The sequence below is a fragment of the Ixodes scapularis genome, unplaced genomic scaffold (assembly GCF_016920785.2).
Source record: "Ixodes scapularis isolate PalLabHiFi unplaced genomic scaffold, ASM1692078v2 PGA_scaffold5__190_contigs__length_132052651, whole genome shotgun sequence".
Classification (NCBI taxonomy): Eukaryota; Metazoa; Arthropoda; class Arachnida; order Ixodida; family Ixodidae; genus Ixodes; species Ixodes scapularis.
This window is the reverse complement of record NW_024609880.1, coordinates 119,805,540-119,943,114: the sequence shown is the minus strand read 5'-3', so window position 1 is coordinate 119,943,114 and position 137,575 is coordinate 119,805,540. Positions and strand designations below refer to the sequence as shown.

The 137,575-nt window shown below is 44.5% G+C and overlaps 2 protein-coding genes across 2 annotated transcripts; both read left to right on the top strand.

Annotated features, from left to right (window-relative positions):
- Positions 1–32,485: 32,485 nt before the first annotated feature.
- On the top strand, positions 32,486–82,376 carry LOC121837973 (the record flags this gene model as incomplete). Its single annotated transcript, XM_042293916.1, has 6 exons — positions 32,486–32,668; positions 58,332–58,489; positions 73,224–73,303; positions 77,614–77,715; positions 77,806–77,967; positions 82,042–82,376. Coding segments are annotated over exons 1-6 (1,020 nt in total), but the record flags the coding sequence as incomplete, so codon positions are not given.
- A 12,156-nt stretch (positions 82,377–94,532) lies between these two features.
- Positions 94,533–115,746, top strand: LOC120839342. Its single transcript, XM_042293796.1, has 7 exons — positions 94,533–94,676; positions 97,377–97,458; positions 97,675–97,680; positions 99,880–99,964; positions 103,725–103,795; positions 106,384–106,587; positions 115,463–115,746. The coding sequence occupies exons 1-7, from the start codon at positions 94,533–94,535 to the stop codon at positions 115,744–115,746; spliced, it is 876 nt and encodes a 291-aa protein (XP_042149730.1).
- Positions 115,747–137,575: the final 21,829 nt, after the last annotated feature.

Below are 137,575 nucleotides of genomic sequence, written 5' to 3'. Positions count from 1 at the left end.
ATGTGGCCCTGAACAGCGCTTGCACTGCACGAGCGCGAGTGCTTGGTAGAGACTCTGAAAGCCCGGAGTCTGCTCTTGAAGCTTCTGCTATGCTCAAATTAAAAGGAACATTGAAATAAAACAAAAATATTTTTTTAAGGGCGCAGATAGGAGACGTATATTTCTTTTTGTAATTTTTCCACTGAATAAGGAAAAACAAATCGCGCAATATATATGTTGTTAGGCGCAATGTAGTTAAAGGGGTCATAAAACGACTTTTTTACATCTTCCTCCTTAGCCTTAATCCTCAACTCAAATGCGAATTTTGAAATCACGTGGTCGTAACATTCCTTCGGCACCGATGCGATGACTTCTAGCTTCCACCGTGCTTTTTATGCACACCATAGAACTTGTCATTCCCCAGCGACAATAAGTTCCGTCAGGGCACTCATTGGCCACGAGCGAATCCAAATATTCGTCGACAGATTGATTGTTGACGAGCGTATACGACCGAGTGACGCAGTTCTCGTGTCCAATGCGTGAGCTGGGCTCTGCTGACATCAGTTTGGCGCCGGTGACGCGCTTTTGGAACCGCGGATGTATCATAGTGAAAAGGCGGAGAGCTTTCAAAGGCAAGAAGGTACAAAATGGTCCGCTATATTTTCAAATGTTCATACCGAAAAGCTGGCTTTTGAATTTCTAGCCTCTTTCTTTTGGCCACCTAAACGATATGCGATTAGTAAAGTCCCAATTTAAAATCATTCATCCCAACCCAAAATTCGTTTCATGGCCCCGTTAAGGGCCAAGGCACACTCTAAACCCCGCCCACAGATCAATAGCCCCGCCATTACTACTGGGTTGGCTTGGCTGCTCGGTTGAACACGCTAACAAGCCTAGTGTCCCCCTTTCGCGAAATTCGTTGTGACTAGATTTGCGTCTCACTGAGCCTGCATATCGTGCGAGCAGACAAGCGGCAGCCTCCGGCATCGTCCTCTATTTCACTACCGTATATCGTCGTCTGCAATGCCAGTGAGACGGGGACACGAAAGTGACTATTTCGTCTCCTATTCTTCCCACGTCCAAAAACTTCTACAATGCTCCAAAGACATGACCATGAAAGAGGCATTCTGCGTCTAATCATTCGTGAGCTACGGCCCAATAAAGATGTCTGTCAATATCTGCAGATTGGCGGTAAAGACTGGCCGGAAGGACTAAAAAAAAAAAGCCACAAAATAAATATGCAGTCATTTCACATTTTCTGTTCGTTATTTTTTGGTGCACGCACCCGCGATAAAGGTGATTGAGCGTCATGACCAATGAGGTACAGGGGCTTAGAGCGATAAACTGGCAGCTGAAAGCGACCCCCACCGGGCCGCAGCCATGTTCCACATTTTTTACCACTTGACACGTGACCTTATAGCTTTACGTCTCGATTATGACAACAGTTCGACAACAGTACCGCGGTAGATACGTTTTTTTGTTTGTTTTAAGTGCAAAATGTGTTTTTGCGACAATACCTCAGGTAGCTACGCCATGGATCAGATAGATGCCCTCAGCTGCGGTGCTGTATTTTGGGGTGTTTATCGGAGGTAAACACTGATATCTGGAGCTAACAGTATAGAGAAATAGTTTATTGTGTTTTTTTTTTTTTACAGCGATCGCAATACAAATCTTGGCTCAGTATTGCCTAAAAGCCTCAGGATTTGGTACGTGACCGCTTCTAGTGGTCAGAATTGTGCAACGTGGCGGCAGCCAGGGGTGAGGGGGTCACCTTTTGCCAAATGAACGGGATGCCAGTTTATCGCTCTAAGCCTTTCTACCTCATTTGTCTTGATGCACAATTAAACCCGGCCTAAAAATATTCGCTTTGGCAGGCCAGGTGCACTGAAAATCTTTAGCTAATTCACTTTCGAAGCGAAATGACGCGAACGTACCTGGAGAAACTTGATGCGTGCCTGCAGCCAAACGGCTCGCGAATTCTTACTCATGTGGGTATCTTCAAGGTATTGAAACCATGGTTGCACTCCCGACGGTTTCAAAATTCACAAAGGAGAGGGCCACTTTTACGAGAACCAACGCTATTCAGCATCAACACGCGAAAACCGAAAAATGGTGCCAGATCAAGCAACATAGTTGACGTGAGACAGTAGTCTAAGGCCGTTGCGAAAACAAGCACCCGCACAGCGCTTCCCAATATGAGTTGGTTCAAGAAAACGGCTTCCGAAGGCGTGTACTTGCGGCAGTTGTTTGTTGCAAACTATACATCGGTCGAGGAGACCTTTCTCTCAACAATTCGGTCAACGGAAAACGACTCACACTATTGAAAATAGACGAGCTTGACGAGCTGGACTCGTTGAGAATTTGGCAGACGCCGGGACCCATGTTTCCTATTGTTTCACTCCAATGCGGAAAAGGCGATTTTGGGAGGATTATGAAAAATAAATAGTGACTCTAGATTTTTTGTTTCTCAAACAGTAATACTGTCGATAAAAACGCTATTACGACAAAGGGAAACAATTTTTCAACGAACAATTCATTCTTCAATCATCTCTTCAATTAATGACAACCGAGAAATGGAGCGTAGTTGAACTACGTTCCTGGGCGGGAACTATACGGGAGCTTCCTCCACTTAAATTGAGTCTAACAACGTAAACATTGCTAAAAAAATGTTTTTTTCGTGGAAAAATAATAACCAAGTGGAGGCTTCTCTGAAAAAGCTCACTCTTAAAAATAAATAACGGGGAGAGAGTTTCACTATCCTACAATAAGCAAAGAATCAACAAGGAGCACTATATTTGGGATTTCAACAAAAATGACAAGGTTAAGTTGGGTTCGGAAAGCCAACAGGAAAGCCACTAGATCCACAGCATGACGGTTCTTGCCGGAACAAAAGGCGTTGAGACTGATATGCCTCAATGCAAGGAGCGCTGCAAATAAAGCCGAACAACTTGAAGCTATCATTTTTTCCTACGACCCACACGTCATAATGATAACTGAAACATGGTTACATGGTGACATTCGAAACTCGGAAGTGATACCCCCAAACTATAGACCTTTCCAGCGGCAGTCTCGAACGAAGCGATTTCCAGCGCGCATCCCTGGTTTTGAGACTGTACGTCAGTGTTGCCCGACTGCGCTGAGCTGTGGTTTTCTCGTCAGTAGGCTGTGGCAGCCTGCGTAGGAGCAATTTTGAATGCTGGTGGCGGCAAAATCGCCTCGCTTTATTTTTTCTTTTGTGTTCTGTGGCGATTATAACGGCACAATACACTCAGCCGTGTCAACCTTAACTGCCTAATATATTTGACCACACCAGAGGATAGCCGAACTGCATGGGTATTGCCCCCTCACTATATGAAATTTAACGAGTCTCATAAATCGAACAACATATATTGTACGTACCCCACGGTGCCGCGTTATCCGGACATGATTTGAGAAAGGTCTCAAATAACACAGCATATCCAAAATACAGTGTCGACGACAGTCACTTCATGACGATCGCACGGAATCCGGCTTGTCTTGGGGTACGTTTTGAAGAGTGATGTTTTTTATACACAGCACTAGAGCGAATGAACGAACGTGTCTATTTAGTTCCCATACCCCGGACCCTATCAGCTACTTCTCGCCAAGACCGGGAACATATCCGGGAAGGCTTTTCGGAGATTATCTCAACGGAAATAATCCTCGAAGAACGTCGAACGGCCTGCGTCGCGGGCTGCTTGACGTTCGCTTTCTTCGCCCGCTCTCTTCGCTCGTTTCCTGCGAAGGTCCAGAAGGCTATAAGTCCTGGTATTCCCAGGTTCTCATAGTGGAAGATTACAAAAACACGCAAGCATCCTGAACAGGCAACTAGAGTAAACACTTACAAGGAAAGCCGGCGAACTCCGAACACACGATGCAGGTGGGGAGTCGCGCTGATCGGGTTTCCACAGCTCAGGCGGGTGGCAGAAATTTTTGGCTAATAGGGGTCACTCGAGTCGCAAAATGGCGGCGGCCAGCGAGCTGTTTCTGCAAAGGTCTATAGATTCATGCGAAGGGACAGGAGCTCTCGCGGAGGGGGGAGGGGGGGGGGGGATCGCTATGGTCGTTGAAGAAAGTATAGTGAACCTTTTTATGAAATCAATCGAAGACTTCGGAGGTGTTTGGTGTCAAATAAATGTTTTTGGAACATGGCCAACAGTTGGAACTGTATACAGAAAACCCGGCTCGTCGCCGTATGATTTAAAACGCATCCTAGAATATTTGCTAGCTACTACCAACAAGTTTAGTAGAATAGTTATCGGAGGAGATTTCAAGGCACCCGACCTAAGTTGGTCGGAGGAGGGCGTGGCCTGTCCAGGAACTAAACTATCTGGGCCCGTTTGCTCGAAGCACTAACCGCGGTTAAAGTTAGCCGCAGTACCTAGGAGGGGGATTTTGAAATCACGTGACTGCAGCTTGGTAGGGATGCGGGGAAACAGGGCGGTGCCCCGGTGAGTGAGCGCCGCTCGCTTTAGAACTAATATGTCGTTGTAGCTGCAATATCGGGAGCCTTAGTCAGCAACGAATGGTGCAGAAGGCTTTCGCTTTGCCTTACCTCACTTAGATCGCAAAGGATGTGCAATTACCTCGCCGCATTTTTTAGATAGTCTTTCGATTCTAGCCAGTCCTAATCCTAAAAGAACGCGATAATTGTCGGCATGGCAACATCTTTGGAAATCGGATTGCCTTGACTAAATCGGCCGGGTATTGATAGCACACAAAAGCAGACAGAGTCCCAATAGACCTTCTTCTAAATTACCCAAACATTGAGGAGAACGCTGGAAGTGTATTTCTACGGTCCGCGCGCTTAGCTTTTTCTGATAAAAGATTCGAAGTAAATAATCACAATAAGGCTTTGACGCGCCTGCAAGGCAAAATATGTTTTAGACTTTTTCTTTAGCACAATTACTACTCCAGACGCCAACACGTGCAACCCGTGTAACTACACTCATAGCATGCACCTCGGTGCTTGGAAAATTTAGATGAAGGTCGATTGGGACGCTGTCGGCTTTTGTGTGCTATCAATACCCGGCCAATTGAGTCAATGCAATCCACTTTCCAAAGACGTTGCCATGCCGACAATTATCGCGTTCATTTAGGCTTAAGAATGGCCAGAATCGAAACGAAAGATTATCATAAAAAATACGGCGAAGTCATTGCTCAAGCTTTACAAAGTGAAAGCCTCCTGCGACATTCGTTGCTGCAATGACATATTAGTTCCAAAGCGAGCGGCGCTCACTCACCGGCACACCGCCATGTTTACCCGCATCCCTACCGAGCCCAGTCACGTGATTTCAAAATCCCTCTCATAGGTACTGCGGCTAACTTTAGCCGCCGTTAGCGCTTCGAGCAAACGGGCCCTGAAGTGCTCGTAGACATTGCATTTGGTTGGTGTCTTTGTCAAGCAGTCGAAGAACCTACGCGAATTACTGAAACATCACGCAGCTTGCTTGATCTCGTGTTCGTTAGCAAACCTTTGGATCATTATAGCGTTACTGCTCATAAGGAAATATCTGATCAAAAAAATTTTTTTTGGTTTCAAGTGCGATATGAACGTTTGCCAAAAGATTCAGCTCAAGTAAAGCAGTAATATGACTACGAAAGGGCAAATGACGAGTCTGTTCTTGATTATCTGGAAGAGCATCTAGACGGGTTTGGAGATCACACTGATGTAAATGAAAAGTGGTTGAATTTTAAAAGTATTACTCAGAACTGCATCCTAAACTTCATACCGAAGAAAACTAAAACGACGAAACGCCACAATCCATGGATTACAAGAGAAGTTTCCTAGGCAAAACATAAACCAAAGAGGCTTCGAAAGCGTCTTTCGCCTGCTATCTGTGAGCAGTGTCATAAGTTAAAAACATCGATAAAGCTAGCCAAGGAAACCTAATTTACAAAGTCATTGCCAGAATTCATTTCATACTCCCCTGGAAAGTTTTCGCGTTATCTCCCCCGTCACGGACAACATACGTCAATTACGCGTTAATAACCACGTTGTGCACGACAGGGCCATAATGTCGTCTGAATTCAGTGAGTATTTTCAGTCTGTATTTAGGATAGATTGAACTGAATTCAGCAGCATTCCCAACGATAAAGGGTCTAGCGTGAGTGATTTTGCATCAGAACAAGGTATCGTATCCTTATTGTTATCAATGAATACTAGAAAAACGCCAGGATCAGATATTGTACCAAATAAACTTCTAAAGAGATACGCTGAATGAGTTGCGGAATACTTAACAATTATATTCTTCATTTCACGCCGAGACTCTGTTTTACCGGACGATTGGTTATTAGTAAGAGTTGTGCCCATGAAAAAGAGTGGGAAAAGTGATTCCATTGATAATTATCACCCTATTTCTTTGACCTGTACGTTACGTAAGCTATTGGAGAACATTGGGAATAAGCAGCTAGTTTCGTTTATGGAGAACAAATGCATCCTAAGTTGCAATAAGCATGGTTTTCGGAAAGAGTATTCAACAACAACCGAACTACTTGAATGCTATCATGATATTTCTGGTTATGTTAATAATCGTTTGCAAGTGGATGCCATTTTTATAGATGTCTCTATAGCGTTCGATCGAGTCCCACATTTTAAACTAATTAATGTTTTAATTGACTACGGTGTTCTTTCCTTGATTATAGGATGGGTCAGCGCACATCTGAGTAATCGCCGGCAGTTCGTCGATATAAATGGCACCTTGCTTTTCTTAATACATGTCAACAGTTTGTTTTCTATCTGGAGTAACGGGCGCGTGAATGTAAGAATGTTTGCCGATAATTGTATTATATATGCTCCCATTTCGGCTGTTAACGATCAGACAGAACTAAATGATATTTTATATCGTGTCTCGTCATGGTGTAGTGAAAATATAATGATAGTAAACACCCAGAAAACGCAATATATGCACTTGACGAATAAGAAAAATATATTTTACTTTGACTACCAGCTTGACTCTGTCAGGCTTACTAAAGTTGACGGCTATAAATACTTGGGTGTGATTATCACTAGCGATCTGAAATAGAACAAACATGTGGATCATGTAACATAAAAGGCCACTAAGAAACTGTGGTATTTACGAAGGAAACTGTATAAGGCACCTCCTCGGTTAAGCTTGTTTCCTACAAAGCTCTTGTAAGACCAAAACTGGAGCATGCTTCCGAGGTGTAGGATCCCTGGCAGATGCTTTCTAATGAGCTTGAAAAGGTTCAATCGCTGGCGGTGCGTACAATATTTTCTGATTTCAGGACTACGACGTCTGTAGCAGAGCTAAAAAAGCAGGCAGACATGCAGCCCTTGAAAAAAGGAGAATATGCCGACGCCTTAAATTATTTTATGAGATTTCTTTCTTTCTTTCTTTCTTTCTTTCTTTATTGGTTTCCGTTTCCTACAGAATGAAGGAGGCCGAGGAAAAAAGCTACAAACGCAGCTTGTGGGGCCCTCGGCCCTCTTTAAATGAGGGCAGCATTGGACTCACAAAACACTTACACACAGTAACAAAACACTTCCTGGTCAATCAGATTCACTCATTCGATACAGCGCCACACATTAGTATACAGTTGCAATTTAATATGATTAGGTCGGGTAAGGAACACAAAACAATTCTAGGAAATAGCTCGTTTTCATCTCGGGCAGTTCTAAGGGCACCGGTATCAGAAAATGAACATAAAAGATATCTCAGTTCAGAAGGGGTTATAGAGGATATTTCGGTGCCAGCCTCCTCAAATGAATTTAGTAGTCGAGGCAAAGTATTCTTAAGCATTTGGTCACCATAATTTGTCCGAGAACGAGGAAGTATCCATGGTTCTGGAGTTCGTGTTTTATGCGAAGGTTGCCTTTTTTCTAAGTTTCTTATTTCTAAGAGTGTAGAGGTAATTTTCCTAATGCTATAATAAAAATCTCGCATAAGCCTCCTTCGGTATATGTCATGAACTTTTGGAATGTTATATTTCTTGAAAAGGTAGTCAGTATGTTCGGTGTATGAGACATTGGCAATAACGCGTATCATTCTCTTTTGCATTAAGTGTAATTTATGGAGGTTAGATTCTGTTGTTGTGCCCGATACAAGATGGCAATAGTTAATGAGTTAATTTAGAAGCTGACTATAATAGTTAATATTTATAGTCATCTTCTAAATATCGACAGCTCTAAAAATGTAACACCCAAAAGCCACCGTTCAGAGCGCCTACATCACCCGAAAGTGCCCGAACCCATTCACGCCCGTATAAATATATTTAAAAATTCATTTTTTTGTGCCGGCTATAGATTTTTGGAATAAACTTTCAGGTGCTGTTGTTGCTCTCGAGTCGATTTCTGACTTCGAAAAAATTCTACGTGTGTTGTTTGAATGAAAAAAAAAAAAAGATATACTCTTGCGTGTTTGGCACGCCTCTGTAAGCGGATTTGTAACACCGGCTTTTTTATTGTGTGTGTGCGCGATGTACAGAGTGCAGTGTACATTCCTTGTTTTGTAATATCCACTCCTGATCTAGCGCTTAACAGGGCTGGCAGTACTGTGAAATAAATAAAATAAAACGTTCCAGCTAGGGATGCCCTGTGGATGTGTATAGGACACCTGTGCTTCTAGGGACCATGGGTCAATCTGCCAAAGCTATCCAGCTTTTTCTAGATTCCACAAGGCTGCCTACTTGGTCAAACTTTATCCTCGTTCAATGTTAACGACATGCCGCAAAACAGCAACACCCTACTTGATCACAATGCAGACGACAGGTCCATTGTCGCCCGCATCACTTCTCCCGACTGCTCTGTTCGCCTTCAAGGCTACATCAAGGGCGCCATTTTGTGTCCAAATAGGAGGCCCAAAATGAAAAGATATTTTGAGATTTCTTTGTTTAATATGTTTAAATTTGGGTTTGGAAATTAGCTGCAAATACACCTTTCCTTTGTTCTCATATAACTAATAATTAAATAGCATATCTTTAAATCCTACTATTTTTTGCGCATTAATTTAATGACAACATTTATAGTTGATACAGAAACAGCCTTAGTCAGAGCCAGAAAAAGCAATGAGGGCAGCAGCCCCCGCAACTTTCGAAATAGACATAAGTTCAATCCAAATCATGTTCTCAACATTTAAAAAATTAGAAAAGTAATTTGTGTTGTTCCTTAGAATTTTTTTTGTCTGATACAGATGAGTTTCTCCATCTTTCAGACGCTCGCTTCGTGGGTGACGCACGCCGGCGTTAGCCAGCGAGGCGTCAATGGTGTGAGACGCCGCCGCAAGGTCTTCAAGGCTCTTTTGAATACACGTTTAATTCCGTTGCGGTGGACGTTATCCTCACTTTCAGGCATCCGTATCCTCTTGACGTTACGTAATGATACTGGCGCTTAAATTTTATAGCCAGAAGATGCACTTGCATCCAAGCAGGATCGGCTGAGACAAGACCTGTTTCTAAGCCTTTTGCGACGGCGTAGGAACCGATGTGCTGCTGCGGAGCGGGTGCGAAGCCGTCGCAAGATGCTTAAAGGCCGATCATGTCTTAGCAGATCCTACTCTGTTGCAAATGTGTGAACGGGCCACTACTCTACTTCTGCCCAAGCAACAACCGACGGGCGGAGGCCTGCATCGTCTGCTTCCCAAGTATGGGAATGCACACAGCGCGCCGGCCTTGTTTGTCGTATTTCCAGATAGAAAAAACTATTCAGACTGGACCGCTATTCACCGATGCAAAACGATAACAGTGACTGGCAACATAAGGCCGTTCCCGTTGGGTTCGTTTAAGTTTATAGGCACAAATTCGGCCCTCTTTACGTTTTAAGTTTTTTTCAGTTATTTATTGTCTGCCATTTTTCACCCGTGACTATATACTGATTCGCTGCTCTTTATTCCGTAAGAATGAATATCCCAAATCTAAGCCAAATTAAAAATTAATTTCAATTTAAAATGAAAATACAGAAAGATGATAATGCGTAATTAGAGTTCCTGTAAAAAGTAAAGATGTTTTGCTTCACTTGAATATACACAACCCCATGAAAGTAAACAAGTAACTTAGTGCATTTTTCTATCAATATCGGATTCTTTCAATCCTCAGGATCGCTTTAAAATCCACAGGAAATATCGCCGTTAACACGCCGCGATCTTAAAATATCATCAAAGGTGTATGGTCATTCCACGTGACCTTGTGAATATTTAATGCATAGCTTCCTTTGTGCAAGATATTTGACAGCGATCTCTGTCTTCAAAGTCCTATTATGCATGAAATAAGATATTCAAGAAACAATCGTTTATATTTATTTAGAACACATTAAACAGTCATTTTGGGGAATGAAGAAGTACCTATATTTTTATGAATTTCTCCGCCAAATTCGGCGGGTCAACTGTATTGGTGTATAGGTAACGTGACATCAATTTCCCCGCTAAATTCAGTGGGGAAATGAATTGTTCTGTAGGTCTGGTGTCGTCACGCCACGGGACATCGCGTTTCCCGTTAAATTTGACGAGGAAACTGAATTTGTGTTTAGGTCACGTTACTGAAGTTTCCCCGCTCAATTTGGCGGGAAATACCCGGACAAACGAACGGACGGCCAAAACATTTGTCAATGGTGGTTTTCGTTAAAAAGCATTTTGTGCTATAAGATGATACTTGAATCTCTTTATTGCCCAACGGTGGACAACGACTCTAACAATCGAGTTAGTGGGAGTTGTGCCTATAGACGCGTCAATCAGACGACGCCATCGTCCGCATTCCCCCGCAGCACCTAAATCACGTCAGACCGAACAATGTTAAAATTCTTCAGGATTTTGGATCTCCGGAGAATCAGTTGACGTGTATGTTTAGGCACGGAAGGTTGTAAACAGCAGAAGAGTTCGCTTGTACCACGCGCTGTGCCTTCCATCTCCAGCTGCCGTGCGGAAGTGAAGGTTGGGCGCGGCTGCCCTAGGTTCAATCCGCACACGTGCCGGCGTATCGGCGTGCCGTCGCGTACTACTACTGCGCGGCACACGCTAGGAACATGTCTAGCACGGGTACCGCCCTGGCTAGTTTATTCATCTCCAGCGGGGACACCTGCTTGTCGGCTTCTGAAACTGCGTTTCAGCTAAGTCCAGACCACGATGGAAGAAACAGATTTAGGTGATGACTCTGTCCGACGTGGCGGCCACATTATGTTCGGCACACCGAGCGCGCTTCACTCGCACGGAGATAGATGGCACTTTATTATGGGATCCCTTTCAAAGTATGGGATCCCACCAAGTGGCCCCGCCGATTACTACTGGATTGGCTCGGCTGCTCGGTTTAACACATTAACGAGCCTAGTGTCTCCCTTTCGCGACATTCGGTGTCAACTCTGGCATCCGACAGAGCCTGCAAGTCGGCATCGTCTGCTACCTCACCACCGTCTATCGTTGCCTGCAATGCCAGTGAGACGCAGACACGAAATCTGCTATTCTGCCCCGTTAAAAACTTCTGCAACGCTCCCAAGACGTGACCATGCAAGTGGCATTCAGCGTTTCAACATGCATGAGCTACGGTCCAATACATCCATCTTGCAGCGTCTGCCGATTTGCGGTAAAAAGTGACCGGGAGGAGTAAAAAAAACCAGCAGAATAAATATGCTGTCATTTCAACTTTTCTGTTCTTGTTTTTTTTTCTCTCTCTTGGCACGCGCGAGAAAGGTGATTGAGCGTCATGGCCAAGGAGTTGCTTAGAGCGAAAAACTGACAGCTGAAAGTGACCCCAACCGGCCGCCGCCATGTTGCACATCTTTGACCACTAGGCCTTATAGTTTTATGCTTAGATTTTAACAAAGTACCACGTGCAGAAAATTGCTTATTTATCTTTAATAAGAGTCAGACTTGTACGTAACGCGTTACAAGTAATTGATTACTTGTAATCAATTACAGTTAAGTGTAATTTTGTAACGCTTCAATTACATTTGTCAAGCTGTAACGCTCGGAGTAATTCAATTACTTTTTTCTGTAATCAATTACAAAATCAATCACACAATTACCAATTACATTTTTCATCCCACAATTCTTTTTTTCTCACAAAAATCAGCATAGTCACTCAGCCATGGAGCAAAAATGATTGACATTTTTTAAGATCTAAAAAAAATAAAACTAGGATTAGTCGGCAAATCCTTTTTTCTTTTACGCCACGCTCTTCTACAAGCGCGCCACCAGCCTTGGCTGGGGAGTTCCGGATCTCGTTGCAGATTGCTGATAAAGTCGACGGGAAGCGGGAACTTGCTATTGACTTTTTAGTGGGCTTTGTTCCTTAGGTCGACGCGTCAGCTACACGACAAGGTCCGGGTCTGAAAACAAAAAAGGGAACAATAACCAAACAAAATTGTGTACGCAATATTTTACTGTGTATTTGTGTATTTCTGTCATCGCAATAAGAAGTAACGTGAGAGTAACTTGAAAAGTAATCAATTACTTTGCAGTAATTGTTCAATTACTTCTGGGAGGCAGTAATCAGTAACGGTAATCGGTTACTTTTTTGACTGTAGTAATTGTAATTGTAATCAGTTACTTTTTTTCAGTAACGTGTACAAGTCTGATAAGAGTACCGACGAGATAAGCTATGTTTCCTTTGTTTTAAGTCCGAATGGAATTTTACAGCAATAACTCGTGCAGCTTGGCAATGACACCACTAGGTGCCGTCAGCAGTGGTGCTGTATTTTAGGTTTTTATCAGAGCCAGACATCATCTCTGGGGCTAACAATAGCGAAAAATAGTTTATCATGTTTTTTACAGCAATCGCAATACAAAACTCGACTCGGTTTTGTGAAAAAGCACCAGGATTTGGTACGGTCACGTGTCTAGTAGCCAAAATTGTTCAACATGGTGACAGCCAGGGAGGAGAGGGGGGAAGTGGGTTTCTTGCCTATTGAAAGGTCCTTGTGGGGGGGGGGGGGAGTACTTTTGTCGCCTCCAGCAGTGGCACTCGGTTACATGATTGAAGGTTTCTAGGTGCGGTGTCTGAGATTCGCGTTCTTGCTCGTCCTCGCGGCTAGGGTTGTCCCCGATTGTCGTCCCTTCCCTATGCAAAGCCCGGATAGTTAATCCTCGGGCTCCGGCGTCTACGCTCGCGTTGCCCGGGTGAGAGGCTTGGCTGGGTGTCCAGATTATCCGGACCAGAGGCAGTCTTGTGTGGTCGAAGTTGGATAGAAGTAGGTTGCTTCAGGTAGAAACGCAGTTTCTATCCGAGGCTCTGCACGCGGCTGGAGAATCGGTTATGAGGGTAACCGTAGCACTGGAATCAAAGTCTGCTCTATAGTGGGTGGTCGATATGGCTAAAGCTATCACCCTTTCCTCGGCCTCAGCGCAGGAGAGGGACCCCTTCAGGGATGCCGAAGTCCCACTCCTGCCGTCCGAGTCGCACACCGCGTTGCATTTGACACCCGTGCGTGAAGAATAGGAAGCAGCGTCCGTATAGAATACGTCATGGTCGCCATAATATCCTCTACGTAGGTACGGGACCCTTGCGAGTCTCTTGCCCGCGTTGACTTGCGGGTGCATGTTCTTGGGGATAGCATTACCCGAACTCTCGCGGCGATTGCCGGAGGCTCGGGTTTCTGCCCTCCCTCCTCAAGCGAGGACGCGGGAGTTCGATAGCCCAGCCTACAAAGTAGGGCCCTCTCGGCGTTTGTTCGGCCTAGCCGGGTTCTCTGTCCAATCGACTGTGCCTCAGTCCGCGCCTCTATCGTGCTGTGAAAGCCTAGTTGGTGTAGGCGCTCGGTCAAAGTGTGTTGCGGGAGGCCAATGGCCGTCTTGACCGTCATGCGAACAGTGGCGTTAAAAGCATCGATTTCTTTTCGGCGAAAATTTTGGCAGGTCGCGTGGTAGACTATGCGACTCACCAGTAGAGCCTGAACTATCCTAATTGTGTCTCCCTCTCTGAGTCCTCTACGTTTGCTAGTGACTCTTCGGATCAAGGGGGCAACCTGTGGCACTGTTTGCGCAGCACTCGGACACTAAACGACGATTCGGCGTCTGTCTGTGGTTGGAGGCGCAGAATTCTGAGTCTCTCTGAGCTCGGGAAGTTTGAGGAGATCTTCCTCTTAACACCTCGGTGAAGGAAAAAGACTCGCACTATTGAAAAAATACGAGCTTGACGAGCTGGGCTTGTTAAGAACTCCGCAGACGCCGGGAGCTTTGTTTCTTAATGTTTCACACAGATTCGGAAAAGGCGATTTTGGGATCATTTTGAAAAATAAATAGTCGTTCCATCTAGAATATTTGTTTCATAAACAAAAATATTTTTGTTAAAAATTTTATTACGACACCGAGAAACAAATTTTCAACGAACGATCTATTCTTCAGTCATCTCTTCAATTGGTGACAACCGAGAAATGGAGCGTGGTTAACTACGTTCCTAGGCGGGGACTATAATCGGACTTCCTCCCCCCACCTAAATTACGTCCAACAACGTAAACATTGCTAAACATTTTTTTTTCGAGGAAATGTAATAAACAAGTGTACGTGCCCTAAATAGACGCTTTAATTTTTTTTATTTCCGTGTTTTATAAAGTGAAACAGAGTATAAACTTCAGCCTCAAAGGGGCACTGACACCCCAAAAGTCGTATGTTTTCTTGCTGTCTAAAACGATAAAAGTTGTAGGCATAGAGGCACAAACCTCCTGCACAATGCTAAAAAAAAAACAGTTCCACGCACGCGCGTGCGTTTTTTTTTTATTTTTGAGGTTTTTCTCTCTCAATTCTCACCTCCTCACTTCGTTTTATTTGTAACGTCAAAAATTATGAAATTTAGAAGATTAATAAGAGACAGTACCATAATATTTAAGAACAGATTTCGCAAAACATCTCTTTAACATAATTGCGAACGCACTACGGATCATCTTTTTGAAATACCGAAAATTGGAGTCCGGAGTGATGTCGCCTCCTTTCCTTTTATCCTCACTCGGAAAATATGGCGGCGCTGGTGGCGCTCGGCACATATAGCTCTGAGGGTGATCGGCGAGTCGGGAAATCGGACGAAGGTCTCCTTTTAGGAGCCCGAAGAGCTCTCAGACTTCGAAAAGAAAATCGCATAACGGTCTTAACAACTGGGTTGTGTCTGATATCTGTGTACCGTAGTTTTGGTTGTGACTCCTCCGTGGCAGCCTTTCACACAGAACCGGCTCGACGTGACCCTTCGCCTCGCTCACAAAAGTGCGCTGCGCGTTCTCTTCAACCTAAGACCAATTGAAAGAAGTTGATATCGCTGAAGTTTCGTCTGCTCACAGCGATAGACGGCAGGCATGGAGAAGAGCGGTGGATCGCAGGACTCGGGTGAACACTACACTTCGGGACACGGTGGTTCGGAGGCGTCAAATAAACTCGACCCAGAGGACGGCTCAATCTTTGACGTGACTGCGATGGCGCGGATCGCGCTGGAACTTCAAAATCGGCTTTGGGAATTCGTTTTTTTACTTCACAAACACGAAGTTCCCAAGTTTTGAATCTTAAAAGGGTAACGTTTAGGCATTCTATTAATCGTTTCGGATTATAAAAAAAAAAAAAGATTTAACCTGTCAGTGACCTTTAAGGCCTCTTCACACATGCAGCGGAGCGCTGCAAGCATAGCGCTGACCTCGCGCTAAGCGCGTGCCGACCACCTTTATATCGCACCGTCAAAACTGTTGCCCATGGCAGACCATCAGTAGTTGACGACACGTGAGCAGCGTTACATCAACACTTCGCTGCATGTGAGAACGGGCCTTTAAGCTGAGACTGCAGCCAATGCCACAAGCACGAGAGCGCGCATTCTGCTGCTTTGAAGTCATCGTCTGCAGAACCAGCACTCGCGCTAGAAATGCACGTCTCAAAGCTAGGAGCACGGTCTAGCTCGCGCTTGTTTCTTTGGCTGCAGTCTGCGCTTAAGGGTGAACAGAGAATCCACAATTCCAAGATTTACAATTCCTCAACCAAGCGTGCCATCTCCGCAGCCCAGCTGGCGCATGTTCGTCGCTTCGGAAAGCGAGCATATCACGTACCATACGCAGGAACACTGAAAAGAAAAACTGCCAGGAGCCCTTCTTGGAAAGGTCTATGCTCGTTTCCACAGTTTACAAAAATAACAGTTCACACATGCTTAACCACAGTCCATCCAGCGCTCACTCGCAATGGACCGATCTCACCAAGTGTTCGGCGCCACAACTTTTGTTCACAAGAGGCAGGCGGCAGTGCCTCAGACGGTCCGTAGAGTCTCGTGCTCTTCACGCACAGAGTTTCAGCCAGGTTAGGGCACGTGCAGAAAGACTAAACCTCCCTCGATGCAATGCAGTAGCGGTGCTGCATTGCAGAATAACGCAGCCGCTATGCGAACTGCGTTTTTCTGCACCGTTGCAGGAAGTGAAGGTAAGTCGAACGAAGTTATTGACTGGTTAACTTCTCACGTTCGAAACATCCGCACGACAGAATTACAACTCGTAGGCTTTCCCCGAAAGGTTTCAACCTAAACAAATCACAGCCGTTCGGTGAGATCAAAAGGCTCTACTATACGGCGTATGCTAGGGATATTACCGTATAGACAACTGATGACCCCCACCACATTCGGCATATTATAGAAGAGCGTGGACTCCGCGTTGAAGACTATCTCCATAAGGTGTCTCCTCCTCGCCGGACAAGATCAAATATCCAATATTCGAAGAAAATCACGACTTCCAGCTGTCTCTAACATCAGACTGCAAGTCAATCGAAAGAACCGGCACTCAAAGAATATCGGGTGTTCTATTGAACGTATGTGGAACGTCATAGTGAACGCAGCAGACAGCCGAAAGTTGGAAACAAACATGTTAGAGGAATGTTTCACAATTCAAACGGCGCTGAATACGAGATTGCTGCTGGAAAGTACTTTAATCTTTCTTTTAATACGAGAGCATTAACTATCTCATGGAGCGAGCCGACGTCAATCATCAGCTTTGAAGCCATGCAAAGCGGTACCTTAATAGAGAGTTTTAGTAGATCGTTCCCATGACTCCGATAACGATATCCCGACACTTCGCCGCCGCCTCCCTTGTGCATGCATAGTATCGTTATCGGGGCTATCGGAGGTATCGGAACGATCTACTAAAACTCCCTAATGAAACCACACGCAAAGCTAGCCAACGGCACCTTTTACACTTCGGTCCCATTGACTGGCGCACGTCCATGAGGCTCCCATTGGCCGCTGCGCGTGAGTTTGTGCGTTTCCTCGCAGGTAATATGCATAGATGGGGGGAGAGCCTTTATGGCGCGCGGCACGAGAGCGCACCTCATTTGGGCGAGTACCGCAAAATGTGTGATGTACCCGCGGCTCCACAAACAGAAGAAAAGTGGCCGACTCATCGGATCGGAGCATTGGTGATTTCTGATTGATTGAATGTGCATTTAATAAAAAATAAAACGGGTACGACTCTTTCTAATCAATTGTTGACTGACACTGGAGAGAAAAGGGGGCACGGGAGTGTGGCATATAGGTACCGGGTATGTCTCCGGTTGGGTGAAGCAGCGAGACTAAGATTTCTTCACGGTGCTGCGGTGCGCCTCTCAAATCGAATTGTTGTGTCTGATTATGCAGCCGGAAGTTAGCCTGCCTCAGTGGCTGTCTGGTGTCTCAGCTGTAGATGAGCAATTTAGCCAGTGCGGTACAACCGCTAACCTGGGGTCTTTAACCTGTGATAAATATCCACACAACCCAATTGGGGTTGTGTAGATATTTATACCGCGCGTACATGGTCAGCCATTTCAAAGTTGTGACGAGTCACTCGCTGTAGATCACCAATTTAGCCACTGTAGTACAGCCGCTAGCCTGGGGTCTTTAACGTGCACCACGCAGTAGTGATACACGACCGCACACCGGTACGATGCTCATCCAGACGAAAACAGACAGGAGCGGGATTGAACCCAGGATCCTGGGTTCTGCAGCGCGAGCTTTCGCTCCACGTGCTCCGACGTGGTGTGCGCTATACCACTCGGCCGCCGATCCCCCCGAGCGCCTCTCGGATATACTATAAATAGGTTACTTCTTGCTATATTGGGTCTATGTCTGACAGGCATTTTGGCTCCGAACTATTTGCTGGCTATTTCAACATTCCTCATATACTTTTTGTGACGTCCATGACCGTAACAAGGAAGGCTCACCGCTAAAAAAAAACTATAAGTAAAAAACTCATCGAAGGAAAGCTCAGCACAATTTTATCGGATGCAGAGCTTCACCTTTTGACGATAGAGGAAAACCGCCCCGGCAAATTTATGAAATATATTTGAGAAGTTTTTTCTTCCAAAATCTTAATTCGTTTACGCGTCGGGTACTGTAATGACGTCACCTTCTCTAGATAATAGAACACAACCTTAAGGCTATACCGGTTCCACATGTCTAAAAAAAAAGTAAAAAAAAATAGAAACAAAAACTTGTCTATTACTTTCTTTGTTTCTTTTCATTTTACAGAACCGTAGTTTCTCCACTTTTGTTTTTAAAAAATAGTTCAATCTTCTAGGGTTAATCAAAGGGTGCTTCGATTCAGAAATATAGGAATACCAGCCAAGAAAAAATCGCCGCACAAACAGAAATAAAAGTTCGAAGGTAAAATTTTAAAACATAAATAGACACCGAAAATCTACACGAGGATACTGCGGCGGCTAGTAAATTTAAAGGATTGATTGTAGGATTCGTAAATCAGCGTTTTTTTGTTGAATTTGCTGCGTAAATCCCCATTAATTTCGCATAAAACACGTGAAGTCAAAAGAAGTGGTCGGTCAGCTCGGGCCACTGGCGCTGGACTGGTTGTGCGCTCTTGCGACGGGCGCTCTAATGACAAGCGTGCTGATGTCGCTGCGCTCTTGTGTTGTGCGCTTTAGTGTGGTACAGTTCTGTAGATGACGCCATTTTGCAGCATGCTAGACCACGACGCGAGTAGAGTACCGACTATTTGTTTTCAAAATCAGGCAGTCTGAAAAGAAAAAAAAAAAGTGCGAAATTAACATATAGTTCTTAATATTTTTTACGGGTCTTTTAATTCTTGACCTCACTTTTAATAGACAGAAATCGCCCAGTACTGTGCGTTCTGGAATACATTTCGCAAACGAGCTCTGTGCACACACAAAAAAAGTATCATCGTTAAATAATGCGCAAAAAAATGGAAAAACAAACAAACAAACTCACTACACTTTTCTTAAAAGGCAGCACATGTGCGCGCGTAAGATAATATTCAGCAGCGACAATCCCACACGACGTTGTCGTTTTTCTACTTAATATGTTTTTCACAAAATTCGTCACAAAAACCCCATGATGCGTGTGTACATATGTGCTACCGTTGTTGCACGATCGTGCGGTTAATTTATCTGAAGCCTAGCGTTCCGCTTCCACACCCTCGAATTCCAGGAGGGTGCGACGTGCCTACGGTATTTTTGCTCGCTTTGTTTTCAGAAAGTTGAGAAGTTAGTTCTATACCAAAGTTGACTGCACCCAGAGGTTTCGTAACACGAGACGGATTTCGTAAAAGCCATTGTGTTTACTGATTCCTTATGAGAAAGCAAATGTTAAAAAGATATCAACATCCAACGAAAAATCTGTAAGCACCCGGAGGGGTTGGCATTTCCTCTATCAAACGTATGCGAACTTGAATGCCGAGAAATTGAAAGCAAGAGGAAAAAGAGCGTTATGAGGGACGACAGCGGAGAAGAAAAAAAAATTCATTGTTTGTGCACTGCGTCTTTTCATTATTTATTGCCCTATTCTCAGGCTCCGACCTGATAGGCCATCAATGTTTCAGTTCGGGCAGTTACCTGATAAAAAAATTGAAGCTCCAATCATCTCAAAAATTAAATGCTGACATTTCTCCATGCTTCTGTTTTCTTAAGGAACGTCCAGCAGTTCTTTCAGGCGTTACACGCTTCCAGCTTAAATGTCATTTCGGCAGAACGTGGCGCAAATAAGCTCTTCATACCGGTGAGCTGGAAGAAATAATGAAATATTGCAGAACCAAAAGTGAAAAAAATATATCCAGATTTTATCGTGTCGCAGTCTAGGTTACGTCACCAATTCGTTATTTCAATTAGTGCAGACATAAACAAAAGGCTATGGTGGATAAAAAAAAACAAATTGCGAACCGGCAGACATTTAAATGTCTATTGCGCATTCCTGGCGAGCCCCTTCTTTACAAGCTTGTTGCCAGTTAAAATCTTGTATCTTGTTCGTCCTAGTCCTTTTTTTCTGTTTGTGTATGGTATTCTTATTTTTTAAAAAAACGGACTTTAAAAGTGAATTCAAAATTGAACTTCTTTATATTTAAGTTATATGTTTTGTACACATAATGATATGTTAGATTTCTGTAATTGGGATCGTTTGTTTTCTTGTTACTAGAACTTGTTTTGCATTGTCGTTTTTGAAAACACGTAGACAACAATCTTGCAAAAAAAAAAACAGTACTCTACATTAGAAAAATAGTTAAATAATACACCTGCAACATGCAACATTTAAATGCGGAAAAACATTAAAAACGTATTTGGAACTAGGCAAGAACCAAGTGAATTAATCGTTTAGACAGCATGTTTTTAATATTGAAAGAACACGGCGACATTGATAGCCAAAGTAGGTGATGAATTTAGGCAGTGCAGAACGACTTCTAGCCTTGAGTCTTTAACGTGCATAAAGCTGAAGTGATACAGAACCGCATCTCGATACGAAACTGATCCGGAATAAAACGCGCAGTGGTCGGGAATGTACTCAGGATCCCTGGTAAGGTGTACTGGAACTGGGAGGTGGGCCGACCGCGTTGACCTCTCCAAAGAAGCTGGGTGCCATGTGATCCAATTCTGCCGCAGGGGCCTGAGGTGGCGCTGCAGGTCACAAAGAGCCAGGAGGCCGTTTGCGTTGCGTTTAGGGAGGCTGACTTGGTGGGACTATTTCTTCTTGATTTTGTGGTGTGTGAAACAAGGCCTTATTTTGTGAATGCTAGCTGTGGCGAAGAGTCAAGGGACTCGCTACAGTGTCAAATACTGCGAAGAAAAAGACAGAGCGGTGGTGTATTGGGACCGGGATGCAACGTGGGTCACAAATCACGCATAGAGAAAAACTCCTTGTTTCATACGCCGAGCGACGCCTCTGTGTTTGCAAAATGGGATTGTCTGATTAAAAAAACGTATTGTACTGCATCACAGGATTGCACATTTTTCTGACGAGAAAAAGCAAAACGGATGCAGAGAAAAAATATTAAAGGTCTAAGAAGAATCTGTGACCTATATGACATGCCTAGGAAACCAAAATTCTGCAAGTGTGATTGCTCTTCAATGAAGACAGCAGTTGAAGTTGCTCCATTTACCTTGCCAGTCATGGTGTTTATTTTCATGTGATGCATGCTCACTAGATGAAATTAGTTCAGACATTTACTGGTCTATAAGCTTTGAATGAGAACGCAGAAGACAAGAAGTGTTCTGTTTCATTAATTCATGATACAAAAAAAGACGTTTTGTCACAAGAAAAAAACTAGGGATTTAAAGGCCTGCATTATGTACAGCTGCAGAAAAAAAATATTTCAAATAGCTTTGACACTAAAGTGGAGAGGAAAGTATCGTATATCATATCGTACTCGAACTTCTCTCTCGAACTTCCCAGAAACCTCCCTGAGGAGGTTTCTGAGATCCCTTAAATATTGCGATGACTCACTCTCTGGGCGCTAAGCATCCTAAAACTTCAAAAATCAAAGCGATGTGTGGCCGATTTTTCTATTAAATTAGCAGTCAAAAATCGAACACACCGAGGTCGTCTCCGGCGATGGGAGGATCATTGTTCAGGCAGCCAAGACCACATGTGACGAATCAAAACGGGACATTTCGTTGAGATTGCAAACGCTGTTATTACAAAATATGTACGCTTTTGTAGATGATAAAAGGAAATAAGAGCATTTGAAAAATGTTATTTTTCGTGAAGAGCGAACATAATACTGCAATAATCGTCTCAAAAACTATGCACTCTGTTTTTGTTTTGTTTGTTTTTTTGTCTTCCGCGGGAGTGATGTGTCCGCTCGTCAGCTCTCGAGCGCGTGCTCGCTCGGTTGAATCGTGGCCCGGGCTGTATCAGCAACGAGCCGCGCGCATTCGAGATATACTTTCTAGCTTTACCGGTCGGGGGCGAAAAGATCCTTCGCTTCCTCTTGGCCTATATCACAAAGGCGCCGTCATCTTGAAATATCGTCATTTCCGGTATAGGCGGAAACTTTGATTTACCGTCGCCACGCCAATATGATGGATTTAGGATATAAGCATAACCGTCGCTCATCCGAGTTTTGTCTGACTTCTATTTTTTACTATTTGCAGGTTGAAATGTTTCATAATTTTTGTCGCCCTTCCCGGATATGCCTACCAGGTGGCTGGGGACGACTGTAAGTGTAACACGCCTTTTGACTGACACTGGTTCTGGTTTCAGAGCATGCTCCTGCCAACACCGGAAATGACCTCTGCGTGTTTCGAACTTTGATTGCTTTTGCAAAAGGGAAATAGGCCGCGTATCGTCAGAGGTCTCTAGGATGCTTAGAGCCAGCAGAGTGAGTTACTGCCATATTTAGACGTTCTCAGAAACCTTCTCGGGACACCTTTAATGCTGACATCTAAGGTGGGCCAGACAATTATTGTTCTCTACCAAACAAGCGAAAAACAATAGTAAAATGCGAGACTATTCAAGTAACTGACAGCTCACAAACGGCATATTGAGCTTTGAATATAAGCTTCCGCGAGCTCTCGCAATCTTCCTCATAATCGAGCAGACAAAAACAAACGAAGAATACGACCATTTTCACACCAAATAAAGCATCCCTGGTGCAAACACAAGGCCTTTCTCAACCGTCAAATGGCCGGGCTCTAAATCCCGTGATAAATACCAGAGTCTCCTATATAAGCTTCTGCACTCTAAGCTAAAATGGCTGCCCTTATTCATGGCTATTTATAATATTTTGAAACCAGGGAAAACACCGCCTGGGTAACCAGAAAGCAGTGAAGCATGCTGTTTCGGTATTTATGTCCTATTCAGGTGAGGAAGTATTAATCAGTGACAATTTGGAGCATCTTAAATAGAAAGTTGTCGACAATGCATCTTCATTTCCAGATTTTATTTTAGAGAAACCAGCAAACTGAACTTTGAGCATGCATCTTCCTCCTTGAAAGTCTTCTGCAATGATTTCTTATCCTATTTTTTTGTTTGTTTTATTTGCCTTCTTAGTGGATTGGGAGACTGAGGGAGCAAAGATCAAACACGAAATAGTAGCGTATCACATTTTAATACGATGGGGTACATAACACTTAGATGTATGGTGGAGTGTGTGGTGCTTAACGCGCGCGGCTGATGACGTTATGATAGCTCGTTTCGTGATTAAACAGAGCCGTCAAGGGTTTCTTTCTGAACGCAATATAATAAGTACGATTGTGTTAACTACCTTAATTCTTTATAAATGATGTTTATATTGATATATGATAGTTATTAACTAAAGAAATAGACTTCGAGAAATGTGAAAACAACAAAAACAACACCTCATTAAGCCCCCCCCCCCCAGCGGAGCCGAGTTCCAGTTATTGCGCTGACCTTTCCAAAACGAGTTCGGCTATCATCCGCCACACCTTCTTCAAGATTAGGAAGGCCTTGCAAAGCTAGAGTCACTGTGGTATAGGGACGGCATAGGTGCATATTCACCGAAAGCGCAGTTCGCTTCACGCCTGCCAACAGCGGTGCCATGCACATCGTGGCTTTTGTGGTTGTACTTCTCTTACAACTTATGAAATAATGAGAATTTCGCCAACATGAATGTTTCTCCATAATTTCCATAATTTTCTTTTTGTCTGAGGTCCGTCTCAATGCAAGTTTCTAACCAGTCAAAAGATAATTGTAGGCGTCCTTAGAGAGGTACTAAGAGAACTACTGGAACCCCCTTTTTTTCGCGGCCCCTATTTTCCGCGACTCGGTCACAGAGGACAGAATCGCGGCCACAAAATTTCGCCAATTCCATACGCGTGCTTTAAAACTCTTAAGAACCCAAATTTTCGCGTGCCCTTAAATTTCACGAATTTTGCAATCGCAAAATTCACGAATATCTAGGGCTCGCGAAACTTGAGGGTTTTACCGTATTAGCTCTAACTACATTGCTCAGAGGTGGCCTCTGTTATCCGAAGTTGTTTAGGTTTAATTTTCCAACCTATAAAACTATTAGAATGTTGTACCTGGTGGATGTCTGCTAAGCTATTTTGGAAACTCCTCTGGCATCTTCGGTTAGAGAACTATGACTTTCATGTCCTCTGACTGCCGCGCCGTGCCGGGGAGGAATGATTCACACATAGTTACCTGGGCCTGAATGCAGCTTCGGTGCAGAAAACCAACATAGGGTTGGCCATGTTGAATATGTGCACTTGGTCGCGATCGTACGCATTCGGAAACCCTGAGTTGTTTTTTTGTTTGTCGGAGAGGTAGTAGACTGCGGTAACAATATGCCTATTTCCGGGACGGCGGCCTACGCGTATACGTCAGCAAATCATGTATGAAGTATAAACTTCCCTTGACTACGTCTTTTACTGGTGTCATATGCACTTTTAAATATCAGGTCTAAGCAACAATTAAGTTAAAAATTACTCTCTGATGAATGTCTTGTGCTTCCAATTTTTACTTCAGTATTTCTTTAAAATGCTTTGGTGTTATGAGTGAAGTCTATGAATTTTGTCGGTGTATCACTTGCGATGTCATGCAATTTTTAATTATTTTTCATGGCTTGGAACATAGTAATTGGTACAACTGTTGCTTTGTTACTCCAATTTGTGTGGGATGGTCTTCTTCATTTAGACCAAACTATGTTTTAGTATTCGTTCAAATATTGTGAAATTGAAGAGAAGGAAACTAGGACAAACTGAGCATTCTGAGCATCTAAAGAGCTTCTTCGTGAGCTCCTAGAAAGAGGGCAGCTGGTGATCTCCAATTAAAGAGACTGCAGGCTGGCTCTCTTCTGCCATCATTACCTTTATTACCAAGGGTAGCAGAGGGAAAGCTGGCAGTGCCACTAGGTTGGAGCCGGTGATGACGACTAATCAGCAGCGTCGGGTTTGTTCATGTAACCTTTAGTAATGAAGGTACTTAAAGCCAAACATAGCCTTCCACATGACACTGTTTTCTGACACGATAATATGTAATGGAGAATCCGTGTATGTTTGGAGAATAGACAAGCAGTGTTCAGCTGTGTAGGTGCAAAAGCTCTTTAAATACGATCGCTGGTTGAGGCAAGCACTGCTTTATGTGAAGACGAGAATATTGACAACCTTAGCAGAAGCCAACCGTGTGTGGCTCATAATCTTTGCAGAGAAAGTGGGTTGCTTATCCTGCATTTGTATATTGGCATTGAGCCCTTCATTAGATGGGGAAGTTCGTCATACCTTTACACAGATGAGCGTATAATTTTATTGGATATGGCACATCTAAGCATACAATTTAGACGCGGGTCGTGATTGCTGATCAACTGCAATTTAACGCAATCTACCAGGGAACATCAGTCGCCGCACAGATTCATGCAGTGTGCTATAACATCAGAAAAACTTTAGCGACTTCTTTTTCCTCGGTAGTCTAACGAGATTATATTGGCATGTCTTCTTCAATGAAGAATTTTGAAAAATCTTGTAGGTCAAGCCTTGGGAGAATTATGTCATCCCTCGCGTGATATAATTGACGCTCTGCTAAATTACCTACGCATCGAGTTTCCTGCGGGAATGGTGTTGCAGCGCAGCACATTCTTGCGTCGGCAAAACGAATTTTCAAAGCGAATGTCTCAAAGGAGTACGGCGTTTCATGAGCCTTCGTTGTGGCATTCTTTTTGTTTTTACTTCGAAATTTTTTATACTCACGGTGAGTGCGTGTGACTACAATCGCTGCATGTTCCTTTGTTGTTGGGAATTTCGCAAGTCGTCTATTGCTCTGCTTGATTTCACATTTGTGGTAGAGTCGCGTCCTGTAGTGGAGGATTGTTTGTTGATGCTGTGCAACTGTGCTATATCTGGCGTCAAAAATTGACGCCATTTTTGTTGCACAGGATGCCTCCTTGCCAAAATCTTCAGAAGACGACTTGGATTAAGAAGAGTCAACTGAAGATGACACATTCTATGGCACCAGCGATGAGGAGCCCTTCTGTGAATGGGAGAAAGTGTGCCATTTAACAATGAACTTGTTTGTAGTGGAGGGTGACAAAGCGGCAGCCCTCGTTTTGATTATTTTGTTTGTTATCAGCAGCGCGGTCATTCAATGACAGGGATTAGGGACGCCTTGTTCCTTGTAGACATGTTGTTTGGAAGGCAGGTTGTGCCTAGCTCCCTGTGTGTGCTTGAGAAATCACTAAACTTCTGTCAGAATTTTGATCAGGTTTATTGTTGTTTAATTTGTACTGCTTAATTGACCCCCACTTTTCAAAGGGACATACAGAAGTGCTGGACTTGTAAGAACTTGTTTGATGTAAAGAAATGTTATGGAACTTTTTTTTTGACAGTCTCAATAGCTTCTCAGCTGAGAAGTGTTCTAGAGAGTTTCTTTTATTATAGTTTCTTGAGAGCAGGGTTTAATCAACCAAATACATTTTCTGAGATATGTGCTGGGCGTATTTAACGTGCAAGGACTTGTTTAAAAATTATTAGTTCCTGGTAATCTTGTAACATTTCTTGTACATTTAACACAGATGGGTGCCCAGTCTATAAAAGTAAAAATGTCTCCATCTGACCACTTCAACTTATTATAAATAGAATCTCGGTCTTTAAGATGTTTAGAAATGTCATTCTTTCTAGTGTGTGATTCGGAAAGAATCACCCTCCGATGGAGCTGTACATGAAAAGTTTTGTGCAACAGTGCAAGCTTCTTTGTGATTAGGGGTTTGTATGGAAGCGCAACGGCACTGAGGTGCTAAGCAAGGCCTTTGCACTATGCTGCAGTGTTGATTCGGTGGCCCGTCCTTTGCTGCGAAGCGCGATGCAGTTTAACTCCTGTTACATTTGCAGTTGATGCCTGCACCCAGAATCTCTCGTTAACAGTGCAATTTGCTATACAGTATCTGCAGAGGTAGTTGATGAGAGACAATCAAAACGTGCAATTCGTGACATGTATGAAGCTGCATCACAGGGTGTTGATTGCAGACGGTTTAAAGGTGCGTCTGCATTGCTCAACTTGCTATATTTTAATGTTAGTGAATCCTCTGCTCCGGACTACATGCATGCGTCCTCCTCGGCGTATCTCGGACATTTTTGAGCTTGCGGTTTGACAGCAACACTGGAGGGGTTTTAGAGCGCAGATTTTAGGCGCCCGTTTCCAGCATGAGTGGCGTTGGCGTCGGCGTCGTTATCGGCGTAACCACGCGGTGCATTTTGGGAAACGTCCAAGAATGCAACGCGCGGGTCTCACTCGTGACCCGCGTGATGCAATAGGGGAAGTTCCTATAATTACTCAGCACATGACGTCATGATTGACGTCACGAGCGCCACAAGTGACGTCACGAGGACCCCGGGTGTTGCATTTTTCTATTCTATTATATTCTATTATTATGGGAAACGACCCACGATGCAACGCGCGGGTCTCACCCGCGACACGCGCTTTGCATTATGGGAAACGTCCAGTCGGGTTGAAGGGGAGGAGGTAGAGGAAGGTGGAGGGAGTGAAGGAGGTTGAGGAGGGAGGAGGAAAAGTATGGATTATGAAGAGGAGCAATGGATGAAGAGGAGCAATGGATGAGGAAGGAGGAGGGAGGAGGGGAGGAAGACACAGGAGGAGGAAATGAGGAGGGCGAAAGGGAAGGGGGAAGAGGGACATACTGTCCCCTCAGTACCCTAATTTACAATTGAAAACGAGCGTGTTGGTTAAAACACCTTCGGGTAGACTGCGGTCGACGGCAACGGAACTTTGTTCCTCCTTGAACTTGACCTCTCTTAAGAGTCCTGCCAAACAGTATTTGTCCGTGTTCCTTACTGCAAAGACTCACAAGTATGCAGTTCCCTTGAGGAGCATAGTTTCAGAAATTGGCTGTTTGCAAAAACCTTTGGGTCGTTATCTCAAAAACATCTTTCAGACTCAAAAACTTCTTTGAATTAATCCCCTGCTTCAAATTCGCTCTATTTTAGTTCCATTCCGCACTCAATTATGTCTTTCGACATTGAAAATATGTATTACAGCCTAGAACCAAAACTCATCTTAGATTATGTGACTAATGCGATCCATGAACACAAACTTTGCGACTTTCAAAATTCCTCCTGTGTTTCGGTTGAGGGCTTCATCGACCTGATAAATATTAACTTCCAGTCCAATTTAGTAGAAAACGAAGGAAATATTTACAGGCAATAGAAGGGAGTTTGTATAGGCTCTTGCCTTGCACCTGTCCTTAGTGAAATATTTCTTCCTTTTGTTGACAGGGCTATCAACGATTAGTTGGACAAGTCCTTCCAGGGTTGCCTAGTGTTTAGGTACGTTGATAATTACTTGGTCATTTATCCAGACGCTGTGTCCGCTGATGGCATCTTTGAAGTTTTCAGACTGTGAGGTGGGACTAACTTTTACCCGGGAAACTCCTTCTACGGGAGGATTACAATTCCTAGGTTTAGAATTACATCCTCATTCCACAGGTGTTTGTTGGGCCTTCCAGCAGAGTTCGGAGACGCCAGTCCTTTCTTTCACCAGTGCTCACTCCAAGTCAGTTAAGTATGCCATAGTAAGGTCACTTTTCAAGTCCTCATTCTCCAAGTCGTGCACGCATTTCTCTGAAAGTAGCCTCAAGTTGCAGCAGCAGAGGTTGGAAAAAGCAGGCTTTCTTGCTGACCGTCCTCGTTCCACCCTTGAGAGGTTCATTCACAAACCAAAACTTCGGCAATCTTTTCCCAAAAAGAAAGGTCGTTTCGCTGTGATTCCCTACACGCACAATTCCGCGCACCGTTTAAGATCTATCGCGTCCAAGCTCAACACCAGTGTTGTTTTTTCCTGTTGTATGTGCCTAAAACAGATTGTAAAAACGTTAATACGAGCGACAGTCCCAAAGGGTGCAATGTAATGCTGTCAAAAAGCTTGTAGAATGCGAAGAAAGAAAGGTTTATTCATTTCCACTAAGCTGTGGCAGTCAGTAAATTCGACAGACCGGGAGATGCGTCAACCATCGACTCAGAGAACACAACTTGGAAGCATCAAAGGCTTCAAATGAGTCGTATTACCCAATTGTTGGTCACAGCCGGTTCTCCTTCTTTCTCTGCCACTAGAATACTGGGCAGGCACAACAACAGATTTGGGAGAGATATCATTGTCTCATTTGCCATGGGGACTGTAATCAACAACATTTCTGCACCTTCATTATCATTGACAAAGACAGAGCTCGAACTCCTAACACGAGATATGACTAGATTACTGACACCTCGTCATGACGCTAGAACTTTTTAAATTTTATATTAATATAACATTTTTTTTCCTTTTGGGATTGTAAACAACAATATTTCTACGCCTTCATTGTCATTGACAATGGCAAAGGTCGAATTCTAAGTAATCACAGATAACTACATTTGTAATACCTCGCCATGACGCCAGCGCTTTTTAAACTTTTAAATTCACAGTAAATTGCCTTTCCTTTAAAAAAAATTATCTCCTAGCTTTCGCTCTTTGAGAACGTTGGAACCTTTGGGAGGGGGGGGGCGGTTTTATCGTTGTGCCATTCTATGTTGTTATTAAATGAAAGATGTCCTGATGCCGTCCTCGTCCTCGCTGTTTTATACTTTCAAGTTTTGTATGAGTACCCTCCCCTTCTCCTCCTCAACAGCTGCGCTCTAATTCGGCGTTACAGGAAGATGTAAACATCTTTCATTTTTCTGTTGTTGTTTTTACAATTCTTCTAATCACGCAAGCAGGCTGTGAAAGGTGTTATACAACAATATAATAAAAGTAATCAGAAGTAACGAAGAAGGCCCCAAACAACTAAACGAAACTAATAAAGTCAAATATATAATTAATTTAAACGAGAAGCGCAACAATTATCTGTTTGACTTCGGCTGAACTGTATTATAACAAAAAAAGTCTGTTCCACGCCTCCAGCTTTTGTGGAATAATGAAAAATTACAACCAATATTACGATATGTACCTAAAAATATGGAAAAAATCTTTGCCGTGGTCTCGTCGAATACCCTTGTGAAAATTCGATGTAATTATCGAGATTCATTATTTAACGAACCCGTATATTCGGTTGCACAAATTTAAGTCTGCAAGATCGATTTCGTTTTGGTCAGTAATAGAATACCAGCTCTGTGGGCTAGATAAGCAACCAATGTCACCTTTTACGTTCAAAATATAAACATAAATCCGGGGTCACGCTGCTTGTACACAAAAAAAAAAAACAGTCTGCAGAGAGATTCGACCGAGAGTCACCGCGAGATCCGTATTTCGAATGCCGAGTGGCATTGAGTTCAGGGAGGAAACTTGCGCTCCCGGCATTCGAACCACGGACATTGCAGTGACTCGTGTTTGCAGACTGTCTTTATATGATGTATGAGCTGTGTGACCCCGGCTTTAGGGATTTCTTGTAGCCTTCTCTAAAATCGTAGGGTGTGGCTTTATACAAAAGATAAAAAATATGGTTTATTATTCTGTTATTGACCTAATAACAGTTTTATAAGCTATATATAGAATGTTCCAAGCCACCAGGCTTGACCTAAAATGGACAGTACAAACCGGTGCCTGCACGAAGCAATCTAAACTTTTCATCAAAGATGTATTTCACAGGTCGGATTTTCTTGTAAATTTACAAAGCGTAGCCCCCTTTCTGTAAAAAAATAGGGCCAAGAAACTTGCCGTGGTCAACAGAGGACGCCGACGCAGACGAGCAAATCGAGTTGCGGGGCGTGTTCGGCGCGCGTATTGATAGATGGAGTCGGGAGCAGCGTCCGAAGGTTGTAGCCAAAGTTACTAGATTACTTCAGTTGTGGTACTCGCGCGGAAGAAGCTCCCCCCCCCCCCCCCTCACTCACTTTAGTCCGCCTCCCGTCGTTCGAAGCGCCATCTAGATTTTCGTTTACGAACTGTGTGCTCCGTAGTGTACGGTGGAACGCCATCTAGACGCTGCGCTTCGAAATGTACGTATCCCCTAGAATACACTGCAGTTACCAAAGCAGCCGCCCGGCGCGTCGAACGACGGGAGGCGAGTCGTGGTGAGAGAGTGGGTACTGCTCGTGCATGCAGCGTATGTGAGCAGTTCCGTAGCTAAGCTAATCTAATAACGTTGGGTGTAGCCGACGAGCGAAAGAGAGCAGACGACACGCAGGTGAAGTCCGTTGGCAGCAAAAACGCCGTCGTTATGCAACCCGTCTTTTTAAACTTTGTTTTGTTTTTATTGTCTGCATTAACTCTTAAACCAAAGGTACTTCAAAAAAAAGAAATACAAAAAAAAAAACTATGTTTATTTTAATAAACCACGCGGGTTGCGAGCAGTCTTGATAAGGAGCTAGCGCCATCTATTAATGCGAGCGCCAAACGCGTCCCTCAGTCGACTTGGTCGTCTGCGTCGCAGCCCGCCGTTGACCCTGGCAAGTTTCTTGGCCCTATATTTTACAGAAAGAGAGCTACGCGTTCTAATTTTACCAAAATAAAAATCTGACCTGTGTAATACACATTTGACGAAAAGTTTGGATTGCTAAATGCAGGCGTCGATTTTTACTGTTTATTTTAGCTCGAGCCTGGTGACATGGGACATCCCATATACAGTTACTGACGGCTCAAAAAACGCCAGGCGTGTGATTTACTACACTAACTATTCTCATTAATTAAACTTGAGGAAGACAACGAGAAGGGACGGACGTTTGTTCGTGCCTTCTCGTTTTCTTCCTCAAGTTTAAGTATCCATACCAACCCGCTCGTTCTGTCCTAACTATTCTCGCTTTGTGATTCCTTCTTTGGCGTTGTTAACAGAAAATCCCGAAATCTAATCGGTTTCTGAGCGATAATAAGACTATTGGGTCCAGCCACGCATTGTGTTGCCTAGGACGTCAGTGTCTATAGTTGGCCACATCGTATCTCGTTTTCTTCTTTCTTACCATAAACTCCCCACAGCAGTGCAAGCCGGGGTGCAATAAAAAGTGGTTGATTGTCTTGATCTGGAATACGCCCTTCCGGCGCACAGTCAGTTTTTTGTCTTAATCGCGTCAGTTAAATTTTGGGTTTATTTCCACGACGCGTACAGCGAAATGTGACTTTGTCGTTTATGTCGCTTCAATGCTGTTACATCCGTTAGTGCCTGCCGGAACCACAGACACCAAAGCGACGAGGGCGCCGGTAAAAATAAAATTCATAATTTTTTTTTTGTATTCTGTTGTGTATGGCGAACACCTGTTCCATTCATTTTGTGAGGTCGCTCCTGACTCAACCAACGGCGCTCTCTATAAAATGATTTGCTCTTAACAGAGTCTTGTCAAACACGTCAGCTATGATCCGGTGCAGCTGTATTTTAAAAAGACAAAAAAAAAGCAATACAAACTCCCTATATAACTTCGGCAGTGTTCAGTCGATCTCGAAGCAGCAGCGAATGTGGATTGCCTCCTCTGCAATGGGCCCGCAATACGCTGTGTTGTTGGCGTGCGTCGTCGCGACCATGGTGGGGCCTGCGGTGACTAGCTTTCCCTGGACGAGAAATATGACCATAAAAAACCCAGAAAACAACCCTACATTCAACGACGCAGAACTTGGGCCCCTGCAAGATGCATGGCAGGTATGTGATTAAGAAATACAGGGCGTTTTTTTTTTTGAGGACTTACAGATATGTTTAAAAAAAAGACATGCAAGCTACACTAATGCGGTCTTTATATGTGAGTTATACGGTCGATGACTCATATCATATAGTTCGATAATTATCATGATAAATCAGTTATTTAACAAAATATGTTGATAAACTTTTTGATGATTGAAAAAAAAAAACATATGATTCAAATCAGAGATCCTCTGAATGCCGTCGAACGACGAAAACCACTAAAGAGTAAATATTAGATATACATAAAGCGGGTACGAAGTTCGGTAGTGCGCTAAAGTTTCAATCATTGGGGTGTTCTGTTGGTGACATGACGCCACCAGAGGTGAGTCCGCGAGAAACTTCCGGTTCAGGACACGCCCCCAACATTGACCGAAAGCTAAAGTCGCTTTTGGACTGAAAGAAGGGCTGATTTGGGACCAGAAGCGGCCTGGTGTGGCTTTGGTCTCCCTTGGGGGCATTCCACCACCCGCGTTCTCAACTTCCGGCTTCACTTGGTATTCGAGAGGTTTGGCAGATCGTTTTTTCGCCCCGATTAGGATACCTGCTCTCCCCTCCTGCGGCCTTGGGCATGCATCGCGTCGCTCTCGGGTGTCGTTATCGGGGCGAAAAAACGATCAGCTAAAAGAAAAGGAGGCGACCTCTATGTCGCCTCCTTTTCTTTCTACCTCCATGGTTACAATAGACCGATCTCACTAATGGCGCAATCACACTGGCGGTTGAGATGCGTTTGCGAAGCGGTTGTGAATACGGTTCAGAGTGACCGCGTTTAGACAGACCGAGACGCGGTTGGTGGTTTCTCGACGTTCACACGTGACATTTTGAGACTTGCGTTGGACAATTGGGTCTTCCAATCGAAAGTCCAGAAAAAATATAAGAAGGGTGCAGGCGAGCTGGTGATTATCAACCATGTTGAATTGACCTGAGGTAAAGAAGAAACGTCAACACGTAGAAGAGACAGAAAATAGGACGACGTCATTGAGCTGAGTTGGAGACGTCGACCTTTCTCTCTTCTGTCTGTTCTACGTTCTGACGTTTCTTCTCTACCCCAGCCTCAGGTTATTTCAACATGGCCAAAGTCCACTTTAATCCAAGATCCAAAGCCGAACCAGAGCTATTTTGGCACTCCAAAGATTTTTCTTCGGGTTGTCGTTGTTCGCACGCATTACGAGATTCGGGCAGCGGAAAAAGGGACATAGACCCACAAACCCCGCCTGCGATTTTCTCGACTTCGTACACAAGCAAAGCCCAGCCAGACGTGGGAGCGCCTTGCTGACTCAGAAGAGAACGGCACGACCCTTCCTTCGAAGTGGCCCTTCCCGCATAAATAGCTGACCTTGTTTTTGAAATAGAGGGCCAGTTTTTCCACCGCATTGTTCGCTCTTATCATTTCCGGAGCTGTGAGCGGCACTGGTGAACTGTGGTGCAGGGGAATGTGTTGGGTGCTAGCCGGTCGTGGCTTCGTTGGTGGCGGACTCTCCTCTCGTCACTGGCACGTCGATCGAGACTACTTGTTTGGCATTAAGCTCGAATAAATGCCGTATGGATTTCTTATACATTGTCATGCAAGTACATTTTATTTTTTGAGTAGTTCCCCTTATTCCTTTTGCTAGAAGTAAACCCTACAGGTCGAGCTAGCGCAGGTACCTTGCCAAATCCGTGGTAATGCGTTGGCTACGCTAATGGGCTCACGACGTTATCGCAAATGGGCTCACGACGCCTTCGTGGTGGTCATGCACTGTGTAGGAATCTTTCAGTAATTCACGCGACTGTCTTAGTGGTTACAAAAGCTGTCATTTTGATCGATTGGGGGTGGGTTATAAATTTCTACGGGCAAAGACTATAGCAAGGCAGAAGGCAACGGGCCTTGACATCTCTATTAAAAAAAAAATAAGAAAAAACTCTTACCCGATTTTAATCACCGGAGCGAAGACCGTTAAGATTACGAGTCAATTCTTTTCGCGGCTGAATCAAGTGACCGACGTGAACATCACGTTTCTTCGTTTCTTTATCTGCTTCACCGCTAGGACTGCAGCGCCTTGGACGCATCTCCAGCGACAGGCGCCATCTTGTTCCGAAAGCAACTGACGTCACGTTAGCGTCGAGTTGAGATTTTTTGCCGCTTCACAGTTCGCGAAAGCGGTCGGGAGAAATCGGTTCCGAAGCGGTCTGGCAAAAACACGCCCCAACCGCTCGATCCCAGCTGCTTTGCGGTTGAGAACGCGCTGATGCGCTTTCCGGTTGCGGATTCGCTTCCAGTTCCATGAGCCGCCATGACTTTAGTTCATAGGAGGCAGATGCCAGTTCACGAGACAGCTAGTGCCACCTCGTGCTCTGCTCGCACAGACTCTTACCGCGGTTGTTGCGGGCGCAGAAAGACTACTACACTGTTAGCAAAAATCGACACCTCTGGACGAGCAAACGGTTGTAACAGGGCGGGCACGTATTGGCTTGGTGTAGTTTTTTATGCGCGATGTATCATGTAAAAATAGCTCCTGGGTGATTTCAGAAAAGATCGACCAAAGGATGGCTAGTCGACATTTTCAAATCAACTGATGTTTTTCTATGTTATTGTCTAGTGTCTGGTATGAACGAATCCAAACTTAGTTTTGACTAGAAAAAATACTTGGGGACAGGAAAAATCGTAATGCATGAGGTGGTGGACAGTTGCATTAACGCGCACTGATGGAGGGGGCCCGTTTGAGAGTGAATAACTAAAGCGCTAACATTAGGAGAACTCTAATACGTTTTAGGCGCAAACTACGGGTACAGCTTGCTTGTAATATAAAGTAATCATATTTATTTAAAATTTATTTATTTTTCTAAAAATTGACAAACATGCCTGCTCGAACGACAAATGGCAAAATTTGGAGGTCTGTATCTCGTGAAATAATTTAATCATTATGATATAATTTGCAGATATTATTCTACTAATATATAGCTAATATTTAAAAAATAACTAAGGTATCTGTGTGATACAATAGTTAGGATATATTTAGTCAAACATGGAAAAAAAATCAAACAAAGAAAAATTCCGATGCGAATAAAAAAAAACACCACCCTCGATTTTTTTTAAATTTAGGTAACCTGTTATACTCTATTTCGGCATTCATTTCCATTAAAACATGTTGCATCATTTTATTGAGAAAGAAGATACAACTCCCCAAAGTAGGGTCCTTTTTCAAAGCCTACACTTAGCAGTGTTTTATACAAGAACTGACTCTGAGTTCCAGTTTCATGAAACCAACACACATCTTTTATATATTTTTATTCAGATGAGGCCAATGATAACTAAAGAAATCGTTCACACACTTAAATTAAGGAGAAACTACTGTGTACAAAGAGGTATCATATTAGGGACTAGTGATCCGAGAAAAATCATGCAGCCATCGGCCACTAGGAACTTTGTTTACTTTATTCTCCTGCGACACTATATGCTATTCCCTCTTCCGCTCTACCTTCGTCTCTCTCTCTCTCTCATATATATCCCTGATATATATCCAGAACAAAAACATGTTCAAGCATTCCCTTTCTGCGTGGTAGTGTTCTGTGGCTAGCAAAAATCATTTCCTCGCTAAGCTCACGATTATGGCAAAATAGTTGCCGGAAACCGCAGACGACACTCGTCGCTAGTTCTGGCAAAACGGCCGATACAATCTTTTTTTCGCATTTCCCCGCTCGCTGTCAAGGACAAGGGGGCTCGCTTCAACCAGAAAAAACATGGCCGCCGACGCCTGTTTACTGAGCAGTCATGCCTGTCGCCATCTCACTCGCTGGCGTCACGGGCGATAATATCAGGCACAAAGGGGCACACCAACCGGCAGCATTATCCCCAAATACTCGAGCCTCGCGTAAATACATAGAGTGTAAACGCTGTCGCCATGTTATCGTAGTAAGACGGACTACCTGTGCTACCATTGCTTCATGCACATCACTAAGGAGATCTCGATGCGAAGCTCAGAGCAGTGCCCTGAGATATTTGTGCCAGCTGAAGAAGCAATTGAAGATCTAAATCGCAGCATACTACCTACAGATGTGTCGCCGCTGAGACAACCAAGCGTCGTGAGAAGTCGGGACAGGCCTGCCTATGTAAAGAGAAAGCAGACAGAACTGGAGCAGGTTGCTGTCAAGAATACACGCTCAAGGCTACGTATTGCGTACGACAGGGACGCACCATCGGGGAAGTCCGAACCAACATGCTCCACATGCACTGAGTGGGTGGACAACTTTCGGCAGGCCTTTGAAACCGCCACCTCTCTCCGGGAACGTTGTCAACTGCTTACACTCCTGCCGTCAACACCGACGAAGAATGAGGTTCAAAAGATGATTCCACAGGCCTCAATGTACCTCATCTGTAAATCCCGAAAACTCAAGGAAAAGCATGGCGTGTGGTATGAGCCGGATCCTTACACGAGGTGCAAGGTGAGCCCTGAGAACCTGTTTGCTGCCCTAGAGTACTTCACGAAAGACGAGCTACAATGTTCGCGCCAAAGTCCCAACCAGAAGGACGTCATCTCTGTCATGCTCAACGGAGAGAAAACGTTCGTGCCAAGCGCTTCATGACACGCTCAATACGAGAGGCCTTCCGTATATACAAAGACAAGCATCACGATTCCGGCGTTGGGCTAACGAAATTTTATTCGTTGCGCCCTAGATGGGTCCAATGTATTCCACACCAGGAAGTGTGCGTTTGTGTGCGCTGCGCCAATTATTATCTTTGTATTGCCGCTCTAGAGAACGTTACAGGCTCAACATTCAACACTGGTGAAATGAACTCGGCATTTCTGTGCAACCCAGTAACAGAACTGTGCCTTCAAGGAGACTGTGATCACTGCCCAAAAGGCCAGTTTCTTACACTCCAGGAACTTGATATTTCGGAGGATGAAGAGATTGTGCTTGCAACATGGGAGTCCGGCGACCTTGTGAAAAAAACTTTGGAACCTGAGACTTTCCTAAAAGTCATCCAAGTGACGGTTGGAAGTTGGTTACTTCACAACCATATCCGGCAAACGCAAGGTAAAGCGATCTACGATGAAAAACAGTGCATGCAACGCGGGAGCATTGTCTTTCATTTTGACTTTGCTGAAAACTGGACCATCGTGCTTCCTGACGAAGTGCAAGCATATCACTGGAAAAAAAAAAAAAAGTTTCGATATTTACATGTGTAGTGACGACAAGAAAACCTACAAACAGCTTTGCCATCATCAGTGAGGACCTGTGTCACGACGCCGCTCACGCTTGCTTGGCTCTAGAAAAAGTGAAGGAGTGGGTTGAAGACAACGTTGCGGTATACTCGTACGTGACGTACGTAAGTGACGGCGCCGCCAGTCATTTCAAGAATCGCTACCAGCTTCACCAATTTGCAAAGGACGATTGCCCACAAGCCCAGTGGTTATTTTCTGCATCTGGACATGGGAAAAATGCATGTGACGGAGTTGGCGGACTCGTGAAGCACCAGGCCACGCTGAACAACCTGAGAGAACGTTCAGTAAGCGCAATTCAGACGGCCAGGACAATGGTGAGCGTTCTATCAAAGAAACTGAAAGGCGTGCATCTTGTATATCTGGACGAAAATGAGGTTGTTCGGTATCGTGAACAAAAAAAAAGAAGAGTGGCTGACGGTGCGCGCCTTCCCTGGCATTCAGTCTTGGCACGCGTGGCGGCTCAGCAAGTCATCTCCAGAAGGGACCTGTGACGTATATGTAGCACGGACAGTCGGATCTGCTTGGAAGCAACTTTATTAAATGGGTACAGCGAGGAAAACCTTAGCGTAAAGTGCCGAATTTGATTTCCCAAGGACTGCTCATTTTGAATGCAGGGACATCTTATTTATCACATTTTTCTTCACGGGGTATTTAACCTACTGTTTTTGTTGGTGGTTACTAATAATTTTTATCTGATCACTATAAAAAAAAATCCCAAAATGTTATCCTCGAGCAGGATAAAATATATCGGCTTGCCACGATTCATTCATACACCGAGAGCATCGAAGCTGCTCCAGTTAGGCACTATGGCATCCGTCACCTGAAATTGTTTGTAATCGTAAATACACAGCCAACCTAAGTATCTTACTATTATATCTTTGTATTTGTGTGTGGAAGTAAAGTTATTTATTTTACTCTAGATGTAAAATATACCGGAAGGTACAACTTCACACTGCATCATCTTTTCTCAAATCATATGTCTCTAATATGATACCACTTTGTACGCTTATGTAAAATGCTGTATATAGTTTCTCCTCCCTTTTACTGTGTGACCGATCGCTCTTTTTATCAATGACCTCATCTGAATAAATGTATATAAAAGATTTGTGCAAGTTTCATGAAACTGGAACTCAGAGTCACTTCTTGTATAGGACACTGCTAAGTGTAGGCTTTGAAAAAGGACCCTACTTTGGGGAGTTGTTTCTTCTTTCACAGTGCAATGATGCAACATGTTTTTAATAGAAATGAATGCCGAAATAGAGTATAACAGGGTACCCAAATTTTAAAAAAATCGAAGGTGGTGTTTTTTTTTTACTCGCATTGGAATTTTTCTTTGTTTGATTTTTTCCCATGTTTGCCTAAATATATTGTAACTATTGTGTCACTCAGATACCTTATTTATTTTTTCAATAATAGCCATATATTAGTAAAATAATGTCTGCAAGTTATGTAATAATGATTAAATTATTTCATGAGATACAGATTTCCAAAATTTGCCATTTGTCGTTCGAGCTGGCATGTTTGGCAATTTTTAGAAAACTAAATAAATTTTTAATAAATATTACTACTTTATACTACAAGCAAGTTGTACCCATAGTTTGTTTGTAAAAAGTTTTAAAATTCTCCTAATTTTATTGTTTTAATTATTCACTTTCAAACTTGCCCCCTCCATCAGTGCGCGTTATTGCAACTGTCCACCTCTCCCTGCCTTACGATTTTTCTTGTCTCCAAATTTTTTTTCTGGTCAAAACTAAGTGTGGATTCGTTTATACCAGACACTAGACAATGTCATATAAAAACATCAGTTGATTTAAAAATGTCGACCAGCCACCCTTTGGTCGATCTTATCTGAAATCACCCTCCTTTGAACGTGTACTTCCTTCCGCGATCCCACATCTCTATAGGCTGCTTCTTGCGATGTCCTCGTAAAATGGCGGCCACTTGACGTGAGGCGGGAGTTAGGAGTGAGGCCCAACGTTTTAAACGTCTTTTCGCCAGCGCGAAAGCTTAGTTTGCACACGGCTATCCTTAGTCTTCCATGCGCGCTAAACCGCCGCAGGCGCCCAGCCACGAGCACCGACACCGTATCCAGTACGGATATTGCGCGACAGTGGAAGAGACTGCATCAAGCCACGTCTTTCTCTGCACACAAATTCCAATCGGCGTAACGGTTCAGGCGACCTTCGGGACCTCATGCCAGGTGTATTTTCACCAAGAACGGATAGTTTTCAGATAAAATGTGTCGTCGCCCGGGGGCTTAAATATTTCACTAATGAAAGCCTCTGGTTTCCGGGAGCGACGACGCATTTCTCCGACACCGACCCGGCCGTCATTCCCGCAGTAACTCTCACCTCTTTCACGCAAGAAGCAGCGTTAGACACGAGAACCCGAGGTTTCGGCGTATCCATGAGCACTTCGTGAGTAGGCAAGCAACGCGGCTTTTCTCGTAGTAATCGGTCTTTGAAAGAGGCAGCAAAAGAACTGTGTGGCTGTGTTAGCAGGGTCATTTTTGTGCGCGGTTACTGTCTTACTAGTCACAGTGGTTACAGTTTTTTTACACAGTAAGTGGCCGTATAAAATACGTTAAAATGAAATTGGACTACTGCTTGCTCCACCTAGTAAGCATACTAAAAACTACAAAAATGAGGGAGATCTGCGATTTCGGCAACAACATGCACGAGCGGATGGCCGCAACAGAGCTCTGTGGCGCCGATCAGTTTAGACTCGGAACCACCGATTTCTATTGTAGGCTGAATCGCGGACCGCGGCCTCGGCAGCAGGGGCCAAGAGTCGCCACCGGCGGCCATTGATTGACACCAGCCAATACATGCGACTCTATGGGAAGAACGAGAAAAAGTGCCGTTTCCCACGTTTCTAAGCTTTTGTCGGCACTGAATCTTTTTGGTTGCTTTTTTGATAAGCCCGTCAAATAGCTTGTGTACAAACAGTAAATCTGGCAGCCTTCGCAGTTTTTGTAAATAAATATTTCGTGGTCCAGAGTGACTCCGCTCTAGTGCAGCTCAATGAGGCGAGAGTTACCGCGGAGTCGGTGGCGGTTTCGTTGAGTTGGGTTTAGCAGTCAACAAGCTCAAAGGCTTCGCTCACTCCTGGAAAGCCGATGTCGAGGTGGAACTTCTTTGTCGTACAACAACTTCTGGGCTCCCCTGAGGACGGTCTCATTGATGGCAAGTTCCTTCGTTTACTCGACTAGAAGAGCAAACTTGCCAACTCAGCCGCAGGTGGTCCGGTATGTTTGATTTGTTTAGTCGGCGTTCGAACATTTGGCAAATACCAATGTGATCTCCTAACACCCGACATAAGGATCGCAACGCACCATAAAATACTTGTCTCCGAGCACAGCGCGCATGCTTCAATATTCATACTTTTGTGCGTTTCTCCCTTAGACTTGCGTGTATGGCCTGGTGTCAAGAAATGGCCGATGGTGGCGATACCGACGGGCTCCCATTCGCGATCCAGCCTACTACGTTAGATATCATTGCTCCACACCAACAAACACGACAGAGCTACTCATCGGCACGAGCTCCGCGCCACGAGAATGAACGACATGTTTTCACTTAAAGGCCTGTTCACACATGCAGCATTGCGCTACAAGCATAGCGCTGACCTCGCGCTAAGCGTGTGCTGAGCGTTTACTAGCTTTGCATACCACCGTCAAAACCGTTGCTCATGGCAGACGATAAGTAGCTGACAACACGTGAGCATCGCTGCATCAGCGCTTTGCTGCATGTTAGAACCGGCCTTAAAGGTGCCCTTAAGAGGTTTCTGAGATCACCTAAATGTGGCGACAACTTACTCTGCCGTCTATGCGCGTCCTAGAAATCCATAAATCGTACCGATGTCGACCATTTTCTTTATTAAAAAAGCAATTAACGATTGAACACAACGAGGTAATCTCCGGCAACGGAAGGAACATTCTTCCTGCAGCCAAGATCACATGTGACCAATGAAAACGCGACGTTTTGATGAGATTGCAAATGCTGTTATTGCGAATATGTGTGCCTTTGTAGATGATAAAAGCAAAAAGAGTGCATAAAAATGTTCCTCTTTTAGAGGAGAGGGAACATAATACTGAAATAATCATCCCAAAAGCAACGCGTTATGCTTTTTTCTTTCTTTTTTGCGAGTGGTGTGTCTGCTTGTTAGCGCCCGAGCGGGCGCTCGCTGGGCTCAATCGTAGTCTGGGCTGTAAGGGGAGCGAGCAGCGCGCATTCGAGATATCACTCCGCGGTTCCACCGGTCGGAGGCGCGAGGATCCTTTGCTTGCTATTGGCTGACAGTGGTCCTCGTTTCAGAACATGCTCCTCCCGTCGCCGGAGATGACGTCGGTGTGATGCGATATTTGCTTACTTTTTAACGCGAGAGCGTTTAAAGGAGCGATGCAACAATTTTTGTGCTTTGCGCAAATACCGTTTAAAACGGATCTCTAATGTTAATGACCTATGAAACACGCGTTCGCTTTTCACCCCACTCAATAGAAGTCCCAGAAAGAAATTAAAGAAAATCGAGCAACGTTCACCCCCTCAACTCGCAGCCAGAACAAGCGGCCACGTGATCTGGAGCCGATTATATGTCGCCAGTGTTGATCATAGCCACGCGCCGGGGTTGGCAAAGCGCAGGACACGCGCTGAGTTCCAGACATTGTTATGGCTCGGCTGTTGTCGTCGTTGCAGCGATTGGACACGGGTCACTACCCGAATGCTTCTCGAGCTAGCAATTATCACGAGCCCAAGTCGAGTGCCAACGCAATGCTCGGGTCCAATCTATGACCCGCATTCAAATATCGTCACTTGGGTGTACTGCGATCCCCACGTTACGTCATCAAATTTTGCGAAGGAGAGATTGAATGAAAATGATCGCCTTTGTCCTTGAAATTACACCGCAACAAAGAAGTTTCTTGGACAGTGGCGTTGCGTGTGAGCATCCTTGAGTCCCAGGTGTGCCAGTAAGCTCGTGTCAAGTGAAAACCATTCCAATCAAATATCGTTGCACAGCTCCTTTAAGAACTCGTGTAGAAGAAAATCCGGTGCCGGCGTTGGCGTCGGTGTCGGTGGGACGGAAAACTCCTTATGGTCGACAGGGTGATGACGTCACAGTCACGTGAGATGTTACGTGACGCCAGACAAGGTACCACGCAGACGCGCTGCATATCTTGGGAACGAGCGCGACTTTATATGTTTAGCTATCGCGTTCCACTTTTAAAGGCGAAGCTTAAGCTGCCTCCTGCAATTTTTTTTTTAATCGGGTAATCGGACGCGCGTCGTCATGATCTGGGGATTTGGGGATGCTTCGAGCCAGCAAAGTGAGATATCACCATATTTAGGCAATCTCAGAGACATCACATTAACTGTAGAGCGTGTTGGTAAAAATGACTGACGCAAAAAGAATAAAACAAACTAAGGACAAAGGACGACGAGCATTTTTTTTTTCAACTAGAAACGGCATGAATGAGCTTACAAGCACCTTCTGCAATTCAGGGCCGTCATGGAAATAGGAGAGAAAGGGTGTGCGGTGTATTATTTACGTCTTCGCCACGTATAGCGAACACGAGTTATTGAAACCTCCTCGGGGCACATTTAAGCGCGGATTCCATCGCACCACATATCTTCCGTCCTCAACATCGAATACGCTATACTGAGACTAAGAAAGAGATACACTTCAGATGATTGTAATAAATGCTCATATCAGATATACCGCGGATGTCCGGAGTTGTCCATCATGCCCATCGTACAGTATTTTCCGGGCTAGAGTCCGCAAACGCAGGGGCAAATTTGGGGTCAGAAATAAAAGCTTTTGCTTAGATAGTGTGCACACGGTGCATAGCTCGTACGGCGTGCATAGTCCGCATTCGGTGCTTAGTCGACACGAAAATCTTCTGATAGACGGCACACCTTAAACTTTTCTCACAGAGAAGCTTGTATTATAGATAAATAATAGCTAACATACTCTTTCATTCACAAGATCTGTCACGTCTGGTCATAATGAACGATCTTGAGAAACACAATTCCTGCATAGTCCGCACGCGTAGAGAGTCCGCAAAACATAATGTTTCAACTCTTAAACATGTATGTTCCGCGGACTCTAGCCCGGAAATGCGGTATTTACTTTTGATTCTAACTGAAGACGAATGTCATGATTATATGATTAAAATGAATACTGACGAAATACCCGAGTCCCAGAAAAATTGCTCACAGCTGATCCACTTCTGTGGCATGTTTATTTAAAAGGCGCCGATGATGTTACCTGGAGGTTCTGCGGCAATACCGAGGTCACAACGCTTGTTACCCCCTAAGAAGGAAGAGTTGTCAGTTATAAAAGACTGAAAAACAAAACAAAGAATTCTGGAAATAACAAAATGTACAAACCTGCACAGCTGGCTTCTGGATTCAGCTACTTCGGTAGTCTGTAGTCAGTTGCTGTACCAACGGCTTTGCACAGGCTGCGAGGTCAGTAGTCGCACCGAACTGGGTGCCTCTGTGCCTCACCCTCAAAATCTACGGTGCAATCGTTGCCCGCACGAGGAACTGCTCTTGAACTGCAGTTGAACCGCAGTTCTAGCAGCTTTAGTGTCAACAGCGACTTCGTTAGTATCCATTGCAGGAACGTCGACAAAATTGGCGACTCCAGCAAAATCGATGGCAGCTAACGGCTGGAACATAAAACTGTGTCGGCAGGTTTGTTTGCCAGCCTTCTCAAGCGAATAAAATATTCACAGCCCCTGGCGGTCTAAACACGAAGCCGTGAATGTATGTTAACAACACGTGAGGATAATCGCCATTGCTCAGCTCACCCCTAAGCGGACTGCTCAGTGGAAGTATTTGACATCTCATAAATATATTTTTCGTCATATAAACGTGCTATTTGCGTGGGTGTCTGGACGGAAGCGCGATTACGTGGCGAACGAGAGAGGCACAACTGGTCCAAGGAGCGTGTGGGTTTCACCACACTACCGGCTTATCGGTAAACGGAGTATATGCAAGCTTTGGAATGTCGACGTTCCGTTGCTCTGCACGCTGTGATGAAGCTTCTTTAGACTCGCTGTGCTTAAAACATTTGACCGCAGAAAGCCCAGCGCAATCTTGAGCTTCAGGACCAATCAAAGTTCAGCAGGACTACAGCCCTTCACCTAATGTGGAATGTTTTGTACGACAGCAGCATTCTGGCTATCTGTAAATGAAAGTCACCAAATGCAGCCATCTTCAACTTCTTCTCTATCATGCGTTCCGCACACACGGCTGACCCATAGAAAGCTGGGTGGTATGGGAGGAACAAGCATCCGTAGGATGCCATTCGTCCGCAAGCAAGTCTGGAATTCCTCGCTCACAAAAATTGGACAGTTATGATAAAACCATGTCAACAATACCTGTCGCTGAAGGATAGTGGTCTCTGGAAATACCTAGATCCTCAATGAGACTAAGCGCTTTATTGTTAGTCTTTTCTATGGAAACACCCAAGCAGTAAGAAATTTAAGTTTTTTTGGTATGAGCTGTTCAGAACATTTAGCATATCTTGTGAATTTGCGTGCCCCGTTAAACCGTACTGTTGAGTTTGTCTTATAACGAAACTGGCTTATTCAGGTGGCCAGACTGATGTTTACAGCTGGCTGAAACTGGAAATTAACATCGGATCTGATGCATCTTCAATTGTAATAAACAAAATTGAAACACAACTTGACTAACGTGCGTGGTTGAATTGTTCATCATAAGTAACTTCACTTTCTTCTTCTTTGATTTTGATGACACTCTAGTGCTAGGTTGCATAGGCACCGACGATGGATGCATGGTCTGTAGGACCATCTAATATTTCACTTTCATGGTCGCGAGTTTCCTGGTGCTGTACATTTTCCTCGTTGGGCACTTGTGGTGGAACATCCATGTCGTCCGAGAGATGGTTTCTTAAAATGGTTCATTGATTACAAGTAAATGTTGCGTGTTTCGTCTGTACACAGCACCATTCTCGACTTGCACCACATAGGATCTTGGCGCCACTTGCTCTTTAAGTTGTGCTTTGACTTTCCCGTTTCCGTCATCTCGCAGACGCACCGTCTGTCCAGTGCCTAGTGGCTCCAAATTCCTACCAGCACTGACATTTTGTTTGTGTTTTGCCCCTTTTCGTCCTTGTGCAGCTGAGAAGTCTGGCAGTTAAGATCGCAATCGTCGTCCCATGGATAACTCGCAAAGTGACCGTCCATTCTCGAGTGGTGTGCACCTGTAGTTTAGCAACCCTAGCCAAAAATCTTCTTTGGCATACTGACTTTTCTTTAGACTTTTTTTGACTTCTTGGACTCCTTTTCTGCGAGTCCTTTTGCTCTCTTAAATCTTGGGCTTTGAGTGATATGTTCGAAATCATACCAATTTGCAAATCCTGCAAATTCTCTGCTTGCAAGTTCTGTGCCATTAACGGCGCAGACATCTTTGGAGATTTCATGCCTGCCGAAAACGCTTGTCATATGGTCTATTACTCCTGCAGCACTAGCCTGTTACCTGCATAATTTCAGGGTAATTCGAGTAGGCGTCGTATATCACGAGGTACGACTATTCTGCATGTTGGCACCAGATCAGCTCCAACCCTCTCCCACGCTTTACTAGGAACTTCTCTCATGATGAGTGGTTCAGCAGTTTGCTGGTATTCAAATGTTCGACACGCTGCACATTTTGATATATATGACTCAATGTCGGCATTCATTCTTGGCTATAATTTGCTCATGCCTAAGTGTCCTTCGTGCAGTCTTGCCAGTATATCTGCACGGCAAGCTTTAGGAACAACTACTCTTGAGTTCTTTAAGAGGACACCGTTGACCAGAGTAAACTTTGATGTACACCCCTTGAGGTCTCGCTGTTGTTCTTGATTCTGGTAGATGCGTGCGGTATCTGTTACGAGTGCGGAGCGCGAAGAAAAGACATCCGAACTGGGTGACAACTCACAACACACTGGTCTTTAATATCCCACAAAAAATCCATTGCCGCCCTTTCTACACCAGTTCAGAAGGCGGTGCAGGTGGCGCTACTAGGCGGTTAATACTCCTCCCCCCGCCCCCCTAAGTGAAGTGTTATTTATTCGTGGTCCTGGAGAGTACCGCCGAACAGGTCGCTTGATTCTTGAGCTCCTCCTTAAAATAGCGGGACTCTCCTCGACCAGGGCAGGGGTTGGTGATGGGCATGTTTCCCCTGATGGTGTCGGCTGCTGCTCAGGTTCGGCTTCACTTGGTGCAGTATTTTCCATCGGTAGTGGCAGCTCGGGATGCTGTTGAGGGACGACCCCTGGCAGGGGTGAAGGATGCGTGGGGTTCAGACGAAGGCGATCTCCATGTCTATGCCAGGACGTCCCAACTTCCAGGGTAATCTCGGCTGAGGATGCACTCACTGGGCCTGAAACTGATGCAGGCACCCAAGGCGGTCCGGGTCTAAAATTCCTTGCAAATACTGACGTACCAGGATCGAGCAGTGGACCGCGACGGCAACCTTGGTCAGCGTGCAAATTCTGCTTCAGTTGTTTCAGTTGGACGGTGGTCCGAAGGTTGGGGTGCATGACGTCTAATGGCGTTTTGATTTCCCTGCCCATGAGCAACTCGTATTGCGCGCGACCCGCTACTTCATGCGGCGTCGTGCGATAGTGAAATAGTAATCTTGCTACCTGAGTTTTGAATTCACCAGGCGCACTCTTCTTGAGTTTGTCCTTTATAATTTAAGCTACTCTTTCTGCTGCTCCATTAGAAGCGGTGTGATATGGTGGTACCAGCATGCGACTAATGCCATTCCGCTGCAAGAATTCAGCATACTGGCTGCTGATAAATGCTGGCCCATTATCAGAAACAATGAGGTCGGGCAGGCCATGTTGCGCGAAAACGGTCCTGCACACCGATATCGTCTCCTCCACTGAGGGTGATGGAAGAGGATCCACTTCCACCCACTTGGAAAAAGCGTCTACCATAACTAGGAAGTAGTGGCCCATGAATGGGCCCCCAAAGTCGACATGGAGCCTGGACCATTGCTTCACGGGAAAAGGCGAAGGCGTGATGGGTGCGCCACATGGAGACTTGTGATAAGCTTGACAGACATTGCAGTATCTCACTTGATTGGCGATAGCATTATCGATGCCAGGCCACCAGACATGGCATCTGGCAATCATCTTGGTTTTTCGACTCCAGGGTGCCCAGCATGAAGAAGTTGAAGCACTTGGGGCTGTAGGAGCGTAGGCACTACTACACGAGATCCCTACAAAAGGCAACCTTCCTGTAGGCTGAGTTCGTTGTACTTGGCAGAGAAAGGACCCCAGTCTCCACCGGTAGGAAAAGGTTATCCAGTGAGCACAGCCTGCACCACCTGTGAGAGCAGACGATCTCTCCTTGTCATTCGAGTGACTGTAGCTGGAGATAATACATCAGCGTAGGACTGCTTCAGCATGAACACGTCGGCTGGCGTGCTATCGGGGGCGCCGTTCGTCGGAAGAGGCAGTCTGCTGAGACCTTCGGCGTTCCCCAACATCCTTCCAAGTCTTTAGATGAGTTTAAAGTGGTAACATGAAAGGGTCAAAGCCGACCTTTGTAACTCGGGGAGAGGCTTGGCTTGGCACGCCTCGATCGGAGTTCAGCAGTCCGAATAAAGGCTTGTGGTTGGTCACCGGAGTAAATGGTTTCCCCCGCAGGTATTGGTGAAACTTGCTTACGCCGAAAACCTAAGCAAGAGCTTCTTTGTCAACTTGACTGTAATTTTGTTCAGCCGGAAGTAAACGCCGTGACGCAAACGCCACTGGTCGCTCTCTTCCATCACTCCCGATATGCGCCAGCACAGCATCAACACCGTACGGTGACGCGTCGCAGCTGAGTAGAACCTCTTTTTTGGAGTCTCAATGCAAAAAACAGGTCCTCTTGTCAAGAGCCTTTTACTTTCAGAAAAGGCTTGCTGTTGCTCGTTCTGCCATGTTCACCTCTTGCCCTCCATGAGCAGCAGATGCAGGGGACGAAGCGTCGATGAAAGATTTGGCAAGAAACGTCTGTAAAAGTTAATCAAGCCAAGGTAACTTTAAAGTTCCTTCGCGTCACGAGGTACAGGGGCGTTGACGATGGCATCCACCTTCTTTGGGTTTGGAGCCAGTCCGTGGTTGTCAATGACGTGGCCCAGGTACTCCACTTCAGGTGCAAAGAACTCGCATTTCTACAGGTTCGCCTGGAGATCGGCATCCTGAAGTCGCTGAAGAACGCTCTTGAGGTTCTTCAAGTGGTCCGGATCATCAACACCCGTTACAATGATGTCGTCAAAGTAAACAGCTTCGCTTGGTAAACCTCGGGAAAGATTCTCCATTTCGCGCAGGAATATGGCCGGGGCCAAGGATACTTCGAACGGGAGCCTTGTGTACTAGAAAAGACCCATGTGGGTGTTGATTGTCATGAACTTATGGGACTCTTGCTCCAGGGGAACTTGCTGATATGCATCCCGCAAATCCAGCTTCGTGAATTTGTCTCCCCCCTGAGAGCGCAGCCCACAGTTCTTCAACACGCAGAACAGGGTAGGTTTCCAGACGTGACACGGGTTTAAAGTGACAGATTTACTGTCACTTTAAAGTCTCCGCATATGCCACCCTGCCATCCTTCTTTAAGACAGGAACAATGGGGTCTGCCCAGTCCGAAGTTTTGAAAGGCTCCATCACCCCCTCCCGTTGCAATCTCTGGAGTTCCTGGGTGACTCCAGCGCGCAGTGCAAATGGAAGAGGTCGGGGCTTGCAGAACTGTGGTGGAGCATCCGCGGGCACGAGAATTTTCGCAGAAATTCCCTTGAAGGTGCGTAAGCCCTCTTCGAAGACTCCAGAGAATTGACTTATAATGGTTCCGACATCAGTTAGCTTGTTCACAGCATCGAGTCCCTCGAAGCTCAGGCCCAGAGCGCGAAACCAGTTTCGGCCAAGCAACGTTGGTGAGGGTTCGGTGGTATTGAACAGTGGAAGAACTTCCTCATGACATTTGAACTTCACATAAACGTTTGCTTTGCCTTTGACTTGCACAAGGTCTCTAGAAAATCCCCGCAAAAGAACGTTTGAAGGTTCGGGACTCACATTGGGACATGCAGCGTGAAACTTGTCTGCAGACATCGCCGAGACGCTTGCTCCGGTATCTAGTTCCATTGAAAGAGGTTTGCCGAAGGCTTCAATGGTGATCAGAAAAGGTGGTACCGTTGACGATCCACTTAGGTGCCACGTGTTGTAAGTCGTCGCTTGCGAGAATTGACTTGAGCCTCTAGAAGTGTCAACGTCGTTGTGGACTGTGTTCATCTGAGCCGACGGCGTTGATCTCTGCTGAGCTCGACGAGGCGTCCACGAAGCCTTTGATTTTGGGCGGATCCCCGTTCTTCCTTGAGTTGCACACTGCCAACAGGGGACCTTTCTTCTGACAGTAATGGCACATCGAATCAATGTGTCTGCATAGAGGTGCCAGGTGGCTTCTGTCTCCGCAGCGATAACAGCTGGTATTTTGGGCTGGGTCTCCAACCTTGTGTGTAGACAGAATGCTTGCACCAGCTTGGCAGAGTTCGCCGGCATCCTTCTTCGTAGATTTCATTGCGAGCGCAGTTTGAACAGCAATTTCGAAGGTGAGATCTGGCAACTCGAGCAGCCGGGTGTGAATCGTAGCGTTGTTGATGGCACACATGATTTTGTCGCGCAGCATGTTTTCGAGTTTGGTTCCGTAATCACAAGTCTCTGATAAGCATTTCAGCGCTGCAACGAAATCGCTGATCGATTCCGCTTCAGAACGTACCCGGGTGTTGAAGCGAAAACGCTGAACCACGGCTGAAGGCGTAGGAGCGTAATGCTTCCCGAGTACAGCCAGAATCTCGGTGTGTGACTTGTTCTGTGGAGTCAGGGGCTTCACCAGGTTCCGAAGTAAGGTGTACGTCCTTTGGCCGCAGCAGCTCAAGAAAATCAACTTCTTTTTCGCAGCAGCGACGTCGTTGGCGTGGAAAAATTCATGAAATCGTTCCACGTAGGCAGGCCACTCATCGCCTCCCCCCTCGAAGGCTGCAATCCGGCCGAACATTGACATTCTTTTTCTTCGTCTTCCTCGTTGCCAATTGTTACGAGTGCGGAGCGCGAAGAAAATACATCCGAACTGGATGACAGCTCACAACGCACTGGTCTTTAATATCCCACAAAAAATCCATTGCCGTCGTTCCTACACCAGTTTAGAAGGTAGAGCAGATGTCGCTAGTCGGCGGTTAACAGTATCTTCTTGTAGTTCGTCATCATTCTCCGTGGCCTCTTGCAGTTTCTGAAGTGTCGTTTGACTCAGTGTTGTGGACACTATGTTGACAGCGTGTACTTCAACATCATCCAATTCGATCACTTTCGTTTTCCCCTCTTTCACTGGTGCCCGAAGCATTGTGTCGGGTAGCACCAAGTTATTTTCAGGTAGATAGCGCAGGTCAAACTCGAACATAATCAGACGAATAAAAAATCACTGCAGCCGAGGTGGCATGTTTCCAGTGCTTTTCTTTGCTATTGAGATCAATGGTCAATGGTAGGTTTTCAGTGTGAATTTACGACCATAAATAAAGTCATAGAACTTCTCACAGGCAAACTTGATGGAGAACGTCTCTTTTTCAATTTGTGCATGTCGCACTTCTCAGTCGGTCATCACTCGTGACGCATATGCTACTGGACGCCACTCTATATCCTTCAGCTGTAGGAGTGCCGCTCCCAATCCATACTGTGATGCATCACCTGTCACTTTTGTCTTCTTTTCGGGGTCAAAAAATCCTATTACTGGCTTGTTTGCCAGTGTTCTCTTTAGGCTGTTCTATGGCTTCTTGTCGTGCTGTTCCGTGGAGCAACCCCATACAAGTATATCATCAACGCCACTTTAGCCCTTCAAGTCCATCAAAAACCTCGGTCCTGATCTGTTCAACTGAGACTTCCAGTGAAGATGAGATGGCAAATGGTAGTCTCAGAAATGGGTAACGTCCAAATGGCGTACCAAGCGTGCACACCGGAGAGACCTTCTGATCTAGTGGTATTTGGTGGTACCCACTGTATCATTGGAGATAAAGAGGCAGTCGACAGGATCGCGTGCAGAGCAACAAGAACATAGTTTAATAGACGTCGACGGTATCTATAAGATAGCGCCGGGCGCACTGAGCATGACTGGTGCCTTGTCATGCGAGGCGTTGTACATGATAAGGCTGATACACCCACTATTTGCATCCAGCCTTGAGAACAATTTAACATTTGCCAGTTCTGCTTCAATGTCTTCACGTCGTGGCATTTGGTAGTGCTACCGTTTGATGCATTCATTCACTTGCCTTGGATGTAAGATCCATGCAGATTCTAAGAGCACCTACTTTCTTCTTGACTATCACAATTGGGCTTACCCAATCATTAGGTACTTTGACACTGGTGATGACTCCAGTCACCTCTATTCTCTGCAGTTCTTTCTTGAGTTGTCCTTTCGGAGTTTGTGGCGCTTTTCTTGTCGGCTGAACCACTGGCTCTGCTCCTTCTTTAAGGACAATCTTACATTCCCGTCCCACGCACCCCAGTCCGTTATACAGTTTAGGAAACATCTGTTCCACTTCTTGGGCCATAGTTTCTTCCACCGTGTGCACTCGCAGGACCAGCCCCAGAAGTTCACTAGCTGCTAATCCAATTATGGCCTGGCGTCCCTTTTTCACGATGAAGTACTCAATATAAGCGCTGTTTCCTTTAAGATCCACCTCTTTGTTTTCTGAAAGGGCCTTGACCAGCCACTGATCTCTTTTTTGAGTCTTGCATGTGCTGATATGAAGAACGCCGAAGTCGCTGACGTCCTGTTCTTTTATATCATCTACCAACGCCTTCGTTTTGCAACACACAGCGAAGTGATTCATCCTGACACTTGTTGAACTTTGTCTTGTATGCCGGACACTTCCGTTGGTCGTGCTTGTGGTCGCAATTAGGACAATTGTTTTCCCGTCGGCTGGACCTTCCGCTCAAGCATGTCCGCTCTCTTCTTTTTGTCTACCGCGTTGACACTTCGGGGACCGCCGAGAGTTTCATTTTGTGCTTGAAAAACTTCATAGGGCTTTTTGAGCTGTATGGCGTTTTCCAACGTCAGATCTTCTTCACGCAACAAACGCTCTCACAGTTTTTGTCCGTTACCCCACATACGATTTGATCTCGTATTATGAACTCCGACAAAGTCGAGAAGTTGTACGATTTCACTTTCAGTTGTAGCTCTCGCACGAATTGTTCAAACGGATGACCGCTTTCTTGTTTTCGTGAAACGGAAAACGTACCGTTCGCATGTTTTATTTTCCCGGCGCATGCAGTTATCTTCAAACTTCTTCAGTTCTGTCTGGTAGTCCTGTTTTTCTTGAAGTGCGAAGGTAAAGGTGTTGTAGACTTTGATGGCATCTGGTCCCGCCACATGAGCAAGATGGCTGCCCTTTGTTCGTTGCTTCGCTTGGTGGTCTCTGTCGCCCTTAGGTGCAGTTCCACTCGTTGTCTGAACCGTTGCCATTCCTCTGGTACGTTACCTGTCGAGTTCGGGCCCTCGGGAGGCTTGACCACGTCCATGTTTCGGCTTCCTTCTTAGTTTATCGCTCTTTTCGCGGAACGAGTCACTTCTGACACCATGTATTGAGTTTGTCTTCTAAAGAAACTGGTTTATTGAGGTTGCCAGATTGCTCTTTACATCTGACTGAAACAGTACAATAACATAAGATCTGATACACGTACCACGAATGGTCTAGGTTGCGTCACAGAAACCACAAAAGTTTCCATCGTTCTGCCGTGTTTTATAATTTTAAACATTAAAATACTTTCAGTTTCTTTTTTGTAATGAAGTGTGGACATGCACACCTTTCATATTAAAGAAATAGGTTTAAACGAAGAATTATAAATACGCCAAAACAATAAACTTAGTCCAGACCAGTAAGATATCTCATACCAGTTACAGACGCTACTCAGTACTGCATCCAGTAGCTGTGTTCATAACCAGCAGGCTCACGCTATGAAGCTTCAGAGCACTCGGCTAAACTGATTCGGCGGCTAAGTTCAGCAGGAAATAGTAAGGGTGACTAAAACCACTGGACTCAAAGGGGCATTTACTTTGGAAAATATTTAGTGGCAGTGTTATTGAAGACCGGCTTTTCGCTCCATTTTCGATATAAAAAGAAATTGTTTTTCTTTGGTACACGTCATTCATTCAAACCACAAACTACTTCATTTTCAAGGGATAAGTAAGCACTTGACAAAAGCGCGTTTGTAATTTTTATGATTGTTGCAACATAACCACCCCATCTGGCATATCGTTCTCCATAAGCTTGTTTCCAGTACACTGAGCATACGAAACAACCCATCTGGTGATCTTCCCTGAGACGTAGTGAAGGGATGATGCCAGTGTTGTAGTCTGCTGTATCTAGCCAAACCTGGAATTTATTTCTAAAGCCTTGTACAGCCTTACCGTACCAGTCATGAGTCCTACAAAGAATCACGTCGTCCCGCTTAGTTGAGAGATTGACGGGCAGTTTAGTGCCTTCTATAGAGAAACTTATCCGTTGGGTTTCTCGCGTTTGTCCAGTCTATTAATAGGAGCTATTTACACTGCTTATGATAGGGACAGAAACAATTACATGCTGCGTCCCCCTTCATATCGGTCAGTTGAGACCGCTCAAAAAATGTTTAAAAGTAGCTGTGCAGAACGAACGTGTTCAAAAATTCCGTTGGTGCAATTCTTCATACTTAAACGACAATACTTTCAAACTACGTCAGAAAGGAAGATAAAATTGGACAGCTTGCTAACTTACAAGAGCATTCAATATGTTTTAAAAAAGCTACTTCTTTCTAAGATGGATTCATGACTGAAATTGTCTACCAGAATACATCGTCAGAGGAACTTTAATTTCAGCGTTTTCCACCTTTTTGTTCGATTTCTAACTTCTTCAGGGTTACAATATGTATTCTTATTTGCATCTCGTTTAAAACATTTCTTTATGTAAATATACTTTCGAAAAAAAAACTGGGTGCTTTCAAAAAATGTTTTTGCCTGCGTGTGAAAAACTGTATTGTATTACGAAACCCCACTAAAACGATGTCCCCTAGGCGATGTAGAAATAAATAAAGTGGCAAAGCTAATACTTGATTTTACGAGAGATTTCAAGTTAAGAAATATGGTGCATCTACGTTCCTGCAAAGCCCTTGGTAAAGAAAGTCAATGCAATATGCGGAAAAAGATTGGCGAATGTCAAAACTTACCAAATCTCTTGATAAAAAACAAAATCTGCATTGAAGCTTCTGTTTTACGGTCTATTCACACAATGCATCTTGTTGGCGAATCATGTGTCGCGAAACTAGGTTTCGGGAAACATATGAACCGTGTTGACGTGACCGAAAAGTGGTGCGCCTGCGAGATAGGATGCGTGTGCACCTCGTTTCTGGAGCAATATTTTCCTGGAACCTCAACAAAGCCTGTTGATCACGCGTCAAACTCCCCGTGTGAAAAGGCCGATTCCGCGAAATCTCGGTTTTCTCTAAACCATAACGCGTTGAAAAGATGCATCGTGCGATTAAGCCTTTAGAGTCATGGAGCAGACGGTTCTTCTACGCCCAGACATATCTTCCTCATCATTCGCCGAGCGCCTCTCTAGAATGCGGCAATTGACTTTACCAAGTGCTTTGTGGGAAAGTACATGCATTGGATTTTGTGGAGTGTATCACAGGGATAGGGTTAATCAGGCTTGTCTATAATGCGGGAGGGTGAAGGTTTCTCGCACCACTGCAATATTGGCGGCATTCGCGGTAGCTAATATAGTTACGTGGGGCGTCCTGCAAGCGCTATGGGCTAGCTTTGAAAGCCGGGAGCTGCTCGCACGCTCTTTTAAAACGCCAAAAATGTATAGCGATTGAAAGTAAAAATAAAAACAATCATTACGAAAAAGCAAAAGTGAATTACGCCGAAATTGTTGCTGATTTTCGACAACATGATTTAGCAACTTGCGCAAGGGTTTCAATTTAGAGAAGGATGGAATTTCCAACCTCGCAAGAGTCAGGACACGGCTGTGTTCAGAGAGCCAGTCTGTTCTTCCGGGCGTCGGCGGTTTCGGATGCAGCCACCAGAGCTTCTGTCGACCGCCGCCTACGGTTCGCATGATGATGTCGTCCAAGAGCCAATCTTTCCTCCCGGGTGCAGGCAGTTTGGAGCAAACGGCGTCGTCGCTGCCTCTGGCTCTTACGTTGTCGCGTACGTAGTGCCTACCGAGAAAATGAAACTATGTAACGTCCCGGTGCCATAGTACGATGAATGCATGCCAAAAGCGCCGCCTAATTGGAAACCGGCGGGAAGAGTCCTTCCATGGAGTCTTCCCGCAGGTTATCATCGCGTATCATCCCGGGGGGGGGGGGGGGGGGGGGGGGGCAACGCCAGCACCCCCAGTCCTCGGAAAGGGGGTGCAAGGCGTGTGTGTTGCCCCCCCCCCCGCCCCCCCCCTTTTCTGAAACAGCCACTAGTGGGCAGGGCAAACACTGGCCGGCGGCGCCCAAGGGATAGAAAGAGCACAACCCCCCCCCCCCCCCGGCCCTGGGGAGGGGAGGGGGGGGTTGGTGTTCCCCCCGCTCAAAACCAAGTTGGTATGCCACTGACTCTTTCCTTCTTACTTATTTATTTATTTATTTATTTTATTTATTTGTACATACTGCTGGCCCGTGGGGCCGTGGCAGGGAGGAACAAACACACACACACACACAAAAAAGAATATGACTCATACCTCCAACAGAGCTACGAACAATAAAGTAATTACAAGTTTAAATACAAAACGCGCCGAGAGCGCAAAATAGAAAACAAGAGCACTAAATGCACGTAAAAAGTGATAATAAATTTAACAATGACAATATACTGACAAAAATTATCACCAATAACTAATAACTGAGGGCACGTGCCGTGTACAAAAACACTATAAACAAAAAAAAAGCAGTACAATATTTAAAGTATCACGTAATATATACATATTTAACCCCAAAAAGAGAGAAAAAAAAAGACAAAATAACACCAAGGCAATATGCTCGCTCTTTAAACAGAGTAAAAAAGTCTAACGGCATCTTCGAACACTGAAACATCGTTGTGACTTACGATATGTTCGGGAAGCTTATTCCAGTCGTTAATTGTATTTGCAAAAAGGGAATACTTGAAAACATCGATTGTGGGCAGATACGACTGCAATGCTTTGGAATGATTTAATCTAGCTGATCTATTGGTTATGTTTCTAAGATAAGGGTCTCGGTTGATCTTTACTTGTTCATGATAAATCAAAAACAAAAACTTTAGGCGTGCAATTTTTCTCCTAACCGCTAAGGGTTCAAGCCCGCAAGCATTCAACATTTCTGTCACAGAGGACGTTGATTTGTAATTTGAAGTTATGAAACGTGCAGCCTTCCTCTGTATTCTCCGTGGGCGTAACGAGCCAAAGAACGAAGCGAAAGAGCACGACGGGAACCGCGCATCGGCCACAAGAGCCAGTCCAGTCCGGTCCAAACCACCCCGTCCAAACCAAAAGACGGCCCCGTGCATAAGGTCGATATATGCTGACGCAATTAAGGAAAAGTGAGACCCAGGATGTGCGGACCAGAGCAAGCGCGACACGTGCGAGCAGTCTCCTGCGTTCGGCAGACCGTTCCATGTTGCACCAGTGTCAAGATTATTTGCTGCAAGTGCCAGCAGCTTAGCGGTCAACGGAGGAAGCCGCACGCCCCCCCCCCCCCCCCCCCGTTATATGCAAGACCGATAACCATTTCTTGTACACAAGATCGCCCATATAATTGACATGGACACCCGTAATAGACGCAGAAAACAAGAGCACGAAATAAAAACAAAAACTTCCATTATCGCCCGAGCATTTTTTGAACTACCATATTACTTTCTTACCCAAAACAAAGAAACAAACAACAAAGTCTTAGACTAGGCGTATGCATAATCAAAGGAGCGCTAGACACTCATTAACTGTCATCGCCTAGAAACATGGGATGGCCGAACGCAAATTAAATTTTGGGTTATACGTTTTAGTACTACGGAAAAGTCGTACCAATTTTTGTGCGCCCTGGAGACGTTTAAGATTCGCTGCGTCCGTGCAGAATTTTTTTATATCACATTTTTATGTTGTACGGCCACACAAATACGCGCTTGTAAGTAATGCAATGACCCGTCCACATTTACGTTGTAATCATGTTGAAACCAATGTAAGAGATACAGGTGTTCGATTTGCTCCTTACTTCGTCAATGAGCGTTACTTTTACTTCGCTGTGATATAAAGTGGAGAAACACCTGATTTGTACTGTCAACAGTGTACGAATGCTTAAACCTGAGTGGGTGCCCTTTTTATTTGGCCCTACCATCCTTCTTGTCGTAATAAAGGGAGAAATAATGACATGTTTTGTTTCGATGTTTGCAGGTCCTGGAAGAAACATCAAAGAATACGTACTTCCTGATGTTTCGCACCCAAATTCTTTATTTTAAGAGATGTCTCCACGCAACAGCAAATATCACAGACAAAACAAACAAAACCGCTAATTACAGAATCACAGTCTACAATCGAAACAAAAAAATATAGTAAGTACTTAACTAATCTTATTGATACTATTATAATATTAATAATAATAATAATAGCAATAACAATAATCAAGAATCAAGAATCGGCTTTATTTGGTGCCCGGAAACGACCCTTCGGTTTTAGTACTAGCACACCCAAACACTTTTTATATTGAACACACATGAAGTGGTGAATGCATAACCCAATAAAAAATTGGGACAAGACATAAACACTTTTATAATGAGGTAAAGTTGCACATCGGCAATACAATCAGGAAGAGGCATGTGTCTAAAGAGACAGCGACACCTTCATATTCAGCGGCGGAATTAAGGAACAGCATCAAAGACAAACTTCCACGAAACTATTATTTGGAGTCATTCAACAGACACAAGTATTAAAAAAAATTCTTTACTTCCACAAAAGATATCCAGGTGACTGGCAAGACCCCCATAGTAGGTCTTTCCCACACGAATCACTGGATTGTGTACACAAAATGAAAGATGAGCCTTTTCACGGCGTTGATGTAAGCTAGACAAATGTAGGGCGCGTATTAAACAATCATTGCGTAACAAACATAAGTTATCGCGAAAGTACAATACCTACGTCTATAGATTGACAGGGATTTATTTTGCACTCGCTCTAGCCTGAAGCAATTAGGGCTGGGAGAGATGCTGTTCCAGACCACCGAGGTGTATTCCAGATGGGATCAAGCCAACGCGGAGTGGAGAACAATGAAAGTTTTCGGGTTCGAAAATACTCTATAGACATCCTACCGGCAACACCTAGAGTAGGCAAGTCGGACATTTTCATGTGATCTATGTGTGCGTCAGAGCGGAGAGAAGAAACAAATATCACACCAACGTCTCCCACTTCGCTTACACGACTTAGAACCTCTGAGTGAATACTGTAGGGAAAACATGTGCTGTGCGTTCTTCTCGTGTAGAACATTACTTTAGTTTTAGCCTTATTTAAGATTAGGTTATTAGTCATACAATCAATTATAGAATGAACAGGCATCCTCCTGAAGCATCCAGCAATCACTGGCACTGCGAATTTCACGAAATATTTTAATATCATATGCATATTGCAAAACTAAACAATTAGAGATAATCTTAGACACGTCATTGACAAAAATAGAAAACAATAGAGGCCCCAGCACCGACCTGTAAGGGGCCCCGGAGGTGACACCATATCTCAAAGAGTATTTGCTGTTTATAAATATTATTCTAATTTCTATAATTAGTATTATTACAAACATAAAGTTATAATTATATTATAAAATATAAATATAATAATATGCATTGCAAGGGCTGACGGCTCCGGCAAAATTGGCTTGTGGGATCCCACCCGGGAAGTCACCAAAAAACAGGCCGGCAATAAAATAAAACAAATCAAATGCCACACGTTAAATAAAGATCAATAGAAACACGGAGTCCAAGGCTGATTCAAAGACATATTCATCATCAACAAAAACATTGAATTCAAGGCTGATTCAAAACCAGAAATCAAACGAACACTCTGTCCATCATAGAGCAGCAGAGCCAATTTTTAGTTTTGTCCTGGAATCTAAAAGGAAGGCAGACGCTGGGAGCTGATCGAAAATATCCGCAACATAATAAGCTCGAGTTCCTATCCCATACCTCGCGAAACAGCGAGGACGCTTAAAACGGACGGCCTAGTCTTAAAGTGCGAGACGGTCCATACGAAACGAGAGTCCTACGTTCAAAAAACTGGAGTACGACTGCTTTCCAGTATAAGGAATAACAATGTGACATTTCGATATCGCTAAGAATATTCGTGCTGTTAAAGAAAGCTGAATGGACCTTTTCCACATACCGACGCCACCAGGCGGTGGCTGCACGAACTAAAAATTGAGGAAGTGACCTACCTGCTCTACCAATCGATAATGGGAGCTACGCTACCAGTTTCTTTGCTCTCTGAGCTGCGGCGCGTGCCCAACGTGACTTTCAAGAGGGGCATCCGTGGCGTCCACGGAAACGTCGTGTTTTTCTTTCCGTCCAATTTCTTTTTTGTGTAACACAATTAGATATGTGCTGCAATTATTTGTTCTACTCGCTGATCCACAGCCTCCTTCCGAATTTCCTCGATTTTTCGTGCCGACTTCCGCCGCTTGGCATCGGGCGCTTGCGCGTGCACAGAACGCTTCTCGGAAAAGGTCCATCACATGGCACACTTTTCAAAATGCATTGGCGAATATTGTTCACCTCTGCATGCCGCAGCCCTGCACCGTGAGTAAACACAGTCACCCCGTACCTGAGTACACATGTATGCCAAATTCACCTTCAAAAGATTACATGCCTAGGCCTATGCTTAACCTTATTGACATTCGTTTCCAAATTATTAAGGGCGCTTTCAATAGTTATATGCCAAAAAACCAACAAAGTGTCGTCAGCGTTTGGATAACACAGGCATCCAGAAATGAGAGAAACGAGATCGTCGACATAAATGTTATACTTCGTCTTACCTTACGTGCATACACAGCCGACGTTACGTGCTGAGGGGACCATCCAGACAGCATTCGAAAAATAGCATCAAGATGTTCGTCGTGTTTATGTACGTGTTCTCTCATTGCTGAACCAATCACAAACAAAAAAGACTCCTTTTGGTCCCAATAGCTCGTAGCGTCGGGTGCGCCCGAACTAGTGCTGAAAAGAATATAAATGAAATGGGCAATTGCGCAGAACACTGTGGAAGCCCCGCTTACAGAAAACAAAGGTTATTCACTTCCTGGCGCACTTGCACACACGGTGATAGTCCATATGACATATCTGACAATAGTGAATAAAACAGTCCCCAAACTCAAACTTATAATTTACGCAGCGGAATACAGTGATTAACGGTATCAAAGGCTTTTGAGACGCGCAAACACAATAATCTTCGACGTCAACTAAGAACAGCAGCGTACCATTCTCAGGTACAAAACCGTAATGCGATTCTGATATCATGGGGTGGTTGTACAAAAATCTATTCATTACTGAAAATAGGTTGCTTTTCTAAAACGTGCCTCAGACAGGCAATAATGATATGGGGCGGTAATTCTCCATCAAAGTTAGTCTACCGCCCCTAAAAATATGTCACTTTCAACACTTTCGTATACTCACCTGCCCTTATAAAGCCTTTAAGCATAAAAAACATGGTTCAAAGACTGCCCTTATAAAGCCGTTAAGCATAAAAAAACATGGTTCAAAGACGCAAGTATGCTTTCGAGAAAACCAACGGTAATTCCATCGGCTTCATGTGATATAGTTCACTTCATACTAAACAGAGTCGACTGTAAACCTTCATCCCGATCATAAAGATAACAGAAGGGCAATTTGCACCTTTCGAGGTTCCTTCCTGAATATGGCCACTGCGCAATTTGTCTGAAGAGGTAGCAAAGAAAAAAAACTAAAAAACGTTATGCTTTTTTAGTTTTTTTACTATTGTCGGCTAACTTCTTGTATATGACGTCGTCAATTGAGTGCTAACTGTGGTGGCCTGTGAGACCTTTGGCAAATGATAAAGTTTATGAAATAATAAAACGACTTTCTGATAACCTTTTTCTTTTTTTTAATAGCGCCGTTTAGCGAAGCGTACGAGGGTATTGACCCTGTTCCTCGCAGCACAAAATTCGCCGAGCTATGTTAAGTTTTTAGCTGCTCGCATACAACGCAGCCAAAACCTTTTTTTATCAGCAATGGCAGCTAAAATATCTGCAATTGACCAAACGCAAATTCACCCTCGTTTTCATATTTTAATTTTATTAAAACCAGTGTGTCGAACCGAAAAAAATACGGGTTCGGTTACGGTTACGGTTCAGGTAAATTTATTTTGTTCCGGTTCAGTTCCGGTTCGATTAATTCGATCCGCGAACCGGTTCGCGAACCGGTTCGGCAAATGACAAATTGCAACATCAAAATAAATTACAAATAAAACATCTGAAATCAGCACATACGAAACGGGATACATCGTAGTGTATGGCTCAAGGATTTCTACCAGGAATGGTTTCTTTATGTGCACTCAAAGGTTACCTCACCGACATTTACGCATTCGGACTTCATCTAATTGGATCCGGCGCAGTAGCTGTAAAATCCGCGACCTCCTTACAAACCCACTTACAAGTAGAACTCGCTAACTATCCCGCCACCTCGGCGTGTAAGCAATTGAAGGAACAGTGGGGAGAAAATACAGCTTTCTTTATTTGAACTAGCCTTCGGTAACTCAAATTAGACCCTTAAAGAAGTTTTCATTAAACAAGATACGGAATATGAAAAACACGTCACCGAACGCAACGCCAGAAGGACGTAATAGGATAAATATTAAAATAGAAGAGTTCACTGTCTCACAAATATGTTAGCTTCTAAGTGCCTATACGAAACCGGATGCATTATTATCAAACTCCACAGCCTTTTCTTTTCTCATTCCGATGGAAGCAAGCTTCAAGAACTCGCGCGTTCTAGAAACGTGTTATGAAATGAGCACACAGCAGCATTTAAGATTTACGAGATTGTAGGAGAATGAAATCCCGTAACGCGATTTTTTTTTTTTTTGCACAGGCTACCATTTCTCTTTTTTCCGTGCAAGCCGCGACCAGCGCGATACTGGTTCCTATGTCAAGATTCATGGATGCAGCGTTTGTCAAGATTCATGGATGCAGCGTTTATATTCCTAAGACTGAGTGGAGAAGAAAAATATGTAAGCGAGGTGTGTGTCGGTTGACGGCACTTAAAAAACAAATGGCATTGATAGCACATTCATTGTCAACAGCGCGTGGCCGAACCGTTTTGACATGAGCCGGTAACCGTTTTTTTTTTCGGTTCAGTTCCTGTTGGGGTTCATCGCGATAACAATATAACGGTTCGGGTTCGGGTTCAGTTCCGGAAAAAATACCGGTTCGGTTCCGGTTTTCGGTTCGGTTCGGTTCCGGTTCGACACACTGATTAAAACGTGGCGCAGTGCTTTTGTGTTCAAAGAGTCGAGGACCGCAGCAAGTGTTGGGTAAACATAAGAGTGGGATACTCTGATGTTGATGAAGGCCTTGGAGAGCGCACTTGACGGCAGTTCGAAAGCTGCTTAGAAGCAGTGTTGGCGGTAACTCGTTATTTGTAACGGTGTTACCGGTAATGCGTTACTTTTATTGGTAACTTCGTAACGTACTCATTAGTTATTCAAAAGAGTACTTACGTTACTTATTCCGACTAACGGGTAACAGTAACCTTACAAGTTAAATATCTTCGCAAGACTTGAGCAAAATTATACTCTAGTGTTTTCGTGTTTCTAAGCACCAAAGCGTTTAAATTTGCTTGTTTTTTTTGCGTTTTTTGGCGTTTCTTTTTGTGAGTATTTATGTGCAACCGTAAAAAAACACATGGTCATTATATTGAATTTGTGTATTGATCTCATGTTTCTTGCGTACGCATATGCATATGCATACGTGTAACGTAAAAAGAGTAAGACGCGTTAATTCAAAATTAAAAAAAAAGTTACGCTAAACTAACGTTCGTCACTTCTTATAAATAACGGTAACGGTTACGCGTTATTTTTATTTTGACGTAACATAGGTCGGCAACGCGTTTCTTTCATTGCGAGTAACGTACTCTGTTACTTATTTTCGGTAACGCCTATAACACTGCTCATAAGCCCGCTCTGCGGCCCCGGTGACTGCATCTGGAGGGCGTCCGCATGGTGGCCCCAGCGCTCCCGCGCAATAGCTTGAGCTTTCGGACGCCCCAGTGCGGTGAAGGCAGGCCTTCGACTGATAGAGGGACGGCGTGGAGCGCACTCTGAAGCTGTTCAAACGGGTGTTACACGGCTGCCGATGACTGCAGCGATGTGACCCTTTCGAAAGCCCGTCCGCGCGCTCACAGGCGACGACCGTCACTGCCTTTGGCTCGCCCCTCGGTGGCTGGTCCGTCGTCCGCAATGTCCACAAAAAGACCCTCGCTGAAGGCACCGACAGGCGGCAACACCCCCGTAGAGTATAGTTGGGGAAGCGCTCCCGTATGGAAATCTTATATCTGGGCCATATATGGGCATACCAAACATTACATGGTTATGTAGTGACTTATCTGGCATATATGCAGACTTATCTGTCATATATACAGACTTATCTGGCATATATACAGCCTTATCTTGCGTATATACAGCTTTATCTGGCGGCCGGTTTTCTTTATGTTAAAAAGTTAAAAAAAGTACAAAAAAAATGTCTCTGTAGCTAACTGTGAATGATGCGAGCTAAATATTGGCACAAATAAATATTAGCACAAATAATCCCAAACTTCAGCATTAGCAAGCCTAAGTTTGGGATTATTTGTGCTAATTTTCACGAGGATTTCAATGTAGCTTAATTATTTCAAAGTGTTAACATTACGCCCGAATACGCAATTTGCTAAATCCCCCAAGCGCCTCGGCCCATACTCGAGGAATCATGGGAACGGCGTTTCTTCAGCTGCCTAGTGATGGAAAATTTCGACCAATTCTATGGCTACACAGATTTGAGTGTAATTCGGAGTCACCCTGAACAAGTGTCGTACAGAACCCAAGTACCTCTCATATCACTTTTAAAATGTCTCGCCAAGGTCAGTACACTCTTACAAAAAAGGGTCAGTATAGTCCTCCCTAAAGGGAGGAACGCTCTTGACACAGATGTTCCTTCAGAAAGGGAGAAACTTTCGTCCCTTAAGCAGGGGAGCAAAAGTTCCTCCGTCGACTGCATCTCATTATGGCGGCCACGAATCGAGCAAATCGAGTTCGATAAGGCTTAACGATACACTAAGTCTATTGTACGAAGCGAGAGGAGCAGCAAATAAAAACGTAACACGAGCTTTCCGCGAACTGTATTTATTTCCGAAGTTTCTTTACCCCTGCAGGTAAAGAAACTTACGTTTCGAAAGCATGCAGTCACAGTCTTCTCATCGTCAGCACTGCGATGTTCAACGGAGACAACCAGCACCCAGTTCGCACACTTTATGTCTTACCTTTGCTATTCCTCGAGCCACAATTCCTTCGTCAACCGTTGAGTCAACCGCACATCACGGAGGAGTGAAAATCATTCGCCCGCAAAACCAAAAGCCGCTCTAAAAAAAAAAAAAGCAGATCTGAAGCAACCTCTTGGCTTACCTCAGCACGGTAACACGAAATCTTGGCGTAGCCGCGTAGCGTAAAAGGATGTTAAATCGCTTGCCACCAGATAGCAGGGTCAAGCAGAGTAATCGCAAGTAGCTAGGCTAGGTGGCGCTAGGTACCGCCAAATTCATGTTTTTGCAAAAAAATATTTTTATTTTTTTACGTCACAATTGCGTTTCCTGTTCTTCGGGAATCTCTAACACATGTAGACACGTTACACACACTACAAGGCTACAAGCATCAGGTGAACATATATTAGGCGCATACACATGCGTCGCACATACAAACATCAATACAACTGCACACTAACCCGAACACTACTCCCGTGCTCTGCGTTTCCGTCGTTTATACCGGTCGTTTTGAACGTACGGAACTTTTCGGTGACTCCCTAAGCAATAAAAAATATTCCCAGCATGTTGATATTTTTCCCAGATAGGGCATACATCTGAGACTATTTTTAATGGCTCAGGGGATGAATCTCTTATTAAAATGAAAACGCTCGATCATGCCGTAATTATTTGAAAGCCAATAAATCGAGCCGCTCCAATGTGGTTCCAAGCCATGAGTTTGTTTTCCCGCACGGCCCATCGTAGCCAGTATTTATATTGTTGTGTTTGTTTTTCTATTCGGGCTGTTCGCGCACGGCTGCAATTGCCGTCTTGAATTAATCTTTGTAGAGCGGATATTCACTCAGCTGGAAGTGATGCTTCACGGGCAGAGAAATCGCTTTTCGATCAACTTGAATGCAGTCAAAGCCGCGACTGGCGGCAACTGTTAAGTGTACGGAGCTACGCCGTTGCAAGCTCGAAAACTTCTAGCGCTCATCCCAGCGCGCCACTTGGAGGGCAGTTTCTACAGGAACCGTAATATATTTAAACAGTAAAATAAAGGACAGCGTTTTTTTTTTTGATTTTACCTGTGTTTTTTTTATGCTAAACTTCCATTGTAAATATACGTACTTTCCGTCATACTTTCGTACTGTTCAGTCTTTTCCCCAGAGCGCAATCACTCTCAAGGACCGACAGTCACATTGGCCACTGTACGATAGGAGCTTACCGTTCAGACCAGCCTTCCAAGATGACTATCCACACGTCGATCGACTGCACCTAATCCCTAAATTGGTTTCAAACTCTTTAATGGAAAGCGGAATGTCATCCTGCGACACCCCGCCCCCTCCGATCACGGCCCAACCAGCGGCATAAATTCCCGACAGTTTACGTCAACTCATATTGTTGTTACACCACTGAAACGCGAACACACGGTCACATCGGCGATAATTCCAGTCTTCTGTTCACAACCCACAACACTTCCAGCACGATGTCGCTGACACGCAGAAATACAGAACCACGTTGACGATGTTGCTGACACGCAGAAATACAGAATCACGTTGAACGCCGGTTGGCACTCGGCACGGGACAACAGAACCGAACTCGGCACAGAAGGCACCCAGGCAGCCGGCAGGAAAACCTGCCTGCCTTGGACGCAGTTCCCGCGATTTCCATACCGTCGAGAACGTCGACACAGTTCCTCGTGGTTTCGCTGCTGTAGTTCCGCGTGTGTCCCGCAAATCGGAGACGGCCGTCTTACCCAGTGTATGTAGCGCTGCTGGCACTGCTCCGGAACTTCGCTGTTTCTAGCGGCTTCGTTAGCTCGTTTGATAAAATTAGTGGTAAAAACGTCAATGAAACCGAAATGTTCCGCACGTTTGGACTAGAAGACGGAATTACAGGCGCCCTTCGCTGCCGCTGAAGCTCAATCAACTCAACATTAATTTATTAAACAACGTGCGCGATGTGCTTGAAAACGAAACCGGAAGAAGATGAGTCGGAGGGCGAAAGCTTTCTCCGGTCTGCCTGGAGGAGGAAAACGTATCGGTGGATAATAAGGACTTTAATTTTCCTTTCATCGGTCTGGGTTTGTTTATGTGTGTTTTGGTAAATAAAAATTAAAAAAAAAAAACTTTACGAAAAAAAAAAAAGAAAAAGATACCCCCTCCTCTGGGGATCGAACCTTTGACCACTTGGTCAGTAGCGCGATATTTTACCCCTGCGCCAACTGAACAAGGAGCAATTCGCCCCCCTTCTTTCATCTAAACTTCCGTTCCTCCCTTCTCTGGGCAACTTGTCCGCTACAAGGAGGAACAGTCGCTGTTGCTACCTTTCTCCTCCTTTTTTTCTTGGAGTGTACTGTGCAATCCGTCCAACCTTCAACTTGGATGAGCTGCAGACATATCTCTTACATTATTATCATTCTCGTACAGCTTCAAAGACGCTGATCTTAAAGTAGAAACGCTAAAAATGTCATTAACAGTTCCGCTGAATCTGAGCTAAATCCCTCTTTTGGTTGTTGTGATTTCTCGGCTTTTAAGTAATTCCTGCTTAAACAACAATCACGAGAATGATAATATGGTAAGAGATTTCGGTGGCTCAGCCTCGTTGAAGGTTGCACAGAATGCAGAGTATCATAAGCGCAGCCATTGACGGGAAATTTTAAAAGTGATGTGACAAGTGCTTGAGCCTATGGGACACTTGTTCAGGGTGACTATGAATTACACTCAAAACTGTGGAACCATAAAATTGGTCGAAGGTAGCAATCAATAAGGTGATAATTCCTCGAGTGCGGGCCGGGGCACTTGGGAGAATTGTAGACAACAAAAAGATATAAAGTGCTGATTTCAGGCTTGTGTCCTTTAGATATGCCTGGTCAGATCTGCAATTTCCTTACTTAGTCAGATCTGGGATTTTCATACCTCGCCAGGGGTATCAGGCTATATCTGGCATTATGGGGCTATATCTGCGGATATACCATATCAGGTTATATGTGGCCAATATTTTATATGGCCATATCTGAAATCTTCAGATCTGGCCAGATATAAAGTTTTTGTAAGGGGCGCGCGCTGAAAGGCGACGAATCGTATTTGAAACGGCAAAAACTTGTGGAATTTTAAGGCTTTTTCTTTATGATCGCTAAAGCGGCTGGTCTAGAGGGCGAATTGTCTTACCGGACACAAATATTGTTTTGTGCAGTGTGTCGGTGTCAGACCGTTGAACATAATCACAATTAGTAAGGTACAAAAGGCAAAAAGAATAAAACATTAAGAACCAATTAAAAGCATGATATTACTGTCAGGCAGTAAGAAATAATCCATTTATTCGGCCGAACAATTAGCGCGTGATACAGACGTTTGCAAGCGGCCATGCTTCGAAAGCTATTATGGCCATGGTGGATAAAAAACGCCTGGTTGATATCCGACATCGCCTGGTGAGAGTTACGAAATTGCAGAGGGAAGCAAATTGCCGAAGGAAAGAAATCATGTTTTTGTTCTTAACTTCTCGGCTAGGTAGCGCAAGCTACCGCCCGATATGAAGGGAAAAGCCGTTAGCATCATTCCATCCATCTTGGTTGGAACGCCTCCAACCGTGGAAACGCCTCAGCAGTGATTGACCATCAGTCGATCTACCCACACCAGCAGCAAGAGGGCGGCACCCAGAGGCCGTACTTGCGAACGTTTACAGTGAGGTATTTTAGAACACAGCTCTTAGGAGCCCGTTTCCGGCTTAAGCGGCGTCGCCGTCGCCGTCGCCGTCAGCGTCGGCGTAACAGTGAGGTCACGTGATATCGCGTTACCTCACGGGGGCCACGTGACCTAAGGTTGGGTCACGTGACCTCAGGGGGTCACCTAACCTCTCGGGGGCCACGTGGCTTCAAGTGGGGTCTCCTAACCTCAGAGGGGGTCACGTGACCTCAGGGGGGCCACGTGAGGACACATGTCCCCCGTGGCGGAGTAGCAGGCAGGATGACGAGGTGAGGAGGAGGGAGGAACGGTACACCCTCCCCTCAGTACCCTTCCATCCTCCTCCTCGAGAGCTGCGCTCCAATCCGGTGTCACAGGCAGTCATGAGGCACGTTACCAGTAAAAAGTAACAGTGTAACAGTTACAGTTACCTAAGGGAAAAAAGTAACTCTGTTACAGTTACAGTTACCGGATTCAAAACGAAACGTGTTACAGTTACAGTTACTGAAAAAACAGGAACGCCATTACTTTCTCGTTACAGTACAAAAATTGGACACAAAGAATCTCAAATCAAAACAATATTATTTTATTTGTTACACTATAATGAGAAGAAAAGTAAACTGAGAAATTAAAAAGATTTAACCCGAAGGGTGTTTCTTTTGTTGCGTCATTCGCCGTTTCAGCATTTTGATGTGCATAATTTATTTGCAATAATTGTTATAACTTAGAATCAACCGTTTTTTTTAAATTGTCATCGGCCCGCGTCAATAATCGTTTTGGTTTAGTTTTCACTCCGAAACGAATGAGGACAGAGATGGTCACATAGTCTCCTTATGGGAGGAATACACTCGGAAGCAGGCCTAAACATAACAGGTCAAACAGCTTCGAAAATATAAAAGGGGAAAGGAGACAATGAGATTCTGGTGCTCTACGAGTCTACGGAAACGCCAACTGTGGAAGTCGTGTTCACTCGAACGGCTCCGACTTTCGAAGAGAATGAATAAGTTGAACAAGCGCCGGCTTCCTGCACATTATGGGGACGGTTTCCTTGAAAACTAATAGGAATGAGGAAACGGCGAACGGCTGGGTGTAAAAACAACAGCAAGCACATATCCCAGACACAGCCCAGACGGAATCCTCGGAGACATCGCACGACTACCGACACCCGCAGATGGTCCCCACGAGAGAAGAGTGAGCCAAAGCCAGCGAAACAGACATTGTTTGCCACCCCTACCACCGCGGGCGCCGCTTCCTTTATCTCCCGGTTTCGTGCTGACTCGTCCGTCGTACATTCTAGGTAGTGGGCTAAACCAGGCAATTTTTTGTTTGTTTAGTCCGTAACCACATTTCTTTTTTTTTCTGAGCGAGGAGTTTGGAGAAAATTACTTCGAAATGGCAATTTCCCCGCGACAGTGGGTTCTAATTTATATAGTAAAAAAAACGTAACTGTAACGGCCTAAACAGTTACAGTTACCCAATAAAAAAGTAACAGTGCTACAGTTACAAGTTACCAGCATTAAAGAGTAACGCGTTAAAGGTAAAAGTTACCGAAAAAAGTAACTAGTTACCGGTAACGCGTTACTAGTAACTAGTTACTGCCCAAGACTGGTCACAGGGAGTTGTAAACGGCTTTATGTTTCTAATTCACCCACCACTAAATCGCGGCAAACAAATGCAAAGACGTGAACATGACCAGGAGAGCGAGGTACACGTGTTGCCCTCCTCTCCTCAACGCCAGTCTTGGACAGTAACTAGTTACTAGTAACGCGCTACCGGTAACTAGTTACTTCTTCCGGTAACGTTCACCTGTAACGCGTTACTCTTTAATACTGGTAACTTGTAACTGTAACACTGTTACTTTTTTATTGGGTAATTCTAACTGTTTAGGGCGTTACAGTTACCTTTTTTTTTACTATATAAATCAGAACCCACTGCCACGGACATGGAGAAATTGCCATCTTAAGGCCTGACCACACTAGCGTGGACGGCGCCACCGGGCGGCGCCACCGGGCGGCGCCGTTGGGCGGCAGCGCCGCGCGGCGTCCCAACGCGAGGAGTCCACATTGGCCTCCGTTTCGCAGGCGTCACGTGACAGCACTGGATCCCGCGATCGCACCTCCCGTCGGATTTCCCGCTCTTTCGTCGTCTGCTCTTCGTTACATTCTTCCGTTCCGCACTCGCTGCCTACATGGTAGGAGTCCATAATGACCTGGTGATCAGCGTGAATGTGATTATCCTAGCCTGCTCGGTGATCTTGCTACGTCGCCGCGCTCCAAGGGTAGGAGGCGCAGGTTTTGGGTCCGGCCGAGTTGGTTCTACCGAAACACCGAAGGACAGGACAGGTCTGGCGCGCCGCCGGGGCTTTGCTGATCCGGCGGCGCGCCAGAGATGACGGCTACTTTCGATAGTGTCACCAAATCAACACGACATCCGTCACAACACAGACGACATGCAACCAGTGCCACGGAGAAACTCACTTGTAATTCCAAATTCCTCTCCTAAAATTTCCCAGTGGTTGTTATTAGCGTCCTTATCTAGGTAGTCTGGCTGCGTCTTGTCATTTAAAAAGGAAAGCAGTCGCACAGTTTCAAGGAACCGCTCCGTTGGGAAAGGCATCGGGGGGAAGGGAGGCACTCACTTGATCGAATGACGTTTTAGCGAACGCCCACGTTTTATCGAATGACACTTTAGCGAATAGTCGGACGCCATGAAGCGGCGTTTTCGGGTGGGCCAAATGAGTTCACATTTTTGTAACGAGCCGCCGCAGACTGTCGCCGCGAAGCGGCGAAAGCGCAGCGCGGCGGATGGGTTGAAGGCCGACGTACAACCTCGGTTTTCTGCAGGGAAGATAATCCTGTTAGCGCTCCCCTCTCCTAATCTGCCAGGGGAGCCAAGTTGGGACAAGCTTAAAAGTGGAGAGGATATAGGAAAGGAGGGGAAGTGGAAAAGTGGAAAGCGCGAAGTGTACGTCGGCCTTTAACCTCGAGCGAACACAACTTCCACAGTTGGCGTTTCGGACATAGACGCCGCGGTGGTCGTCGTACACTCGTAAAGCACCAGAAGCTAATTGTCTCATTTCCCCTTTATTCTTTGGAAGCTGTTTGACCTGCTATGTTTACGCTTGCTTCTGCGTATATCCCATATGGTAATTATGTGACCATCTCTGTCCTCATTCGTTTCGGACTGAAAAATAAACCAAATAAATTATGCACATCAAAATGCTGAAACGGCTAATGAAGCAAAAAAGGAACACCCTTCGGGTTCACACTTTTTTTCAATTTCTCCGTTTACCTTTCTTCTCACTATAGTCAGTGTAACAAATAAACTAATATTGTTTGTGACCAATTTCTGCACTGTAACGAGAAAGCAACGGCGTAACTGTTTTTGCAGTAACTGTAACTGTATTTTTGAAACATGTAACTGTAACTGTAGCAGAGTTACTTTCTTCCCCTGGGTAACTGTAACTGTAACACTCTTACTTTTTACTGGTAACGTGCCCATGACTGCTTAACGCACACATGCGCGGAATGCACCAGGAGGCACCCACTGAATGCGCCGCAGTCTTCACAACGCCTTTGAAGAGGAAGGAGCGGACTGCACGAGGAGGAGATAGCCTAAGAAAAGCGGCGATGCGCTGAGTATATGTGTGCGCGTGCTCGACGTGCCGAAAGAGCGACACCGCGTAGAACAAGAAGACAACACCGGCGCACCACGTCATTGTGGATCGCCGAGCCGCCCTAGGTGGCAAATACGTTGAGGCTCGACGCGAGTCGCCGCAGGGCGCCAGATAAATCCACCTTAGACCGTCGTCGCGTGCTAGGGTTACGCTGGTTGTGAGATACTGCAAGTGGCGCTGGCGGTGATGCTGACTCGAGGCAAGTGGCACTGCGTGGGGCCACTAGTGATGACGTAAGAGGGAAAGATACAGGCCTTGTCCTCTAGCTCGCATTGCAAAGAAACACTGGCAGAGAAAGAGAGAGGGACGTTAAAACAGGCAGATAATTAAGGTGTCCTCGTCCTGCTACGACCGAAATTCGTGCGATAAAACGGGGCGCCGGCAATATATGCATTTTAAAATTTAATCTGCTGGTAATTATTTTTTCTTTATATTTCAGCGAGAATACCACAGTACAACTGAGAGCTCTGAGTCAAACTGACTACCCGCTTGAAAACGTTATACGGGCAAGCTTGAAAGGTATGTAACACCCGGAGGAGAGGAGGGATACGGCTTGGGAGGGTCAACTTTTTAACGCTTCGTCCAAATTGGTTCCAATTTCTAGGGCGATTTACGCCCCCTATTAGGAATGATTCAATCCAAAGCGTCAGCCTTATAGACCAATTCTACAGTATCCTACGTTTCCTAAGTTAAAAAAGTGACTTCATTTGGAAATTCTTTAAAGAAAAATTATAATTGCATTCCACAAATGGTGTGTTTTAATGGGAAGTCGAATGCCCATAGGGCAAGTTACGCTAGATATTGAGAAAAGGCAATTCTATAGAAAATAGAATTGCCTTTTAGGGCCCTCGCTGAGGGCTCTAAACACAAAAAGAAAGTCTTCCGGAAGCCTCGAGATGATCTGGGAACACCAGCACTTGAGAGAAGAAACGCCGGTGTACGTGTGTATGTCTGTGTGTGTGTGGGGGGGGGGGGGGGTCTATCGGTGTTGTGTTTTAGTTTGAACGGCAAAAGCGTCGACACCTTGGATCAGACACCGCAGCATGGCAAGAGCGGCTACGGCATGCGTCATCTGTCCCTCGCTGAAAGAACACAGGGCAATTGCATCAGCCGCCCCCGCAATTCGAACACCGCGTGAACACTCGAACTCCGGGGAAAGCTCTTCTCGCTCAGCGGGCCTTCCCGCCCTCGGAGGGCTATATCGCATGGCCTCAGGAAGTTCGCGGAGGCCGATTAAGCAGTCGACCATGCTATCTGTATATTGAGTCTGCACATAAAAGTTATACATCAGAAATCCCACTCCAGGTCTGTTTCTTTGGGGCTATGTGATCAGCGAGCCACAACCCTGACTCCTGGTTCCGAACCTGAGATCGTGACCTCCCAAACGCAACATCGTCTTGTGTTTCGTTTCTTCTGTGTCTCACCTTTTTTCTGCTACTCTTTTATCATGTCGGTCAACAGCCAACTACCCGAAAATTCACTATTGTGAACCAAATTACAGCGCAGTTATTTACACCCGAAGCGCACTTGTTTTCGAAGCTAGCACGGAGGTGAAATGGAGCCTCCGGTAAGCCTCAGCAGAGCGGCAGTCACCGTTTCGCTTGCAGATCCAGTGGAACAACGGCGTCTGGAACTCGTCTCAGAACGGTGTGTTTACCGCATCAAAAAAGTGCTCCCTCGATTCCCGCCTGATAACCCCATACAAGTGTCGTTCTGTCGCCGGCCGCGAATCTGGAAATGTCCCAGCAGCGGTGGTAGATGTGGCTGTCGCCTGTTCTACTGCAGATCCTCCACCATTGTGGCAGTCCATAGGAGCTTCTGTAGCCAGAAGTTGGGACGCCGCGACGACAGCGGCGCTCGCGTTCGCTCGTGTTTTTTGCCAGCATTTCTATGATCAACCGCCAGGATCTTGAGATCTGACAGCAGGACACTCCGGCTTCTGTGACGTCGTTTGTTTCCACTTCGGGACAGTTTCATATATTTGGGCGAGAAAGGACGATAAACACACCAGTTGGAGACGCGCTCTAGGTACCATATGTGAAACCAAGGGACACTGAACGATCTAGGCCCCTAATAAAACATCGGTTGCCGCTCTGCTTAGGCTTACCAGAGGCTCCTTTTTACGTTGCGGTTCCTTGTAAGCGATCCCGTGACGTATGGCCACAAGTGCTGTGATTGCCGACGCCCCGTTTAGTTCTCAAATACATATCTGTTCAGAGGGAACATTTTTAACCCTGGAGAGTGAAGAAACAGAGGGGAGCCATTGCACTTTAGATTAAGTTGTCATTCAGTAAGGCGGGGAGTTGTCAAGTCTGTGCTAACGGAGTCACTCAAGTTTCCTTGTTCTCACGGTTTGGGCGCTGGTTGAATAAGCAGCTTCGTATATTGCCGCCCGAGCCGCTGACCAAGTAGGCAGCGCGCTCGTGGCCTAGGATGCCCGAACCGTACGTTTGTATTTCGTGGAATCTATCTGCATACTAAAATCTGTATACTCCCCTTTGGAATGTGCGCCTTATTGGGTGTCAGTTCTAGACGTACTTGAGCCCTTGAAAGAATTTTAAATTTTACGACCGCGCATAAGTGATCTTCATGAAGTGCATTTAACAGTGTGATCCTTTTGTAATGTATATATCCAGACCGGCCATAAAAAAAAAAAAAAAAAAAAAATACACTCGCCGCCTAGCGGTAATTGCGCTTGCCTTCCACGCAAAAAGCCAGAGTTTGATGCCTGGCCGAGGGGACACATTTGTGTTGACATTGTAATGCGGTGTTCTGGTCAATTTGGGAGCTATGTTGATGATTCGAGGTTAGAATGTTTAACGCGTCGAAACTTCCACGCCGATTGTTCCAGAAGCCCACACGCGTACAAAAGGGGCTCCGCGTGGCGAACCGGAGGCAGTCTCGCCCCATGCGTTCGATCCTGCTGTTACGCCGACCTCGACGACCGCGGCGCTCGGTTGTTATCTTCTGAAAAAACAAAAACAAAAAAAAAAAACATTTAGGGCGCTGGCGAGCTGGTGTAAGTTTACCATTTTTTGAGACGTCGTCGGGTTTCTTCCAGCCAGTCTCAGGTGGTCTAAAAGATGGTGTTATCTTCTGTTTCCTTTTTGTTTTGGGCACAAATTTGCAGCATTAAACATTTCAGTTTCGTTAAATATTCTTTGTTTCGTCTCCTCCTCATTCGTGACAATATTGTTCTTGGCTGGCTACAGCACGGAGTTTGTGTCTTTTCGGTCATCCATTGTTTGCAGACAAATTCTGACTTACCGAAATACGTCCGAGCAGAGAAACGTAGGGTTGTTTGTCTTATTTTCATGTCTCCCATAACCTTAGGCACCAGCGGGGAAGTTTTGTGGACAGCTGTTTTCAAACCAGATTTTCGGCTCGACCGGCTTGCACCTTTTTGGTCGCAGAAAGCAGGTTCTAACAAAAATCGGGGACACTACGGTGGATTGCGATCTGGGTGTAATGTCCAATATTCCTGTGAAGTGTGGTTCTTACAACGTGGGTCAGAAGGCTAAGTGTCTTAATCACAACTTAATTCAACACAAGCAAACGATGAAAAACAATTCGAAAGGTTCAGAATAAGCGAATCATCTTTCTTCAGAAGCAATTGTGTCGTTGTTTGGAAAAATACTGAAGTGCTCCACAGGGAAAGGGACTGTTAAAAACGTTCAGTAAAATAGTCGCTGATGATTGATGGGCACGCTTGTTGTTTATGCGACATGTTCGTTTCTCTAGACAACTGCGTGAAAGCGCCTCTTAATTGCCGTTTCATACTGGTTCCATTAGTGGTTGGTTGACCTCATTCCTTTTCTTGCTTCGTGATCATTGGGTTATTTACTTTTACTATGTCCCCAGTTTCTGTCCGTCGCACGGTGCAATCTATCATCTCTTTGTTGACGAATCTCGCTTGGAGGTTGATGTGTACCCTCTTTGGATACGTGTATTCTTGGTTAGTTACATGTGACGTCATCACTGCATGTCCTTCATATCTTCTTTTGGTCTTTTAGGTTTTCTTTTTATTGGTTGTGAATTTAAAGTTGGGTTTCGTAAAATAAGCTTCAGCTGTGTTTGGAGATTCGTGTTGTCCTGTATTTCTGTTTCCCAACTCTGTAGGGCTAAACATGGCAGCTCTTAAGCAGCTCGCTGGCACCCTTGCATTAAAACTTGTTCAGATTCGCTATATTTTAATATAAATACGGTAAGTCATTTTGTTCTGCACTGGAGAACAGCTGCAGCGAAGAAGCTTTAGCGGGTTTCGTTCAGCATCATCGTACTTGCTGTATTTACTACACTGCGGTTATATGTTAGCCTGTTTCAGACTATCGTCTCATGAGTCAAATTTCTGAAAGTGGCAACCATTTGCTTCAATTCGAAAAGTGGTGACCAGGAGGTTCCGCAATAATAATTTACTGTCATTTTCAGTCAAGCCAGGCTTTATATTATTCACTAAAAATTAACGAAATTCGAGGGTCATGTAAAATGAACTTAGTAATAGGTCAAGCCATTTCACCAACAGGTGCTTCTGCAGAATTAAAGTGTTCGGCGATGATGCTCAAAAGTGAAAATTCGGAAATTAAATATCACTATGTCAAGTTACAAGTTGTAGCTAATTTACAGGTATAGTTACAAAGAATTTATTCTAGCTTATTTAGTTTCGAAATATGTTACTAATTACAGTAACATACATAGTTGTAATTAGGTACTTTGCGACTTTGCTTCACTGCCAGGTCATATATTAGTGTGCAAACTGGGAGGATTTTAGCTGCGTAATCGTCTGAACTATTTTGAAAATCCGATACAATGTTTTTGTACCCCAAAACCAGAAAGACTCCCAAGTGCTACTCCAGTTCCCCCAGGAAGCTACACGTACGCTCAGTATGATAACTCCAGCTGCTATTCCAGAAGTACTCCCTATCCTGATAGAGGTAAGTTGAGGTTATATGCTCGACAAACGAGGGGCATTTTTTTTTGTGATATTTACCAGTTTCATTGCCAAAAATGATTTCCCCACGCAGGTGTTGCTTCGAGGCCTCAGCCCAGCGCACGAGATTCTGATTCAACCGAAAATATCCTAAACCAACACTTCCCTTTTCCGGAAAATCCTCAGTATATGGACATGTATGTGGTATACAGCGAGCCGCAATGTTACATTCTCAGGAGTCCTGCAGCCCAGGGAGGTAAGGGCTTTAAAACTTCAGCAAGGTTAATGTCACACTGTCTTGATTTCCGCTAATTTAAGTGGTGAGGAAAGCAGTGCAGTTTGCATTATAGCGGAAGAAGAAACCGATAAATCAAAGTTGCCTAACGCAGGAATCTAGAATAAAACAAGCTGTACAAGAGGCGTATTTCGACAGATTTAGTTTACGTTGCTTTTATTTATATTTGCGCAGTTCAGTTTACGTGTTCAGTTTACGTGTTCAGTTTACTGAGGTCGTGCTCTAAACTCGATGGTAATCGTCGGTTCCTTGAAGGCTTATATCCATTGGTATGTCCATGAAAACTCTTGGCACCAAAGTTTTGTTCCGACTAAAAAGGAGTGTTCCAAACAGTGCCCAATGTCGTGCCCAATCAACATTTGTTAAATTCTGGACGAAAAAGGTAGCTTCACAGGACTGCAATGAAATACCTTACGCTGCTAGTATCGTGTGTGATATTTAATACCTTAAGAATTTCAGTGCAACGTAATTAAACGTAATTTGATGCTCAGTTGGAGACTCGCAAGAAAAAAAGGCCTTTTCGAATGGTCTACACTTGATTGATAATGAAAGGTAGGCACTAGTGGAGAAAAACTTAATAGATGTTTTCAACATCGCCTCTGCCAATAAACACCTAAAACTGAAAATCCCGCGCAGGCGACAACATGGAGATCTATTCTATGAAGAAACACCAACGGCTATCGTAGCCTCTTGGCGATCGAAAAATCTGCATGTATACACCGTCTCACCATATCTTGGCAAATGGCCAAGGCTACCGGCCGGGTGAACCAGTCAGCGCGTAAAAGCTGGACACGTGACTTTACCAGTTGCTAGTCCTAGTTGCGGGCAGTGCTGTCGAAGCCATGAGCAAGAAAGAGGAGGAAGCCGCTTCTGTACAAATTTGGAGTGACGGGCTGATTTCGCAGGGCGACAACAGTAACATATCGGACACAAAAGAGGATTCGGCTTAAGAAGGCAGTTCCCCCTTCCCCTCTTCTCCATCTGCTTGGGTTACGCTCTCGCCCCCGTGTTTTTGTTAAAGGCCGACATGCACTTCGCGTTTTCCACTTTTTATCGCTGCCTTCTTTCCCGTATCCAGTCCACCTTTGCAACATGTCCCAACATGGCACCCCTCGCAGTTTTCGAAGGTATGACGCTGAGAGGATCAATTTCCCTACAGGGAACTAAGGCTGTACGTCGGCCTTTAAGGGCTGTCTATCTTCACAGCCATCACTCTGATTGGTTCGAAGGTGCCGTAGTTTTCGCTATGCGACAAGCCAAGGTGAAACAATGTATACTACAGTGTGTTGCTGGGATTCACTGATGACAATCAACCACGTTTCGCCCCGCCAGCCTTACACCTGTTGCACAAGTGGTGACTTTAGCGCATCCCCGCACTTTAATTGTGCAATACGTCTATCCAACATTTTATAATTTAGTAGTTTTTCATGACGTTCTGCAGGTTTCTAATTTAAAACATACTTTCATTATAACTAACTAAAAAGCTACCTAAAAAGTTTTAGTTGATCGTCTGACTTTTTGTGACGTTTAGCCCGCTATAATATGAGCCCCTTAGTTTTATAACTCATCTCCACAGACAGCATTAGTGCACCTTTCACGTTTTCTTTGCTTTACATATGACTGTTCGAGTTAAAATCAAACATCATGTATACTGACCGCATTCTCCAAGCTGTTAAGGGCACATTTCTAGTTATCTCAAATAAATATTAAATGAATCGCAACACGGTTTTCTTGAGCGTAAAACTGCTGAAAATAAAAGTATTTGAAATACGCTGGTCCCATTGTTGCCAACCATGGGCAGGTGGACGCCATTTATTTTGACTTGAGTAATGCATTTGACCTGTGCCCCATGAGTTTTTAGTGCACAAGCTATCGGAAAGTAGCGTTGGCCGGTAGGTTTGTGGTTTCAGTCATATCTTTACGGATTATCGAGATCATATATATCATCTGTCGATCCTCAGGGTTCTATTCTCAGACCCTTACTTGTTAACATTTTTACCGTTAATCACTGCCTTTGTGTAAAACATTCAAAGTTGCTTCAGTTTCCTGATGATATTAAGATATTCAAACGGATTCAATCACATGTTGATTGCGAGCTGTTGCAGGACAAATATGCTATCTCATTATGTTGGGTTTTACAGAAATTAACTCTAAAGAGTAAAAAAAAACTTATCTTTTAATAACAAAAGAATCGTGCGCCTATTTATTTATTTGTTTTTTTTTATAAACTAGACATTGAACCACTACGACGGGAATATTTACCTGACTTACGGGTTTTTATTGATTAACCTCTTAATTTTATTAATCATGTGTTAAATTTAGTTAGTTCTTGGTTGCGGCTTTTGGGTTTGTTTACGCCTATCAAGGGCTGCCCAAACAGGGCACGTCCAGGACGCGCGAAACGACACTTCTCCGCCATAAGAAATGCGGTAATCTGCTTCCGCCTGTTTCCTTGTTTGTTTGCTTTGTTTTTTTGCCGAGAGTAAAGTTTGTTTTTTGCTACTGTCCGCTTCTCTTCTTGACGGAGGCGCAGTGCATGCTCATCATGCGGGTTCGGACAGTCACTCACGCGCTCTGTTGACTGTCAGTCAATGACGCAAGGCCTCCGCTGCTGTTAAGCCTTATCCCGAAAACAGGAAAGGGAAGGTTACGAGGGCGCAGAAGAAAGAGATGACAGGCGCCAACTTCACAGGAAAGCGGATGAGGCGAGGAGGAAAGCCGTGATGTTTGCCTGGTGTACGTACAAACAGAAGACGGTCCAACTTCCACTTCATATGGCGGAGAGGTGTTGCTTCACTAGTTCTGAAGTATCCTGTTTGGACAACCCTTAACCCGTCATTTTAAAGAGCTTTCATGTCTCGTCAGGCTTTACACCCCTATTATGCGTTCGTAACTATAGTTCGGCACTGTAGTTTGGAACTGTCTGCAGGGGAAACTCCTCCCAACTCTTTTCCCTTCAGCACAGCGAACGCTGGAGAGGAGGTCACCTCTTTGCCATGGCTCAACTAAAGTGAAAAGAGGGGGGGGCAGAGAAAGTTGCCGCGTATTGTGTACGATCCTGATAACGACCACCGGTCCTTTTTGTTAGCTACGAGTGAATGTTACTTCGGCTAAACTTGCACACACTGGCGCCGGAGTTTTGCGAGGTTATGCTTTTTTGTAGAAAACTGCATACCAGAACACGTCGCCCTAGACTTCTTTCACTGTTGCTTATATATGTCCCTCGCGCGAATTGTCGTCTCCACAACACGCTCTATACATGCAAGACATGTGTTCACTTCCCCCATTTTACGAATTCAGAGCAATTATAATGCAATGAGTGCGGTGGTTGACATTTTCGGTAGTGAGATGGATTATAAAAGTGTACTAACCTTCCATATTTACTAACACCAGTGTTCAGATTTTCTGTGTTTTGTTATTGTGTGTGTTTTTTTCATGAAAGTGTATGTGTCTGTAGGGGTGTGTACCACTAGTATATGGCCTAGGTTATGTCTAAACACAATACAAATAAATCTAAAAAAACGCCAAAAAATAATGTTTTTAAAAACTATACATATATAATTACGAAACGCTATGTCAGAATAGTAAGCTGAGCTCTAATTATAATATAAACTCCAATGCCTATTCTTGCCTCCCACCTTCAAAAGAAAATGAATACCCATTCAGTAATATATTCATGTCTTCTTTTGTCGTGTGCTGAAACAACAAGATTCTGGGGCTTAAAAACACAAAAAACACTTTACTTATCTAAAGTTTGTTCACCTTTGTAACAATTAGAGCTACGACGCTATTAGGGAAAGCAAAAACAACGCGCCAAAAACAGAGCCAAGCAGAGGGAGTAGTGCACAGCACACGATTTGACTGACAGCTGAAATTTTCATTTGACATTATTTACTTTTACCAGCTCCTCTGTGCTCTCACTGACTTTCGTTTTCATTTGGAGTTACTTGATTTCGCACGTTTGAGTTCTTTCCCAGTCGCCCAAAACTGTCTGTACGATCTTCACAATTGATTGTTGTCTCTTCGTTTTCATAGGTTGCGATTTGTGGCTGAGAAAAACCGAGTTGAAAAGTATAGTGGATGGCCTGAAAGATGAGATTATAAAAAAAGAAGAGGAACTAATGAAGGAGTATAAGGGATGGTATGACATTAAGGGAAACTGTACACTGAGAGATTATCAAAAAAGTTTCATAGAAACAAATGTAGGAGAGGACATTGAAAAATGGTTTCAAGAGGTTATATTTAAACGGATTTCTGCCGATTGCACTCTTGCCTTCATGATAACTTGTGGAAAGCCTGCATTTAGAGTTTACAATCCGGTTATGTGTAATACCACACTAACAGGACAATACGAGCCAGTTTCCTATAATTATTATATGTGATCCTCAACTGCACGTCGGGTGGTGAGGGATCAGCCATATGTATGCAAACTTGAGATTAAAAAGAAAAAAACTTCCACTGTGTCTGTCTTGCATTTCTAGAAATATAATGAGTAGAGGAAACCACCGATATCATTTAGTTCTGACAGGAAACGAAACAAAAAGATACACAAGGTATTTCAGCTAACTTGCGCGGAGACTTTAAAAGAGCATGGTGTGCGCAACGCGTTTCAAATAGACCTAGTATTGTTCAATTGACGAAGTCAAGTTATTTTTATGCACTGAGCCAAATTGGCTAATTAACGCAGATTAACTAGCTAACTTTTTAAATTGTATTTTGTGCGCCTCCCTCCAATACAAACGTCGCGTTGAAAAACATCCAATCGTGTCGTTTTCAAGAAGGTAACCTTTTCATGTCTGCTGTTTTAAAACGTTAAAAAACACATAGGTCAGTCACCGCCATCTTTGTATCCCAACTCGTAAGCGCTGAGGCCTTCCTAGTCTAGGAGGTGTTCGGTCAGGGGTCTCCAAACGCGACCCGCGGCCCAGATCCATCTTGAGGAGGAGTTCCGGCTGCACGCCGGAACTCCTCCGCAAGATGGATCTGGGCACCTCAGTCTTTACAGTGACACCCGGCCCGCAGTCTACTACTATTAACGTAAAAATATGCGAGCGTAAAAGGAGATATGAAAGAAACTGTGCCGTGACGCGCACTAAAGGCGCAAGAAAAAAATGAGAGTAATCTGCATCAAAATGAGTGCTCTTTCGCCATATCATTTATAATACATTGTGATCACTAGCAATGCTTCTTGTAGTCCCCTGATTCAAGTCTGTGAAACTTTGTTAGAATTACTTTGCATTCTCACGTGTATCGTTCTTAGTGTCCTCTATTGTGTATTGTTATTATCAGATTTACCATTTTCCTTAGGCCGTTACCCTGTGCCAATATGCCAAAGTTCTTATGCGTTTTTATTTATGCCTGGCGAATTTCTGTTTCATAACTACTTTGAAATGTCATAACTAGCAACATATCGAGTTTAAAGCTGTGTATGCATATGTACTGGGCGTTTTTTTTGTAGGTTATGTGTTTGTATTTAAATGGTAATTTGTACTTATTTAGTTATTTTTATTCACTTATTTACATCTCCTTTCCCCCTTCTCTCTCTCCACCCCCCCCCCCTCCCCCCCAGTTCACCCGAGATTGCAACATATTCTAAATCTGACCCCTGAGCCGAAACATTTGGAGACCCCTACAGAGGACCTAGATTTAAGGGAGGGAGAAACTCAAACCACAAGGAACTTGCTGACATAACGCTAGAGCTCGATCGCAATGGCAGCTAAAACATCATCACTGCACTTACCTGGTTCCTGACGGTTCAATTGTTTAAACTGCTCATGCTCCTTCGAGGATTAAAATGACGCTCCCAATCACGCAACCGAACCTGAACAGTTGTAGACGGAGAACATGTCGTTCCTGGCGCCCGAGAGGCGACAAGGCAACTGTTGCGACCATGGTCAATTACAGGCACGGGTCATAAGCTACAAGGCACGGACAAAGACACGCCGCCCGCCGTTCTTGAAAGCAGATATTCACGCTCCAGAGGCGAGCGCGCTCATGTTCCTGTCGCACAAATGGCCGCAAGCTGATTATTACCGCAAGCCGGAATCACATGTTTATACACATACATAAGACAGTCTGCAGAAATCGGTCACCGCCATATCTATGGTTCGAATGCCGCGTGTCACCTCATTGTCACGCTGCATTCGAAGCACTGCTCTCGTGGTGACTTGCTTTGGAATCTATATATGATGTATAATCTGTGTGACCCCGGCTTAAGTGTCTCGTTCGTAAGTGCCTGAACTGCGTTTTTCCTTACGATGGGCCGTAGCGGACGCTACAGCTATTCCGCGAACATAGCGCTGTGAATGTACCACGTGATACATAAACAAAGTTAGTGGAATGGAATGAAGTGGTTCAGCCATTCCTGGAGTGGGAATAGGCCCAACGTATCCGTTCCCAGGTGCTGAAAGGATTTGAAGTAGCGGAAACTAACATTCCGGAATAAAGTTGGAATGGAATGAGAGTGCTCAATGCGCAACACTGCTTCCTTGAACCCCCCTTCCTACCCCTACTCAGCAATACCCGCAACCAAAGGAGTCGCATACACTTACTTTATTAAAGACGTTTCATGCCACAACATTTCTTGTCCAGACCTGTGTTCTCATTTCATTTCATTTATTGTACCCTTATATCACCCTCAGGGGGCTTTATATAAGGGGGGACAAACAGCAATATATATTAAAACTTGCAAAGAAAACACACACACACAAAAAGAAAAACAGTTTAGGTTAATTACCTGTAAGGAGCGTCAAGTGCGGCTCGAAACGTGCTGGGCCCTTCTATTCTTACAATGTAGAAAAGTAGTGAAAGTGAACAATAAAGACGAATACGAAGACGGAGATGCAAACAGGATGAGCGCTGACTATCAACTGAATTTTAGGGGCGAAGCTCCTTAGGGTCTAGCCTTGTCTGTCCGTCCGTCCGACCGTCCGTCCGTCCGGCCGGCGTCCGTGCTCGCGTAAAAAGAAAAACATGTTTGCGCACTCGAGAGGATCCGAACCTGTGCGGGGAGACTCCAAGGTATTTCTAGTCCATCGCCTTAACCACTCGACCACGACTGCGGGACAAGTAGGGGGCTCCGAGATGCGGTAGTAACCCAAGAGCTGGGGTTTCCGTCATGGTTGAAACGTTGCATGCAGCCCCTCAACGTATGTACAGGAGAGGGCGCTGCGGTGAAATGCGTTTATAATCGCGTTAAACTTTGCACGCATTGGCTCAACGTTTACAGACGAGAGGGCGCTACGGTCAAATGCTCAAATGCGTATATAACCACGTTCCATACCCTTTCTGATATGGACCGTTGACTTAAGCGGTGGAGATGGGTTCCCCGACTGGCTCTGCATTTCACCGACCATAAAGCAGTAATAATGAGGTCGAAACGCAACCCGGAACTCAGCACTACCTATGAGCAATAAAAATAATCAGCACCATCAGCACTACCTATGAACAATAAAATCAGTACCATCAGCACCACCAGAGCTTCGCCCCAATCAACATCATTCACCACGTGGAGAGGCGGTCATTTTTATTGGAAACTAAAAACGGAAAATAGAAACAGCAAAAGCCACAAATATTGCAGAAATGTGACCAGTCAGCAATTACTCGCCACCCCACGTGTCAATAAAATCCACTTCTTTTTTGTGAAGGAAAAGTTAGGGCTGAAAATACACCTATCAGGACATTCTTTCTTTATCATGTATGCTTCCAGTGCCTCCCTCGCCACCTTTCCTTTGCCCCTCCCAACGATTGTAGTGCCTTGAAAGTTGGGAATGAAACGGCAATCTCTGCAGTGAATGTGTAAATGTGCTCCCATTGTTGAAACCAGTGATAAATCATGTTCATGTAACCGTTCGTTCAAACGCCTCCCGGTCTGGCCTATGTAAACCTTGCCGCAGCAAAATGGAATTTTATATATCAGGCCAATCTTTCGCCAGCTCTCTTTCCCTTTCCCTATCTTTAATGCAATAAAAAATAAATAATCACTTTCTCTCCTCTTCGTTCGCAATATTACAATGGCTGCACTTCACACAAAAACCGAGAGGCAGACACAAAACGGCAGGCGCCAATTGCTTAGAAGACGACGCCGGCGGACGCCCGGCCGGACAGAGGAGCCAGATCACCGAGCTTGCCCCTCAAGCGGGCTACAAACTGCGCAAGCCTCACAGCGCGGCTTTCTGCTTGTCACAGGATTGACGGTCTCCCTTTAGTACATCACAATCTCCGTCTGTTTTGATTGAGATACCTGTTAACTTTTTACCACATGTTTTTTTTAGAAATTAGGAAGTTAGCGGACAAAAGGATACGCCACGAGTCACATGCCGCATACATTCAGACCTTCCTCGACGCGCGCAATGCTCCCAAAAGTTTACAAAAAAAAAAAAAATCACATAGTATGACACAGCTCTCCGAGAGCGATTTAAGAAAATGCCACGCGGTGTTTACTAGTGCTTCTCTCGATTTAGTAAAAATAATTAAAAATCACTGCCAGACAACTTCGGGGAATGTTCAAAGGATTGAAAGTAATTTGCTTCGCGCCAACAAACTGTCACCGCATGAAACGGCAGCACTAAAATCATTTGAAGAAAAGAGACGTGGGATCATCAGGGAGGTAAGTAATATTAATCTAGCTAGGGATAATGTTAAATATCCCCCGACGACGGTGAGTGGACCTGACATGCAGAATATCTCTCTTGATCGTAGCAAAATAGTTAATTATTCCACTGTAGAGCTAACATACGACGAAGAGTCGCTCCTCTCAAGGGGTCTTAACTTCTGCCCGTCCCCGACGATTTCACGCTCCTCCATGATCTCGATAATTTCGAACGAAGCCTTCGGCTTCTGGAATTATTCCTGGAAAAGTTCCACCAAGGCATCTCCTCTGCCTTCGACATCGTCCGGCTGGACTCTCGGTCCCAACAGAGATAAGCATCAGGACCTTTATATACACGCGGTTCAAAAGGACATTGTGTCAGCTTATAGAAATCAGAACCGCATCACTATAACCTCTCGCTTCCCGAACGCTTGGCGCTCAAGGATCTAGGTAGCAAAAAGATATTATATTCAAACCAGCTGATAAAGGGGGTTCCGTAGTTATACTAAACATCTCGGATTACATAAAAGAAGGCTATAGACAACTAAGTGATGCGAAATTCAACCGTCATCTAAACAACGATCCAACTAGTCAGCATGCTGAATTTATACATCAGCGACTTATCCAGCTAGAGAAACAAGATGAAATTACCGACAAAAGTTTACGGGGGCTAACTGCTAAACACGTCGTGCCTGGGCGCTTCTATATGTTACCTAAAATCCATAAAGAAAGGAATTCCAGCTGCCCCATTATATCGCGCTCAGGAACGCTCAGCGAGCCAATTTCTAGTTTCGTTGATAACCTCATGAGAAACACCACGCCTACCTTCCCGTCGAACATTCATGACACGACTCACCTTGTGAAACAAATGGCTAAAATTAAAATACCCAGAGACGCTTCTGTAGTGACAATGGATGTAACTGCTCTGTACACCGATATTCCTCATAAAGACTGCATAGAGGCGCTTGTAAGGGCATATGAAGCCCACTGGAGGGATGACTTCCAGGAGGGCCACATTCTGGCTGCCCTTTCGAGCCTGATGCTTGAGCTAAATAGTTTTGAATTTTTAGGCATTAACTCCTGCCGTCAGATAGCATTAACAAGTTGCATAGGCAAAGTAATGGAGCGAATGCTGCTTACTCGTATCGAATGGGATCTAGAAAATAGAGATATATATGCTTCGTCCATGAATAGATTTCGACGCGGAACAGGCAAAATTGACAACGTTATTGACTTAGTAACTAGCATTGAACAAATGAAGGTTCTAAATAAGAAAAGCAGCCGTATTTGTGGACATAAAATCGGCATTTGATTGTCTAGAACACAAAGCTATTCTTTAAGGATATGAAGGCCATTGGATTTGGAGGACGTGTATACAAATGCATAGCCAGTTACCTAAAAGAAAAATAAGTCTACATATCGACACACGACGGCAACACCGGTCTTCATCATATTAATAGGGGAGTACCACAAGGAGGCGTCCCTCAGCCCCATGCTTTTTAGCATTTCTCTCATAGGTCTCCTGAAAATTCTCCCAAAATCCGTTCACGTCTCTATATACGCGGATTATATCTGCTTCTGGACTTGCAGTAGATCTCTGTACATAAACAAAGCAAGACTGGAGAACGCCATTAACATTACCGCACGATACCTACACCTCCGAGGTGTGCACATATTGCCGGACAAGTCAGCGGCGATGGCATTCACAAAAAAAAAAAAAAAAAAAAAAAAACACACGGACAAATACCCAATTGAAATAGACGAAAAGGAAATTCTATATGTCACAAAACATACTTCCCTGGGTGCCACTCTCGATAGGCAGCTGACCTGGAGCCCCCATGTAAAACGCCGTAAAAAGAAGCTCTCCTCTTTCATCAACATAATCAGGATGATTACTGGAATCAAATGGGTATGCTCTGTCTCCGCACTCCTTTTCCTTTATAATGCCTTATTTCTCGAACTTCTGCGCTACATCCTGCCTGCTATGCATTACATCTCATGTACTCTTCTAAAAGAACTCGAGAATATTCAAGCAAAGCTCTTCGCACATGTTTAGGGCTGTGGAAAGGGACTTCAAATTTGCGATCACTTGCGGAAGCACGAGCGATTTCACCAGCTGTTTTAAGAACGCAAGAAACGATAAGAGCTCATCTTTGTCACAAATCTTGCACATATAAGCATCAGCTCACAAATATTGTAACAGAGGGATCATCATCTGGCTTTGCACAAGTTATCACACTCTTAGGGATTACATTCCCACTTCTTTTGAAGCAGTGGTAATTACAAGCAATCCAACGTGGAGGTACCCTGACTTAGAAATCAAAACGAGTATTCCGAGAATCCCTTCGAAGAAAACAACGCCCGCCCCCATGATTACGCAGACAGTGTTGGAATACATAAGCCGAACCTATGCTTCATTTAGACATGTCTTCACCAACGGGTCTATCAGCATCATCAACCCTGGGAGCCTACATTCCGTCTCTGGACGCATGCATACAAGCAAGATTGAGCCACGTTCCCAGCAATTCCAGCAGCTGTTGCACACGTGGGAGACAAGAATCCTAGTTTTGGGGCTATCTTTGCGGACTCTAAATCTTCTGTACACACCCTCTCTGCGATGAAGAAATGTATACCGAACTTGCAACTCGCACAGGCCATTCTGGAAGCAGCTCGCCAAGCTTCATGCAAAGGGCACCACTTTATGATACAGGGTCACTTTGGTATAACCGGAAATGTTATCGTTGACAGAGCAGCTCAAAACGCTTATGTGAGCGCTATTACTGTGTCAATTATTTTATCTAGGTCAAATGCAAATAACTTGATAAGAGATATCGGCCAAGAAATCGTGTCTTCGCTTCGGAGAAATCCTGGATATCAATACTCCTATTTTTAAAATGTCAATCCCAAACTTCAATTTCGGGAGCCGAGACGGTCCAACGTCCCTTTAACTGAATGTGGCATATACCACAGCTACCTTCATAAAATCGGTAGAGCTGAGTCATCTGAATGTGCTTCGTGAGGAGTCACACATACATCGAACATGTATCGTGTGAATGCGAGGACTACAGCCATGAAAGGGAGCTTATGAAGACAGACCGGAGGCTACAAAATGAATAAGACGTAAGCATTCGTACTCTGCTTGGTCCATGGATTTCTGCTGCTGAGGCGTATAAAGCTACAAAAGCTCTGCTGAAATTTGTAACAGCTACTCGCTTACAGAAGAAACTGCAGGGGAGTAGAAAAACAGCAATGGCCAATTAGAATTCTCATTGAAACATTTTGGTTAGTTGTTTCTTTTAATTGATTCCTTAATTAATACTTTGGTGTTGTGTGTTTTCTCCCTCTATCTTTTTCTGTTTACCTTTCTCTCACCTATTTTTATAATTTTCGCTTCCGTTCAGTTCACAATGTTGCAAACAAGCACCAGGCGCTGGTTGACATCATTGTTTAATAAACACGTACCTCTCTCTCCAGTTATAAATTCCACAGCAAATTTTTCCCTCAAACTAGAGGTACAGCAATTGGCACGAAAATAGCCCCGAACTTTGCAAATATATTTATGGGTGACCTAGAATCGTCTTTTCTCGCATCCTGTCTGCTCCAACCGATGTTCTACAGAAGGTATAATGATGACGTATTTTTATCTGGTCACACGCAGAAAATAAGCTTCTCAAGTTCAACGCAGATTTTAACTCCTCGCACCATTCCAGTCGCTTCACGCAGTTAGAATAATAATTAAGGACACAACTATGGTCACTCAACTGTACCGAAAGCCCACGGAGAGCGAGACATATTTGGACTTCGACAGTTTTCATCCTCGACCTTGCCGAACCAGTATTCCGTACATCCAGGCTCACAGGTTTAAACGCGTATGTCCTTCTAACGATAATTTTGACTCCAACACTAATCAACTACGCGAGGTTCTAAAAGAACAGAAGTACCCAGAAAACATCGTAAATGACGCAATTAGTAAGGCGCGCGCCCTCGATCGCGACCACTTGTTAGGTGACAGCGGTCCTCAGGTGGAAACAAGCCAACAGGCCAGCCTCGTGCTGACATTCAGCAATAAGTCTCCGAATGTCGCCGCCATATTAAAGAAACATTCGAATAATTTACAACAATGTGAACGCCTCGCAAATTTTATTACTACCGTCCCCCGTTTGGTGTACAGAAGCTCGCGCAACATTAAGGATTCCTTACTTAGGTCCAAGACAACTGCCACTGAGAGCACTGGGAGTCTGCCATGCGGAAAGTCGAGATGTGGAGTCTGCCCACATGTAACACCGAAAAACTCCATATAAAGCACAAAATCTAACTTCACCTACAAAATTTATGGCAGCTGGAATTGCGACACCAGTAATTTAGTATACCTTTTACAATGCAGCACTTGGGGCGCACAGTACATGGGCCAGACAGAGAAGCCTTTCCGATTGCGTTTAAATAATCACAGATCGCATGGAATATCAAGCCCCACACTCCCCGTTCAAAAACATGAAAACCTGTTAGCGGTCCAGAACATTCATTCGATAAGCTTCAAGTTACATTTTTACAGTCTGGATTCAAAAGCAACCCAGATCGCGAACGAAAAGAATCGTACCTTATTCACAAGTTTAACACTATCAAAACAGGGATAAATAAACATCCCGGCAATATGTCTTCCATTCGCGCGGTGACCATACACGCTCCTTCTGTATTTGCGTGAGCGTAAACGATTTATTTTATATAGGGGTCATTCGAATATTTTTAATGGCAAATGCAGCAAGTTACGTGTTTTCAACATTTTTTTTTGGCGCCTGCAGTTTTGTGGCTGCCTTTCCGTTTTCGTTCAGTCAAATTTTGCAATGTTGTACAATTTTCTTTTTCTGGCCAGGTTTACGCCGGGGGCTTATCCTTCGGGCTAGGCCCCAAACAATCGGCTTTTGTTGCGATAGCTCTGTCGAGTCTATTGTGCTGCTGGTGCAGTAGCCAGGTGTATTGAATTAGCATAATCTCTTGAACTCATGGGCCACGTGTGTAACCAAGGTGTGTCAATGTTTCGTCAAATGTAACCAGTCTTGAAAAAGGTCTGTCTCAGGCCGAAACGTCGACGAACTTTTCGAATAATATGGTTTAAAAACTACAACAACCGTCTGAAGGGTGTTTTATTGCCATATATATATATGGACCGGTGGCCAGTCGAACTCTTCTGTAGTGGCCCGTAGAGGTCGATACCGACTCGTGCGAAAGGCGTCTCGGGACAAGGCAGGGGCATCAACTGTTCATCTGATGCGTGTCGCGGAGGCCTGTGGTCTTGGGAAGGAACGCACGATTGCACATACTTCTTGGTCGTCCGACACGTGCCGGGTAAGAAGTAACGGGACCGGAGGCGGGCGTACGTCTTCTAAGTGCCCAGGTGACCCACTGCGGGATGGTCATGGAAAGTCGCGAGAACGATGTCTCGTAACTCTTTCGGGATTACAAGTAGGTGTCGCGCGCCGTCAGGGAGGTTACTTCGTTTGTAGAGAAGACCATCGAGGAGGACAAAGTTGCATATTTTTCGGCAAAACGTAGTGTCTTGAACTGGGCTAGGGAGGCTACGAATTATCTTATCGCTCCAAGTATTTTCTGTTTGGGCAGAGATTATATTTGTGTGTGTTACGGAACTGACGCTAGGCAAATCGTCGTCGATGTCGTCGGTGCGGGTACTGAGTGGCAGAGGGCAACATGACATTCCATCGGCATCCTGGTATTTCTTGCCACTTTTGTGAACGATAGTGACTCATAACTTGCAACAAACTTAAAAAAAGAACGTAGCATTTTGCGACGGTGCAAACCACTATATGTCGTTACCAAGCGTTTGGGAACATACGTAATATTTTTGTTTTATGCGCCAAGTTATTTAGTTAATTAAGACTAATATGCTTCTTTTTCGTTTAAGAGCCGATGTGTGAATTGGAGAATTGTAGAGCGAATTGAGAAACACCTAATTGAAATGTTTCCTACATAATACGTTTTGCGCGCTTCTCATTATTAACCTAAAAAAATGCCTAGGAAATATAAAAAGAAAACACGTGACAGCGCGTTAGCGCGTGGCGATTGCAGAGAGCTCTGAAGGGGCGAAGTCCGCTGGTGCGCTGTCCGATGCAGGGCTTTGCTGCAGCAGGTTCTCGCGCCCGTGCTCCACGAGTGGTAACTTTAGCGCACTACTACACTTCTCATGCGCTAAACGTCGTCCTGAAAATCACTAATTTAGTGTTTTTCGATGAGGTTCAGCAAGTCTCTAATTGAAACCATATGTCTCTTTTCAATTACTAAAAAGTGAATTAGTTATGCTTCTGGTAATTAACAAACTAATAATAAGTATTGCGCCTTTTTTGACGTCCGCCACCACAAGTAATGCGGTGCCGAGGGAATTATCTTTTTACCTCGAATACTCTAATTTCTTGAAGTTTTTTCAGCCTTCGCTTAAGCATTCTGCATATATGTGTATACTCATTGTTTTTGCTCTTAAATGCATTCCTTTAACGAAAATATTAAAACCTGCTGACAGGCTAGTTGGTTACACATAACGGAAATCAATACAGTGTAAGAAAGTGCTCGACAAGTTCTTCCAAGACAGGAACGAATGTTCTTTTCTCGTTCCTTCTCAATCTTGGAACGACTTCCCGTTACAAGTTACAATGGTTCGAAAGGAATTCGATCCTGTTACATCTGTAAGATGGAACGTGCCGTTCTAATTAATTGTGCAATTGCGAATTTACTAAAGTACTGCGCTAGATAATGCGTAAATAAAATAAAGCGAACAAGGGAAAATATATGCACGTCGAACTACGTATCGAATTGTCAGAAGCAAACGTGTTCAGGCGAGTTGGTTAGGAAACATCGCAACGTCAGGTCACATTTGTTCCAGTTATTTGTATTCGAATACCTTTCGCACGCTGCCCAATACCTTGAAATCAGAGATTGAAGTTGACGATAATAATTAAAAAAAAAGGATTATAGTCAGTGACAAGTTAAGAGTGAAATAGAAGCGAGTCTCATCTCTCTCCACTTTACAAGAGCGAATGCCGGAGAAGAAGTAGCCACCTCTCAAGCGTTCGCTCTGCTAATGTGGAAAAAGAAGGGAGGAGCTCCCACTTAACACATAACCTCTCACCGACAACAAACCTCCACTATAGGTCCAAATAAAGTTTCAAATATATATAAAAAATATTCGTTCCGTCAGCAGTTCTTTCGAAATGTAATGAGTTCCCGTTCCAGTTTCACCGATGCAAGATGGAAGGGCGGCGTCCCTCGCTTCCTCGTAAAAGGAATGCGTTCCAGGAGCGCCGTTTCGTCAACACTGGTGCAGAACAGAAGCGCTCGTGGGAGAAGACAGGACAATAAAGCTTTCCTCTGGGATGAATGAACTGCACATGGAAAGTATTTTTTTCCGATTCAAGGTCAACAAATATCAAAATCTCATTAAATTCGCCATTTCGTTGAACACCAAATACTGTATTGTGTACCGCGATCGTATCGAAAGCCAGCCGTGACAACGGGTGGACGAAACAGACCAGAGGCAGGGAGCAGACGTAGTCGAAGCCTCACGTAGCCAATCGAGCCGACCGAGTGGCGAGCAGACGATGAGAGCAGCGTCGGTTCGCAAGGCAATCTGGGAATGAGTTATTTTTTAGGCGCTGCTGCTGTGCATGATGTCATGCCGTGTCCTAGGGTATTGAACATCCTTGCAAGCGGGGGATTCATTGCCTGGCAAAATGAGAAGAGACACACCCACCTAATCCTGAAAAAATAAGTGGGAAAGCGTGATTTTTTTGAGTACACTCAAGTGAGCGTTGCTTTTCACAACACAAAACGAAAAGAAATTTCGATTCTTCCAAGAATTACGTAATCGGGGAAACTATATAAAGCGAACACGTCTGCCCATATTGCCACTGCGTCTGAGAGGTCGTCAACGATGCTGTCCCTGAAACATTTGGTGTTCTGTCTAAGCGTTTCTGCGACATGCGCCGACGTAGAGTTTCAAAGTTGGAAGAAACCGGCAGACAACAATCCTGACCTGAACAGAGAAAACCTTGGCGCGATGCAGGATGCCTGGGAGGTAGGATTTATTTTCACCGGGGATATAAATTTTTGTAACGATATTACAGCCATCTGCCTGCTCATAAAGCGATTGCTGTTTCAGTCGAGATCCTCTTTATATTAGTGAGTAGAGGGCAGGCGGATGACCGTGTGAATACATGTACCCGAATAATGCCTCTGCTGAAAACAAACCCAACTTCGTAGTGCAAGAATTACTGATTGACCTGAAATGTTATAACCGGAACCGTTAGTTACAATTTGTTTTAATGTTTATTTTCCACTAACGTCTTGCGTTATATTTGGGCAAAGTCTGAGCCTCCGATGATGCGTAGATGTTTTTAACCTTTGGAAAGAAAGCAGTTTTATTTTATTGGCAGCGGCTTAATATACTCGTTTTCCAGGTGGCACACATTTAAAAGGATGACGCCATAAAATGTGATGCCTATAATCAAAATCAGCTTAATGAAGCTAAACAAACGCTGCTATTTTTGTTAGTGAATATCAATATTGCCTGTTTGTTCGTTTCTTGGAACATTTTTGTCTATTAATCTAATTTTTAAGCACGAACATTGTCTTTAAATGGACACTGACAGGGTATTTATGCTCGCCGAGGTTTTCAGTTGTACGTGACATATGAGAGCCCAACTACACAGAACAGAATTTGCGGCTCAAAATTCAGTTTCTTTCCGCCCGAAAACAGCGTATATATGTAGAGAACTGGCCGGTTTGAGTCGCGCTCACTCTCTTTTCCGTGGTCACGGGCCGTTTTCTAAGGTTTCGACGCGACCACCAAATTTAATCAAAGTCGTGGGTCATTGAAGGCACAGAGTCAATGTTAAAAATAGAAAACAAATATGAAACTCATATTTTGTGGCTCCCAAAAAGCTGCAAATACGTTGACTGAAAAAAAAAGTAGCGCAGACAACCGGAAGCATTTTGTGCGTTCACTGCGTAATTCTCAACATGGCGTCGTTTCGCGTATCGTAGGACTAGGGGATGGCAGCGGACGACGGGCGTGGGACCTCTACTTCAGAACTGTCGTTCACAGTACCGGCGAATTCCGTCTTCCTTCGAAAGAGCAATTTTGGACCGATCAAAAGAACTGATATTCATCCCGTACGACACGCCCGACCAGCAAGCCGATTGCACGAAGACGTCGCCGAGCAGTCGTCCCTTCTCGTGCTGAAGACATAGCTCGCTCAAACGTCAAGCACGAAGTGCGTACTTCGAGTTGAATACGCACGCGTACGGTTTCTTTACGATGTGCGAATGTGGCCTATGCGTGGTGCTGCCCGACTTTGATTGGGGAGCATGTACTGAAAGGAAAACTTCCGACATACAGTCGACTGGCTGCATTATTACGCATGAAAGAGATCCTTCAATAGCTCAGGCAATAAAACAAAAATCCTTCAGTAGCTCAGTGGAAAGACGTCCGCCTCACAAAAGAAAAAAAAAAAGGTTTCAGCCACACCAAGAATGGAACCCGGGCCCGCCGCGTGCACGCGGCGGACCCGGGTTCCATTCCTAGTGTAGGTGTACATTTTTTTTTTTTTTGTCAAGCATTTTGCGATGTTTATATTTCTTCTTTTACAATTATCCCTGAAAAAAAGCAATTTTTGCAGACGATACGTCGCTGAATTAAATGGCATGCGATTTCATTTGTGACACCCGCGAACTTATGTAGTCACTTTCAACAAAATGCATGGAGCATATAAATCGGGCAGCGTGCGTTTTCCCATCTTCGCTTAACTGTTATACAGGAATTGCAGCCAGCCATTGATCCCGACACGTTGATCTTTCGGAAACTTGTGCACTGTGCTGCACAATGCCACTTTCTGAACCAGGATACTTGAGACAACTCTTCACGCAACAGCTTGGGTGTATTCTTCTCGGAGCCGATCACAGGAATTCACCACAGCACGGGGGCACTCATTACTAATCGCCCACACTTAAATGTACTTCCGGAAGTACAGAACAGCGAGCGGAAAAAAAAAACATAACTGCAAAGGAATCGCATGGCGAAGGAATGCATTTCGCCTGCTACGGACAAAAAAAAAAAAAATTCACGGTTGGGTGTAGCTATGTGACTTCCGCCACTCACTCTACCCTCTCCACTTCCTCGCGCGGTGCGAGAGTTTCGGTTTCGGTTTCCAGCAGTTGCGTTTTTTGGCTTTATTAAAAATATACGTGACTCTGTAGCAAAATATTAATTGGGTAGTGTTCCGACAGCATAGTATCCTTGTAGTATCCTCTAAATAAAATGTGTTATTTGCTTTCGTTTTATGTGTGAATGTATATGTTGTTTCCCACACCTACTTGGGCCTTCGATGGCTTGTAGTATCCTCTAAATAAAATAAATAATAAATCGCCTGACAAAAAAGAAAAAAAAAACATTTTCGGGACTGTCAGTGTCACTTTAAAGCCTTTTAAGTACTTGTTTTTTACGTCAAGTCTACATTTGTCATTTTTGTTCTTCTGGAGAATCAATGACAAGTTTTCACTCGTAGACTGCATGGATGAGAGTGGAGTGTGCGTTTTCAATCTTCATCGCAATTTAATATGAATGCAAAAAAAAAATATCGATAGTCCTCTTACGTTTAGCTTAGCTTTGAGTAGAAATGTCTTCACATTTTTTATTTATCAATGCATACCCATTATACCTGCGGACAGCATTTAATTTGTGTCAAAATAATTTTAAGAAACATTAATACATTTTCAGACAATCAAGTGGATGGAGAGTCAGAGCTATTATCTAGTTTATAGTAGCGGGTCGGGGACAGAAGAACATTACGAAGATATTAGTTGTCTTAACTCTTTCGCTACCACGGGAAAAAGGGCAGTTTTTACTAGGTGGAAGGAAATATTTTTTGGTGCAGATTCACTAATGCCTTATTTACATTGTTTGGTATCAAAATGTAGTTAAAAGAATTTTCTATTCGATAACATAAAAGCTGCATATACATTTATTGCACAACATAATAAAAAAAATGTTTTAATGTAAAACTTTATACAGTGAGGATGTTGTTCTGCTTGACAAAGGTGGACAACTCTAAAAATATCAAGAGTGAAAAAATTTCAAGATATGCATTCTGTAGCTTATTATGCCATAAAATGATAACACAATTTTCAGAGGGTATTGCTGAAAACTGTTCTTTGCGCAAAAAAAAAAAGTTAGCGTGGGTGTGTGGCGTGCCATCCTCCAAAGCAGTCCCTCGTTGGGATGAAACACAGATACACACCACACGGCTCACAAAAAACTGCAGTCTTCCTTTCGACCTTCTTTTTCTCGTAGCAGAGCTTGCAGTTACGGCGCTTTTCTTGCACCTGGGGCTTGTGCTCAGACTTCTTTGGAGGAGGCGGAGGGTGAGCATGTCTGTCGTCCATCCCGAAAATCTGGTTGACCAGCTCAATACGGAATGCGAGCTGGTCAAAGCCAGTCTTTCTGGTGAGCTCCTCTATCTCGGGGTGATGTTCCCTGTGTCCTTGGAAGATGACAAAGCTGTTGACGACAGCAATGTCAATGCAGTGGAAGAACAGTGTCTTCCACCACCTGACACACTTCATCAAGACATTGTAAGAAGCGATAAGTTGATCGGACTTGTCAACACCAAGCATGCCCTTATTATAGTCTTCTATTATGAGTGGCTTCCTTATGGGGATCCTTGTCCATCGGTCTCCTCTCTTCACTTTTCGCATTGCACTGACGTGATTGTTGGCAGTGTGGGCTGTGCTCATCATGTTTACAGTGCGCTTGTCTTTCCATTGCAAATACAGCACATCACGGCACCGCAGCCAGCGAATGTCCCCTCGAGTTGCTCTTTTCTCCCAAGTGGTGTCTTTCAACTGGGAGGGAAATCCGCGCCGATCTTTGCGCGTTGTTCCACAAGAGAGAGTCTTCCTCTCAAGAAGGTGTTCAAAGAGGGAGGTGGATGTGTAGAAGTTGTCAAGGTAGATAATGTAGCCTTGATCCAAATATGCATCACACAGGCGCGTTACAACGTCATAAGCCAGTCCCTTTGAGCTGGGTGTTTCTCGCTTCCCGGTGTAAACGCTAAATTGCACAGTGTAGCCTGTGCTTGAGTCAGCAAGGACCCACAGCTTGTACCCCCATTTGACCCCCTTGTCACGCATATACTGGCGTATTCCCGATCGTCCTTTTGATTTGACCATTCGTTCATCCACGCACAAATTTCGGTATGGCTGGAAATGCTGACATGACACGTCATTCATATGTTGCAGCAGATGTGTGATCCTGTGCAGCTTGCCATCGCGGACAGCGTCAGTCTTCTCCGGGTCCATGACACTGAGAAAAGCAAGAAACGCAAAAAATCGGCTTCTGGCCATAATCTTTGGAAGAATGAGGCCGGAAAATAACTCCGAGGTATTCCAGTATAGATGGAGGCGAGGCAGTTCCACAATTCCCATGTAGATCAGGACTCCTATGCACTGCATCACTTCATTGGGACTGAACATTTTCCACGAGCCGTCCTTTTCTGCGTACGTTTGCCTCTCTAAAATATGCGCCCACGCATATTTGTTTGTGTTCTCACAGATCATGTTGATTAGCTCTGCGGTGAAGAAGAGTTGGAAGACATCGATGGCCCGGACGAACCGCCGTGCGCTACTCCGGACCGCGCCGCCAACTTTGACTCCCGGGTTTCGTTTAGGAAAAAACTGTACGCGCTTCACAGCTGCTGGCAAGGAATCATGTCCGTATGACGTTGAGACCCTGAAAATAAATAATATAGCTGTGAGTACATGCTCCGCCGGTCATAACTATTTATTAGTAATCTAAATGTGCGCCCCACATAGAGCTGACACTCACCCGCTGGATGTTCCGGCTTGAGTTGGTGCATCCTCGTCATCGGTGCTGAAATCTGATGTGTCCACATCATCTTCAGTCTCACTACTGCTGATTGCATCCGCAAAATCGGCTCCTACAGAGCTCGAAAGGCCAGAAGCACGACATCTTTTGGGAGCGCGCGCGCACGATGACGACGCCATGATCGAAGCGCTCGCCCGTCAAAGCTAAACTTTTTGCGACGCGGGGAGGAGCGCCGCAAAGCAGGAAACAAACAAAACATAGCGGAGCACGTTGTGTGTTTCCCACTTTCTAACCTAGATGGCGCTAGGCGCCCGTAAACCGCGCGAGCGCGCGAAAATTTGAACTGGAAGTGCGTCGATCAAATTGATCGATTTGAATAGGCGCGGTAGCGAAAGAGTTAAAGTGCAAACAAGTGACCTCAATTACACATTGAAGAGCGCCAAATACACATCAAGATGGTACGACACAGATTCTGAAACAATGTAAGTATGTTCATTGCCTCACAATGTCCCTGCCATATACGTTTTAATTAAAATATTCAACCAGTCCATTGAAGGGGTTAAATGTCTTTTCAAAAACCGATAGGTATCCACGAGTTTCACGGAAGCACAATCGCGTGCTTAAATTAGTTTATTTTTTAGCCAATATTTACTATATACACTATTTCGAACTGTATACTGAGTTTTGAAAATAGGATGCATACCGAAGTGCCGAAAGCCCTCTCATAAAAAAGATAGGATTACTATTATAGGAGAATAGTTACATCGTCTGAGCACCGCATAAGCACTTGCGCGCAGCATATATAGATGGGCCATTATAAATATACATGGCAAAAAATACATTTGAAGAATATTGTACAGGCTGCGAGAACAAGCAAATCTTTATTTTTCATGGGCAGATTAAAAAAACATGTAGCAGTTATTGCTTACAAAAAATAAAAAATGAGGCTTTCTCGCAACTTCAAAACAGTATGGAAGCTTCGCAAATTGAGCCAACTAAGGCTGACAATATATGCTTTAACGAAATCTGTATCAAATACGATCTTTGAGACATTTTCAACATCTTGCGTGGTCTCTAGAGAAAAAACAATAAAAGGTATGCTGATGAATAAATCGTACTAAATCATTTATTAGTAAGTTTATTACATTGGCCCGTTTTCGATTATTTCCTCTTTAAGGACCATGCACAGAGATGAAAATGGTCCATTATATTTTCAAGCGTGGCTTTTGAGTCCCGCAAATGTTGATACTGTGTTTTGTAAAACTACTAAACAAGAAATCATGCATGCATGTACACGTGGCGGGAAAAAGAGTGAGATAACCTCTGGAGCACCACAAGCGCGTGCAACGTCTCAAAAACTTTCTTACCGCGTTCCACACGGTGGCATGTGGTTCCAGAACACCTCTGTTTAACTTCAATACCGTTCGGTGCACACATAGAACAAATAGGAAACGTCGAAAAGACAAGGCGGTGTGGTGGAGTAGCATACTTGAAAGGGTAACTATAAGACTCAAACTTTGAAGCAACGCGCCGTAAGAGATCTTGTCTTTTGGGCGGCTATGCAGCGATTGTCTCATCCGCTCAGTACGCTTCATTTTATCTACATATTTTCGTCATATGATCTTCGTATGCTCTTCAATAACACAATACGTACATGACACTGGTTACTCTATTGTAACACCACAGTAAGTATGCGTCTCGATTCTGTATCGGCGTATACAACGTGAAAGTTCGTCTGTTTCTTGCATACCTCGTACGTTAGTTTACTCCCAAAACGCGCGCAAGTGCTTTTGTTTCTCCCCGACCTCAGGCAATGTTGCCTTTTGATTGGCATGCTCCTCCATTGTTCCGATGTGCCAGCGACGGATTTCGGAACGCAATTGCTCGCCGTATTACGTCGATATGCCTGACTTGGCACAAGCGAAAGAGAACGCGTCCCCTTTCCCTGAAATATTGCGATTCCGCTGTGTAAACGCAAAAACAAAAAGAACAACGCATTATTTGCCGATCTGTAGCCGGGTGTGGCAGATATGGGAGTGACGGTGTCCCGTCATTCGGAGCACAGATATTCAGCGAAAACAGTCCGCATCCGCTGATAAAAACGGCGTCAGCTCCTTGGTGAACAGTCTCTTGTGTCGATCGCACGCCGGAACCTTCGGCGATGCTATACCTTCAACATTAGGCAATCGCAGAGGGTGCGCTGGGTTCCCAACCCAACGGGAGACAATGTGGTACTCCAAGTGACGTCACTTAAAATACGGGGTGAGAGTTAAGGGTACGACGACCTTCGAAACGCTTTTACGAAAATTCTCGCAGCTAACTGGCGAAATCCCGAAAATCGTTGCTCCCCTCTTTAAGGTGTTTAATCCGCACATGCTGAAAGCTTGAATGTGACCATAATGATCAGGCAGCGGTAGTAAAAGAATTTGTTTCACTGAGGCAAGATTAAAATACGGGAAAACGACACCCACTGTTGTGTGTAAAAACCAAAGAGGCCATTTACTGGTAAGTTAAAAAAGACATAAGTTGCCGGCCCCCACTGGGAGCTGGCCAGAATTTACAGGAACGATATCACAAGATATTCATCCATATGTGAACCAGTCTTATTTGTCCTTTCTCAAATATAACGCTTTCGCATACCTGGCACATTCATAGTAGCAAGCATATACAAACCTTTTATGGCTAAGAATTTTATGTTTGTAGCATAGTTTAGAAAAATAGTTTATTCGCTCAGATTCACGTGTTTGTGTCTAGTATCTTTTGGATGGTATTGAAGAAGAAAAATTTGGGTTGTGTGGATATTTATACCCCGTGTAGTTGGTCAGCCATTTCAAAGTTGCGAGGAGTCGCTCGCTGTAGATGAGCAATTTAGCCAGTGCAGTACAACCGCTAGCCTGGGGTCTTTAACGTGCACCACGGAGTAGTGATACACGACCGCATGCCGGTACGATGCTCATCCAGATCGAAACGGGCGCGGGTGGGGATTGAACTCAGGATACTGGGCTCTGCAGCGCGAGCTTTCTATACACGTGCTCCGAGCTGGTGTGCGCTAGACCACTTTTTTGTATTTATTACTCAAAAATGGGTGGTAGAAACAATCAAAACACACTCTAACATGGTTACCCCTTAGTTACATTCAAAGTGGTTTGTGATGGTCATAGGGAAATACGAAGAAAGAGGTCTACGGTAACATATCTCGAATAGGGTCACATCTCTAAAAGTCGGGAAGATGAGCACATTTGTCAAGAAGTGTATACTATTCTGGGCGTTTGTTAAGGTGGTCGTACACATTACGTACATGCGACACAGTTTCTATGACATTGGACTTCGTGGACCGTGGAGGATCAGCATTTCTATCAAAAATCCTTGTTTTCCGAAGGCTATGCAGACCCATCAACGTGAACAAGTCATAAGGAAAAGTATCATTATGACTTAAAGGCAAAAAAAAACATTAAGATATTCCTTCAATGTCCTTTGCAGGACATCGCAAAACAAATTCAGCCACCGATCCCCCTTGGTTGTATTGTTTCATTAAAAGACAGGGTTCTTTTTTTTTTAATGAAGAACGATTTTGCGGTCAGGTTTAATTTAATTTCCCTACTAAAAGATAAAAAAAAATAATCTTGAGAATCCTTTCTTTTTCTCTCGCCGGTATTGACACACAGAAGGAATGAAGTTTAAGCCTTTTGATAGGTTCAGTTCATATAATTTGAAAATAAGCAAAGTGTTAAATATATTTTTTTTTAATTTCAAGCTAGGCGTTTGTAAGAGAACGAGTGAAGTCTATTGCATGTTGTTGAAATCATTTTGGCTAAACATAAGGTATGAAAACCGCTAAATGATAACTTTACGTTTACTTTTGGTTGCTCTTTATATTTCTGATTTATGAATTTGAGATAGGCTACATGCACAATGGCTAAAACTTATGTTACTATGGCCTTAAAAAAAGCGTGAAACATAATGCCTAATTAATATTTAACAAACGTTGTTATTTCCTAAAAAAATTATACCGAGCGTCCCACAAAGGACGATGTAAACTTCGGGTTTTACACTTTCGCACGCCTTGTCCTTTCCTATATCCTCTCCACTTTCTACCTTGCCCCAACTTGGCTCCCCTCGCAGCTTAGAAGAGGGGAGCGCTAAGAGGATTATCTTCCCTTCAAAAAAACGAGGTTGTACATCGGACTTTAAGTGTAAACAAGATGTCTACACATAGTTTTTTTCCCCCATCTTGTGCTACAGGAAATCAAAAACACAGTTTGTTCAAGCTGTAAAACAAAAGGATTACAGTATTGAAAATAATATGCAACTGGGTACGTACCTTACAATTTCTTATAGAACCAATTAACACTTCCATCGTTATGGCACGATTTCTGGCAAGTGTTGTGAGCGAAACAGTTGTCGCCGGGAGGCGCAATATGAATGCGGCAACTATTTGTGAATTTATGAAGCACAGCTTAATTGCCAGGTTGTAAGCCTGGGAATTAAACTTTTACGTGGTCTCCATTGATTTATTTAACCCCTCACATATGTTTCATGCTAAAGCTGCGTGCAAGTATCAATTTTTTTATATTTGAGTACCGAGTGCGGCTATGGTTTTTGTCTGATTTACTACAGTGTCATGTTTGTTTGAATAACTTCTGTGGACGCACAGGGGTTAATATTAGCTTAAAAGGACTCCACTAAGCTATTTTGTATCCAAAATTTGGCGGTACACAGAAACCGGTGTAAACATACTAGGAATACGAGGTCGTTGATAATAAGCACGTTCCTCACATCACTAAATTGTTTACACTCAAACTATACTTCTGGTTTGCTCTCCAACATTTTGGTCCTCATGTGTTCGAGTAAACTAAAATTATTGAACGAATTTTTAGCATATATGTTCTTGTTTTCCTTTTCAAAATATGCGCGTGTTCAGTTGTGTACAACCCTTGAAATAGTTACCCTTTTTTTCTTTTCTTTTTAGAACGTACTTCCATATAATATGAAATTATTATTCCAGGTTTTATTATAAACAATCGATAAAATGCCACTATAAAATGTACCTGTGACACTTAGTTCGCTTTAAGCTGAAGCAACTAAATGTTCTCAGATTATCTAAACCACAGCCTCCTGTATACTCACAAAGCCTGGCACTTCGATGGCGGAGCCATAGAGTGCCCGTTCGCACATTTGAAGCGCGAGGATCTGGTAGCACAAAGCATTTCTCAGGGAGTCTGGTATTCAGCGCACAGCTTTTGCAGCGGCGAGGACCCGGAACATGGTTTTCAAACCCGAAAGGAAAAGAAGCGGCAGCCCGAGGAACCCGAGAAGTACGAGCGGACATTCCATCGCTCGGGACAAGTGCGTTGCGGCGTCTCGCCACAGCGGGGCGCCCGTTACATGACTCTTGACTGTCGCTCTACCTCTCCACTTTTGGCGGCCGCGCTACGTTACAATCTGCCAGGTTTTGTCAGTATAAAGGAGGCTACGCCTAAACTTACAAGCTTCTTTTTTTTTTTTAATAACGTCGCAGCGGGGTAATTGAGAGCAATAAAATGGCGGCTGTCAGCTATTAAAGCGATGCGTGTAACCGTCTAAAATATTTCGTTCGCGCGCGCTTGATGTGCGCGCTGCGGTGCTAGCATTTGTTTTTAATTACAGTTCCTTTCAATCTTTCTATGTGCTCCCAAGACTTACGTATTGTGCTCGGTTTTCCTCTCCTGCTTTAAGACTCCCCCAATGCAACACCGAGGTCTAGTGCATGAGTTACTTTTGACGAACGCGGGCAAGCTGACGCTCCTCCGTTTATTTGAGACGTACCATGCTTGACGTACGTGCTTGTTCAGGGAGAGCATGTTTCGAAACCGCGATCTCGTGTTACCCTGTAAGTTTAAATGTAAGCGGATTATAGATTACTGCTTATTCTAAAATACATTTTGTAAATATTTAAATTCCTACGTATTTTTTGTGTAGCGTATGGGAAACATAAAGTATATAACATTAAAACCTGGAGTATGACAGAAATATGTTGGAGACTGAAGAAAAACCAGTGGCAATTGCTTGCAATTGTATAAACTTCCAGTGCCAGGGTATGAGCAAAATGCCCAAACAAGAAGTTACGCAATTTAAGACGGACAGAAAGTTACGCACAAACGCTATATAGGAAACCCTTTCCTTTCGTTTTTATTCGAGGCGTGAACGTGAAAGACTTTCGTCACCAACATCTACGAACCAGAAAGCCCAATGGCGTATTCACCTGGCTACATTGTGGGCACTCGACGGCCTTAGTCGAAAAGCTCTGTTTCTCCAACGTTGAGCGGAGCGGACGCAGCTTGGCGCAGAACGCGCGCGTTTGATTACCCGGCGAGCAGGACTCGCTATCTGCGAGCAATAAGTATTTGTGCGCGCTGCGCTACGCCGCGCTTATTACACTCGACGTCGGATCATACGAGAGCCTTAAATGATTGGCGCAATACACAATTTTCTTAAGTGCACCACAGCAGCACTAGTCGTCGCCATTTTTTGGGCACGAAGCGAGGGATTTAGTCCCAGTCTTTGCCGACCGCTGATGCAGCACTCGTCTTTAAGATGACCTCAGTGTACACGCTCAAACAACGGCGTACTCAAATAGTTGACCCACAAGCTATTGGTGTGGACACTTTTAAATGGGTTCTATCATCCATGGCTACATACTCATTATCTGTCTTCTTTACTTGTTTTGTCTAATTGCTGACGCCGTTTATTGTTGACTGCAATTATAGCTGTTTGAGGCATTTTTTTCTACTTATTTTACACTGTGAATTTTGGCGTTAACGCCACACGCCAAGTCCTGACTCAAATCCGATCCGTGCGTATAGTGTCGAGCTCACAACGTACCACCTAATTAATAAAATTCTCCTCCCTTTTTCTTTTCAAGGCCAGCCAAAACCTAAAGTCACGTCACCAAATGGAAGCTGCTACGATCTCAAGTTCAACTTCCTCTGCGGATACTACGGCTGCACCATATATCATCCGGAATGTTGGCGAAGTCCCTTCACTGAATATTCAGAAAAATACGTGCTATTCAGCAATTCCTTTTGTCATATACTGAGATCACTACAAAATGTAGCATACTCTAAATGTGAGTATAATGAAATGATTTCTTTACAATTGCAACTTATTAAGAACATTTTCTAGGCGCAAAATGGAAGTAATTAAATTTAAATATATGCAAGATATTCAACAACTTGGATTAAACAGCGCGGCCAAAAACAAAAAGAAAGTATAAACAAGACAGATAACATCGCTGTCGTCTCTCTCTTTTTTCTTTGTCCTTGTTTTGTCGGGCTGTTTTAAACCAAGATGATCGTCAACCAACCAGCCCAAACATACCTTTTAACAAGATATTCAAAGTCGTTTCGATCTTAGTATCAACCCAAACACTTTTCCAGTCACTTTCCGTCCAGAAACCAACAACTAAGCGGTCAATGATTCCGAAAATCACACAAAAGTCAAGACAAAATCATTCGAGCAAATTTCGATAAGTGTAAAAAGTTTACTGAGCCTTTACTCAAACAGTGACATAACAAAAAGATACACACGTGGCTTGCAATGACCTCACATCGCATACTTTTACACACCATGTAAGAGGAGCAGAAGTGAGCTGCTTTTTTAGGCATTTTGAGTGAGGGTTAATCTTCTATGACCTTTTGGGAGGAGAATAGTGACGTCTGTGCAAATTCGGGAGCCACAAAAGAGGATCCTGATAAGAGGAGAGCTTGCTCTTCCCCTCTTCTCTGGTGGTCATCGAAGCGCTCTTTGAATGACGTCACGAGCAGCCCATGTATACAAGTGGCTTCTTCGAAATCAACTGACACGAATGAGGCGAGAGGCCCACTTCCATGCAAGCTAAAGGCAATAAACCTTTCCAGCGCTTATCACGCAGACTAAATATGCCGAGTCAGTGGGGTGTGGACGCATGCGCTCAGCCAGATATTCCCCATGAGAATGCAACTGCGCATGCTCAGAACGCGTTCAACAGACCACAAGACAAGGATGGCAGCACGCAGAAGGTGACTGTTCGATGGATCTATAAACGTTTGCAAGCACGGTCTCTGAGCGCCGCCATCTTGCTACGTGTGTGGGCATATCCCATGAGAGTCAAGCATTTCTGAGGCGTACGCACGGATTCAAGACTGGCGCAAAAAACAAAGTGTGTTTTATCCACAGTGGCCAGACCAGCACTTGAAGCGCAGCTCCTTACAAACGTCTATAGGATGCGTCGTTGTCGGCGTAGCAGGTAGAATTGCACACTACCGTGGTGCTGACCCCATGAGCAAACTTATATGACTCGTTTTATACTCATGCCAAAGTCGAGAACGGTCCTTGTGAGATCAATGGTTTCTGAACATACTCAAGCATTCCACCAGGTCAGGTGAAGCGGGAACAAGTGTTGGGAACAGAAATTGCATAGATGCAAGGACAACGCCCACTCAGCCACGAACCTGGCGAAGAATTGCAGTCCTAACGCGTGTGTATAGCTACCATGTTCGCCCGATGCTAATTTTAAAAGATAATCTACTTATTTCTTTTCTTCTATATTAGAAATAAAAAGACGAAAATGAAGTACGAAATCAGTGTAGCAATAGGCTGGAGAACACTGTAGTTTATTAATATGCAAATACATTCTCAAGGTACGAATTTCACTGGTCACAAAGGTTGGAGATCTGAATTTGGTGCCACCCCGACTGCAGCTAATATTCGCAGCTTCAGTCAAAAAGTAGGATATGAAAAATAAAACAGCCCATTGAAATAATGCAGTGAAAGGCCCCTAATACAAGGGTACAAACAGTGTTGCTAGCAGAAACCGGCGGCCGAGTCGTTTGTGCTATCGCGTATTCTGATTTTAGTATTTTATTTCTACTTAGACAAAAGGCCACGGATGAAAAATGAGACTTTGTTTTTCCGGACATTACATCTAACTCCTTATCTTCATTCTACATGAAGAAAATCTATTCAAGTGTCGAAGTTAAAACCCCTTACTGTATGCTAATCGGGGAACAGACGGGAGCCATCTTACTCAATCTTTGTCTTAATTTTCATAGACATGTTAATATTGAAATTGGTCCCTAATAAACTCGTTCGGATCCTAAAAACCCGGAGACCGGTGATATTAACCATTCTGATGTTAGCGTGAGACTGAGGCAGGAAAAGAGGAAGTTTCAAAGTAGAAGAAAAAGGAAAAATCGAGGATACGTCTCTAACACAGCTAAAGACAAGTTTATTCGGTCACCCTCTTATATACACTCCACAATCTTCACCACAGAACCTTCGCGACCTCCAAAGCCAAAAGATAAGAAAGAACTCATCTCTTTCCACCACAATAATCAAACGACCTTGACAATCCTACAAATCCCCCCCCCCCCCCTCACCAACACAACCTAGCTCCTCTCTCCCGGAAGACGATCGACCTTCGCGTACATAGCGCACCCTCCTCCTCTCCTCCCCGGACCACAATCCCGAAACAACCCGGCAACAAAAGATACCAATCCACCTGATCCAAACCAAAGACACAAAGGAGGAAACCCCTTACACCCTTTCACAATCAAAAACCACTTAACAAAACTCTCAAATCCGCAAGAAGGTTTTTGCACTGCTGCTAAGCTGTAACGACACTTGACTAATGCAGTTGCCCATTGATTTCATTCTTACTGTTTCCTTTACAACCCTTTTGATGTCGTTTACTTCCCTGTGTATTATTTCTGTTTCGGACCAGCGTGGTATACAATTATTACATTCTTGAACATGTTTCGCTATTTCCGAATCAGTCGTGTTGTTTTTGACATTTCTTTTGTGTTCAGTCAATCTATCATTTATACACCTCGACGTTTGACCCACATACTTAAAACCACATTCCAGGGGAATTTCGTATACCACTCCATTATCACACGGAATAGACTTTTCTCGATGCATTTTTGTGCATTCCCTTACACTCTTGTGGAAGGGCGTGAGCTTACTCAATTTATAGTCGGAACTAAAAACCAGATCAACATCGAACTTTTTTGCACAAGCCTTCAAGTTGTGAGCAATTTTGTGATAGTACGGAATTACAGTAGTTCTATGTTTTGGCCTTTGCTTTGGTTCGGCTCTACATTTGTCTGCGAATTTTACGGATAGCTGTTTCCCTACGAATTCATCCTGATAACCAGCACTGTTTAGCCTTCTCCACTGCCTTTTCACTGACTCAGCCAAGAAATGAGTACATGATCTGTCCATTGCATTTGTGATTAAAGACTTGACAATACCTGCTTTGACTGTTTTTGAATGGCAACTGTTTTTTGATAGCAGCGGTTTTGCGTTTTCTTTTCCATATTCCCAACATAGCCTTTTTTCATTGTGAATCATAAGCTCTAAAAACTGCAGTTTACCATTCATGGGTCGTTCGACTGTAAACCTCAGTTCCGGGGCAGCCGATCTGATCAATGCTTCCAGAGTGTCAGATAATCCCTCCCGAAAAGAACAGATCAAAATGTCATCCACATATCTTTTCACAAAACAGGATTCGGACGTCAGTTCTTGCAACATATCAGATACAATGCAATCCAAAGAATTTAGGTAAATTTCAGCTAACGCCGGTGCTACACTCGACCCAATGCATACTCCCTCTTTCTGTAAATACTTTTTTCCTTGATACTCTACTATTGTTGACTGCAAGTAATAATCAAGAACGGCAAGAAAACTGTCCACCGATATGCCTGACCGCGATCGGAACCTTACCAAATTCATTTCAAGCACCCCTTTTACCCTTTCCAACAGACGACTCTTCTCTAATGAGTAATAAAGATCCTTGATGTCCATTGACAACATATCTCCTTCCTTTCCATGATGACCTTCGAGTACCGTGATCAACTCACTCGAATTTCTCAGTGACAAAGACTTATCTAGAATTGCATGATTTAAACCTTTTTGAAGAAACACGGAAACTACCTTCTGCCAAGTGCCATTCTCATTGATCACCACTCTAAGTGGCATCTCCGGTTTATGATCCTTAATGAAGAACTTTATGCTCAACGCTGATTTTGACAGATTTACCATGGTCTTTGCTACGTCCTTAAATTCGTCTTCCTCTAAAATTGAAACTATATTTTTCTTTAACTTTCCGATGTTTCCACCCCCTTATTGAAACAAGGATTCCATCGCTTCACCCGTTTTCGTTTGAAATGACGATTTTGAAAGAACCGCGAATCTACCGGATTTATCCGTTTGTAGCAATTGTAATGACCGATCCTCTAACTCTTTTCTAACCGAGCTGACGACACGAAAATTCCTTTTCTCATTTGGGTATCCAATCCCCATTACGTTTTCCATTCTGCCAACAGCCTGTTCAATAAACGCCGCTCTTTCTTCATGCCTGACTATTCTTGCAACCGACTGTATAGAAGAAAATACATCCACCGTTGACGGTTTTACATCAATACAAAACTTCGGTCCGTTTTCCAACACTGCTTGCGTCTTCCTTGATAACATTACGCCACCCGGATTGATAACAGAACCTCCACACATCCGATCGAAAAAACTAAAAACCGGTGAGTCTCTATCCCTTCCCTCCTGAGATTTCATCTTAATGCTATCCAGAACATGCCTTCGTTTGACATACCACATACGGTTGAAAACTGTCCTCCTGATGCTGTTCCAAATGATGTAGTCCCTGTGCCGCTTGAAATCACCTCCCATCAGGAGCTCCCAAAGTCTTTCGGAAGCGTTGCGTATTTCTTTGATCCGGTGACTTGAGGCTTCTCTGTACGCCTTGAGGATCCTCTTCTTGCCGCTCCAATGGCCCCCCGACGCTGACAGATGTTTGAATGCATCTGGGTCCACGAACCTTTTTCGGAGGCAGATGCCGAAATATGCAACCTCGGCCTCCAGCTCCGCCAGTTGACGTCCCAGTCGGTCCAGTACTTCTACTGCTTGAGAAATCCAGACGGTCGGTGTCGTTGATGAAGCGGTTGTACATGAGAAGGGGACCAAGCCTGCTTCAGGTATAATCAATGATATTGTAGTGAGTGCGCAGGCGAGCTGGTGGAAATTAACCATTCTGATGTTAGCCTGAGACTGAGGCAGGAAAAGAGGAATTTTCAAAGTAGAAGAAAAAGAAACAGTCGAGGATACGTCTCTAACACAGCTAAAGACAAGTTTATTCGGTCACCCTCTTATATACACTCCACAATCTTCACCACAGAACCTTCGCGACCTCCAAAGCCAAAAGATAACAAAGAACTCATCTCTTTCCACCACAATAATCAAACGACCTTGACAATCCTACAAATCCCCCCCCCCCCCCCTCACCAACACAACCTAGCTCCTCTCTCCCGGAAGACGATCGACCCTCGCGTACATAGCACACCCTCCTCCTCTCCTCCCCGGACCACAATCCCGAAACAACCCGGCAACAAAAGATACCAATCCACCTGATCCAAACCAAAGACACAAAGGAGGAAACCACTTACACCCTTTCACAATCAACAACCACTTAACAAAACTCTCAAATCCGCAAGAAGGTTTTTGCACTGCTGCTAAGCTGTAACGACACTTGACTAATGCAGTTGCCCATTGATTTCATTCTTATTGTTTCCTTTACAACCCTTTTGATATCGTTTACTTCCCTGTGTATTATTTCTGTTTCGGACCAGCGTGGTATACAATTATTACATTCTTGAACATGTTTCGTTATTTCCGAATCAGTCGCGTTGTTTTTTACATTTCTTTTGTGTTCAGTCAATCTATCATTTATAGACCTCGACGTTTGACCCACATACTTAAAACCACATTCCAGGGGAATTTCGTATACCACTCCATTATCACACAAAATAGACTTTTCTCGATGCATTTTTGTGCATTCCCTTACACTCTTGTGGAAGGGCGTGAGCTTACTCAATTTATAGTCGGAACTAAAAACCAGATCAGCATCGAACTTTTTTGCACAAGCCTTCAAGTTGTGAGAAATTTTGTGATAGTACGGAATTACAGTAGTTCTATGTTTTGGCCTTTGCTTTGGTTCTGCTCTACATTTGTCTACGAAAGCAGAACCAAAGCAAAGGCCAAAACATAGAACTACTGTAATTCCGTACTATCACAAAATTTCTCACAACTTGAAGGCTTGTGCAAAAAAGTTCGATGTTGATCTGGTTTTTAGTTCCGACTATAAATTGAGTAAGCTCACGCCCTTCCACAAGAGTGTAAGGGAATGCACAAAAATGCATCGAGAAAAGTCTATTCCGTGTGATAATGAAGTGGTATACGAAATTCCCCTGGAATGTGGTTTGAAGAATGTGGGTCAAACGTCGAGGTGTATAAATGATAGATTGACTGAACACAAAAGAAATGTCAAAAACAACGCGACTGATTCGGAAATAGCGAAACATGTTCAAGAATGTAATAATTGTATACCACGCCGGTCCGAAACAGAAATAATACACAGGGAAGTAAACGACATCAAAAGGGTTGTAAAGGAAACAATAAGAATGAAATTAATGGGCAACTGCATTAGTCAAGTGTCGTTACAGCTTAGCAGCAGTGCAAAAACCTTCTTGCGGATTTGAGAGTTTTGTTAAGTGGTTGTTGATTGTGAAAGGGTGTAAGTGGTTTCCTCCTTTGTATCTTTGGTTTGGATCAGGTGGATTGGTATCTTTTGTTGCCGGGTTGTTTCGGGATTGTGGTCCGGGGAGGAGAGGAGGAGGGTGTGCTATGTACGCGAAGGTCGATCGTCTTCCGGGAGAGAGGAGCTAGGTTGTGTTGGTGAGGGGGGGGGGGATTTGTAGGATTGTCAAGGTCGTTTGATTATTGTGGTGGAAAGAGATGAGTTCTTTGTTATCTTTTGGCTTTGGAGGTCGCGAAGGTTCTGTGGTGAAGATTGTGGAGTGTATATAAGAGGGTGACCGAATAAACTTGTCTTTAGCTGTGTTAGAGACGTATCCTCGACTGTTCCTTTTTCTTCTACTTTGAAACTTCCTCTTTTCCTGCCTCAGTCTCAATCTAACATCAGAATGGTTAATTCCCACCAGCTCGCCTGCGCACTCACTACAATATCATTGATTATACCTGAAGCAGGCTTGGTCCCCTTCTCATGTACAACCGCTTCATCAACGACACCGACCGCCTGGATTTCTCAACCAGTAGAAGTACTGGACCGACTGGGACGTCGACTGGCGGAGCTGGAGGCCGAGGTTGCATATTTCGGCATCTGCCTCCAAAAAAGGTTCGTGGACCCAGCTGCATTCAAACATCTGTCAGCGTCGGGGGGCCATTGGAGCGGCAAGAAGAGGATCCTCAAGGCGTACAGAGAAGCCTCAAGTCACCGGATCAAAGAAATACGCAACGCTTCCGAAAGACTTTGGGAGCTCCTGGTGGGAGGTGATTTCAAGCGGCACAGGGACTACATCATTTGGAACAGCATCAGGAGGACAGTTTTCAACCGTATGTGGTATGTCAAACGAAGGCATGTTCTGGATAGCATTAAGATGAAATCTCAGCAGGGAAGGGATAGAGACTCACGGGTTTTTAGTTTTTTCGATCGGATGTGTGGAGGTTCTGTAATCAATCCGGGTGGCGTAATGTTATCCAGGAAGACGCAAGCAGTGTTGGAAAACGGACCGAAGTTTTGTATTGATGTAAAACCGTCAAGGGTGGATGTATTTTCTTCTATACAGTCGGTTGCAAGAATAGTCAGGCATGAAGAAAGAGCGGCGTTTATTGAACAGGCTGTTGGCAGAATGGAAAACGTAATGGGGATTGGATACCCAAATGAGAAAAGGAATTTTCGTGTCGTCAGCTCGGTTAGAAAAGAGTTAGAGGATCGGTCCTTACAATTGCTACAAACGGATAAATCCGGTAGATTCACGGTTCTTTCAAAATCGTCATTTCAAACGAAAACGGGTGAAGCGATGGAATCCTTGTTTCAAGAATGGGGTGGAAACATCGGAAAGTTAAAGAAAAATATAGTTTCAATTTTAGAGGAAGACGAATTTAAGGACGTAGCAAAGACCATGGTAAATCTGTCGAAATCAGCGTTGAGCATAAAGTTCTTCATTAAGGATCATAAACCGGAGATGCCACTTAGAGTGGTGATAAATGAGAATGGCACTTGGCAGAAGGTAGTTTCCGTGTTTCTTCAAAAAGGTCATGCAATTCTAGATAAGTCTTTGTCACTGAGAAATTCGAGTGAGTTGATCACGGTACTCGAAGGTGATCATGGAAAGGAAGGAGATATGTTGTCAATGGACATCAAGGATCTTTATTACTCATTAGAGAAGAGTCGTCTGTTGGAAAGGGTAAAAGGGGTGCTTGAAATGAATTTGGTAAGGTTCCAATCGCGGTCAGGCATATCGGTGGACAGTTTTCTTGCCGTTCTTGATTATTACTTGCAGTCAACAAGAGTAGAGTATCAAGGAAAAAAGTATTTACAGAGAGAGGGAGTATGCATTGGGTCGAGTGTAGCACCGGCGCTAGCGGAAATTTACCTAAATTCTTTGGATTGCATTGTATCTGATAAGTTGCCAGAACTGACGTCCGAATCCTGTTTTGTGAAAAGATATGTCGATGACATTTCGATCTGTTCTTTTCGGGAGGGATTATCTGACACACCGGTGATATGATGCAGCATTACAGATCACAAAAGCTCACAGTGATAGCCAAACTGGTGAACATAAAGTTTAAAATCGCAGAAAAATCTATTGAAGTGCTTAGTGTAATATCTTTGAGAGCATATTAAAACCATTATACTCGGTCTGTGAAATTTGAATCTTATTTTACTTTTGTTTTTCTGCAAAGTTATAAAGAATTCTTCCTTGTGTTTTTTTTTTTTTTTTTTTTTATTCAATTTCTCAGATGGGGAAAGCTTATATTTATATTTTTGCCATGAAACCGCTTGTTTTTCGTTTGTTTTATCCTAAGCGAACTGTTATAACCTGAAATGCGCGTTTTTCCTTTTGCCTCAAAATATCGTTCTTTTTTTTTTTCAGCTTGTGAATTCTGGTTGAGAGAAGATTTGTTAAAACATTTGTCACTACAAGTCACTACAAGAACACGAAGCGAAGAAAGAGAGGAAAAAGAGAAGGAATTTGACAGTTCGAGTAAAACTACGTATACGTATGATTCCTTATTTAAGGAGCTTCCGTCCAGCTGTCGATACGCATTTCTTCTCAACTGTGGATATCCGACATACAGAATTTATGACAAGGAAGATTGCGACAAGAGAGATAAAACACAGAACGCCGCATCGGGTGACGTAAACGCAAGTCCTTAGCACAATAATTTCAGCAAATACACTTCCCGTCTCTGTATCGGACATCGTGCTCAAGCCATCTTTCGAGTGTCCATTGACGTTTTCTTTTGTTGCTCCGTAAATGGGAACCAGTCTAGTACCTAAGACAGTCATCTAAACACTGGGGGTGACTTCGGACAAGTGCAGAGACCAGCAGTACTTTGACCCATGTGATATCTCGAGAAGAAATCTTGCAGTCTGCAGTGCGGAAAAAAATACTAGTGGTAAAAAAGTCAACTTTAGCGAGGAGTGCCTAAGATATACTTGGTGTGGGTATTAAATCAATAAAAATGGCAATAAAATAAGCATTTCTTTCAATAAATATTTGTGACTTCAAAATGGTTTCTGTGAATAAAACCAAGGGGCCTGCATTTCTGCAGTGCTTGGGTACACACTGCGTCGAATTGTGATAGGATTGCTTGTCTTCTTTGAAGGCAACATGCCGGTGATTAAAGGGACGATGCAACGATTTTTGTAATTTGCGCGAATCCCGCTCAGAACGGATTCCTGATGTTAAACCCACGAAACGCACGTTTTTTTTACACCCCCCAACTTGCTGCCGGAACAATAGGCCAATTGGTCTGCAAGCGACTGTACGCCGCTAATGTTGATCATAGCCACGCGCTATGGTTGACAAAGCGCGGGACATATGCTGAGTTCCAGACATCTTTATGGTTCGGCTATTGTCGTCATTGAAGCGATTGAATATGGGCCACTACCAAGATGCTTCTCGAGCTATTTATTATCACGAGCCCAAATCGAGTGCTCACGCAATGCTCGGGTCCCATCTGTGAGCTGCATTCAAATCTCGTCACTGGAGTGGGTACTGCAAATTCGCAGTTACGACACCAAGTTTCGCGAAGGAGAGATTCAAAGAAAGCGCTCGCTTTTTTCCGTGAAATTAAATTGCAACAAAGAATTTTTTTGGCTAGTGGCGTTGCGTGCGAGTGTCCTTGAGACCCACCAGCGCCACTAAGTTCCTGGAAAACATTACAATTACTGAATATCGTTGAACCGCCCCTTTAAGTTGCGACGAAACTCATGAAGGGTAACCGAGCGTCAGATGGTCGGCGATTTTCATCCCACATAAGTGGTTGTACTCAGCAGATCCGCACTTCTGTTCGCCCATATCCTCGTCAAACCACTTGTTTCTCTTGCATGGCATTGCGAAGACTCTGGCAATCGAAGGAGCGCCTCGTTCCGCGGCCTGCCATGCACGCGATAGGGGGATAAAAGGTAACTTAATAAATATCGCATCAAAATCGTCCCCTTGGCTCGTGCAAATAAAAAAAATTGTCGCCCTCTTGTCCGGTGTTTGAACGTAAGGCTCACGATTCATGGTGTCCTCTTTCTGATTTCAATTTGGGGACACCCAGATTTTTTTTTCAATTTATTTATTCCCTAATTACCTTCTCGTGTGCACGCGTATTGTGTTGCATATCAAAATGGTTACGATGAAGCAACCCAAATATGCCTATCGCATTAAGAACTAAGAAAACCAGTACCTATTTAAAAGAACAACAACACCTTGTCTTTATGATTAGATGTAGTTAAATACAAAGGTCCAAGCGAGCTGGACAAGAATGACAAAAATATTCCCAGGAGAATGGGAACAAGAGGGACAAAGGACAAACACAAATCTCCAAACACAGCTAGGTTACTGAGGCGCGACCGAAGAAATCCCCCTGGTAACGGATTCGATACCCAGACCAGGCGGATTGTTTTGGTCGGGCACCTGTCACCTAGCTCTGTTTGGAGATCTGTGTTTGTCTTTTCGCCCCTTCTCCAGGCATTATTTTCGTCATTCTTGTCCAGCTCTCTTGCACCTTTGTAGTGAATTGCATCTAATCACAACCTTAAAATGCATGCTGCGCCCGTGTTGGTGTTAGACTGGTGGCAGCTGATAAAACCCGTTTGCTCTAGTGACGTCTAGCCCCTTGTTAGCCCAGTTGGTGGAGCGCTCCACTGAAAATAGAGTGGTCCCAAGTTCAGTACCCGGACCAGGCAGATTTTTTTTGGTCGCGCACCAGCCACATACCTGTGTTTGGAGATTTATGTTTGTCTTTTATCCCTCTTATCCCCCTTCTCCAGAGATTCTTTTCCTAATTTTTGTCCAACTCGCTTGCATCGCATCTAATCATAACTTTAAAACGCAAGCTTCGCCGGTTTTGGTGTTAGACTGGTGGCAGCTGATAAAACCCGTTTGCTCTACTGACGTCTAACCCCTTGTTAGCTCAGTTGGTGAAGCGCTCCACTGAAAATGGAGAGGTCCCGAATTCAATGCCTGGACCAGGCGGATTTTTTCGGTCGCGCACCAGCCACCTACCAGTGCTTGGAGATTTATGTTTGTCCTTTGTCCCTCTTATATCCTTCTCCAGAGATTATTTTCGTCATTTTTGTCCAACTCGCTTGCATCGCATCTATCGTAACTTTACAACGCAAGCTTCGCCCGTTTTGGTGTTAGCCTGGTGGCAGCTGATGAAACCCGTTTGCTCTACTGACGTCTAACCCCTTGTTAGCTCAGTTGGTGAAGCGCTCCACTGAAAGTGGAGAGGTCCCGAATTCAATACCTGGACCAGGTGGATTTTTTCGGTCGCACACCAGCCACCTACCACTGTTTGGAGATTTGTGTTTGTCCTTTGTCCCTCTTATATTCTTCTCCAAAGATTATTTTCGTCATTTTTGTCCAACTCGCTTGCATCGCATCTAATCATAACTTTGCAACGCAAGCTTCAACCGTTTTGGTGTTAGACTGGTGGCAGCTGATAAAACCCGTTTGCTCTACTGACGTCTAACCCCTTGTTAGCTCAGTTGGCGGAGCGCTCCACTGAAAATGGAGAGGTCCCGAGTTCAATACCCGGACCAGGCGGATTTTTTCGGTCGCGCACCAGCCACCTACCTGTGTTTGGAGATTTGTGTTTGACTTTTGTCCCTCCTATCACCTTCTCCAGAGATTATTTTCGTCCTTTTTGTCCAACTCGCTTGCATCGCATCTAATCATAACTTTAAAACGCAAGCTTCGCCCGTTTTGGTGTTAGACTGGTGGCAGCTGATAAAACAAGTTTACTCTACTGACTTCTAACCCCTTGTTAGCTCAGTTGGTGGAGGGCTCCACTGAAAATGGAGAGGTCCCGAATTCAATACCTGGACCAGGCGGATTTTTTCGGTCGCGCACCAGCCACCTACCAGTGTTTGAAGATTTGTGTTTGTCCTTTGTCCCTCTTATCCCCCTTCTCCAAAGATTATTTTCGTCATTTTTGTCCAACTCGCTTGCATCGCATCTAATCATAACTTTAAAATGCAAGCTTCCCCGGTTTTGGTGTCAGACTGGTGGCAGCTGATAAAACCCGTTTGCTCTACTGACGTCTAATACTTTGTTAGCTCAGTTGGTGGAGGGCTCCACTGAAAATGGAGAGGTCCCGAGTTCAATACCCGGACCAGGCGGATTTTTTCGGTCGCGCACCAGCCATCTACCAGTGTTTGGAGATTTGTGTGTGTCTTTTGTCCCTCTTATCACCGTTCTCCAGAGATTATTTTCGTCACTTTTGTCCAACTCGCTTGCATCCCATCTAATCATAACTTTACAACGCAAGCTTCGCCCGTTTTGGTGTTAGACTGGTGGCAGCTGATAAAACCCGTTTACTCTACTGACGCCTAACCCCTTGTTAGCTCAGTTGGTGGAGCGCTCCACTGAAAATGGAGAGCTCCCGAATTCAATACCTGGACCAGGCGGATTTTTTCGGTCGCACATCAGCCACCTACTTGTGTTTGGAGATTTGTGTTTGTCCTCTGTCCCTCTTATTCCCCTTCTCCAGAGATTATTTTCGTCATTTTTGTCCAACTCGCTTGCATCGCATCTAATCATAACTTTAAAACGCAAGCTTCGCCGGTTTTGGTATTACACTGGTGGCAGCTGATAAAACCCGTTTGCTCTACTGACGTCTAACCCCTTGTTAGCTCAGTTGGTGGAGCGCTCCACTGAAAATAGAGAGGTCCCGAATTCAATACCTGGACCAGGCGGATTTTTTCGGTCGCGCACCAGCCACCTACCAGTGTTTGGAGATTTGTGTTTGTGTTTTGTCCCTCTTATTCCCCTTCGCCAGATATCATTTTCGTCATTTTTCTCCAACTCGCTTGCATCGCATCTAATCATAACTTTAAAACGCAAGCTTCGCCGGTTTTGGCGTTACACTGGTGGCAGCTGATAAAACCCGTTTGCTCTACTGACGTCAAACCCCTTGTTAGCTCAGTTGGTGGAGCGTTACACTGAAAATGGAGAGGTGGCGAATTCAATACCTGGACCAGGCGGATTTTTTCGGTCGCGCACCAGCCACCTACCAGTGTTTGGAGATTTGTGTTTGTCCTTTGTCCCTCTTATCCCCTTTCGCCAGAGATAGTTTACGTAATTTTTGTCCAACTCGCTTGCATCTCATCTAATCATAACTTTAAAACGCAAGCTTCGCCCGTTTTGTGTTAGACTGGTGGCAGCTGATAAAACCCGTTTGCTCTACTGACGTCTAACCCCTTGTTAGCTCAGTTGGTGGAGCGCTCCACTGAAAATGGAGAGGTCCCGAATTCAATACCTGGACCAGGCGGATTTTTTCGGTCGCGCACCAGCCACCTACCAGTGTTTGGAGATTTGTGTTTGTCCTTTGTCCCTCTTATCCCCCTTCTCCAAAGATTATTTTCGTCATTTTTCTCCAACTCGCTTGCATCGCATCTAATCATAACTTTAAAACGCAAGCTTCGCCGGTTTTTGTGTTAGACTGGTGGCAGCTGATAAAACCCGTTTACTCTACTGACGTCTAACCCCTTGTTAGCTCAGTTGGTGGAGCGCTCCACTGAAAATAGAGAGGTCCCGAATTCAATACCTGGACCAGGCGGATTTTTTCGGTCGCGCACCAGCCACCTACCAGTGTTTGGAGATTTGTGTTTGTCCTTTGTCCCTCTTATATCCGTCTCCAGAGATTATTTTCGTCATTTTTGTCCAACTCGCTTGCATCGCATCTAATCATAACTTTAAAACGCAAGCTTCGCCGGTTTTGGTATTACACTGGTGGCAGCTGATAAAACCCGTTTGCTCTACTGACGTCTAACCCCTTGTTAGCTCAGTTGGTGGAGCGCTCCACTGAAAATAGAGAGGTCCCGAATTCAATACCTGGACCAGGCGGATTTTTTCGGTCGCGCACCAGCCACCTACCAGTGTTTGGAGATTTGTGTTTGTGCTTTGTCCCTCTTATCCCCCTTCGCCAGAGATCATTTTCGTCATTTTTCTCCAACTCGCTTGCATCGCATCTAATCATAACTTTAAAACGCAAGCTTCGCCGGTTTTGGTATTACACTGGTGGCAGCTGATAAAACCCGTTTGCTCTACTGACGTCTAACCCCTTGTTAGCTCAGTTGGTGGAGCGCTACACTGAAAATGGAGAGGTCCCGAATTCAATACGTGGACCAGGCGGATTTTTTCGGTCGCGCACCAGCCACCTACCAGTGTTTGGAGATTTGTGTTTGCCCTTTGTCCCTCTTATCCCCCTTCTCCAAAGATTATTTTCGTCATTTTTGTCCAACTCGCTTGCATCGCATCTAATCATAACTTTAAAACGCAAGCTTCGCCGGTTTTGGTATTACACTGGTGGCAGCTGATAAAACCCGTTTGCTCTACTGACGTCTAACCCCTTGTTAGCTCAGTTGGTGGAGCGCTACACTGAAAATGGAGAGGTGGCGAATTCAATACCTGGACCAGGCGGATTTTTTCGGTCGCGCACCAGCCACCTACCAGTGTTTGGAGATTTGTGTTTGTCCTTTGTCCCTCTTATCCCCTTTCGCCAGAGATAGTTTTCGTCATTGTTGTCCAACTCGCTTGCATCTCATCTAATCATAACTTTAAAACGCAAGCTTCGCCCGTTTTGGTGTCAGACTGGTGGCAGCTGATAAAACCCGTTTGCTCTACTGACGTCTAACCTCTTCTTAGCTCAGTTGGTGGAGCGCTCCACTGAAAATAGAGAGGTCCCGAATTCAATAAATGGACCAGGCGGATTTTTTCGGTCGCGCACCAGCCACCTACCAGTGTTTGGAGATTTTTGTTTGTCCTTTGTCCCTCTTATATCCTTCTCCAGAGATTATTTTCGTCATTTTTGTCCAACTCGCTTGCATCGCATCTAATCAAAACTTTAAAACGCAAGCTTCGCCGGTTTTGGTGTCAGACTGGTGGCAGCTGATAAAACCCGTTTGCTCTACTGACATCTAACCCCTTGATAGCTCAGTTGGTGGAGCGCTCCACTGAAAATGGAGAGGTCCCGAGTTCAATACCCGGACCAGGCGGATTTTTTCGGTCGCGCACCAGCCACCTACCAGTGTTTGGAGATTTGTGTGTGTCTTTTGTTCCTCTTATCACCCTTCTCTAGAGATTATTTTCGTCACTTTTGTCCAACTCGCTTGCATCGCATCTAATCATAACTTTACAACGCAAGCTTCGCCGGTTTTGGTATTACACTGGTGGCAGCTGATAAAACCCGTTTGCTCTACTGACGTCTAACCCCTTGTTAGCTCAGTTGGTGGAGTGCTCCACTGAAAATGGAGAGGTCCCGATTTCAATACCCGGACCAGGCGGATTTTTTCGGTCGCGCACCAGCCACCTACCAGTGTTTGGAGATTTTTGTTTGTCCTTTGTCCCTCTTATATCCTTCTCCAGAGATTATTTTCGTGATTTTTGTCCAACTCGCTTGCATCGCATCTAATCAAAACTTTAAAACGCAAGCTTCGCCGGTTTTGGTGTCAGACTGGTGGCAGCTGATAAAACCCGTTTGCTCTACTGACGTCTAATACTTTGTTAGCTCAGTTGGTGGAGCGCTCCACTGAAAATGGAGAGGTCCCGAGTTCAATACCCGGACCAGGCGGATTTTTTCCGTCGCGCACCAGCCACCTAGCAGTGTTTGGAGATTTGTGTGTGTCTTTTGTCCCTCCTATCACCTTCTCCAGAGATTATTTTCGTCCTTTTTGTCCAACTCGCTTGCATCGCATCTAATCATAACTTTACAACGCAAGCTTCGCCCGTTTTGGTGTTAGACTGGTGGCAGCTGATAAAACCCGTTTACTCTACTGACGTCTAACCCCTTGTTAGCTCAGTTGGTGGAGCGCTCCACTGAAAATGGAGAGGTCCCGAATTCAATACCGGGACCAGGCGGATTTTTTCGGTCGCGCATCAGCCACCTACCTGTGTTTGGAGATTTGTGTTTGTCCTCTGTCCCTCTTATTCCCCTTTTCCAGAGATTATATTCGTCATTTTTGTCCAACTCGCTTGCATCGCATCTAATCATAACTTTAAAACGCAAGCTTCGCCGGTTTTGGTGTTAGACTGGTGGCAGCTGATAAAACCCGTTTGCTCTACTGACGTCTAACCTCTTCTTAGCTCAGTTGGTGGAGCGCTCCACTGAAAATAGAGAGGTCCCGAATTCAATAAATGGACCTGGCGGATTTTTTCGGTCGCGCACCAGCCACCTACCTGTGTTTGGAGATTTGTGTTTGTCCTTTGTCCCTCTTATCCCCCTTCGCCAGAGATCATTTTCGTCATTTTTGTCCAACTCGCTTGCATCGCATCTAATCATAACTTTAAAACGCAAGCTGCGCCGGTTTTGGTGTTACACTGGTGGCAGCTGATAAAACCCGTTTGCTCTACTGACGTCTAACCCCTTGTTAGCTCAGTTGGTGGAGCGCTCCACTAAAAATAGAGAGGTACCGAATTCAATACCTGGACCAGGCGGATTTTTTCGGTCGCGCACCAGCCACCTACCAGTGTTTGGAGATTTGTGTGTGTCTTTTGTCCCTCTTATCACCCTTCGCCAGAGATCATTTTCGTCATTTTTATCCAACTCGCTTGCATCGCATCTAATCATAACTTTAAAACGCAAGCTTCGCCCGTTTTGGTGTTACACTGGGGGCAGCTGATAAAACCCGTTTGCTCTTCTGGCGTCTAACCCCTTGTTAGCTCAGTTGGTGGAGCGCTCCACTGAAAATGGAGACGTCCCGAATTCAATACCTGGACCAGGCGAATTTTTCGGTCGCTCATCAGCCACCTACCTGTGTTAGGAGATTTGTGTTTGTCCCTTGTCCCTCTTATTCCCCTTCTCCAGAGATTATTTTCGTCATTTTTGTCCAACTCGCTTGCACATCTAATCATAACTTTAAAACGCAAGCTTCGCCGGTTTTGGAGTCATACTGGTGGCGGCTGATAAAACCCGTTCGCTCTACTGACGTCTAATACCTTCTTAGCTCAGTTGGTGGAGCGCTCCACTGAAAATGGATAGGTCCCGAGTTCAATACCCAGACCTGGCGGATTTTTTCGGTCGCGCACCAGCCACCTACCAGTGTTTGGAGATTTGTGTTTGTCCTTTGTCCCTCTTATTCCCCTTCTCCAGAGATTATTTTCGTCATCTTTTGTCAACTCGCTTGCATCGCATCTAATCATAACTTTAAAACGCAAGCTTCGCCGGTTTTGGGTGTCAGACTGGTGGCAGCTGATAAAACCCGTTTGCTCTACTGACGTCTAATACCTTGTTAGCTCAGTTGGTGGAGCGCTCCACTGAAAATGGAGAGGTCCCGAGTTCAATACCCGGACAACGCGGATTTTTTCGATCGCGCACCAGCCACATACCTATGTTTGGAGATTTGTGTTTGTCTTTTGTCCCTCTTATCACCCTTCTCCAGAGATAATTTTCGTCATTTTTGTCCAACTCGCTTGTGTCGCATCTAATCATAACTTTAAAACGCAAGCTTCGCCCGTTTTGGTGTTAGACTGCTGGCAGCTGATAAAACCCGTTTTCTCTACTGACGTCTAAACCCTTGTTAGCTCAGTTGGTGGAGCGCTCCACTGAAAATGGAGAGGTTCCGGGTTCAATACCAGGACCAGGGGGATTTTTTCGGTCGCGCACCAGCCACCTACCTGTGTTCGGAGATTTGTGTTTGTCCTTTGTCCCTCTTATTCCCCTTTTCCAGAGATTATTTTCGTCATCTTTTGTCCAACTCGCTTGCATCGCATCTAATCATAACTTTAAAACGCAAGCTTCGCCGGTTTTGGGTGTCAGACTGGTGGCAGCTGATAAAACCCGTTTGCTCTACCGACGTCTAATACCTTGTTAGCTCAGTTGGTGGAGCGCTCCACTGAAAATGGAGAGGTCCCGAATTCAATACCCGGACAACGCGGATTTTTTCGATCGCGCACCAGCCACATACCTATGTTTGGAGATTTGTGTTTGTCTTTTGTCCCTCTTATCACCCTTCTCCAGAGATAATTTTCGTCATTTTTGTCCAACTCGCTTGCGTCGCATCTAATCATAACTTTAAAACGCAAGCTTCGCCGGTTTTGGTATTACACTGGTGGCAGCTGATAAAACCCGTTTGCTCTACTGACGTCTAACCCCTTGTTAGCTCAGTTGGTGGAGCGCTCCACTGAAAATAGAGAGGTCCCGAATTCAATACCTGGACCAGGCGGATTTTTTCGGTCGCGCACCAGCCACCTACCAGTGTTTGGAGATTTGTGTTTGTGCTTTGTCCCTCTTATCCCCCTTCGCCAGACATCATTTTCGTCATTTTTCTCCAACTCGCTTGCATCGCATCTAATCATAACTTTAAAACGCAAGCTTCGCCGGTTTTGGCGTTACACTGGTGGCAGCTGATAAAACCCGTTTTCTCTACTGACGTCAAACCCCTTGTTAGCTCAGTTGGTGGAGCGCTACACTGAAAATGGAGAGGTGGCGAATTCAATACCTGGACCAGGCGGATTTTTTCGGTCGTGCACCAGCCACCTACCAGTGTTTGGAGATTTGTGTTTGTCCTTTGTCCCTCTTATCCCCTTTCGCCAGAGATAGTTTACGTCATTTTTGTCCAACTCGCTTGCATCTCATCTAATCATAACTTTAAAACGCAAGCTTCGCCCGTTTTGGTGTTAGACTGGTGGCAGCTGATAAAACCCGTTTGCTCTACTGACGTCTAACCCCTTGTTAGCTCAGTTGGTGGAGCGCTCCACTGAAAATGGAGAGGTCCCGAATTCAATACCTGGACCAGGCGGATTTTTTCGGTCGCGCACCAGCCACCTACCAGTGTTTGGAGATTTGTGTTTGTCCTTTGTCCCTCTTATCCCCCTTCTCCAAAGATTATTTTCGTCATTTTTCTCCAACTCGCTTGCATCGCATCTAATCATAACTTTAAAACGCAAGCTTCGCCGGTTTTTGTGTTATACTGGTGGCAGCTGATAAAACCCGTTTGCTCTACTGACGTCTAACCCCTTGTTAGCTCAGTTGGTGGAGCGCTCCACTGAAAATAGAGAGGTCCCGAATTCAATACCTGGACCAGGCGGATTTTTTCGGTCGCGCACCAGCCACCTACCAGTGTTTGGAGATTTGTGTTTGTCCTTTGTCCCTCTTATATCCGTCTCCAGAGATTATTTTCGTCATTTTTGTCCAACTCGCTTGCATCGCATCTAATCATAACTTTAAAACGCAAGCTTCGCCGGCTTTGGTATTACACTGGTGGCAGCTGATAAAACCCGTTTGCTCTACTGACGTCTAACCCCCTGTTAGCTCAGTTGGTGGAGCGCTCCACTGAAAATAGAGAGGTCCCGAATTCAATACCTGGACCAGGCGGATTTTTTCGGTCGCGCACCAGCCACCTACCAGTGTTTGGAGATTTGTGTTTGTGCTTTGTCCCTCTTATCCCCCTTCGCCAGAGATCATTTTCGTCATTTTTCTCCAACTCGCTTGCATCGCATCTAATCATAACTTTAAAACGCAAGCTTCGCCGGTTTTGGTATTACACTGGTGGCAGCTGATAAAGCCCGTTTGCTCTACTGACGTCTAACCCCTTGTTAGCTCAGTTGGTGGAGCGCTACACTGAAAATGGAGAGGTCCCGAATTCAATACCTGGACCAGGCGGATTTTTTCGGTCGCGCACCAGCCACCTACCAGTGTTTGGAGATTTGTGTTTGTCCTTTGTCCCTCTTATCCCCCTTCTCCAAAGATTATTTTCGTCATTTTTGTCCAACTCGCTTGCATCGCATCTAATCATAACTTTAAAACGCAAGCTTCGCCGGTTTTGGTATTACACTGGTGGCAGCTGATAAAACCCGTTTGCTCTTCTGACGTCTAACCCCTTGTTAGCTCAGTTGGTGGAGCGCTTCACTGAAAATAGAGAGGTCCCGAATTCAATACCTGGACCAGGCGGAATTTTTTTGGTCGCGCACCAGCCACCTACCAGTGTTTGGAGATTTGTGTTTGTGCTTTGTCCCTCTTATCCCCCTTCGCCAGAGATCATTTTCGTCATTTTTCTCCAACTCGCTTGCATCGCATCTAATCATAACTTTAAAACGCAAGCTTCGCCGGTTTTGGTATTACACTGGTGGCAGCTGATAAAACCCGTTTGCTCTACTGACGTCTAACCCCTTGTTAGCTCAGTTGGTGGAGCGCTACACTGAAAATGGAGAGGTGGCGAATTCAATACCTGGACCAGGCGGATTTTTTTGGTCGCGCACCAGCCACCTACCAGTGTTTGGAGATTTGTGTTTGTCCTTTGTCCCTCTTATCCCCTTTCGCCAGAGATAGTTTTCGTCATTGTTGTCCAACTCGCTTGCATCTCATCTAATCATAACTTTAAAACGCAAGCTTCGCCCGTTTTGGTGTCAGACTGGTGGCAGCTGATAAAACCCGTTTGCTCTACTGACGTCTAACCTCTTCTTAGCTCAGTTGGTGGAGCGCTCCACTGAAAATAGAGAGGTCCCGTTTTCAATAAATGGACCAGGCGGATTTTTTCGGTCGCGCACCAGCCACCTACCAGTGTTTGGAGATTTTTGTTTGTCCTTTGTCCCCCTTATATCCTTCTCCAGAGATTATTTTCGTCATTTTTGTCCAACTCGCTTGCATCGCATCTAATCATAACTTTACAACGCAAGCTTCGCCTGTTTTGGTGTTAGACTGGCGGCAGCTGATAAAACCCGTTCGCTCTACTGACGTCTAACCCCTTGTTAGCTCAGTTGGTGGAGCGCTCCACTGAAAATGGAGAGGTCCCGATTTCAATACCCGGACCAGGCGGATTTTTTCGGTCGCGCACCAGCCACCTACCAGTGTTTGGAGATTTTCGTTTGTCCTTTGTCCCTCTTATATCCTTCTCCAGAGATTATTTTCGTCATTTTTGTCCAACTCGCTTGCATCGCATCTAATCAAAACTTTAAAACGCAAGCTTCGCCGGTTTTGGTGTCAGACTGGTGGCAGCTGATAAAACCCGTTTGCTCTACTGACATCTAACCCCTTGTTAGCTCAGTTGGTGGAGCGCTCCACTGAAAATGGAGAGGTCCCGAGTTCAATACCCGGACCAGGCGGATTTTTTCGGTCGCGCACCAGCCACCTACCAGTGTTTGGAGATTTGTGTGTGTCTTTTGTCCCTCTTATCACCCTTCTCTAGAGATTATTTTCGTCACTTTTGTCCAACTCGCTTGCATCGCATCTAATCATAACTTTACAACGCAAGCTTCGTCGGTTTTGGTATTACACTGGTGGCAGCTGATAAAACCCGTTTGCTCTACTGACGTCTAACCCCTTGTTAGCTCAGTTGGTGGAGCGCTCCACTGAAAATGGAGAGGTCGCGAATTCAATACCTTGACCAGGCGGATTTTTCCGGTCGCGCACCAGCCACCTACCAGTGTTTGGAGATTTGTGTTTGTCCTTTGTCCCTCTTATATCCTTCTCCAGAGATTATTTTCGTCATTTTTGTCCAACTCGCTTGCATCGCATCTAATCATAACTTTACAACGCAAGCTTCGCCTGTTTTGGTGTTAGACTGGTGGCAGCTGATAAAACCCGTTCGCTCTACTGACGTCTAACCCCTTGTTAGCTCAGTTGGTGGAGCGCTCCACTGAAAATGGAGAGGTCCCGATTTCAATACCCGGACCAGGCGGATTTTTTCGGTCGCGCACCAGCCACCTACCAGTGTTTGGAGATTTTTGTTTGTCCTTTGTCCCTCTTATATCCTTCTCCAGAGATTATTTTCGTCATTTTTGTCCAACTCGCTTGCATCGCATCTAATCAAAACTTTAAAACGCAAGCTTCGCCGGTTTTGGTGTCAGACTGGTGGCAGCTGATAAAACCCGTTTGCTCTACTGACGTCTAATACTTTTTTAGCTCAGTTGGTGGAGCGCTCCACTGAAAATGGAGAGGTCCCGAGTTCAATACCCGGACCAGGCGGATTTTTTCGGTCGCGCACCAGCCACCTAGCAGTGTTTGGAGATTTGTGTGTGTCTTTTGTCCCTCTTATCACCCTTCTCTAGAGATTATTTTCGTCACTTTTGCCCAACTCGCTTGCATCGCATCTAATCATAACTTTACAACGCAAGCTTCGCCCGTTTTGGTGTTAGACTGGTGGCAGCTGATAAAACCCGTTTACTCTACTGACGTCTAACCCCTTGTTAGCTCAGTTGGTGGAGCGCTCCACTGAAGATGGAGAGGTCCAGAATTCAATACCGGGACCAGGCGGATTTTTTCGGTCGCGCATCAGCCACCTACCTGTGTTTGGAGATTTGTGTTTGTCCTCTGTCCCTCTTATTCCCCTTTTCCAGAGATTATATTCGTCATTTTTGTCCAACTCGCTTGCATCGCATCTAATCATAACTTTAAAACGCAAGCTTCGCAGGTTTTGGTGTTAGACTGGTGGCAGCTGATAAAACCCGTTTGCTCTACTGACGTCTAACCTCTTCTTAGCTCAGTTGGTGGAGCGCTCCACTGAAAATAGAGAGGTCCCGAATTCAATAAATGGACCAGGCGGATTTTTTCGGTCGCGCACCAGCCACCTACCTGTGTTTGGAGATTTGTGTTTGTCCTTTGTCCCTCTTATCCCCCTTCGCCAGAGATCATTTTCGTCATTTTTGTCCAACTCGCTTGCATCGCATCTAATCATAACTTTAAAACGCAAGCTTCGCCGGTTTTGGTGTTACACTGGTGGCAGCTGATAAAACCTGTTTGCTCTACTGACGTCTAACCCCTTGTTAGCTCAGTTGGTGGAGCGCTCCACTAAAAATAGAGAGGTCCCGAATTCAATACCTGGACCAGGCGGATTTTTTCGGTCGCGCACCAGCCACCTACCAGTGTTTGGAGATTTGTGTGTGTCTTTTGTCCCTCTTATCACCCTTCGCCAGAGATCATTTTCGTCATTTTATCCAACTCGCTTGCATCGCATCTAATCACAACTTTAAAACGCAAGCTTCGCCCGTTTTGGTGTTACACTGGGGGCAGCTGATAAAACCCGTTTGCTCTTCTGGCGTCTAACCCCTTGTTAGCTCAGTTGGTGGAGCGCTCCACTGAAAATGGAGACGTCCCGAATTCAATACCTGGACCAGGCGAATTTTTCGGTCGCTCATCAGCCACCTACCTGTGTTTTTGAGATTTGTGTTTGTCCCTTGTCCCTCTTATTCCCCTTCTCCAGAGATTATTTTCGTCATTTTTGTCCAACTCGCTTGCACATCTAATCATAACTTTAAAACGCAAGCTTCGCCGGTTTTGGAGTCATACTGGTGGCGGCTGATAAAACCCGTTTGCTCTACTGACGTCTAATACCTTGTTAGCTCAGTTGGTGGAGCGCTCCACTGAAAATGGATAGGTCCCGAGTTCAATACCCAGACCTGGCGGATTTTTTCGGTCGCGCACCAGCCACCTACCAGTGTTTGGAGATTTGTGTTTGTCCTTTGTCCCTCTTATTCCCCTTCTCCAGAGATTATTTTCGTCATCTTTTGTCCAACTCGCTTGCATCGCATCTAATCATAACTTTAAAACGCAAGCTTCGCCGGTTTTGGGTGTCAGACTGGTGGCAGCTGATAAAACCCGTTTGCTCTACTGACGTCTAATACCTTGTTAGCTCAGTTGGTGGAGCGCTCCACTGAAAATGGAGAGGTCCCGAGTTCAATACCCGGACAACGCGGATTTTTTCGATCGCGCACCAGCCACATACCTATGTTTGGAGATTTGTGTTTGTCTTTTGTCCCTCTTATCACCCTTCTCCAGAGATAATTTTCGTCATTTTTGTCCAACTCGCTTGCGTCGCATCTAATCATAACTTTAAAACGCAAGCTTCGCCCGTTTTGGTGTTAGACTGCTGGCAGCTGATAAAACCCGTTTTCTCTACTGACGTCTAAACCCTTGTTAGCTCAGTTGGTGGAGCGCTCCATTGAAAATGGAGAGGTTCCGGGTTCAATACCAGGACCAGGGGGATTTTTTCGGTCGCGCACCAGCCACCTACCTGTGTTCGGAGATTTGTGTTTGTCCTTTGTCCCTCTTATTCCCCTTCTCCAGAGATTATTTTCGTCATCTTTTGTCCAACTCGCTTGCATCGCATCTAATCATAACTTTAAAACGCAAGCTTCGCCGGTTTTGGGTGTCAGACTGGTGGCAGCTGATAAAACCCGTTTGCTCTACTGACGTCTAATACCTTGTTAGCTCAGTTGGTGGAGCGCTCCACTGAAAATGGAGAGGTCCCGAATTCAATACCCGGACAACGCGGATTTTTTCGATCGCGCACCAGCCACATACCTATGTTTGGAGATTTGTGTTTGTCTTTTGTCCCTCTTATCACCCTTCTCCAGAGATAATTTTCGTCATTTTTGTCCAACTCGCTTGCGTCGCATCTAATCATAACTTTAAAACGCAGGCTTCGCCCGTTTTGGTGTTAGACTGCTGGCAGCTGATAAAACCCGTTTTCTCTACTGACGTCTAAACCCTTGTTAGCTCAGTTGGTGGAGCGCTCCACTGAAAATGGAGAGGTTTCGGGTTCAATACCAGGACCAGGGGGATTTTTTCGGTCGCGCACCAGCCACCTACCTGTGTTCGGAGATTTGTGTTTGTCCTTTGTCCCTCTTATTCCCCTTTTCCAGAGATTATTTTCGTCATCTTTTGTCCAACTCGCTTGCATCGCATCTAATCATAACTCTAAAACGCAAGGTTCGCCGGTTTTGGGTGTCAGACTGGTGGCAGCTGATAAAACCCGTTTGCTCTACTGACGTCTAATACCTTGTTAGCTCAGTATGTGGAGCGCTCCACTGAGAATGGAGAGGTCCCGGGTTCAATACCAGGACCAGGCGGATTTTTTCGATCCCGCACCAGCCACATACCTATGTTTGGAGATTTGTGTTTGTCTTTTGTCCCTCTTATCACCCTTCTCCAGAGATAATTTTCGTCATTTTTGTCCAACTCGCTTGCGTCGCATCTAATCATAACTTTAAAACGCAAGCTTCGCCCGTTTTGGTGTTAGACTGCTGGCAGCTGATAAAACCCGTTTTCTCTACTGACGTCTAAACCCTTGTTAGCTCAGTTTGGTGGAGCGCTCCACTGAAAATGGAGAGGTTCCGGGTTCAATACCAGGACCAGGGGGATTTTTTCGGTCGCGCACCAGCCGCCTACCTGTGTTTGGAGATTTGTGTTTGTCTTTTGTCCCTCTTATCACCCTTCTCCAAAGATTATTTTCGTCATTTTTGTCCAACTCGCTTGCATCGCATCTAATCATAACTTTAAAACGCAAGCTTCGCCCGTTTTGGTGTTAGACTTGTGGCAGCTGATAAAACCCGTTTGCTCTACTGACGTGTAACCCCTTGTTAGCTCAGTATGTGGAGCACTCCACTGAGAATGGAGAGGTCCCGGGTTCAATACCAGGACCAGGCGGATTTTTTCGGTCGCGCACCAGCCACATACCTATGTTTGGAGATTTGTGTTTGTCTTTTGTCCCTCTTATCACCCTTCTCCAGAGATAATTTTCGTCATTTTTGTCCAACTCGCTTGCGTCGCATCTAATCATAACTTTAAAACGCAAGCTTCGCCGGTTTTGGGTGTCAGACTGGTGGCAGCTGATAAAACCCGTTTGCTCTACTGACGTCTAATACCTTGTTAGCTCAGTTGGTGGAGCGCTCCACTGAAAATGGAGAGGTCCCGAATTCAATACCCGGACAACGCGGATTTTTTCGGTTGCGCACTAGCCACCTACCTGTGTTCGGAGATTTGTGTTTGTCTTTTGTCCCTCTTATCACCCTTCTCCAGAGATAATTTTCGTCATTTTTGTCCAACTCGCTTGCGTCGCATCTAATCATAACTTTAAAACGCAAGCTTCGCCCGTTTTGGTGTTAGACTGCTGGCAGCTGATAAAACCCGTTTTCTCTACTGACGTCTAAACCCTTGTTAGCTAAGTTGGTGGAGTGCTCCACTGAAAATGGAGAGGTCCCGGGTTCAATACCAGGACCAGGCGGATTTTTTCGATCGCGCACCAGCCACGTACCTATGTTTGGAGATTTGTGTTTGTCTTTTGTCCCTCTTATCACCCTTCTCCAGAGATAATTTTCGTCATTTTTGTCCAACTCGCTTGCGTCGCATCTAATCATAACTTTAAAACGCAAGCTTCGCCCGTTTTGGTGTTAGACTGCTGGCAGCTGATAAAACCCGTTTTCTCTACTGACGTCTAAACCCTTGTTAGCTCAGTTGGTGGAGCGCTCCACTGAAAATGGAGAGGTCCCGGGTTCAATACCAGGACCAGGCGGATTTTTTCGATCGCGCACCAGCCACGTACCTATGTTTGGAGATTTGTGTTTTTCTTTTGTCCCTCTTATCACCCTTCTCCAGAGATAATTTTCGTCATTTTTGTCCAACTCGCTTGCGTCGCATCTAATCATAACTTTAAAACGCAAGCTTCGCCCGTTTTGGTGTTAGACTGCTGGCAGCTGATAAAACCCGTTTTCTCTACTGACGTCTAAACCCTTGTTAGCTCAGTTGGTGGAGCGCTCCACTGAAAATGGAGAGGTTCCGGGTTCAATACCAGGACCAGGGGGATTTTTTCGGTTGCGCACTAGCCACCTACCTGTGTTCGGAGATTTGTGTTTGTCTTTTGTCCCTCTATCACCCTTTTCCAGAGATTATTTTCGTCATTTTTGTCCAACTCGCTTGCGTCGTATCTAATCATAACTTTAAAACGCAAGCTTCGCCCGTTTTGGTGTTACACTGGTGGCAGCTGATAAAACCCGTTTGCTCTACTGACGTCTAGCCCCTTGTTAGCTCAGTTGGTGGAGCGCTCCACTGAAAATGGAGAGGTCCCGGGTTCAATACCAGGACCAGGCGGATTTTTTCGATCGCGCACCAGCCACGTACCTATGTTTGGAGATTTGTGTTTGTCTTTTGTCCCTCTTATCACCCTTCTCCAGAGATAATTTTCGTCATTTTTGTCCAACTCGCTTGCGTCGCATCTAATCATAACTTTAAAACGCAAGCTTCGCCCGTTTTGGTGTTAGACTGCTGGCAGCTGATAAAACCCGTTTTCTCTACTGACGTCTAAACCCTTGTTAGCTCAGTTGGTGGAGCGCTCCACTGAAAATGGAGAGGTTCCGGGTTCAATACCAGGACCAGGGGGATTTTTTCGGTCGCGCACCAGCCGCCTACCTGTGTTTGGAGATTTGTGTTTGTCTTTTGTCCCTCTTATCACCCTTCTCCAAAGATTATTTTCGTCATTTTTGTCCAACTCGCTTGCATCGCATCTAATCATAACTTTAAAACGCAAGCTTCGCCCGTTTTGGTGTTAGACTTGTGGCAGCTGATAAAACCCGTTTGCTCTACTGACGTGTAACCCCTTGTTAGCTCAGTATGTGGAGCGCTCCACTGAGAATGGAGAGGTCCCGGGTTCAATACCAGGACCAGGCGGATTTTTTCGGTCGCGCACTAGTGACCTACCTGTGTTTTGAGATTTTAGTTTTTCCTTTGTCCCTCGTGTTCCCCTTCACCAGGGATTATTTGCGCCAAACTATTCTTTATATTTTCTACTAGCTACAGGCCGTAAAAACCTGAGTGAATATTCTTCTACGCGCAACAATCGCGAGTGTGTACCTGCTGTCTGGACCGTTGCAAAAGTTCAACCGTACTTGTTTTGACGCCCTTTTTTTTTTTTTTTGTGATCACTGATTCACCACGCTTAAGTCAGCTTTTGCTGGTTTTTGTGTTTGAAAGAATCTGCTTTTTGTTTTAGGGGTTAGAGGTAAGTCCTTAAAATGCAAGAATGTGATTTTACCATAACCTGTGATTGTGTGAAGCTCCCTCAAGACGTCGACAGCCTGGCCTGCCGCACCATGAACCCATGGCCAGTTAATACCATGGATGTTGCTGCTGTGCAATATTTTGACAGCTACCTGATTGACTCGGGCGATAGTTTCAAATATTTTTTTTCTCCAATATGCCGTTCCCAAGATTCACATTTTTAAGAGGGCCCCTGGGAATCATACGGACATGCCCTTGGTTATATTTGTTCAACAACACACTGGGACTCCGGGCGAAAGAAAAAAACGTTTGCTAATAATAGGTAGCTGATCAAAACGAACTTTAAATGGTACATTCAGACTTTTCCCGTACTCGAAAAGGTTGCTACGGACAAGTCGCACAAACTGTGAAAAATCCTCTCGTACAGAAAAAGGGGTATATTTTAGCTTAAATCAGGCAGCCAAAATGCTTTTTTCGTCGTTGGATCTGGCAAACTTGACAATAATAGGCCGGTTTTTCTATGGCTGATATCTTCCTAGGCGATGCGATCGTTCAAGATTTGACGTGTCGATCTGAATACCTAATTTCTGCGCGCAAAACTAATCCACTTTCACTTTGGATTGACCTCAAGTCTCGGTTGAATTATCTGAGCACCCAAAAGAAACGACAAATTTGGTCTCTTAAGCCTATTTTCATTGTCCTCACACTGCCTCTGAATAGTTGCTAGCTCGAGAGAAATATTTGGTAAATATCTGAACAACTTCAGGGTGGAGTAGCTAACGAAAATGAACAATCCTGATCAAGCACAGCAGAATGAACATAATGCGTTTTGCTGCAGCAGCTGCAGCAAAAAACAAAGTGTCAAAGTTTCCACATTGCACAAGGTGAATGTATTGCTTACGTCATTCAAGGCCCACCAAGGAAGCAAGCCTAAGCAACAATATAGTTCAAAGACGTCGTGCACATGCATGAGGATGTATTGTAATTGTTAAATTATAGCCGAGCGCCGCCTAAATCCTGGAGCAATGCACTTGCTTGCTGAATAATCGTTAAATTTCTTTCCGCAGAAAAAAAGAATTGAATATATAAAACATGATGGCGCAACGATTTTTGTACTTCCAGCACATACCGCTTAGATACAAATGTTTACGCTTTTAACCCACGCATTACGCGTTAGTTAAGACTTAGTTATTGAAAGCCACAGGCACCGAGTCTCAGATTTTTTTTTTATTTTTTTTTATTAATTTCATGTTGCACCCGCAACTTCGAGACATGAGCACTGGAAGTTGCAAGTGCTGTCAGACGACCAGATAGCGGTACTTCAAAACACAACTACGTGCGAAACATGCAGATAACGTCGGCATGGTATGGCCGCACACCTTGAGTCAGCAGTAACAGATAACTCCGAAGTGAATTGCACACACCAAGTCGTGATTAAAAAGGGGGCATATTTCTGTGAATAGATATAGTCTAACGAATAGAGAGTCAACCTGCAAGCAGGTTAACTGGCGTTAGTTAATCATTTTCGGTAACAGTCAAGAATGAAGTAAGAAAAAAAAGCTTTGTAAACAAAGAAAATGGCTCAAAGGGAACTTCTCAGTCGAGGAAAAAGAAACAGGAGGGGTTATTGGTTACATTGGCAACCAAAAAGCGTCTCTGTGATCGGCATTCGTGATTGGGGAAACGCTCACTATGATGTCTTTAGTAACTTTAACGGTGTTGTTTTAAGAACAAGATGATTCCAAGCTTCTATCGTGATGTTCACACACACCATCGAGCTTAGATTCCAACCGATAATAAGTAGCCATGAATACCACTCTCGACATCGCGATAAACAAAATCTGTTCCTCACTTTACGAACGAAAATCATTAGAGGCCGCCAACAATACATCCTTGGGCTAAGTGTCTGTCGAAGGAAAAAGAAAGCTATCGTTTGAGTGGGGTTTTATTCATTTATATTGTTTATGGACTAATAAAATCAATTGATTGCATTACATTGAAATTCGTGCCTCTTCTATGGTGAGCAGTTTTGGTTGGTAACTTGGTAAACTTGAGAATAAAAATGTGTTTTTATTTGGAAGCGAAAGCTTGCCTGTCATGTTTGTGTGCGATATATTACAGTTTGTTGGTTGAATACGAGTCCCTCCTCTCGCACACCTCTTTTGTGCAGTGCTACATATGTGCTAGAAAATATTTACCGAGTAGAATAAACCCGGGTTTCGCACAGGATCTGGGCACCCTTGACATAAGTATGTCTGACAAAGATGCGCCTTGACAAAACTGTTTAGTTTTTTTCAAGGGAAACTGATCAAAGAACGGATAAACCTATCTAATTGCTTTGAAGTTTATAGTGCAGGGAAACTCGGGGAAGTTCCATTGAAGAGTCACCAGAGATTTCATCATCTGCCCCCCCTTAGAGCGGAGCGTCATGTTCAAAGGATCGCATGAAGGTTATGCAGCTGCAGGCGTCAGCTGTCACCCTGAATCGAGGTCGTGGAGGCGTTGGCGAAGTTCGAAGCTGTCTGTGCGAAGAGTGTTAGTTTTTGCCCATGACGCAGTCAGGTCGTGCCGCCTCGCAGCCGGATTACTGCCATGAGCGGGAACCCCATTATCCAGGTGCCGTTACATGCTTGCCTCCCTTTTTTATTTTTTCATTTCTTGGAGTTTTACCGCTGGGTGGTGTGTGAACTCGGAGCTTTGACCGTGCCGCTAAAGTGAGTTATCACAGCAGACACAAAAAAATGAATAAATCGTCAATTTATTTTTGAAGAGCCACTGAA

What these genes read in the sequence shown, in the direction of transcription:
- LOC120839342 (XM_042293796.1), top strand. Translation starts at nt 94,533, where the DNA reads ATGCTGTCCCTGAAACATTTGGTGTTCTGTCTAAGCGTTTCTGCGACA. An exon ending in CGATGCAGGATGCCTGGGAG is followed by an intron (nt 94,677 to 97,376) that starts GTAGGATTTATT and finishes ATACATTTTCAG; the next exon opens with ACAATCAAGTGGATGGAGAG. An exon ending in GACACAGATTCTGAAACAAT is followed by an intron (nt 99,965 to 103,724) that starts GTAAGTATGTTC and finishes CTTGTGCTACAG; the next exon opens with GAAATCAAAAACACAGTTTG.